Source organism: Cornus florida, unplaced genomic scaffold (assembly GCF_030987335.1).
Source record: "Cornus florida cultivar Cherokee Brave unplaced genomic scaffold, ASM3098733v1 CherokeeBrave_3.0.0_Hap2_Chr10, whole genome shotgun sequence".
NCBI classification, from domain to species: Eukaryota; Viridiplantae; Streptophyta; class Magnoliopsida; order Cornales; family Cornaceae; genus Cornus; species Cornus florida.
Window position 1 is genome coordinate 41,825,803 of NW_026775580.1, and position 113,619 is coordinate 41,939,421.

A 113,619-nucleotide genomic window follows, 5' to 3' on the forward strand; every position below is an offset into this window, starting at 1 on the left:
TTTATGTATTTCAATTGCCATGGACATTTGATGTCATAATCGTAGAAATAAATATTTAAACTATTCTTTCACAAGTTGTGATTATAATATGGGTAAAATGTATGGAATATAGTTGTTAAATTTGGCATTTGGAATCATGAAGCATTTATGCATTCATTGGGAAAGAAAAAGGGGAAAAGTATATATTTTTTTAAAAAAAAACAATAAAATTGTTTTGGGGAAAAGTTTTTGAAAATTGTTTGTGAAAACCCAGACGCCTAGGAAGAACCTAGTGGTCCGTGGTGTTAGTGTGGTCTAAAGAGGGGACTAGGGAGAGACCCTAGTGTGGTTGAGCTAACCAGGCCGGATGCGACGCCTTAGAGGTGCCTTGTGGTTGTGGATGGTTAGCCAATCCCCCTTTCGTGACGCCTTGGAGGTGCCTTAGGTCGGATTACACTAACGGTTTGAAAGTTGAAACGGTATGGTTTCGGAAACGGGGAGTGACATTGCATGGCATGGCACATCATTGGCATACGTGGTGCATTTGGTAATTGGTTGAGATATGTATGCTTCTTGATGATACAGTGGTTTTACTTGACTCCCAAGATATGATCCCATTTTCTTACTTTCTATTCTCTATGTGGATTCACGGGGTCATAAGAAGTGTGTCTTAGACACTTCCTACTAAGCGTTTAGTTCACCCCATCATTTTAACATTTTTCAGGTTATAGGAAGGAAGTGGCAGACGACGTTTCTCCACAGGTTTTGATGGGTTAGTAGACTCCTTGACATATTTTGTAACTATGGTCTCATTTTATTATTATTTTTTATTATTTATAAACTGGGATGACACGTATATTTTGTATTGATATAGGAAAGAACGATAACATTTTTAGTTGACATCGGGTTCGAGTAAGGACCCGATTAGCGATTCGGACCCTCGGGTTCGGGTCGTTACAGTTTGAATAGGATTGATAGATCGAAGCGACATAAGTATCGATCGAATGAAGCTAAGGAACATCGATCGAACTTTCTATTACATCGGTCAATTGAAGCTTCAAGAATATAGATCGACCGGACATTTTAAAACTAAAAAATTATATACTTAAATGTATTTGCTTGGTGATTAGTATTGATTTTACATAACAACTATAGAGTATTTTTATGAAGATTTGACACAGAAATATTTTTTATAATATATTTTCTTTGTCTTCAAGTATTTAACTTGGAAAACAAGTTATTGACTTAGAGAACAAGTTTAATTACTTGAGAATTAAGTCTATAGAAGTGTGGAACAAGTTCCCTTTACATTAGGTCTAACATAAATCCTGGTATGCTCTCCATATATTCAGCCCTAAAATGTTTATACTTACACATCGAATCACTGTTTGTTTATCCACGAGTTATTATGTGTGAGAGCTCATCCTGTGAGATTGAGGGCGCACACATAGATTTTCATATCTTGTTTTTTTTCATTATTCATACATATCATTATGCATTAGATATGGTGATTACAATGTAATTATTGTGTTGATACAATTACATGCTTATAACGTCAATATCAATACAAGAGCTAAGTGCTGAAATCCAAACCAATAAACAATTTGAAGGTGGACACATTGGTGTGGAAAATATTCCAAGTTGAGTCAATAGAATCATATAACTGTTAGATGGATCGGAGGACAACTGAAGAGATTTTCTAAAGTGCACTGAAGAAAGACAAATAGATTGAAACTAAGCATGGAGTAAATTGATTAGTCATGAAACAGATATTAAGGATTTGTTGTCTTGTTGAGTCTGGAGGTTAACTATTGATTATAGGAACTAGACTAATTGTAACCTCATTTTTCATAGTGATTTTTTGGTCCAGCTAAATCTCGTGATATTTTTATCTACGAGTGGAGGTAAGTTTTTCCACATAATATCTCTATACTCTATTTACTTTTGATGTACTATATATTGATTTATATTTATGCTTAAACTGATTATATGCTTCTATCTTGATTATCATATTGGAATCAATTTCCATGAATATTTGTGTTAAAGCAATTAATTAGGTTAATTAGCCAAAGTGTTCGTAAATTTATTTTGAATTTATTTCAAGTTGCTTGTTTATTTATTTAGGGTCTTGAATATTTCAAATTGATAATCGAAAAAATCAAGTTTGAAATTGGTAATAAAAGTCCATTGATAAAAATTCACCAATTATTTTTTTATATATTGTGCATTTAATTGCTTAATTATTCACCCACACCCCCTATAGGACTAGTGATTTTAAGGATCCTAATTCATTGCTTCCTTGATTGTGACTATTGACGGTCTCAGTTAATACCTCTTTAATTCTACTCAGAGTTTACTAATAAAATCACATTCAATTTATATATATAACCTTTAAAAGTTGAATCCATATATCTGTTATTCCCTTCCACCAATGAGACTCCATTGCGATTGCTACCTTGCCACCGCCTCTCCCTGTTGTCGCCTTTTCTCTCCTTGATCGTCACTAAAGCTCTTGGGTCGTCTGATAGCTCACCCACTAGAAGAAATACACGTGGATAGACCGAAGAGAAAATAAAAATCAAAACTTACAAAAGGGAAAGAAAAATTGATATTTAAAGTTACTCTTCTTCCTTCTCTCTTACGAAGGAATTCCATTTCAATGCCGTTTGAAAATACTGGAAAAATCTAGTGTGTGTGTGTATAGTAGATAGATCTTGTTTGGAGACAGAGGCGGAACTATTCATGGGCTAACCTGAGCTATAGCCCAGGTCCCAAAAAAATATTAATCTTTGTGTGTCTGAGCACTGAGGCATACATCCCTCTAACAGAGGCAAGGGTTTGAAGACTGAAACCTTAAATCTCATGATCAGGTGGCTCCAGCGGCGACCATATGTACGGTGGAAACTACTCTTCCTCTTCATATTCAATTCTTCATCTCAACACGCGGTGGAAACTCCATCATAGGTGATTAAAAATTATAGGTGATTTTTAATTTTCATCATTGCTGAATTGACCCAGATGCTTGTTAATGAAAATATGTTCCTTTTGTATTGTATCCTGATTTTTTATTTTTTTATTCTATATCCATTTTTAATCAATGTGTTGGTTGATGAAAAACATCTGTCATCTATGAAGTGATATGGAGTTCCTGTTCTCATTTCTTCTGATGTGAATGTTCTTCTATATCAATTTTTAATGCTAATTCGATTTTTAGAATCTTATAATTGGCCCTTTAATTTCCAATGATTAATTTAACCCAAATGATAGTACTTGTTCTAATCTAATGGTGTGACTTCTAGTATTAATAGGTTTGAATTCTTTTATAATTATTATTATTTTCCGTGGAATTATCCTCTCGCACCACTTCCCTGGTTTTTTAAGGGCCAAGGTACATGTTAACAAGTTTATATTGTGGCAAAAAGCAAAATGAGAGTTTGTTTTTTGTTCTATTTTTGCTTCATCTCCAATGGAATTTGAAGTTCCCTTGAGATATTCTCTGTAAACCTACTGTGTCTTTCATTTTCTTCATTACCATAAATGAAGAAAATATAAATCTTAGTTTGGTTTTTACCAAAGGGTTCACATGACAATGCACAATTTGCTCACAACGGATGTCACTTTCACAAACAGAGGGTTCCAACATACCAATACGAGCTCCAAAACAGAATTCGTTTACCATCATGCACCAATTCCTGAACAATAATTTGATCACTCTAATCAACAGAACTCACCTTAGTCTCAACAATGCGGCAATTGGGTATATCTTAATCTAATTTTCTATGTCTAGAGGTGGATGGATATTTTGGATTATTAAGATAGAGATATTTTTAGAACTCTACATTTTCTCTCCGTTTTTTTTTTTTATAATTTTTCTATGAGGTTTGCTAGCAATGGTTGAACAATCGCACATTTAATTCAGCGAATGAATAGACTGTTGAGTTTTTCTTTTCTTTTCAACTCCAAGAGATCATTACATGATGAAGTGTGTTTATTCTTGTTAGATATAGACTCATGTCAAATGAGAATATATGTATATTTTAAAATTATGATAAGATCTACTATTTTTTTTTCTTTTTCCTGTTGTCAGCTCCATAGGTGAAAGATAATTAGGCATGCCCTTAATTTTTGTTTGTTGAAGCGTTACAAGGGAGGAATTTTCCACCCTTAAGATGAAAATTTTGTTTTCATTTAATAAATGGAAAGATGATAAATCATAAGCTAGGGCAACTTCTACGAGTACGAGTACCCATCCTAGGACTACAAGCTCTAATGAGCAGCGACAAGAACCTCCTTCAAAAATTCCAAGAGTTGAACAAACGGAGATTGATGATATGTCTTTTATACGAGATCCTGGCTTGCGTCTTCAAATATGGAAACACTCCGTTAATGAACATGATGAGCTTCGACGAAATTATATCTTAAGGGGACCTTATCAACCAAATCTCCTTGTGTTTCCCTCCCCTCAAGATAGAACTCAATCTCATCGATTTCAAAGTAGTTGGTATGAAAAGTTCACTTGGATTGAGTATTCTCCTAAGAAAAATAAAGTATATTGTTTGCCATGTTTTCTCTTTGAAACTAATCCACCATCTCATCGTGCTTTTACTGTCGAGGGGTTTAATAGTTGGAAAAGGGTTAATGATGGATCTAGGTGTGCTCTTTTGCAACATGTGGGAGGTCGTAATTCATTTCACTTGTGTGTCGTAAGAGCTTCAGATGCTTTAATGAATCCTTTGCAACATATTTATAGAGTGTTGAATATATCATCTAGAGATGTGGTGGAAAAAGTTGATTATGCCTCAAGACAACAATTGAAAGTGTTCAGTGGCTTGCATTCCAAACATGTGCATTTAGAGGTCATGATGAATCCATTGAATCTTTGAATCGTGGCAACTTTGTTGAATTAATAAAGCATTCGGCAAAGTTAAATGACAAAGTTGCTGAAGTTGTCTTAAAAAATGCACCAAAAAATGCAAAGTACCTCTCGCCAATGGTTCAAAAAGAGGTTTTACATATTCTTGGCAATAGGGTGAGATGTAAGATTTGTGAAGAAGTTGGGGATGCAAAATTTTGTATTTTGGTTGATGAAACACAAGATTTGTCTAATACGGAGCAAATGGCCATTGTATTGTGATTTGTTAATAAGAATGGTTTAGTTAGAGGATGAATTTTTGGAGTTGTATGCGTTAAAGACACCACTGTCTTAACTATTAAAAAAGAAATATTAGATGCCTTACTCTTTATGATCTCCAAATTGATAACATTCGAAGCCAAGGGTATAATGGAATGAGCAATATATGCGTAGGGCATGGAATGGATTACAAGCGTTGTTTCTTAAAGAATATCCATATGCATATTATGTACACAGCTTTGCTCACCAACTACAACTAGCATTAGTTGCTGCATCCAAATATGTGCAAGATATATGGATGTTCTTTTCAAAGTTGAATTCCATTGTCAATCTTGTCAGTGTTTCTCCTAAGTGTCATAGTGAGTTACAATCAACTCAAGTGATTTTATCCGCTAATAAGTTGGCTACTGATGAACTTGAGAGTAGTAAAGGAGCTAATTAGATTAAGACTTTACAACGAGCAGGTGTCACTCGATGGAGCTCTCATTTTGGTTCTGTTAGTAGCTTGATAGACTTATTTGGTCCATCTCGTGTAATTCTTGAAAATCTTTCAAAGAATGGACCAACTAATTCTATACGTGGGGAAACAAAATATGTTTATCTTACAATGCTATCATTTGAATTTTTATTTATCTTGCATTTGTTGTGTGAGATGATGGGAATTACTGATATACTTTGTCAAGTATTGCAATGAAAAACTCAAGACACTGTAAATGCTATGAACCTTGTTTCAAGTACGAATGCACTCCTTCAAAATTTGAGAGAAAATAGGTGGCATACGTTCTTTCAAAATGTGGAATCATTTTGTAAAGAGCATAAGATTGTAATACCTGATATGAGTACTTCTTATATGGTGGGTACAGATCGTTCTTGTCAACAAAATGATAGTATTGCATTTAATCATCACTATCAAGTAGATATTTTCAATGCTGCTATAGATTTTTAATTGATTGAGTTAGAAATTCTCTAAAAGTACAATGGAACTCCTTATTCTTGGCACAACTTTAGATCCTAAAGATGCTTATAAATCATTTAAAGTTGATGATATTTGCGATCTTGCAGGGAAATTTTATCCTAAGTACTTTCAAGATGAGATGCGTGCTTTGAGAAGCTAGTTGGAGCATTATAAGATTGATGTACTTCATCATCCAAGTTTTACTATGTGGCACCAACGTGGAACTCAAATCACTATGTGGCGCTAAGATTGCACTAGAATTGGTATTTCAAGCCAATTTTGACTATTAATTTATTTTGAATTTTGACTCCTTCGAATCAAAATTGATTGTGGCACCAAGATAACACTAGTCTTAACTATGTGACGCCAAGGTGGTGCTATTGAGAGAGGACCATTTTGCCCATGTGCAGGCTCGAACTTGGCCTGCCAAAATTTCAAAATCCATTCCCCAACCCGAAATCTTGTGGATGCTCTAAAAGCGATGGCGCAGTCAAATTTTCAATCCGATGGTCAGATTTTTCAAAAATGATCATTTTACCCTTGTGCCATTAAAAATGGATTTGGGAGATAAGGCGGACCTGAGATTTAGTCTACCCCATATGTTTTGGGCAATCCCAGAAAAATGGTGTAGTCAGATTTCCTACCTAACATTCGAATTGTCAGTCACATAAAATTATGATTTTGCCACTATGCCCGGGTTTGGTCTCATGTAGGAATGGACTCGTGTTTATGATGAGTTCAGAGGTTTTGGACCCTCCGAGTGTGATGGTGAAGTCGGATTTCCAATCTGACGGTCCAATTGTGAGAAATGATAAAATCACGATTTTGCCATTTCACTAGGATTTGATTATCGGACACCTAGGGTCATTTTGTGAATACGGCTTTAGTGGTGAAGTCGGATATTCATTCAATGGTTGGATTTTCTTGGGTGGTCTCCTGCCGATTTAACCCGAAAAATGGGAGGGATAAAATGGGGTGTCTATAAAGCTAAAGAACACCATTATAAGGACTAAATTGATGTTGGGAGCACTGAATGGGCTCTAATTCCAAATCTAAGACATTGATTTGGTGCTTCCAAATGTAATCAAAGTAAAATTCAGAGCAAATCTATCTAGAAAATTGATCGATTGGTCAACATTATGATGTGCCTAGCCACATGCGTTTACCTTATTAGAGAATCAGATAGAATCCTCTCTTGTGCAATGGATGGTACAGTGCATAGAATGAGGGTGGAGATCGGTAGAAAATCCCCTCCTGTGAATAGTACATCATGTTCCTTCGAGTTCGGGATGTACTTTACAAAAAACCTGGGATATTTACTAAACATTCCAACCTTTTTGTAAGGTCCATCCCAAACTGGACAGAACATGTCCTATTGTTCCACTGGAGATGATTCGGGTCCGGTGCAGATCACCCCTAACGTAATGGATTCCACTTCCTGTGGGAAGATTTTCACCTCCTCATATCACTGAAAAACATTCAGGTTCAAAAATTATACCCAAGAACATAAAAGATATTATGAACAATCAGAAACTTGAGGCCAATTTCATAATGTAACCTTTTCTTTTAATGAAAAGTTATCATTTTAATAAGTGAGGACTACATAGTGTGCACTAGTACAACAATACATAGTGTGCACTAGCACAAATGTACAGCAATAAATCAGTAAGGCCTAAACATCTCTAAACGTTCCCCATTTCAACTTTTCCCTCAAAATCATCACTGCTACTAGTAAGTACTTGTTTCATTTCCACTTTTTTATACCTATACCAAGATGCACACACCAAATAAGCACCAAAGTTCACTATACTTAACCCTGCTAACAACCAATAGAAGTAGTTCAACTTATCTCTGTTCAAATTATTATTAGCCAACCACCCACCACTCACCTTGTTCACCACCTCCACCATCACTGAGCTTGTGTAGTATCCAAAAGCCAAAGAGCACCATGAAATAGCCGTGCCTAGTGATTTCATGCCTGATGAACTCTCTGCATAGAAAAATTCTAGTATCCCCACGAATGTGAACATATCTGCCATCCCAAATATAGCATATTGGAAGCCTAGCCAGAGCACACTTATGGGCAAAGGATCAGCAGTGTCAACCATGTTGTGTTGAATAGCTACAGATTTACGGTGAGTTTCTATGATTGCGCCTACTGCCATAGAAATTGCTGAGAGCACCAGTCCCACCCCAATTCGCTGGAGGTACCGAATCCCAGTTGGAATTCCTGTAATTTTCCTTGCTAGTGGGACAAAAACTCGGTCATATATTGGGATCAGAATGAACATGAATAGTAGGGGAATTACTGGAATGGAGGCACCGGGCACTTGAAAACCAAGGATATTTCTGTCCATGGTAATGCTTTGTTGGATAGTGAAGGTTTGGAGTTGAGCCAAACATGTATTCATGAAGACAGTGCTCAATATTATTGGGAACATCCGAACTAAAATTTTTGTTTCTTCAATCTGTGTCACTGTACACAAGTTCCAGTGTCCAGTAGTATTCGACGTGGATGCATCAAGTTCGCTCCTAACTATTGCTGCGCGATCCAAAAATCTGACAAGTAAATTTTAGGGGTACTGTTAGTGACATATTCATTTATAGTTGGACTTATGAACTTTTAGATGGAATTAGCACCTGAATTGATCAGTTCTTTGAAGAATCTCAGTCCCCATCTCAGCTTCTTTGTCATGAATTTCATGTAACGCCTCCGGTATTGGAAGATTTCGATTTCTAATGGCAGCCACAAATACCTGAATGTAAGAGAGCAAAAAAAAATTTAAGTACCATTATACAATCAGTTACATATCGTTTTATATGATACTATATAGATTTCGAAATGAACTTGTGTATGCTTTGTATACCTGTAGAATACGAACTATAGGGCTTCCCTTGGGCACATTATTGCGATAGAGTGATTTCCCCATGAATAGGAACAGAATTGCCACTAGGACAGCTATGGTACAAACACCAAACGCCCAATCCCAGCCTTGGTTATCACTTATCCAGACTACAAAAGTCACACCAAATATAGCTCCAGTGATGAGGCTAAACAAGAACCAATTGAAGAAGCTCGAAAGCAGAGATGCCTCCTTCGGGTCCCTCTGGTCGAATTGGTCAGCTCCCAAGGATGGCAAAGCTGCTTTCACCCCACCGGTCCCGAGTGCAACTAGATACAGACCAGTGAAGAGGATTGCAGCTTGGCTGCTGTCTGCAGCTTCACATTGATTCATTTTGCTTGGAGCAACACCCTTGCAAGGAATGGGCCTCAGCTCCCGGAAGTGTGCTTGTATTGTTAGGGTTGCATATCCCTGAAAATCCATTGTTAGACACAGTTTCCTCATATGATCATCATTTCTACTGAGAAATCACAACAAATTCTTTTAACATACTAGCCTTAAACGCGATATATGTCATTAACCCTTTCATCAGAAATGTCAAAGAAGTTTCAAGGATTTAGATTAGGACTAATGTGTGGTACTCTTGTATTGTTACTCTATTTTATTTGTAACATGTATTTTTACTTTAGTTTATGTATAATGTATTCTTTATTTAATTCTTTCTTCTATATTTCCAAGCTACTATAATCCATGTGATTATTAATTCTTGGAAGCGTTGAACTTTGGAAGAACACCTAACGAACCTGCATGGTAGGTAAAGGGCATATAATGTTTATTGATTAATTATGTTTAGGTTGGTTCATGATCACTGATCAGACAGTCTAATCATTTGTGATTAATTTAATTACTAATGAAATAATTGATGTCTCAATCACTCAGCATCTTCCTAAGTCAATGAGCTATGTTTTCCAATTATTATTGTTTTAGGCCACTTGCCAATCATGAAACATTGATGATTAGTGAATTAATTGATAAAATTTTCCATACAATGCTGTAACTAGGAACTATATGGTACAAATTGTGTATATATAATGCACTTTTTTTTTTCAGTAAGTCTTGTTCTACAGATTGTTCTTTATTCATAGTTATAGTTCTTTTTCCCTTTTATTTTCCTCTTTTTCATATCTGAACTCACATTCGGGCGACCAAATTACTCAACCAAGCCTTTTCCCACTATTTGGTTACTTATTTAGACCAAAAATAAATAATAAATAATGTAATAGCTTATGGCAGTGCAGTTGTTTACACAGAGGAAGCATCAGGTTGGATTTTTCTTGGGAGCAAACAATTCATTGAGCGGGTGTACGAGTATAAACTATATATATATATATATATATATGTGAATTATTATTAACGTGCGTACCAACACTTCTATGCTTCCGAACATAATACAAGTCTTGAATCTTGACAAGTATGTATCGGAGATGAATCCTCCAAACAATGGTAGTAAAAATGCAGTCCCCATAAAATTTGTAAGCGTCGTGGCCGATTTTGTCAAGCTGAAATTCATGAATCCGCTGAAGTAAGTGACGAGGCTCATGGCGTTGGCGATGAATGCCATGTTCTCAAGTCCCTCCATAGCTGCATATGAATGAGTAACACCAAGAACAATCAAAAACATATTAACCCTATTTCATCAATATACATTTATTGTACATATATAAAACTCATAAGACTTGTCATATTCATTACAAACCTATATAGTTTTAGATTAGAATTTAGTAGAATATATATATATACTAGTTACCATATACAAAGAGAGTAGCTCTAGTTCCTCCTAGCTTTGGTGGTTGTTTAGGTTGCTTTTCAACATCTCTGCAAATGCCCTGGTTATTATATAGTCACACAAGAAACTGGTTAGCCAAATATAGTAATAGTAATAGTATTGATATATATATGTACACTTTGAAGAAATTAAAAGAGGAAGATAAAGCAATTAATGTATCATATATAGAGTTATATTAAAGAAACTATTGGTTCTTCTCATCTACGTACGGACGGAGAATTAGTTCTACAATACCCTAAGAATACCCACGGGGTCTTTCAATCATTGGATCATTCATCAGGTAGGCTCCAGCACCACATCCAACATCGGAAAGACCCGAAGTTACAGTACCCGGAGTATTCTAGAATTATCCCTACCAAAGGTGGCATATATTCATGACTCAACTTAGGCCATGTATATATGTGATTGTTTCCACCTTTTTTCTGCGAACTTGAGGTTATATTTTTCTAGCAAAGTGATTACCATTTTTGTGGAGAGAGCTTTCTTGTGTGACCCAATAGGAGGAGCTGAATGATGCTAACAGAATGTGAGGATTAGAATTGTATGTGTGAGTTTATATAGCAACAGATACAACTTTGCCACATAAACTGCCAAAGAATACCAAAAGGAATCAAATGGCATCTGTATGTTTGAAAAACATTGTGGGTTATTAAGTTCTTTTTGTTTCTTATGATTGGAATATGTCACTCTCATATTAGTATACACATGCCTGACGTGTGTGCTTTGACTTTATTAGCTGAATTAATTATTGTTAGTTGGAAATTGTTGGTTTGTTCATTCAATGATTTTGATGCAACTCTTCTTTGCAAGTTGAGATACATTGGAACTAATAGGCCAATAGTTGTTTAATTTATACTAAATTGGAACAGTAAGTTGGGCTGCAAGTCATTTTCCCTCTCCACCATCTAGTGACTTGGGTACCTAGTTGATATAGAGTTTGACGGTGGTAATAGTGTGATAAATAGTACTATCTGTGTCCCACAAAAAATGTTCTGTTTGGGGAACTGTGACCCCAAACAGGACATCTATTGTGGGACATGAGTCACGATTTTTCAAATAAGACATCTTTTGTGGGATAGAAAGAGTACGGTAATAGTGCTACAAATACTGTAATAATAAATGAGAATCGTGTGTGGGGTGTGTAATAGTGTGATTTGTGTGTGGGTGTTGTAAGACTTAAGGTAGAATAAAAGTGAGGTAGGAAATGAGGTTTGAAAAAAGAAAAAGTAATGCATGTGTTTCATGGGGTTGTGTAATAGTTGTGGAGAACATATGGCCCATAACTATATATGTGAAGGAAGAAAATGAGTGGTATCCTAGGTGTGTGAAGATATATATATATATATATATATATATATATATATATATACACGTGGTAAAAGTGAAATGAGGGGCAGGTTGAAAAGTAGAGTCTGGAACACTATCGAAAGAAAGAAAGAAAATGGTGAAGGAATAACAGTACTAGAGGCCTGAGATTTAAAAGGAAAATTGGTGCCATGGCAGACAAAAAGGAAGTTAGCGGAAAAGTTTGAAGAATTGAGTTTGGCGACCAACTTTGGAAATTGAAGTGAAGTAAAAAACGCCTCATACATTTATTGTGTTGTCTGTTGTAATTCATTGTAAAATAATATGAGCTTGAATCAAAATAAATGAATCCCATCTTGAAAATGAAAATTGAGTATTTATAACCCTTGTTGACTTGAGAGCTTTTTGTCACGATCCGATTCCTAACGACGCCATGAGCATAGAAGATACGCATGCTGGTTGGCTAAGAACATTCATTGACTGGGAATGGTTCCAGGGAAGGGGCGTGCAGGACCACAGGATGGTACCTCTTCAGAGTTCAGGCAGGTCGACTCGGTTCAGTTCGAGGTGCTTGTCGCTAGTCTTGGACTTGACTATGAAGAAGGGAGTTGGCCATCCCTGCACAAACTGGTCGGGAGCTGGAGCCGTTCCCCTGACGAGGCCATGGCAGGCCGAAACCAGTCAGCATGTATCCTTGGGAGGGCAGGTCGTGGTGGCTGACCAGGGCGCTTGCGCGAGCTGAAGCAACGCCTTGGTGCCGCACGGGCCGTGCCGCTGCGCCAAATCTCTAGGCCCGTGACAAATGGTATCAGAGCAGGACTTGGGGAAAAGCACAAAGGTGTGCCCCCTTGTCGATCCGGGGGTCTTGAGAATGAAGACGGTGCACTGAAAAAGCGTCGGTGGGTAATCAATGCTGTTGGAGTAGAGCCTCCATCTCCCCATGAAGATGCGTCCTTTAAGCCGGAAGGCCGCGCGCATCGGATGGCCGGAGGGCCGCGCGCACCAAAGTTCTTGCAAGTTCAAGAGGCGTGCAAACCGTTGTGAAGGGCGGGTATCAAGTCAGCCGGAGGGCGCTTGTTTGCTCGGGGTGTCGCGGAGGCGGCATAACGTGGGGTTGCGTCCCGAAGAAGTGGGCGTCCCTTTAGCCCGAAACCCTATCATTGGGCGAGTGCAGCCAGGGGTTGTACAAGGAAGCGATGGTGGGCAGGCGAGCATACCACTTGGAAGAGAGAGACTTTGGAATGTTGGACGCAGCGGAGTCAGCGCCGCACTGCGACGAGGGCGTCGCAGGATTTGGGTGGGGGAGAATGTCACGATCCGATTCCTAACGACGCCATGAGCATAGAAGATACGCATGCTGGTTGGCTAAGAACATTCATTGACTGGGAATGGTTCCAGGGAAGGGGCGTGCAGGACCACAGGATGGTACCTCTTCAGAGTTCAGGCAGGTCGACTCGGTTCAGTTCGAGGTGCTTGTCGCTAGTCTTGGACTTGACTATGAAGAAGGGAGTTGGCCATCCCTGCACAAACTGGTCGGGAGCTGGAGCCGTTCCCCTGACGAGGCCATGGCAGGCCGAAACCAGTCAGCATGTATCCTTGGGAGGGCAGGTCGTGGTGGCTGACCAGGGCGCTTGCGCGAGCTGAAGCAACGCCTTGGTGCCGCACGGGCCGTGCCGCTGCGCTAAATCTCTAGGCCCGTGACATTTTGCTCTGGCAATATGATCTCCGTGACCGTGTGAGATTGTATTGTTCTATCATTTCGCCTCCGCTACGTCAGAGTTATTCTTTGATCCTGTTACAAGATATATTAATTAAATCAAACTCATTCCAATATTGATGAGTTTAGGAAACCATATAATATACAAATGCAAGAATTAAACTAAATATAATGTCGCTCGTGTATTACTAAACGACTTAAACCATTGACAAGGAGATATCATTAAATTACAACTTTTTAGGGTATCATAATTTTAAATTAGTCATTACAATTTTTAATGAGTGTGGCTTTCGTACCCATTATCCGACAAAGTAGGAACAATCTTGTTATGAGGCTTACGACTCTATTTTCTCGAGTGGAATATATATACAAGGAAATTTATTAACAAAAAAAAAAAAAAAAAGTGTAGTAGCACCTGTGGTGCAATCCTTTTCCATATAACATGATCGGTCTAATTGTGTTGCAGTCCTTTATATCAATTTTACTTGAAGAGTGATGCTATTCTAATTTAATTAAGAGTAGCAAGCACGGTTATTCAACCCTTAGATGCATTCAGTGAGACACAATGCATCTACGAATTGTTTCGGAGAGAATTTCGGTGAAACTACCATTCAGTTTTTAAATGCATCTAGTGAGATGCAATGTATCTAAAGACTGTCTCGAATAAAAACTCGGTGAAGTTAACCATGTGAAGATGTGAACTACCTCCAAATAGACAAAAAGAACCCATGAAGCCTTGCTCTCTTGTATTACCTTTGGGCCATTCAGTTTATTTTTTTTATTTTTGTATTTTTTTATGACAAAACAAATACAAAATTCGTATTTAAAAATGAAGAGATTATACCATTAAAATAAAAATCCTTTGATCGTTTGGTCCATCATTTAGCTGAAACCTAAATGTATGTATATATTTATGTGCAATGCATGAGGTTGAAGGACACCATTATAAGCGGGCCCCAAGTGAAATTGGGTATAGAGTTAGTTATCTACCAAATGATCCATTGACCAACATTATTGTGTGCTTAGCCACTTACACAATTACCTGTGATCACAAAAACTAGAGGAAATTGGGCGCACAACATTACAATTCATAGGCACTTTTATGGATTATCTTTTTCCAATTTAATACTAACTTGCCGGCGGGAAGGTGGGGTTTTTTTTTTTCTTTCTTTTTCTTCTCTCTCTATATATATTATAATATATTATCTGTCTCTAAATAGTATATAGTATACAATATATATATATATATATAGGTATGGCGTGCTTTAGTGACGCAAGGACTTTTATAACATAAGTCCGATTTATAAAAATAAATAAATAACAAAAAAATCAAAACTGCTGGCCTGTAGTTGGTTGATTGACTAAAGGAATCTTTATATATGTGACGGTTGACCGTATGAGTGAGTAGTGTGTACGACATTTTCCTAAACATTCTCATTAGTTGAAACTAAAAATTTATATATAATAATAATTTAAAATTAAAATACTTGCAATATATGTATTATTTGTAAAGAAAATCTTATTAATAATAGTTCATTGCAATTCATAACTTTTCTAATGACCTAAAACCTTAATTGGGGCCAGTATATACATTGAAGAATTATAAATAATTTAGTTGGGGCAGTCTTAGAATATTAATGAAAATATAGGTATATAATGAAAATTTTTAAAAAAAAAATCAATAACGTAATTACGATTCCAATTCGATAACCCGTTAATCGAATAACAATTCGATAATAATTCAATCCAAATAAAATTATATATATAATAATAATATTTTATAATATATAAATATATTAAAACTTCTATCATATTTGAATAAGATGTAACCAAAAACAAAAACAAAAAAATAATGCCGTATTTTCACACACACGTACTAATAAATCTCCTAATATACATACTAATAATGTCATAATATTTATTTATTAACAAACAGTAAATGAGTTTTTCTTCTCTTTTCCTTCTATATTTTATTTATCTTTTGTTTTCAAGCATTTTTTTTTCTAATTAATGTTTTTTTATTCTCTTTTGACATTAATTTCTTCTATTTTCTTTTCTTAAAAAAAAAAAAAACTACACCTTTATTGGATCAAATCGGATATTTGTTTATTAACAAATCGAATATGAATTCACTTACAAAAAATCAGTTGAATTATAGGATCGAATCGAGTAAAAAGCTTATCAGATTCGAATCAGATCAGGCCAAATCCTGACAAAAGTGTCTTTTTAAAATAAAAAAAAATCTCAGCATGATGTACAAGTTATTGTTGTAAAATGTAACATGCAATTATATAGAATATTTTAGCCAATTTTACAATCTCTACTGGTTATTTATATATTTTTATTTTTATTTTTTATATATATACTGAAAAGTAAGTTAAGCAAGTATATTACTTTTCAAAAAAATATATATATATATAAAATAAAAAAAATTAAACGAATATATTAGGCTATAACCTAATGGTAGAATCCGAGTCCTAAAAAGACATTGTGGGTGTGTGTGTCCAGATAATGGACTTGATACAAAATACTGAAATAGACCTGTCAAAATCGCTATGGAAGATAACAAAATAAATAGACTAAAGCCCAATACTTAGAGATCCAGCCCAAAAAAAGCCCAATACTGGTCATTTGTATATTCAAAAACATTAATGTGGACACTTTTTTACTAAAATGTTCATATCTTTCTGTAAAATCCTCCAAGTGACATTCCGGCCTCTGGGCTTAAAACTAGGCCCACATAATTTTTCAACAATGTACGACCCACTCAGTTTTGTAACCATCCAAAAATTTAAATTGGATTATGATTTTTTTATACATATATGGGAATATATTTTTCAAGGAATAAAATGCATAAGAACGGTTTATTAAATATTTATACTTTGACATTTTTCTCTTATTTCTTTATTATTCAGGAACACATGAAGTATCAAAATTTTATTCTTGAATCAACACTTTTTTTTAATGTCTATAAACTTATTTGATTCATTTTAACAATAAAAATAAAAAATATTTCTCAATTTGTAAAATGACAAATTTGTCTACGCTTATTAAAGTATGTCCATGTCTAACCCAACAACACCCCTTCCCCTTTCTCTCTCCACTCGCTGCCACCATCTCTCCTCAACAACGGTCACACCGCCACCCACCTCCACCATCTCTCTCCACCCCACCGCTATCATCTCCGCTCAACCATGATCGCCGCCACCATCTCTCTCCACTCACCGGTGATTACACAGTATCACCATCTCTCTTATCGCCACCGCCGTGGTTGATCTGTGCCCGTGAGTGGCCCAATAAGCCGCTATGAGAGTGAGGATGAGTTTAGTTGCAGATGGGTAGTATGAGAAAGAAGTGGATCGCAGCGGTGGAAGTTGAAGTGGATTAGGGTTTGTGGAATTCTGTGAAGGAATCTGAATTGATTTGTGGCTTGTGGACCGCGACGGGAGGTGGTGACGAGGGGGTTGCTGCTCTTCTTGTTCTTCTTGCTTCTCTGTGAATTTGGGTTTAATTCTATATAAGTGAGTGTGATTTCAATCGGGTTTTTGTAGAGAAAGAAAAAAGGAGTTTCAAAGTGTATGTATATTTGTGTATTAATTCTCAATATGTATGATTGTAATTGAGTTTTTATAGAGACTTGTATATGTCATCACAAACACACCCAACCGAATTCTTTTAACTTTCCTTTTCTAAACAAATCGTTCAGCAGCGGGATTGAATCAATTTACATATATTCTTTAGTAATCATCCTACAACGATATATACAGTCAATGTACATATATACAAAAACACGTGCTTGGTAAATTGGTGGTGGGTGTGAAGGTTAAAAAGGTAATTTTATTATTTAATAGGTTAATTAATAAGCAAAAGGACAACAAAAGTCAATTAACCCAAAAATTTCAAGGAATATGAGTATAATTCACCTTAAAAATTATCTTCTTTTTTTCCTGGCAATATGAAACAGCCATACAGCATCTACAAAGTAAAACTAAACAAAACAACACTACACACAAAGGTATAGGTCAGATAACAAATAAAACCACCAAAAGAAATGGACACAAAGATCCTATAACCACGCAAGCATTCCACGGTCCAACTAAAGATAATACCCATAGTCAACTCGTAAAGACCAATTACAGGCCACAAATATAGGTTTAAAACTGAACCGAACTGAACATCGATCCTATTTAACATACGCACTGTTGATTCGGCTGAGCCACAACCAAACAGGCCCATTCTGTTATGTACACTCCAATATCCACTAGAATCTCCGCATAGGTCCATACTATCTTTCCCATCTTTGTCAACACGCAAAGAAATCCTAGCCACCATGAGGTCAGATGACAGGACAGGCTGACAACACATCATTGCACTCCAGTCATAATGAAACCCAAACACCGTTACTCTCGACAGCAACAATGGAGGCTTTTCCGGCACCCGATTTGGAATAGCAAATTCATGTGCACAAAACCAACTACAAGCTTAGAAATTCATGAGCAATTTAGCCAAACTATTACCCAAGTCATTACAAACATGGCCAAGAAAAGCCATAAAAGGCTCTTTCAATCTCCACTGCCAAACACCCAAATCGTGAAATCCTACATAAGGATTTGAGGATGCCGTCAGTGTTTCCATGGTAGACTGTGACTACACACATGTAAATCCGAACAAGGACAAATTTTTACCATTGGATCACAAGACGGTAAGGACCACAATGGCGATTCTTCATCAATGAAATTTTCAACAGAGAAACATTGCTTAGTGTAGCGATGACCAACAAATCCAAACACCAAAAGCATATTATTCTGACCCCAAGATCTGGCATCACCCGGCCACAATCCATAGACTGTGGCAACTTGAATCGGCGCAACACTACCAATCATGTGACCCTCCATGGAAACCCATGGATAAAGAACCATGGATAACAAGGACAACAAACCTAGAAATCTTAGAGCAAACAAGTACAAAAAGAGATTGAACACTAACAGAGAAAACCAGGACAACATAGCAATACCGAGATCAAAAGGAAAAATAGGCAGAAATTGATTAGCAAATTTTTCAATTCGCAAAAACCCCAAATTTACAAGCCATAACCCACAGGGGACTCTCCATGGAGATAATTGACAGGGTTGTCGGACTAGAAGGAGCGGCGACTCATCCCAAACCAAGAAGAACACACTACCATGGAAAATGACTCCAAATCTCTGATAAATAGAGGACTTCTATAGTGAGAGGAATGAGAGAGCTCAAAAGTATTTAATTATGTATGTGAAACATGATAACTATAAATCTTTTCTTTATTATCCTTGTCATTTCTTGGTATACATTATAACCCAAAAATTATCATGCATGCATATTTTACTCCTCAAATAAATATATTTTCTATAGTTGTTTTTCCCCTATATTTTCTATAGTTTGGAATAATCCCTTAGGCTTTGTTTGGATTGAGGGATTTGGAGAGAAAAGAAAGGGAAGGATAGTGACTAGTGTATTTGGATGAGAATAATTTGATAGAAAAGAAAGAATTGGGAAGGATTTAGAGGGATATCCCTCCAAATCCCTCAAACTAAATCCCTCCAAATTTGACAAGATTTGAAGGGAAAGGAAACCAACTTAAGTAAATTTTTTATTAAGATAAACCTAGCCTTCAAAATTCTGTACACAAAAATTTTATTAGATTGAAGTCCTAGCTCAATCCTAATAACATAACACAATATTAGAGCAAATCAGATTCGGCGCTTCTCTAGCTCCTCTTCTCTTGCTTCTCCAGTTTCTCCTCTTCTCTAGCTCCAGCTTCTTCTCTTCTCTAGCTCCGGCTTCGCCTTTTCTCCAGCTCCGGCATTCAGGTCAGAGTTTTATTGTTTTTGAATCAATTTTTAGATTATTTTCTTGTTAATTTACGCTAACAATTTAAACTTTAGATGGAAATTTCAACCCTAGATGGAAATTTTCTTGTTAATTTACACTAATAAATTTTCAGTTTCATCGTTGTTTTTCAAAGATCCATGTGCTCTTATGATGCAACAAGCTCAAATTAGTATTTTTATTTTATATTTACAATGATTTGTGTGTTTCATACACATCAATCCTCTTAATAGTGGTTTTAAAGATCATTGTGCTCTTATGATGCAACAAACTCAAATTAGTATTTTTATTTTATATTTACAATGATTTGTGTGTTTCATATACATCAATCCACTTAATAGTGGTTCTAATATGGTAGTTCTTATGGGTGAGGAGCAAACCATGACCACATTATCTAGAATCAAATTGTTAAATATTTGTATAAACTGGTATATAACTTTTGCACATGAGGATTGGTTGTGGTCATTATTAGGATTTTTATTTCTGGTACAGTTGTTCTCCAATTACAAACTGTTCTAACTTGCTACCTTTCGTCTTCATGTTCAACATGTATTTATAGCCCAATTTCACTTCTTTAGCTTCTCTAAATTTTTCTATTCTTAGCAAATATTTACAATTGTAGATTACTTATGTTTGATTTAAAATGTAATTCTGATTTAGATCCCTCTTATTCTTGTTTTTTTTTTTGGCTTTCAATGACATGGAGCTCACTGTGTTTTGCTTGTAATGAGATGGGATGATACTAATGTTTTGCTTGTAATGAGATGGAATGATACTAATGGAAATAGTTACAAATTATGTTATCTGAAAATGTATATGGAGATTAATTTCTTTTAGAAAACGTTGTCGGTGTTGGATTTTTCGAGAATCTATTATTACATAATAAATAAATATGGGACAAGGAGCAGGTGAGGAGCTAGTCGTTGAAGGCCTTACAATTATTCATTAATTTTAGATGGACAAACAACAAAATGAGATACTACATTTTCTTTTCTGATTATTAATATATCATTTTGCATTTTACAATTTTAGATGGACAAACAACAAAATGAGATACTACATTTCCATTTTATGTGGGAACAAAGACGACGTCAAATTGCAACTCTAGTCACTGTCATTGCCGTGTATTGGTTTATGCGTCGAAAATATAAAAACTATGTAGATAAACCTATTACACAATCAGAGATTGAAAGGCAAATAATCCAGGATAAAATAATGAACGAGCTTAGGGTAAGTGAGAAATGTCATAACATTACTCGTATGGGACCAGAAGCTTTTCAAAATTTCTGTAGATGCTTACAAGAGATGGTGGTCTTCGACCCACAAAACGTGCAAGTGTTGATGTAACGACCCTAAACTGAATACTAAAAATAATAAAAATTTTAAAAAAAAATTTCGGCATGACCTCCGCTAAAAATTGTTCTACAACAACTTGTTCAAATGAAAAGAAAAAAAAAACAACGGCCTTTCAAGACATATCCAACCTGCCCCAACACACCATACAAAAGAAATATAATGGATTCCCAAATACCACAACATCAACAATCTTCTCTAATTAGCCCATCCTCGTCATCTCTTTCAAGTTAAGCATTTACATGGTCTCAGTTTACAACAAATATAAATCAAGTATCTTAATTATGTTACAAGGCCATGATTTGCAAAAATAAATACACTTTTACATAGTTTGAGACAATACAAAAAAATGGGTTAAGATACAAAAGATAACAAAATACAACTCCTAATCTTCTTCAAACTTGCGGGGGATTGTCATTCGCCACTTCTTTTCCAAACCCTGAAAAATGTTAAACAATAGGGGTTAGCAAAATTGCTCAGTAGGTAGTGCCTAAAGCACACCTCTTGAAACCCCGTGAATCCACACCATGAATAGGAATAAAGAAATTGGGATCATACCATGCCGGAAAAATAATATAATCATCATGCCACATGATGAGCGCTGAAAAGTGCGTATTTAAACCCCTTAAGCTTAGGCATTCTAGTACCTTTATCTATCTTACTTTACCGTTTTAGATTGATTTCGTACTATTTCCATTTTCAGGTACTTATCCCGAAAATAAGCTAACTCAGCCAAATAAGAGCAGAAATGAAGCAGTTCTGGGATGAATCAAAGAAAGGAGCCAAGTGGAAACAAAAGGAAGAAAAGGTGGAAATCAACATCTTCGATCGATCTCAGATCAAAGTTCGATCAATCCAACGTGATCGATCTTAGCACTTCAAGATGGATCAGAGCCATGATGACATTTTCAGAGATCTCAAAAGTTCGATCGATCCAACATCATTCTTCGATCGATCGAACTACATTGTCCTTATCCAAATGATTGATCTTATCTAGTTATACCACCCTACCAACCACTTTTGTCCTTTTCCTAAAAATATTTTCAAAATATCTCAGATTTGTTTTTATCCAAAAAGCGCCGCCATTGAGGATCGATCCAACTTCAGTTCGATAGATCTCAGCCATGTTCGATCGATCCAAGTCCAAGGTTCGATCGATCGAACTTCCTCCAGTGCGAAAAAGTTGAATTTCCAGCTCACAAAAAGTTGTCCTTTATCCAATCATTGGGAAATATTTGTTGTACGACCCCAACTTATTTTGGGTGTCATTTGACCTACCTATATAAGGATAAGGATTACTTTTTACATGATATCACATCATATCATATCATACCTTGTAGAACTCTTAGAGAGGAAGCTCAGAGGAGGAGGAGGCTAGAGACACCATTGGAGACTCTTCATCAATCAAGGAGCAAATCTTTACCATAGAGTTAGCCCTTGAGGGTTGGAGAAGTACTACCATAAGTGGCTAGACATCCTCTTGGGGCTAGAGTTAGCCCCAAGCATGCTTTCTACATCTTGATTTTGTGTATTATTAAGGGATTAATGTTGTAATATATGTTTTGACACTTATATATATATATATATATATATCTTGTTTATTCAATGATTTATGTGGTTTAATGCTTTCAATTGATCATTTCATTCTATCCATATGTCTATGTATGCTAGAATAGATGTTCATGTATTTGTCTCTATTTCTTGTGTTATTGATGCATGTCTATGTGTATTAATGCCATAAATCTAGAGATTGTCAAAACATTGTGCATAATGAAATGCTCTTGTAATTTTCTAGATGGTTCATACTCATTTCTTGATGGATTGTGCCTCTCCCTTAGCTTAATTAGTTTAATTTCATGTCATTAGCTTAATTGTAGTGTAGTGGTAGCATAATTGTTAGATGGGAGGACAATCCATGCTTATTGTTTGATGTTCCATACTTTTGAATGCAAGTAGCATGTGTCTCTAACCTTGTGGTGTATTTGGCTTGTGAGCTTAATGAAAGGATTAATGACTTGCTAGATATATTATGCTTTTCACATGCTATTTAGACAATATATACTTAATTGCTAAATATATTATGCTTTTCACATATTGCTTAGACAATGTATACTTAATTGGTCACCCTTACTATTTGAATCAACCAAACACACACACACACATCAATATTGCAACACACATTTCCCTCATTAGTCACTTGTTAAGGGTGTAGAAAAGTATTGTTTGGTGGTGACCTCTAAACACCAAGATCTCTCTCTCTCTCTCTTACTTACTCTTTATTGCATTCAATTATTTAGTTTAATTTGCTCTCTAGTTTAATCAATCAACCAACTATTTGTTTGATCACTCGACCTATTAACCCTAATAGTGATTCCATAACCAAATTTGACTCCAATCCCTTGGAACGATCTCTACTCACCCTAACTATATTTTTAGTGAAGGTAGTAGTGGCTTTTATAAATGTAAAACTTGGCCCTCGCCTTAGTGCACACTCTCTAAGCTTGTGGTGTAGTAGCGACGAGCCATCAGTTTTTGGCACCGTTGTCGGGGATTAGGTAACGTCGTATATGTGGAATCAATTAAAAATTAATACTTTTTTGATCGTGTCTTTACTTTATTTTTATTTTTCTTTTGATTACTTATTGTGTTTGTTCATCTTTGACAAGGAGCATTGAGCTAGGAGGCAAGCAAAGGATCCACCAAGAAGGAGCTAAGCAAGCAAGGAAAAATGCTAAAAATTTTTAAAAAATTGTTAAGCTAAGCTTTAAATTTGGAATTGAAGTGCTAAAAGATCTTTGTGAGACTTTCTTTACTCAATCCCTTAGTTAAATCGTCGGCCCGCGTGGAGGCTTGTTTTTAATTTCTTAGATAAATCGTGAACCCGCGTGGAGGCATTTTTAATTGTTCTTTGCATCATTGTTGTTAAAGCATAGGAGTATGGGTTAAGTGTTTGTGGAGGAAGATTCATTGAATTGTTATGAAGTCGAAGTGTTTGTTCATTCATCGTGTTTGTGTGTTTTTACATTGTGCATGCATGGTCGTAAATCACTAAAACCAACTCTCATCCCTCTTGATTTGTATCTTGAATCCGTAGTTAGAAATCCGAGGGGAAGAGGAAGTTCTAGTTCTACCCGATCCATTACATCAATGGAAGGCCATAATGAAGAGCATGTAGAGGACCTTAGTCACATAAACCAACAAGGTATCCTTCATCCAAATGTGCATCATGAGAACATTCAAGCACCATTAGACATGCCTAGACCATTCATTCACCAACCACAACAACAATAAGGCCAGGTTCCATTTGGAATGCCAAGGCCAATGAATGCTCAACAACCTCCCATCATTCAAGGAAATCAAAATCAAGGTGCCCATGTTGCACCTCAAATTGCTAATCCTCCACTTGCTTTAAGAGATCACTATGTGCCTAATGAATACAATGCACCCACATGCATTCAATTGCCACCATTTAGAGCACATCAGTATGAAATTAAGCCACAAACCATTCAAATGCTTCCTAACTATCATGGACTTCCAAGTGAAGAACCTTACAAGCAGTTGGATGAGTTTCTAGAAGTATGTTCCACCGTAAAATATATGGACATGCCGGAAGAGGTCTTAAGACTTAAACTTTTTCCATTCACCTTAAAAGATAAGGCAAGTATTGGTTTAACAATCTTAGGCCTTTTTCAATCAATTATTGGGCAGAAATGCAACAAGAGTTCTTGAAGAAGTACTATCCGGTTTCTAAGACCAATGCCATGAGAACCTCAATTCGAGAATTTTCGCATGGGGATGGAGAAACGTTTTATGAGGCATAGGAATGCTTTAATGAATTGCTTAGGAAGTGTCCACATCATGACATGCCCAAATGGCAATTAGTTCAATATTTCTTTAAGAGCTTATCGGACAATTACAAAGGTATGGTTGATGCTTCCATGGGTGGCTCATACATTGATAGGCATGAGGATGACGTGTGGCGTCTTTATGAGAGCATGAGTAAAAATTCTTTGCATAGAACATTATCATCCAAGAATAGTAGAAATTCACAAGGTAGGAAGAGTGTTGGCTTACATCAAGTCAACCATTCAAATGAAATAGCCGCCGAAATGAAGTCTTTATCTCAAAGGTTTGATCAATTTTTGATTAACCAAAACTCGGTGAACCAAGTATCTTCCTTCCCTAACCATTCTCATCGTGCATCAAATGAAACATGTATGACTTGTTCTAGTATTCTTCATTCTACTTCTCATTGTCCTCACGGACAAGTGCAAAATGAACCTAATGAACAAGTCAATACAGCTTTTGTGAACCAAGGGAACAATCCTTATGGTACTCATTATAATCCAAGTTGGATAAATCATCTAAATTTCTCTTGAAAAAACCAAGGAGAGGGCTCAAACCCTTCCTAAGGCGGTTTTCAAGGGAAGTACATTCCACCTCCACTTCAAAACCAAGGATCCCAAGGTTATAGATCTTATCAATCACAAGGGAATCAATTTGCTAACTCTCATTTTCCCGACCAATCTTATTCCCAAGGAAATACTAGAAGTCCCGCCTTTGAAGAAAAAGTTTTGAATGCTTTGGGCACTTTAGAGGCTAACACACAATTGCTTCATTCCCACTCTCAATCCATTACAAAGCTAGAAACCCAAGTAGGGCAAATAGCAAGCACTCTTAATGCAAGAGATAAAGGAAAGATGCCTATGAATGCCCCACCTAAGCACCAATGTGTTGTGGAAACCCATCCTCATCAGAAGGCTATACCATTGAACATGTTAATGCGGTGACTACCTTGCGGAGTAGTAGGATTGTGGACAATCAAGTCGAAAAGTTCAATAAAGAGAGTGAACCGGTACAACCTCAAGTTATCACCCGTCCCGTTTCACATCCCATTCCTCCTTCATTGCATATACATGATCTTGTGAATGAGAAAGCTTCAAAATGTGATTTGAAGAATGATTTTGAAAATGATTTAAAGAAAGATTTGCCGAAAAATGAATTTGAAAAGGTTTTGTTGAAAAATGATTTGAAACAAAGTGATTTGAAAAATTCTTGTGTTGAGGAGTTTTCAAAAGAAAATGCTAAAAAAGTGTTTGAGCCAAAAGCTCCATTTCCGGATGCCTTAAAAGGATTCATTTCAAAAGACAAGCAAAAGGCAAAAACCAATGAAATCATGGAAATGTTTAGGCAAGTGAAAATCAATCTTCCACTTTTGGATGCAATCAAGCAAATTCCGGCTTATGCCAAATTCTTGAAAGACTTGTGCACCCAAAAGCGGAAGAACAAGAGCCAAGCACTAAGAAAAGTGGTTTTAACCGAGCAAGTGAGCTCAATTTTGCAACATAACACTTTACCAAAGTTTAAGGACCCCGGTTCACCTACTACTTCATGCATTATTGGTGATCATATCATTGATTGGGCGCTTCTTGACTTAGGAACAAGTATTAACCTTCTTCTATACTCGGTTTATGTCAAATTGGGCCTAGGTGAATTAAAACCGACGTCGGTAGTTTTACAACTTGCCGACCGATTCATTAAGAAGCCTAAGGGTATAATCGAGGATGTATTAATTAAAATTGATAAATTTTTCTTCCCGTTGATTTCGTTGTCATTGACACGGAACCGGTCCCCAATCCTAAAAACCAAATTCCCGTTATCCTTGGTCGTCCTTTTTGGCAACCGCTAATGCCAACATCAATTGTAGGACGGGGATAATGAAGATCTCATTTGGCCACATGAAGGTGAAGTTGAATATCTTCAATCCCACACCCAATTCATTTGACAAATATGAAGGAGTGATTAATGTTGTAGATAAATGTCATGATGTTCAATGTCAAGGAAGTGAGTTTTGTGTAAGACCAAAACTTCAAAAGGATCATCTTCAACCTTGCATTCTCAAAGTCTTGTTTCAAATTCTTGCCTTGAAAGGGCATGGAAGCCCAATGGTTGTGATTGCATTGACAAGGGTCAAAAGTTTCTTTTGAGCTTAATCCAACAAGTTCTTCAAATAACTGTTTGTTGGGTGGAGTTCAAAACATCTATCACCCCAACAAGGAGGGGATGCATTACAAAATCTTTGATCCGGGCTAAAAGAGCCTAACGTCTTGCTAGAGACGTTAAAAACTAGCAAAACTTTTCGTAGGGTGTCAAAACCCTATTCCTCCCTTATTTCTATCTTTAATTTCATTTTTTGCGAAGTCTAGATATTGGCTTTGGGTTCATACACATGGCTAAGGACTGTGATTAGGATTACATGAACTTTTGTGTTATGATTGAGCATTTTGCATAAGTTCGATCGATCTCAAACGAGAGTTCGATCGATCAAACTTCCATCTGCATCCAACACTTAGAAAAAATTTCGACCTGCATCCACCTGCATCCAAATCACCTCTCTGTCCCATCGTTCTAACTTATTCTCAGATCGATCAGAAGTTCTTCGATCGATCCAACTTCAAAGTTTGATCGATCTCGTGCTCCAACACTTAGAAAAATTTTGAGCCTGCATCAACCTGCATATTTCAACTCTCTGTCTCATCGATTGAAAACATTTCAAGATCGATCTGAAGTTCTTCAATCGATCCAACTTCAAAATTCGATCGATCTTGAGTTCCAACACTTAACCAAATTTTTGAACCAAAAACCTGCATATTTTTGCTCTATGTCTGATCGATCGAACATTTTGTTCAGATCGATCTCTGTTCTTCAATTCTCTATTTTGACCTTTGTTTGACTTTATTTGACTTTTTAATTTTCAAAAAAAAAAAATTCAAAAATATTTTTATTTTATTTTATTTTATTCTATTTTTCAAAAATTCAAAAATATTTTCTATTTTTCAATTTTAATTTTTAATTTTAGTTTTCAATTTTTCAAAAATTCAAAAATTCCAAAACCACTTTGAAGAGAGATCATCAAAGTTCGATCGATCTGAAATCTCAGTTCGATCGATCGAACTGATCGGGAAATTTTTTTAAAAATAGACCTTGAGGGTCTCACGATCGATTCATTAAATCGGTCCACCCCTTTTTCCAAACCCTCAGTCCCTCATCCTTCATCGCCATTGTGTACCCATCTTCATTATCATCTCTGGCGAATCTCCCGCGAGATCCAGTGAGCTTCGACTCTCTTCTCTCTCTTCTCTCTCCTCTCGGATCTGAGTTTGCATCACCCCCTTCGCATCTCATCTTCTCTCCTCAATTTTAGGTAAGATCCGAACCCCATCTTTAATTTCAAGCTTCAAGTTGTTAAATACATGTTTTAAATGTTGAATCCATGATATATTGTTGATGAAATCCACCATTGATGAAACTTAAAGCACTGTGTTTATATGCTTTGTATATTTTTTATTTTTGAATTGATTTTGGGAATATGGGCTTTGTAAAGTGAATAGAATTGATTGTATGTTGTGTTGATGGGCCCACGACGCTGTTCCTGAAAGCCCCGTGCCATCCACGTCACAGATCTGTGACTTTTCGATTTTCATTTTCGCACAGTTCAATCGATCGAACTTCTATCTCAGATTGATCTTGAGAGATCGATCGAACTCATCTTTTTCAGTTTCTCAGATCGATCAAAGTTTTAAGATCGATCTCACATTTTTTTATGATCGATCGAATTTCACAGATCTCATACACACACTTCATTCATCATGTATTATGTTCATGCTATCTTATATATGCCCAATGCCTGTGATATTCCACATTGGATGCATTTCATACTTACATTGTTTAGCATGCTTCATATCCTGTCACTTGCATAGATTCATGTCATCTATCTGTTTTGTCTATCTCATTTGACATGCATGTCTCTATTTTGTGCTTTCAATTCATTATTCTAGCACTAACTCCCATTGAAAGTTTCACTTTCCTTTTTGTAGGACATGACTAAACAAAAATATGTTCGAACACATGAGCTTGTAGAGTCCTCCCAAGCTCAGACTGCCCATTCTTCTGCTCCACCTGCATCTGAGGCTCTTGATCAAATAGCTAGCCTTGAAGCACAAATGTAGGTTTTAGAGGATACCCTGTTTGCCATTAGAGCTAACATTGCTTCCTTCCGTGCAGAGATCATAGCTGCACTTGCTGACTTATCCAGGGAAATTCGCGAAGATCGCCCTGCTAGTCCTGCTTCCTCTGCCTGAGACTCCCTGTTTCTCTATCTTTTTATGCTCTATATCTATGTTGCTAGTCTGCTACATTATTATATTTGCAGCCGGTCTATTGGCTTTGATCTTTTGATGTATCCAGTACTCTATTTTATTTATATATGCTTTTGTTATGGATGTCATGTGTTATATTCTTATATCTGTATACTTGACTCCATCAGGTACATTACAGTGACTTTAGTGAGAGAGTGCTACCCGATTTTCAAGACCACCCTTATACCTCTCTCACTGTTTTATTTCATTTACACTTGCATGTCCACTGTGCACTGATTATCCCTTTTGTTATCTAATGAGTTTATCCGAGTGCCAAATTTCAGGACCACAGTTAATCCCAAGTTTGGGGGGGCCATGCTACCCACTTTGGATACTTCAGTCCCAGCCATTCTTTGTCTTAATTGCACCGGTATACTCTTTCCTTTTGTTCTCTTTGCACATTGAGGACATTGTGCCGTTTAAGTTTGGGAGTAAATGGTGTACTTTACAATGTTAGCTTTAATTTCAAAATTTTGAGCATGACTTGTGTATTTGAGAGATTCTCTATGATTGGTCCATATCTAGCTATGATTTTGATCTTTTGAGGACTATATTGCTTAAAATTTAAAAATTGCTTGACTTGAGAGTCCAATACTCCTTATATGCCTTGTGGATGCCATTTAGGAGTAAATTTTTCGAAAGATTGATATCTTGCTTACACTTGTGGTCCACATCATCTTGATTTTGTGATTGTTTTGAGATTCACTTTAGAATTCTATACTAGCACCGGCGCACACTAGCATTCATTTGTGGGGTACATGCTTTGTTAATTATTGAATTGGTTATATCCCAATTGGACTAGTAGTGCATCGAAAGCTTTCATTCTTGATAAAGGTGGATAACAACCTTTTTTCACTAAGTAGCCGGGATTCTAGCCTCATCAAGCACTGAACTTCTCGCGCCGAAAGGTGGAAGGCCCAAACTCTAGATTAATAATTGAATTAAAAAAAAAAAAAAAAAAAGTTGCAAAAGTAATAAAAAGTGAGGACTTCTCCCAAAAGGTGAAAAGTGTGAAATGATTAGATGGAGGTTGTCTTGATTTGTAGCCTAGTTGATTTGAGCTTGTAAGTCCGTAGGGATGTTTGAACACCTAATGCCCTAAAACCGTCTGGTTTGGGAGTTATTGACCTAACGCTCGACCTCATGAATCGCTAGAAAGCTTAATAGATTAACACATTGCACAATGCTTCCAACTTTGATCCTAGAAAAATAAAATAAAGAATAAAAAATTTCGAGTGAAAAAAATAAGCGCACCTTGAACAATAAAGCTTTAATAAAAAGGTCCACTTTTTTTCTTGATGATCGGTACTAGATTTGTGTGCTAGTTTGAGGGTAAGGATGTAATCATTTCTTTAGTTAGCTAAGATAGCAACACATTTTATGCCGGTTCACTCAAAAAGGATTTAAGAGTTGTTTTGATTTGCATGATCATTTTCTTGATGTGTGGAGGACCATACTTGCTTGCTTGATGTTGAGATTTTGGGAGATTGCTTAGAAATGTTTGAAATATTGCATACTTGAGGTAGTTTTCTCCCAATACTTGTTTGCAATAGTGGTGCCTCTTTTGTGAGAATGAGCTTAATGTTTGTGAGTATCATTTCTGGAAACCCTCACGAGACTTCACTCGTCCACTAGAGGTAACCTAGGGGTTTAAAAGGCTTGTTGCATATGCTAAGTGCAATCGTGTTCCCTACGAAAGTGGCGTTATACATTTATTGTTTTCTAGTTCATAGTTGTTTAGTTATTCATTCCATTCCTTTACTTTCTAGTTCATTGATAGGGACTAGCAATATTTAAGTTTGGGGGTGTGATGAGCGCTGAAAAGTGCGTATTTAAACTCCTTAAGCTTAGGCATTCTAGTATCTTTATCTATCTTACTTTACCGTTTTAGATTGATTTCGTATTATTTTCATTTTCAGGTACTTATCCCGAAAATAAGCTAACTCAGCCAAATAAGAGCATAAATGAAACAATTCTAGGATGAATCAAAGAAAGGAGCCAAGTGGAAGCAAAAGGAAGAAAAAGGTGGAAATCAACATCTTCAATCGATCTCAGATCAAAGTTTGATCAATCCAACATGATCGATCTCAGCACTTCAAGATGGATCAGAGCAATGATGACATTTTCAGAGATCTCAAAAGTTCAATTGATCCAATATCATTCTTCGATCGATCGAACTACCTTGTCCTTATCCAAATGATTGATTTTATCTAGTTGTACCACCCTACCAACCACTTTTGTCCTTTTTCCCAAAAATATCTTCAAAATATCTCAGATTTGTTTTTATCCAAAAAGCGCCGCCATTGAGGATCGATCCAACTTCAGTTCGATAGATCTCAGCCATATTCAATCGATCTAAGTCCAAGGTTCGATCGATCGAACTTCCTCCAGTGCGAAAAAGTTAAATTTTCAGCTCACAAAAAGTTATCCTCTATCCAATCATTAGGGTATATTTGTTATACGACCCCAGCTTATTTTGGGTGTTATTTGACCTACCTATATAAGGATAAGGATTACTTTTTACAGGATATCACATCATATCATATCATACCTTGTAGAACTCTTGGAGAGGAAGCTTAGAGGAGGAGGAGGCTAGAGACACCATTGGAGACTCTTCATCAACCAAGGAGCAAATCTCTACCATGGAGTTAGCCCTTGAGGGTTGGAGAAGCACTACCATGAGTGGCTAGACATTTTCTTGGGGTTAGAGTTAGCCCCAAGCATGCTTTCTACATCTTAATTTTGTGTATTATTGAGGGATTAGTGTTGTAATATATGTTTTGGCACACATATATATATATATATATATATATATATATATATATATATATATATCTTGTTTATTCAATGATTTATGTGGTTTAATGCTTCCAATTGATCATTTCATTCTATCCATATGTCTATGTATACTAGAATAGATGTTCATGTGTTTGTCTCTATTTCTTGTGTTATTGATGCATGTCTATGTGTATTAATGCCATATATCTAGAGATTATTAAAACATTGTACTTAATGGAATGCTCTTGTAATTTTCTAGATGGTTTATGCTCATTTCTTTATGGATTGTGCCTCTCCCTTAGCTTAATTAGTTTAATTTCATGTCATTAGCTTAATTGTAGTGTACTGGTAGCATAGTTGTTAGATGGGAGGACAATCCATGCTTGTTGTTTGATGTTCCATACTTTTGAATGCAAGTAGCATATGTCTCTAACCTTGTGGTGTATTTGGCTTGTGAGCTTAATGAAAGGATTAATGCCTTGCTAGATATATTGTGCTTTTCAAATGCTATTTAGACAATATATACTTAATTGTTAGATATATTGTGTTTTTCACATGTTGTTTAGATAATGTATACTTAATTGGTCACCCTTACTAGTTGAATCAACCAAACACACACACACATCAATATTGCAACACACATTTCCCTCATTAGTCACTTGTTAAGTGTGTAGAAAAGTATTATTTGGTGGTGACCTCTAAACCCCAAGATCTCTCTTACTTACTCTTTATTGCATTCAATTATTTAGTTTAATTTACTCTCTAGTTTAATCAACCAACCAACTATTTGTTTGATCACTCGACCTACTAACCCTAATAGTGATTCCACAACCAAATTCGACTCCAATCCCTTGGGACGATCCCTACTCACCCTAACTTTATTTTTAGTTAAGGTAATAGTGACTTTTATAAATGTAAAACTTGACCCTCGCCTTAATGTACACTCTCTAAGCTTGTGGTGTAGTAGCGACGAGCCACCACCATCACATCATTAATCCGATACTACAAATGAATATGCCATGAAATGATATGTCATGCCTTGAAATGCCACTCCCCATTTTCCAAAACCATTTCCATTATCATTTTCAAACCGTTAGTGAACCCGTCCCATGGCAACTCCATGGCGGCACGAGAGGAGGATCAGTCATTGTCCCTGACCCATGGCAACCCCATGGCGTCATTTGGGGCCCAGGTAACTCAACCACACTAGGACAATTTTCTTAGTCCCCTCTAGACCTCACTAACGCCACGGTCCCTAGGCAACTCCTAGGCGGCCGGGTTTTTTACAAAAATCATTTTCAAAATTCTTTCCCAAAATCTATTTCCTTTCTTTCAAATCAATTTTTCTAATTCCTTCCCAGTGATATGAATGAATGTTTCATGTTTTCCAATGCCATGTCAAATGAAGGATTTTTTTTACAAATCACAAATCAACATAAGATTTTCATATTTCACAAATCAACACACTTCCATATAGCAATTTCTAGCAAATTAATCATAATAGACATGAAAATTTGATACTTAGACATGCTTTACAACATAAAAAAAAATTCTAAAATTATCTTTCATGCTTTCTAATCACCAATCTAGCACTAAAGGCACAATAAGCTTGAATTAATCAATAATTTACATACTTCATTATCATATATATCAAGTAATACATAGTCACAACTTTGGCACAATATATATATATAATAAAGCAAAAAAAAAAAAAATCTACAATTTAAGCATGCTAATCATCAATTAAGTAGAGTAATTCACAAAAAGGCTCAAGACCATGTGAATTAGAACCCCTACCAAAATTATGAAAACCCCCAATTTTCACCTCAAACTCTAGGATTTTCGAATTTCCTATGGTGCATCAACCAATGAATTGCTCCTATCAACTTGTAGGCCGCACCGTGAGTTTCAATTTGCCGCAAACGGCACTTCAAAATACCAAGAATTGAGAAAAAAATCAAGAGTGGAAGCTTGTGGGAAAAAGAAAAGAAAAAAGGAAAATAGAGAAGCAGAGAGGCTATGAGAGAAAAGAGATAACAGAGAACAAGAAGAAAAAAACATAGTCTTATGACCACTTTAAAACATTAGTGGGTCCCACCCATTTTTATTTTATTTTCTCTTTTTCTTTTGCCTTTAAATTCACACCACACACACACAATTACATATATATATATATATATATATATATATATATATATATATATATATATATAACACAGACATTACAGTTGAAGAGCAAGTTGCTAAATTTCTTCACATTATATCACACAATGTGAGGAATCGGACAATGTCATTTTTCTTTTGTCGCTCTGGTGAAACCATAAGCCGTCATTTTCATAGTGTGTTAAAAACAATAATCTCATTGGAAGGACAGTTCCTCGAGCAACCTAGTAGATTGGACGTCTCCCAGAAATACTCAATAGCGTTAGGTTTCATCCATATTTCAAAGTAAACGTGATTATTACTTAACTTAATACTTTAATTTTTCTTTTTTCATAAACTATTACATGAAATTTTTTATATAATAATTTTATCTCAGAATTGCATTAGGGCAATTGATGAAACACATGTTCGTGTGAAAGTATCTAATGAAGATGCACTTAGATATCATGGTAGGAAGAATTATCCAACAGTAAATGTGTTAGCAGCTTGTTCATTTGACATAAAATTTACCTATGTTTTACCTGGATGGGAGGGTACCGCTTCAAACTCAAAAGTTATGACTAGTGCACTAAAAAGATGAGGAGATAAATTAATACTTCTTGAAGGTAATTTTTGTTAACATTAACTAAAATATTTAAGATTTTTTATTTATATGAAGCCAATATTAATTACTATTATTCTTAATAGGAAAATTTTATCTTGCTGACGCTGAGTACCCATTAAAGGCTGGCCTTATAAAGGTGTGCGCTACCATTTAAAAGAATATGCCTCACACCGACCAAAGAATCCTAGAGAGTTATTTAACCTTCGACATGCATCACTGCACAATGTTATTGAGAGAATTTTTGGTATGTTGAAGAAACGGTTTCCTATTATAAGAAGTAGTACTAAACCAACATATGATGTTAAAACTCAAGTTGATATCATTTTAGCTTATTGCATCATACGCAACTATTTAATGAGCATGGATCTGGATGAAAGCCTTATTAATGAAGTAGACCAAGAGCTCTTAAATGAAACTCGAAATGAAGAGCGTGGTCCAATAGAGAAAAGTGAAGATCATAATTTGGGGGAATACTTGAGAGATTCAATAGCTTTCCATATGTGACATGACTATGTAGCTAATCATGTGTGATTGAAATGTTTATTTGGTTGAAATAACTTAAAACTTATTTGCTTTTGTTTAATTTTTCTTTAACTTCTTTTATGTTAGAGTGCTTGATTTGGAGATTAGAATGCTAATTATAGTTGTTATAAACTCCTACCTTGCATACAGTTTTTGTTTACCTTTAATTAAATGATTTATCTTTTTGTTCATTTCTTTGTATTGTACTTATTGTTATGTAGATATAAGAATGAGTAATCAATCAAACATAAATGGTGGGTCGAAGAGGGATAGATGTGTTTGAACTGCCCAAATGGATGACATATTTGTAGATGCATTACATAATCAATTTGTCAAGGGGAATATGATTGATGGCACATTCACAACAAAAGCTTACCGTGAGATTGTTGACGAATTGAAAGAAAGACTAGGTATAGATATCAACAAAGATAAAGTGAAGAATCGATTGAAGACAATCAAAAAAATATTTAACGAGTGTTTTGACTTATTCAAAACTGGTTTGAATAGGTTTGCTTGGAGTGAAGCAACAAAAATGTGGAATGCTGAACCTGAAGTTTGGGCTTCTTTTATTGAGGTTGGTTTTTTAATTGAGATTATTTATTTATACTTTTAAGAGAGACATCCTTTGTACTTTTGTTTCAGCTTAAAATAATGATAATGTATTTTTTCTTGTTTCGGCAACAATCAAATCTAGCAGCTGAGAAATGGAAGAATACTCCAATTTCCAATTATGATAAGTTGCTGGATTTATTTGTCAAGGATAAGGCAACTGGGTCTAATGCAGCAACTGCTAGGGAGAGGATTAATGATTGGGTAACAAAAGGAAAAAAGAAAAGTAATGAATGGGAGTCAAGTCCTAATGATAATCCGATGGAGACCATTAATGGTATTGATTACATGGTGTCACGGAATAAAGCAAGTTTGGATAATATGGGTTTTATGGATCATGAGTTTGAAAATATGAATATGATGTCTCCTGAAACACCTTCAAGTGCACCTTCCTATTCCACTTCTTTAAAAGGAAAAGAAAAAGGAATTATTCGACTGTTAATGGAGATAATGAAATAATTGAAATAGTAAAAGGTGTGGCTGTAGCTCTTAAATAGGGAAATGATCTTCATAAAACATTTAACAATCTTTATGAGAAGTGCAACCAAAAGAGAAAATATGAAGAAGAAATCTTTAAGGAGTTGGCGAAAATTGGACTAGAGGGCATGTAATTGTTAAGGCTTTCATTTTTCTGACTAAGCAGGACCATCCTGATAGAATGACACAATTTCTTAGTTGCCCACCTATGCTTCACAAGACACTCCTGAAGGAACTGATGTCCAATGATTCTTGACGTTGATAATGGTTTCAATTATACTGACTTTTGACAATGTCTTTTAAGTTGGTAATATTTTGAGACAATTAGTGGAACTTCCTATTATGTCTAAGTTTAGTTATGTATTATTAATTTTTTTTTTTTTTTTTTTTTTTATGGAGCTTTTGGTATGTAAATTCTATGATACTACATCTCTCAATTATGTATAAGTCTGAACTTGTGCTTTCTTGTTTTTCTTTTTCTTTCAATGACATTGAGCTACTGTGTTTTATTTGTAATGAGATGGGATGATATTCATTGATTACTTTTAAATGACATGGAGCTCAGCTTTGGTTTATTCGCTCTGCTTTAGAGTTTTCACTTTCTGAAGCCTAGCTTCTGCTTTTCATAAACCCGATGTTGCTCGATTTGTTTGGTGGGAAGTTTGAGATTTAACTAATGGTTGATGTTATTTAGTGTTTGTCGTAGGTGTGTTGGTTGTTGCTAGCTTGAATGTCACTTTTCAAGTCTATGCCCTTGATGTGCTTCATGTATATTATTGTTAATATTTATATAAAAAAAAATTATACTTATTCAGGAAAAAAACTCAGGCACCTGAAAAGTTTTATGTTGAAACATGTTGTGAACAAGGACCTTAAGGTTGGGTGACTTTAACACTGTGACAGAGAAAATATAGTCCTTAAATTTTCCTGTCTAGGCATGGTATTTTCACATAGGTTAGAAATACATAACCTACACCATTAGGTATTTTAATGTTCTTTTTCTTGTTGTGTGGTGATCTTCCTTTTTCAGTATTTTCGTAAGCCCAGATTCTTCTTTCTGATAAATATGATTTAGATTCCTTCCTATCTTCTAATTGGCCATCCCAAAGACATGAATATCCTACTGTATTAGGTGCATTTGCTTAAAGTAAAGAAACAACATTGCCTTATGCTCCAAATTTGATCATCACAATGAATATGATCTTCACACACACGCACACGGCACGAACGCGCGCACACACTCTTTCTCTCTCACACACACACACACACACACACACACACACATATATATACTATATTACCCTTTTGTATCTAATCTAAATAAAATAGTTTATTTAGATTAGATACAAAAGGGTAATATAGTAATTCGATTATTATCCTTTCCTTTATTTTCTCTTCTCTATTTTATTCAAACAAGAATATTATCCATTCCTTTCTTTTCTCTCCTATCTATTCAAACATGAATATAAATTATAGCTATCATTTCTGAGGACACCAAAATGACCCGGGCTTCGTATGATCCGTATTGCAAAGGACGGGTCGGGTATGGATAGACAGGATGGAGCAAGTTCACGCTGGATGGGCCCAGATCCATAAAGTTATTGCAGAAGCCCATATTAAAATGAGAGAAGTTGAGTCCAGGCAAAAGGGAGCAGATAAGACCCAGGCCAGAGGAGGTTGTAACCGTCTATAAATAAGGGAAATCGAGAGGGAAAAGGGGTTAGAAAGATTGGGAGTGAAAAATTTCTCTCTCTGTAATTGGGGGAAATTCTTTGTACTTTCAATTGGCACCGTCTGTGGGAAGAACAGGAAGGATTGATTGATGTTGTTCCAGATCGATTCGATTTAAAGCACTCTGCGAGGAAGACGATTAATTTGCGAAAGTTGAATCAACATTGGCAATAATACGATTTGTCTCGATGAGTCCAGGCTCCGGTTGATTTCGCGAAGTTGGCGTCCGATCCAAGCAGATCAGATCTATACTTGATTCGGCGAACTACACAATTGCGATCTGTTGTGATTACTGAATCCAGCCAGTAGCGGACTGAATTCAGCAAGTGTGAGTTCAGATCTGGTGTGTGCGCGTTAGCGGAACTCCGATCTAGTCAAGAAATCTACAGTTAATGACTTTGCTCCGATCTGGAATGATAATCTGATAGGCGAACTCAAATCTTTTGGAGAACGGGCAGCAGACGAAGCTCGATGAGCTGATGAACATGATCGACACTTTGAGGAAAGAAAATGCAGAGCTACGAGCTGGAATGGAGCGTCGTGAGGCTCCTGCAATTTCGAGGCCACTTCCTGAGGGAGAGGGAGCTTTACCGTCCCAAGCTGATTGTCAAGGTGATCCAGAAGGTGTCAATCGTGTTGATCCACGTCGTGATGAAGTTATAATTGGTGATCTGCCTCCGAATGTCCGTCGAGTAGAGGATCGAGAAGGATCTATTCATCTGGAACCACATCGCGAACGGATTATGAGGGAGGAAGCACCGGCATATGAATATAGGGTTGCGTCACCATGGCGAAGTGAGTCTGCGGAGGACAAGTCTTCGATCCGCCTTACTGACCTTCATTAGTAACATTTGATTACCACAGTTCAGAAAGGAGATCTGTTGATCGGGGGTTTCCGTCACGGTTTTTAAGGGAAAACGAAGCGTTGCGCTCATCAGCAAGAACGGTTGCATCTCCGTGCACTGATGAAATTCTGAACTCGCCGAATCCGAAGAAGTTCTCCATGTCGGTTTTCATTCTATTTGACGGAACAACCGATCCGGTCGATCACATCTACCATATTCAGTTGAAAATGGCTCTGAATACTAACAATGATCCTTTGATGTGCAAATGCTTCCCTACAAGCTTGGCTGGACCAGCTCTCAATTGGTTAAAGAATCTAGCTCAGGGCTTAATCGCCAGTTTCCAGGACTTATGCGATAAGTTCATAAGCCAGTACTATGGGAATAAACGTCCGACTAAGGATGTATCAAGCCATTTCACAATGAAGCAGCATAAGGATGAATGGCTCCAAGCTTTTCTTACCCGGTTCAACCTTGTTAAAAGTATGGTAATGGAGTGTCATCCGTCTACAACAGTCTAAGAATTTAAACTCGTAATGAATCGGGGGACGCCGTTCCACAATAGCTTGGTGGTTAATATGCCAAAGACCATGGACTAGCTGAACGAGAGAGTTGATGGTTTTGTTCGTCTTGAGGAGGAAAAGGCAGCTAATTCGAGGAAGACGTCAATTATTTCGACGGAATAGAAGTCCAAAGCCAAGATCCAGCAAAAACAAGCTCAGCCGCAACGTCACACCTCATGGAAGGCGGAGAAAAGGCCCAGGGAGGAATCAGTAACTCTACTCAGAGTCACCTTAGCAAGGCTATACCAAGAGAACAAAGATAAGTTTCGTCCTCCTTTGCCAATCAGGCAACCTTTTGAACAGAGGGATCAAACTAAACATTGTGCTTTCCATAGTGATTTTGGACATCAGACTAACGAATGTAGGAACCTAAGGAGGCAGGTAGAGATGCTAATCGCAAATGGGGAATTTGTAAGCTATGTTCAAGGTCCGGCGCAAGAGCAGAACCGCCCGACTAAGTAGATCAAGCGGAACCAGAGGCCGAACCCACACAACTCCCAGCCTGTTCGGATTATAAATGCAATTCATGGCCGGCCTGAACAAACGACGGAGTCAGAAGAATTGCTCAGAACGCGGTTACGCCAGGCCCAGTTGAAAAGGAGGATTGGCAGTGTGCATGCTTTGCACCAGCAAAACGCGTCCACACCGATAAAGTTTGATATAACGGACCTGCTACATGTTCAGATTCCTCATGAAGATCCATTAGTAGTCAGTCTGACGGTTGCAGAATGCCTTGTTCGAAGAGTTCTAATTAATCTAGGCAGTAGTGCGAATGTCATGCCCAGGGTGACGTTCGACCGACTTGAGATCGAACCCGAAAAACTCAAACCCACAGGAAATCCGTTGCTCGGATTTGATGGGAAGCGAGTGGAACCCATTGGAATGGTGAAATTGACAGTACAAGCTGCTGAGCGAGTTTTGACTGAAAGTTTTGTGGTCGTGGAAATTTATCCATCCTACAACCTCTTGATGGGCAGATGATGGATTTGCCGGGTTCAGGGCGTTTGATCAACCTTGCATCAAGTGATGCGATGCTTGGGTCCAGATGGGACCAAGGTGATAGACATACATGGGGACCAGGTTGCAGCTAAAGAATGTTATTCGGTAACTTTAAAATCTGCTGGAAAAGGGAAAAATCCCATCCGTTCTGCTAGTCCAAAATAGCAATTACAGAAACCTCCTCCCAGCAAAGAGGGGGAGGAAGAGCCACCAGTTCTGACCACAGAACCCCTTCATGAAGTGAAGATTGACCATGAGAAGCCGGACCGAACAACAAGAGTGGGAACCAGACTTACTGAAGAGGAAAAACTAGAGTTGACTGATTTTTTAACTCGGAATGCAGATGTATTCGCATGGAGCCATTCAGATATGCCAGGGATAAATCCTTCTGTATCCTGCAATTCCCTCAATGTAAACCCGAATGCAAAGCCAGTAAAGCAGAAGCAGAGAAGATTTGCTCCAGAATGAAATCAGATTATAGCTGAGGAGATTGATCGGCTGCTTGAAGCCGGATTCATCAGAGAAGTTCAGTACCCAGCTTGGCTCTCCAATGTTGTTGTAGTGCAGAAAAAGAATGGGAAATGGTGAGTGTGTATCGACTTCACTAATCTAAATAAAGCTTGCCCAAATGATAGCTTCCCATTGACAAGGATTGATCAAATGGTAGATGCCACCACAGGATACGAGCGATTAACCTTCCTGGATGCTTATTCCGGTTATAATCAAATTCCCATAGATCCAGTTGACGAAGAGAAAACTTCATTTGTTACTGAACGAGGGACTTATTGCTACAAAGTCATGCCGTTCGGATTAAAAACCGCTGGAGCTACTTATCAGAGGCTGATCAGCAAGATTTTTAAGGGCCAAATGGGAAGCACTGTCGAGGTTTATATTGATGATATGATAGTCAAGAGTAAGAAGAAGAGCGATCATTTAGCGCACCTGCAGGATGTATTTGATGTGTTGCGCCAGTATGGGATGAAGTTTAATCCGGCCAAATGTTCATTCGGCGTAAGCTCCGGTCAATTTCTGGGACATGTGGTCAATCATAGAGGAATTGAGGCCAGCCCAGCGCAGGCAGAAGCCCTGATCAGAAATGCAGAGCCAAAGACAATTAAAGAGGTGCAAGCATTCACAGGTCGAATAGCTGCACTAAGCCGATTTATTTCCAAGCTTTCGGACCGCTATAAACCTTTCTTTGATACAATTCGAGGGCACGGAAGGCAAACCTGGGGGGATAAACAACAACAGGTGCTAACCAGCCTGAAAGAATACATGCGCAACCCTCTGGTTCTGTCTGCTCCCGAGTCGAATGAGAAGCTCTTTCTGTATCTTGGGGTATCCAGTATAGCGACTAGTGCCGTTCTGATCCGTTGCAAAGAAGGAAAGCAATTCCCTGTGTTTTATGTTAGCAAAACAATGTTTGAGCTGGAAAGAAGGTACTCAAGGGCCGAACGAATGATCTTGTCACTGGTCAACGCAAAAAGGAAGCTTAGACATTATTTCGAATCTCATCCAATCGTCGTTTTAACAACTTTCCCTTTGAGAATGATCATGCGCAAACCAGACCTATCGGGGAGAATGACCAAGTGGGCCATTGAATTAAGTTCATTTGATATTGCGTACGAGTCCAGGACGGCAATCAAAGGTTAAGCGGTGGCGGATTTCCTACTTGAATGTGATACTGAAGATTTGGTGAAGGATTATAATTGTTCCTTGTGGAAGCTCTTCGTGGATGGCTCTTCGAATCAAATGGGGGCAGGGATTGGAATCTAATTGCGAACACCAGAAGGAACTACGCTGAGCCAAACGATAAGACTTGAGTTCAACGCAACCAACAATGAGGCAGAATACGAGGCGTTGATAGCTGGGCTGAAGTTGGCTAAAGAACTGAAGATCAAGAATCTGATTGCTTATAGTGATTCACAACTAGTCATTCGGCAAGTCACTGGGGAATATGGGGCCAAGGATAAGACCATGGAAGCATACCGAACTGCGGTTCTGCGTGAGGCGAAAGCCTTTTATCAGATCAGGTTCATCCAATTGCCGAGAGAGTATAACGAAGATGTCGACCGCTTGGCTTGTAGTGCATCCAATTCTGGAGAGACTTTGGCTAGGGTCATCCCGGTTGACGTGCTGGTCCAACCTTCCATTTTTTATGAGCTGCCTAATCCAAGCACTCAACATGTTAATGTTATACCATATGAGCGGAGCTGGATTGATCCGATCATGGCTTTCATACGTAATGGTGCACTCCCCGAGCAGAAGGACGAGGTAAGAAAAATTAGGTCTAACGCGGAAAAGTATGCCATTGTGCGTGATCAGTTGTATAGACGTTCCTTCTCGAGTCCATATTTGAAGTGTGCTACCCCAACAGAAGCTAGACAGATTATGCGAACTATTCATTAGGGAGTATGCGGAAATCATTCAGGAGGAAGATCTTTAGCACACAAAGCAATGACACAAGGGTACTTCTGGCCAAACATGGCATGAGATGCAGAAGAATTCTCTAGAAGATGCGATAAATGCCAGAGGTTTGGGTCATTGATACATCAACCACCTGAAGACCTACACGTAATGGCCACCCCATGGCATTTCACGCAGTGGGGGATGGATGTGGTTGGCCCTTTACCCACTGCAAGATCGCAGAATAAGTACGTTTTGCTAGCAACTAATTACTTCACCAAATGGGTAGAAGCAGAGCCGTACCCTATTGTCACCCAAACTCAAGTAAGACGCTTCATCTGGAATAATATTATCTGTCATTTTGGCGTACCAAAGTCAATCGTGATGGACAATGGGACCAACCTCGATAGCAAAAAAGTGAAAGAGCTGCTGGAAGAATATGGAATCAACCAGAAATTAGCAGCAGTCAGTCATCCCCACGCTAATAGTCAAGCCGAAATCACAAACAGGACAATATTTGCCTGCATTAAGAAAAAGTTAGAAAATGAAAAAGGAAAATGGTTAGATGAGCTTCCGAACGTCTTGTGGGCTTACAGAACAACCCCAAGACAGCCGACCGGAGAGAGCCCATTCGCTATGGCATACGACACTGAGGCGGTGATACCAGTTGAGCACTTGGTTCCAACTATAAGGAGCTTGGCGTGGGATCAAGAGCAGAATGATAGAATGATAAAGTTTAACCTCGATTTGCTGGAGGAAAAAAGGGATATGGCTGCAGTAAGGCTTGCCTCTTATCAACAGACGCTTGTGAATAGCCATAACAAGAAGGTAAGGCACAGAGACTTCACTCTTGGCGATTTGGTTCTGAAAAGGAAGGTGGTGATAGTCAAAAAGATGTTCTCCCCATGGGAAGGTCCATACAGAATAGCAGAGGTCATAGGGAAGGGGGCGTACGTCCTAGAAGCTATTGCAGGAAGGGTGGTCAATAAGCCATGGAATGCTATGTCCCTGAAAAGGTACTACCAGTAAAAGTAAAGTTTAATTTCAAACAATATGCGCGCTTTTAATTGCATACTTGCAAGTGTACGAAATTCCCAAGCTTTATAAGAAGTCTTTTCTTTGCTCAAGAATTAATTGACATCCTTCTCATTCAGCAAAGTTAGTGGCAGCTGGCAACTTAAGCCGAACGCCAAACACTTGCTCAAAAGTAAAAATAAAGCCAAGTGGCAAGTGGCGTTTAAGCAGAGCGCCAGGCATTCAGCAAAGTTAGTGGCAGCTGGCACTTTAAGCCGAACGCCAAACACTTGCTCAAAAATAAAAATAAAACCAAGTGGCAAGTGGCGTTCAAGCCGAGCGTCAGGCATTCAGCAAAGTTAGTGGCAGCTGGCAATTTAAGCCGAACGCCAAACACTTACTCAAAAGTAAAAATAAAGCCAAGTGGCAAGTGGCGTTCAAGCCCAACGCCAGGCATTTAACAAAGTTAGTGGCAGCTGGCACTTTAAGCCAAACGCCAAACACTTGCTTAAAAACAAAAATAAAGCCAAGTGGCAATAGGCGTTCAAGCCGAGCGCCAGGCATTCAGCAAAGTTAGTGGCAGCTGGCAATTTAAGCCGAACGCCAAACACTTGCTCAAAAGTAAAAATAAAGCCAAGTGGCAAGTGGCGTTCAAGCCCAGCGCCAGGCATTCAGCAAAGTTAGTGGCAGCTGGCACTTTAAGCCGAATGCCAAACACTTGCTCAAAAACAAAAATAAAGCTAAGTGGCAATAGGCGTTCAAGCCGAGCGCCAAGCATTCAGCAAAGTTAGTGGCAGCTGGCACTTCGAGCCGAACGCCAAACACTTGCTCAAAAATAAAAATAAAGCCAAGTGGCAATAGGCGTTCAAGCCGAGCGCCAGACATTCAGTAAAGTTAGTGGCAGCTGGCACTTCGAGCCAAACGCCAAACACTTGCTCAAAAATAAAAATAAAGCCAAGTGGCAATAGGCGTTCAAGCCGAGCGCCAGGCACTCAGCAAAGATAGTGGAAGCTGGCATTGCAAGCCGAACGTCGAACACTTGCTCAAAATAAAGTAAAGCCGCTCAAAATAAAATAAAGCCAGAACGGTGACAAGGCCAAACACCAAACACTTATGAAAATACACAGCAAAGCTGAAAATGGAAAACTTAAAGAATGGAAGTCATGCTGAGCAAAAGCATTATCATTCATTACAAAAAGGTCCTGAGGTACATAGCTTGATACATGAAGATAAAAAAAAAAAAAAAAAAACTGCTACAGGATGTCAGTTCTGATGATCTTCTCTAGGCTATGACCTGTCGTTCTCCCCACCATCATCTTCTGGACCATTGAGGTCTTCTCCATTCTCAGCTGCCCTATCATCCTTAGAAGGGGAGTCAAGATGAATCACTCCCTCAGCAGGCATAGGTCTGTCAGTAACAACTGAGGAAGAGGGCACAATGGTAGAAAGGGGAAGAATATTCAGGGGATGAAAGGGTGGAACAATTCCTGAGGATGCAACCTCTATGCATTCGATGAAGATATTCTCAGTCGGGTCGCAGGGTGGGTTTTGATAATTATTTGGGGGGTGGATATCCAGAGAAGCATCTAATTCATCTGGACCAGCACAAGAGCTTGATTCGGCTTCAGGGGGAAAACGGTCAATAAAACCGTCTATGTACCCTTCAATATACCGGATGGCACTGGTTCTGGTGAAGCGAGCAAGGAGAGCTTTCATACCCCCTTCGACTTTGCCAATCATGTTCAGCAAGGAAGACCGTTCGTTTAAGAGCTTCTCCTGTGAGTTCGCATGAGACAACCGTTCAGCAATGAATGAGCGCTGAAGGTCTCCCTTCTCAGCTTTGAGAGTGTCCCTTTCTGTCAGAGCAACGCTCTTCTCAGTTTTCAAGACATCAACCTCATCCTGAAGAGAATCTCGTTCGGTCTTCAGGGTATCCCGTTCAGCTCTGAGGGAATCCCTCTCATTTGCCAGACCGTTCTTCTCTGCCTTTAAGTCAGCAACCCCCTTCTTTGACTCACTCAGCTTAGACTCCAGCTCAGCAACTTTGGCCTCAAGGAGATTCTCTGCTTCAACAGACCTTTTAAGGCCCACAAAGAGGGATTTAAGCTTTTGTTTAGAGTCTCAATGGTTTTTTGGAAAGTGAACATCCCGAATAGAGTCTGCATGAAGGAAGGGAAATTCAGGTCAGACTAGCTACTAAAGAGTTATAGCAGAAAGGAAACGTATTTCAATAAAAAGAAGAGTTACCTCCATAGCAGCAGCTGGGAACCACTGGAACATCTCACCAAAGGATAACTTGTTCTGAATCTCAAGGTCCTTGGGGGTCTAGAAACCTTTGTAGAAAGCAAAGGAGGTGAGGGGGTCCTTATATATTGAGTCAGTGGGGCCAATGGTCGATCCATCTTCACGGCTGAGTAAAGGTTGCCATGGAAGAACAGATGGAGTCGGACCAGAGGTTCTAGCCAATTCGCCTTCTGGAATGAACCGGGCAGGGGGCAATGGTTCAGTATCCCTGAAGGAAGCCATCCTGATCCTCCGGGCTGGTGGGATATCACTCCGGTCATGACTGCCCTCAGGCATTGGCCTTTTTCCTAAACTTTTTTCTGACAGACCAGCATTAGCTGGCCCTCCATTGTCTTAAGAATTTCCAGCATCCTGAGTGCTCTCTGAGGAAGAATCAGACGAGATGTTGGAAGGCATAATGATGGGAGCAGCAGGACGGATCTTAGCAGTATGGTCCACAATAGGGTTCTCAGCATGAGTGAGCTCAGAAGGCTCAACAGCAGAACGGTTTGTGACTTGAGTCACAGTTGGAACAATCACAACTTGCTCTGGGGCAGAGACAGCAAGGGAAGACGATGTGGAAGTAGGTGTAGATGATGATGTGATAGCAGGAGCGTTAGAAGGGGTGGGAGCAGAACGCCTCCTCCTGCTGAAAGATGGGATCTGAATGTTCTCCATTGTGGACCCTAAAAGAGAGATGTCAGAAAGATTGTCAGATGTAAGCAAATCAGTAGCTGAAGGGACATTGTTCAGCACACTTTCTTGCAAGATGTCTAGCCTAGCCCTGCAGACGCTATAAACCAGTTCATCATGGGGAATTTGAAGGCATCTACAAAGAAAAGTGTAAAAACGGGGAAGACAACTTTCACAGTGGCATTCAGTAAGATGTGTTTTTAGCTTTTTGTAGCTAGAGACAGAGCATATTCCAAAGGAATAAGGGATTGAGAAGGATTGGCCGAGCGGAGTCTGCCAATTCCCACTAACCACAATTAAGTTTCGTCTCCAACCTTTTTCAAATGAGTTCTTATCAGTGCAGATCGACCGTTTGTTAATAGGGAAGAAGTGATAGTACAAATCATTTTGTGAAATCTTATTAATCCGATAGCAGAGGAGAAGGTCAATAATGTCAAGATTGAGACCCCTGTCACGATTCAAGAGCAGGAGGACTGAAATTACCCTAAGAAAGTTAGGGTTAACTTGCAGGGGGCAGAGCCCCAATTTGTTGAAAGCATAACAAAAGAATGGGTGTAGGGGGAACCTAATGACGTTCAAGTGAACGGCGGAGAATAAAACTTCCCCAAGAAGGAGACCCTCACCAGATCTCCCGTCTAAGTTTATTGGATAGACTCTGAGAGAAACATCGCGAGGAATGCAATTCTTGGATTGAATGGCGTTCAGATTAGGGGGAGTCATAGAGAAAGGGAGGAGCCCTAGGCAGTAAAGGTGTCTTTTTTAAAGAGAGATTTAAAAAAAACTGACCTTGAAAGTTTGTGATGAACGCAGCAACGGCACAATAGCTAAAAATCGAAAAGGAAAAACTCGCCGGAGAAATTGAAAAAGGATCGCCGGAATGTGCAGGAAGGCAACGGAGAGTAGAAGCGAGATATAAAAAGAAGGGTGAAGGTTGAAAGACCGGAATTTATAAAGAGGAAAAGTAAAGGCGACATGGAACTCAAAAGGTCAAGGCAAAAAGTGGCGTTGCAGATCTCGAAGCTTGGGTTTTTGTGCCAGTCGTTCGATTCCTCGTGTCATTGCTCTGAGCCGTCAGACCAAGATCGTGTCTTTTCAATAATCTCACCCTCATTAATGAGGGGAGAGATTATTGGGGGCAGATGAGGACACCAAAATGACCCGGGCTTGGTATGATCCGTATTGCAAAGGACGGGTCGGGTATGGATAGACAGGATGGAGCAAGTTCACGCTGGATGGGCCCAGATCCATAAAGTTATTGCAGAAGCCCATATTAAAATGAGAGAAGTTGAGTCCAGGCAAAAGGGAGCAGATAAGGCCCAAACCAGAGGAGGTTGTAACCGTCTATAAATAAGGGAAATTGAGAGGGAAAAGGGGTTAGAAAGATTGGGAGTGAAAAATTTATCTCTGTAATTGGGAGAAATTCTTTGTACTTTCAATTTCTTTTCCTTTCCTTTCTTTTTTTTCATAACTAATGTTATCATTTCTTTTCTTTTCTCTCCTGTGTATCCAAATGAAGCCTTACTTAATAGACATAGAAAATTATAGAAGGTGTAGCCTATAATATATTCATTAGTAGTCTAATTGTATTGAAATATTGCATTTTCCATATTGTGTCCGGTGAATGGATATGGCTTTTTTAAAAACTTTATATATATATATATATATATATATATATATATATATATGAGCTTTTCAAAGGTTAATAATCTATTTCAACATTTATGATCAGTTCGTTTGTTAATTCAATTCATCGCTTAATTATAATATTATCGAATTAAGTGTGTTTGATAATGCAATTTAAATACTACTGAAAATAGTTGGTACCACTTAAAATGAGATAAAATTTTAAGTGATAGGCTCAAAATTTAAAGAGATATCAAAAAAAATATTTATTTTTAAATTACCACTTGTAAGCTTCAGCACTTGAAATTTAGGTCTTCAAATTTTTAGTATTATCAAACAACAAGTCCTCTTTCAATCAATCAAGTACTTTTGATAAATTTAAATACCACCTTAAAAATGTAAGGGTCACTTAAAATGTGATAAAATTTTAGGGATAATTCCTAAATAATGGAATTATAGAGTCTAATGATGAAGCCAACAACACCTTTTTTCAAAATGATGGAGTTTTTATCAAAGTCAGACCAAGACATGAAAATTTATTGGACATTATCATTTTATTCCCAAATTATCCATGATTTTATCAAGGTGTATATAAATATATGTATTATTCTCCAAAAGCACCACCCCATTGTCAGCAACGTCGTCGTTCCACTGCCAGAACTGTCGCCACAACTCTTTCTCTCTTCTTCCTCTATCTCTCCGCCATTGCTTTCTCCCCTCTGTTTTCATTCCCTGCGATTCTCTCTCTTCTCTCCACCATGGTCTCCAACCACCACTCCAAAGACCATAAATATAAAAAAACATATGAACACATATAAGCATACATGTATGTATATATTTTGTATAAGTAATAAAATTTGATTGATATCTGCATATATATAATATATGCAAACATTCAATTAATTACATCAGATTGGTATCCAACATATTATTTCAATAATATATATATATATATATATATATATTGAGAGCGAATCCTGATCTGGGAGCAAGAAAATTAATCTACGCTTTTTATATGGACGGTTAGAATCTAACCATCATTTTTCAAACCCACCTATATATTTTAATTTTAACACAAAACCACTCTCACCCTATTTTTAGTTTCTATATTTAATTTTACCATTACCATCTACTGCAGCAATAAAAGGTAATTATCAAAATAAAAATAGAAACCTTGGTTGTTCTCAGTGTTCAATAGTATGTGTTCTTTTTTACATGTGCACATACTAAAATTCAAATAAATATGTTTCTCTAGTATAAGTAAATTTACCAACAAAGTTGCATTTTGAAATATCAAATTAATACATTAGAATTGAAATTCGAGAAAATTTTATTTAAAATTTGAACAAAAGTTCTTTCTATTTCAATTTTAAGATGTCTCAGTGTTTCCAATCTAGCTTAACTAGATTTTGAGGAATTGTGTTGGGCACAAATTCTCTTATTAAATTTTTGGGCACTAGTGTTCAAATATATAAAACAAATGATCTTTCATTATCATTCCTAAGTGAATCATCTAGGGCCTGGTGACACGAAACATATTAAGGTGGGATACACCATCTTAATAGGTAAGTTATCATTTAAAATAGTCAATACAAAGACTTTCCAAATCAAGTCTATATAAAGAAAATAGTCATTCCTATGAGTGTTATTTTAGTAATATATACTGACATTATTTTTTGGGAAAATTACATATAAATGGAGTCAAAGTTCCATATTTACTTAGAGGCTGAGTCAAAGTTCCATATTTCTCTAAAATGGATTGCTGAGGTGGCACATGGTTTTTTACTGTTTAGAAATTGTGGTGCCTAAAATACCCTTCCGCGAAGGTACTACTTTTTCTTCGAAGGTACTACTTTTTTGAACTGAATGTACTACTTTTTGGTGTCCAGGTACCATGTTTTTTAAACACCCGCGAAGGTACTACTTTTTCTTCGAAGGTACTCCTTTTTTGAACTGAAGGTACTACTTTTTTGAACTGAAGGTACTACTTTTTTGTTAGGGAAGGGCATTTTAGGCACCATAATTTTCTAAACAGTAAAAAATCATGTGCCACCTCAGCAATCCATTTTAGAAAAATATGGAACTTTGACTCAGTCTCTAAGTAAATATGAAACTTTAACTCCATTTATATGTAATTTTCCCTTATTTTTTTAAAAAAAGTTTTTATATTCTTTTAAAGAAATATCTAAAATAAAATTTTAGTAATATATATTGGTATTATTTTTTTTTTCAAGTTTCTATTTTTATTTTGATAACTACTTTTGTATTGTTATAAGAGGTGGTAATGGTAAAATTAAAGATATATATATATATATGACGGTTCCTAGAGGGCGAATTCACATGGTAGAACGGAATAGAACAGTCGTGTATTAAAAGGGCATGATCCACACTTGGTTTCTGTAATTCCAATAGTGACCTCTCTCTGCATATTTTACTTGGCCGCCACTCATATATGGCGGTTCCCAATCTAATATCAGTCTCTATTTCGTCTTGTCATTAAACACACACATACACACACACACAGTTATATTCATATAGCAGTCGTGTTTAAGGAGTTTGCCCTAGTTCCGAGTCGCAGGTGGAAAGGAGTCTCGTAGATATCGTCGCTGCTAAGAATCTACAGACGGTGAGTGAATAGTTCTACCTTTTCGCTTCATTCTTTATATTTTTACATTAGTCCGAGATTTCAATTTCTTCTATTTCATGAGTAGATATATAATTATTTTTTTGGGTAGTTTATTTTTTGATTCGAGGCCATTTGTAGTCGTATTGAAGTGCAATTGCTCTATTTTCGGTTGAATTTGTGCCATGAAATTTATATTTGTTGAATGTCTGAAATCTATGTATTTATACGGGTGTGAATTTTTACTGTTCAACTAAACCCTAGGTTATTGGGTTTTTGGTTTTTTAGGGTTTTTGAAGTTCGATTCGAGATTTCACAATGGCGCATCTGGGTGGTGGTGCGGAAGCGCACGCCCGATTCAAGCAGTATGAGTATCGAGCCAACTCAAGTCTTGTACTGACCACCGACTCTCGCCCCCGTGACACACACGAGCCCACCGGCGAGCCCGAGTCCCTCTACGGGAAGATAGACCCCAAGACCTTCGGTGACCGTGCTTACAGGGGGAGACCTCCAGAGTTGGATGAGAAACTTAAGAAATCAAAGAAGAAGAAGGAGCGTGAACCGCTTGCTTCCGAGCCTACGCCTAGTAGACAGAGCAAGAGAAGACGAATTCTGGAAGAAAGTGTTTTGACTTCTACTGATGAAGGAGTTTACCAGCCGAAGACGAAGGAAACAAGGGCGGCTTACGAGGCCATGCTTAGTGTCATTCAACAGCAGTTGGGTGGGCAGCCACTGAATATAGTTAGTGGTGCAGCTGATGAGATATTGGCTGTCCTCAAGAACGACACGGTCAAGAACCCTGACAAGAAAAAAGATATTGAGAAACTTTTGAACCCTATACCAAACCATATATTTGATCAGCTGGTTTCCATTGGGAGGCTTATCACTGATTTCCAAGATGGAGGTGATGCAGCTGGGTCTGCTGCAGCCAATGGCGATGATGCTCTCGATGATGACATGGGTGTTGCGGTGGAGTTTGAAGAGAACGAGGAGGAGGAAGAAGAGAGTGATCTTGATATGGTGCAGGAGGACGAAGAGGATGACGATGATGTGTTGGAAGCAGATGCCCCAGCGGGGATGCAGATGGGCGGTGGGATTGACGAGGATGACATGCAGGAAGCTAATGAGGGCATGGCCCTAAATGTTCAAGACATTGATGCTTATTGGCTTCAAAGGAAGATTTCTCAAGCATATGAGCAGCAGATTGATCCACAGCAGAGCCAGAAGCTTGCAGAAGAGGTACTTAAAATTCTCGCTGAAGGTGATGACCGTGAAGTTGAAAATAAGCTTTTGTATCATCTCCAGTTTGATAAGTTCAGTCTCATAAAGTATCTGTGTCGGAACCGCCTTAAGATAGTGTGGTGTACCCGTTTAGCAAGGTCTGAAGACCAAGAGCAGAGGAAAGAGATTGAAGAAAATATGATGAAGTTGGGGCCGGATTTGGCTGCAATTCTGGAGCAGTTGCATGCAACAAGGGCAACTGCAAAAGAGAGGCAAAAGAATTTGGAGAAAAGTATAAGAGAAGAGGCTCGTCGATTGAAGGATGAGAGTGTTGGAGATGGTGATCGTGAGCGGAGGGGGCTTGTGGATAGAGATGCTGACAATGGTTGGTTGAAAGGGCAGCGTCAATTGCTTGATCTTGATGAGCTTTCATTTCATCAAGGTGGTCTTTTTATGGCAAAGAAGAAGTGTGAGCTTCCATTGGGGTCTTATAGGAACCATAAGAAGGGATATGAAGAAGTTCATGTGCCGGCATTGAAAGCTAAACCACTTGCTCCTGGGGAAGAGCTTGTAAAGATATCTTCCATGCCAGATTGGGCCCAACCTGCTTTCAAAGGGATGACCCAGTTGAACAGGGTCCAGAGTAGAGTTTATGAGACTGCTCTTTTTGCGGCAGATAATATTCTACTGTGTGCTCCAACTGGGGCAGGGAAAACCAATGTTGCAATGCTCACCATACTCCAGCAGATTGCATTGAATAGGAATGAAGATGGGTCATTCAACCACAGCAATTACAAGATTGTCTATGTGGCACCAATGAAAGCACTTGTTGCCGAAGTGGTTGGTAATCTGTCAAATCGTCTGCAGCATTATGATGTCAAGGTGAAGGAACTGAGTGGAGACCAGTCACTGACTCGCCAACAAATTGAAGAGACTCAGATTATTGTTACAACTCCAGAGAAGTGGGATATCATAACTAGAAAATCAGGAGATCGCACCTATACACAGCTTGTGAAACTTCTTATAATTGATGAGATTCATCTTCTGCATGATAACAGAGGTCCTGTTTTAGAAAGTATTGTTGCAAGAACTGTTAGGCAAATTGAAACCACAAAGGAGCATATTAGGTTGGTTGGTTTATCAGCTACGCTCCCTAATTATGAAGATGTGGCATTGTTTTTGCGGGTTGATTTCGACAAAGGACTCTTTCATTTTGACAATGGTTATAGACCTTGTCCTCTGGCCCAGCAGTATGTTGGAATCACTGTAAAGAAGCCACTGCAGAGATTCCAGTTGATGAATGATGTTTGTTATGAGAAGGTGATTGCTGTAGCAGGAAAGCATCAGGTTCTTATTTTCGTCCACTCAAGGAAAGAAACAGCGAAAACGGCCCGTGCGATTAGGGATACCGCACTTGCTAATGACACTCTTGGTAAATTTTTGAAAGAGGATAGTGCAAGTCGTGAAATTTTACATAGCCATACAGAACTGGTCAAGAGCAATGACCTTAAAGACCTGTTGCCATATGGTTTTGCAATTCATCATGCGGGCATGGCTAGGGCTGACCGTCAACTTGTTGAGGATCTCTTTGCTGATGGACATGTGCAAGTGTTGGTTTCCACAGCAACTCTTGCTTGGGGTGTTAATTTGCCTGCTCATACTGTGATTATTAAGGGGACCCAGATTTACGATCCTGAGAAAGGAGCATGGACTGAACTGAGTCCTTTGGATGTTATGCAGATGCTTGGCCGTGCAGGAAGGCCTCAATATGATTCTTATGGGGAGGGGATAATTATAACTGGACATAGTGAATTGCAATATTATCTGTCATTAATGAATCAACAGCTTCCTATTGAAAGTCAGTTCATCTCCAAATTGGCTGATCAGTTGAATGCAGAAATAGTTCTTGGAACAGTCCAAAATGCCAGAGAAGCATGCCATTGGCTCAGTTACACTTACTTGTACGTTCGGATGATACGAAATCCTGTTCTTTATGGTTTAGAACCTGATGCTCTGACAAGAGATAGATTATTAGAGGAGAGAAGGGCTGACCTGGTAAGCATTCTCTTTAATTTAGTAATGCTTGAAAACCCTTTTTATTTGACCATCTCGCATCGACATCATATTGTCCATTTTAAAAGTGTTCTATTTTCATAGTTATCTCTTGCTCTACTTATGTTTTAATAAAAATCATTCTGATTTGCTGATGGATCAAGTTAGTAGTTTTTCTTTTTCTCTCCCCTATTTTCCCCTAGGCAGAGACAAACAAATAAACTTTTGGGGGTTCTGACAACTCTTACGACCATTTAGAAAATATACTAACTTTTTCCCCTCTCCAACCTGAAATGAACCCCCCGATATTGTAGGATAATACTTTTTCTATTCTATACATTGTTCTGTGACATAAGAGAAAGGAGAAATAGGGGTGCAAAGCAATATAAAAAACTGTTTCACCTTTTGAGATGACTAGATCATTGGTTATGCATTGTGAAAATTCTATGCTTTCACGACTGTGTACGAAGCTTCCCGATGGTAGAAAAATATGGTATTGCATGTGTTCTTTTCACCTTGAGGTAGTCCTAGATGACTTAGGTAAATTTTTTTTTTGATAAGTAACAATTAAATGACTTAGATAAATGATGGGGAGGATGGGATAATTGACTCTCCTCTATAGGTGAGATTGGGCCCATTACATGTATTTCTACTCAGAGATACCTATATAGTCCCCTTTTGTTTTGAGAGAAATTAGTTCATGCGAAGGTCATTGGGGAACTTTGTTTTTTTTTTTGGAGAGCCTTTGCTTATGTCCACAGGAGCCTTCTTTGCTATGAAGCTTAACAAAAATCTATCACGGCCCTTCTATTAGCTTTGCATGACAACGACAACTACTTGGGTTGACGCTTTGCTAGAAAATGGTTGCTTACATCTCGAAGATTATTTTCTTGAGCAAACATTCCTTGGAAGCAGTTTCCGTTGAAACAAATAGGTGACTTGGAAGTATAAAAATGTTTCCTTGCATTTGGAATCTCCTGTTCATTGTGCCACTGAAGCCTCTATTTGCTGCCTTTGAGTAACGGCATTTTACGGCTAGTTTATAAATGCTGGAGGGCCACCTCATACGTATCCTCCTTTTCTGATTGTCGACTTCTGGTTATAAAAGCAAGTCATAAATCAAACCTCTTGGTCTGTTGTCACAGGTTAGCAAGTGTCCAGAAAACATTGGCTTTGTCTCCAAAATTAAGAATCTTGTTTTTAATTAGGAACAAATCCAAGAAATGTCTGACATGCCATAGTGTCTAAAGAAGTGTCAGTGTCTAATACTTTCCTGATAGACATGGTTCCTTCTAAGTATCCGCACATCTTATTTGACAAGGAGAATTGCTTCTTTATCTAGTGTAGTGACTCCATGCTGAAAGTATAGCTTAACACCATTTTGAAGCTGATATATTTTCTTGCAACCGCCGCACCTAACTTGCCTAGGGGCAAACTAGGGTGTCTGAAGTGGCACATTGTGATGTCTAGTCTGAAGGATCCAAATTCGGTTTGTAAAAGTCAGGAATAGGCTTATGATTTCTCCTTTGACAAACTTGTCAAAAAAGAAAATAATTTCTTCTTTGACAACTTAGGATTGGACTCTGCAACCTCAAAGTATATTGAAAAAGGTAAAAAATTGGTCAAAAGTGTAGAGTCTGTTTGAAGTTGTTCTTGAAAGTTGTGAATAGACTTGGAAAAAGGGAGCAAAACCTTGGTCAATCATATATTTCATATATCAAGAGTTTGAAGTCTTTTCACAAATCTCCGATTCCAAAACATTCACAGTAGGATGAAAACTCTTTTCACAGATAGGTTACCTTTGTACTTACATTACCTGAACAAATTTATGCCAGCATCTCACCCTTCTGAAGGAAAAAAATATATACGTTACTCGTTAGCAAGGTAGAAATGTTTTCCTATAGTGATATTTTGCATTTCAGGTACAGGTTAACATATAGGGCACTCTCCAGTAACTTCTTGTCTTGAGTGATTAGCTTCAGAGAGAGCCTCTCATCAGGAGCCACAAAATAGGTTGTGCTTTAAGGTCCCTAATCCAAATAGAGTTTTCATCATTTGGGAGTTCAATCACTTAGTATTTAGCCACTTAAAAATAGGTTGAGGCCCGACATAACACAGAAAAAGAAAAAAAGAAATTAGCCGGACAATAACAGCATATATGTAACTTATTGGTTGATTCAATATTGTTTGGATATGGCCTAAATGATGACGGGATATACTTCTACATTGTAAAATTAGATTACAGCTCGATGTTGGACAGGCGTAAAGAAACACTGTCATATAAGATTACGATATAAAGCTTGATGTAGAGATTGTTAGAAAAAAGGACTTTCTCAAGTCTAAATATCATTAGTGTTTTTGGGAGGGGTTAAGGGGTTATAATCAATTTAGGAGTTTAGGGGTTTGATTAGGCAGGGAGAAAGAACTTCAGGTTGGGTTGTGGTTTTTAGGTGCTAGGTTTTGTGTTGCGAATGAATTTGCTTGGGTTGGACGTATTGTCGGACAGAAAAATTGGTGTAGTGTTGCTGAAAATCTGGACAACTTAGAATTCGGTGTTCGAAGTGGCTTATAGTTTAAGCAGTGACTTGGGATTTCGGAACTTTGGTTTTATACTGGAAAAACAATGAAAAGTTTGAATGTGATTAAAGTTGAAAATTCTGCTTCCCAGAAATCAAAGAGAAGAAGTCCTCAATCCGATAGTCTCTTAGGCAATTGAAAGAGTTGCATAGCTATATGCTGCACTCTAGTTATTCATACCTTAGTAGGACCTGGACTCCAAATTGTGAATCTAGAAAATTGAAGCTCCCTACATCTCAATAATTTAATTCTCTCTCTTTCTACTTTTGCCTTTAAATTCAATATAATTCTCTTTTTAATATTTTTTGAAAAATAAGATTATATATAAAGAAGCCTTCAAAAGGGGAATGCATGTCTCAAAAGCTACACGAGGCCGAATACGGCCTTTAATGTCTCGAAAAGTCTAAAAAATCAACTATCTCATCCAAGGACACATGTTGGACACCGACACGTGCCGGACACTCCCCGACATAAAATACGTGTCTGAATTTTTTTAATTATTTTTTTAATATTTGGAAATGCCGTGGACACACCTTCGACACGCCATGGATATGTGTCCAACACTCGTGTTGCATTCTTGGGGATTTTTTTATTTATTTATTTATTTTTTTTTTTGTGATAAGTGCATTCTTGGGGAGTTTAAAGAAGTTGTGTTGAAGTGTAAGTGTGAGGAATTGTGTAATAACTTCCCATAATATGGTAGTCATTTAAATAATTACTTAAAAGTTTTTTATAAAACAATTTTATATTACAATAATCATATATTTAGGCTTATATTTTAGTTCAAAGATTCAAACTCTTGCACGATCAACTTTGGCTCTCTCTTGTTCTCCCACCAACCAAGCTTCGCTGTTGGTGGATGGTCCTCTCTCTCCTCCTCTTCTTCTTCTTATTTTCTTTCTTCACAAATCCTTGATACTTCTTTTTTTCCTTTGACAACAATATTTTACGTTGTTTCCATGAATTTATTCTCTTCTATGGATTCTTACCTTTGTTTTTAACTAAACCCTAATTCTTTTTCTAACAACACCCTAATACTCTTTCTTTCTTTCTTTTTCCCAGCAAAACACAAAAATAATTTCATTAGTAGGTTGATAAAAGATAATATTACTCTTAATTTCTTAAAGTACAACATGATATGTATACACATAATATATATTTATTATTCGCCGTGTCCCCCGCCGTATTTGTGTCCTAATATCTTAGGATTTACCGTGTCGCCATGTCCGTGTCGTATCCGTGTCTCATATCCATTTACGTGCTTTTTAGCCTAGAACCCAACAAAAAAGAGGACTAATAATGGAGAACTTCAGCACACCAGTAGAATTCTCCTTCCCTTCAAAGGATCTCCTATTTCTTTCCAGCCATAGACACCACCAGACGGACAAAGGCGTGGCCTTCCAGAAATGACGGACTTGGCCCCCATTGTACAACCTCTCCAAGCCTTAATCAAGCCTCTAGAAGATCTGGGCATAACCCACTGAACCTCAAACAAACCCAACATCAAATTCCAGCAATCCCGAGCCACTGGAAAATGTAGAAGGAGATGATTAACTGTTTCTTCATCTCTCTTACACATACAACAACAATTGACCACAACCTGTCTCCTCTTAAGATTATCCCGGGTCAAGATCTTTCCCAAGACAGATGTCCAAACAAAAAAAACCACCTTGAGAGAAGGGAGGGAAGGAAGGGGGGGGGGGGGGGGGGGGGGGGGGGGGGGGGGGGGGGGGCGGGGTTCCACGGGAATGCATCTCCTGGACAATCTGTAATACATCTAAAGAATGACCGAACCTCAAAATGACCCTTAGAAGAGGGAACCCACACCACAAAGTCGGGGGCGCCACTTACAATGTCTTAGTGATACAGCAACTCCTGAAAACCAACAGCTTCCTCAATCTCCCAATCCTGAAAATACCTCGAAAAATAAATCTATAAAGTTCAAAGGCAACTTGGGAATTTCAAGGGGGACAATGCATTAAATGTATGTCCACTACAAATGTTGGATTCTTTGGAAAAGAACAATTAAATTGGGACACAGGTACTTCTCAAGGGGAAAAAAAAAAAAATCTACAGGGATGTAGGCACAGGCACTAGCTGGTTATCTGTCTAAGTAAACTAAAACCAATGCATAAAGACCCAGTAACATAAATTGACCATAGACCACCATTACAATGTTGTGTAGAATATCTAGATATTATAAAGAACCCCTAAAACTTCATAAAAGGTTTTTTTTTTTTTTAAAAAAAAAGGAAAAGAAAAGAAAAAAGAATCAGCATCTCATTAACTGAGACTCACTGTCACTCAATATGATCAAACCTATTTTCAAATAATTTGCTTTAGAATTCTAGTCTTTCTCGACTCTCTTATGAGCTATTTGGCAGGTGAAACATGCAGTCTTGGTTTCAACAAAATCTCACTTAATTAAAATGCTAGCCCAGTGCACAAGGCTCCCGCCATTGCAGGGTTTGGGGAGGGCCAGATGTATGCGGCCTTAGCTCCATATGGAGGTTGGATAGGCGGTTTCCGGTTTCAAACCTGTGACCGCTGTCATGATGGGTCAACCTTATCATTGTGCCAATTTCCATCTTCCTAATAGAATTGAGCAGTAAATGAGAATCCCCATTTTAGATTTTGTTTAAGACATAAAGAGAACCTTAACAAGGGTAATATTCTTAAGGTTCATATGTTGATCTAGTTGATACGTTAAGAATCTAATGCTTGACTTTTGATTCTCTAGAATGTCTGAACGTGTTCATATTGCAACAAGGTTGTTAGTATTAGGATCCTTTTACAGTTTGGGCTTGCATGTTTTGGTCAATGAGAGAATCCACCTTAAAACATTTAGGATTACAACTCAATCATGTGCAATATTTTACATGTTCTGACTTGTGGGTTACAAGTTGCGTAGAGAAGGTCAAGGTTTGAATGGTTTAGATGTAGTTTACGAATTATGACAGTTAATTTGTGGTGATTAAGCCTCTAGTGCTTGAAAAACTTTGTATAGTGCAATGGAAAAATAGGATTCATGTGGCCCCCAAGTAGTTGGGGAAAATAGGATTTATGTTAGTTAGTGAATACACTAAATTATTTGACATATGAAAAAATAAATAACTAAAATTAGAGACTGCATGGTTTTGTTTTATTACCTTTTTGTTCTTGATTTTATAAAAGTAAATGTCTGATATGTTTTTAATGGTTTTTGCAGATCCATTCTGCAGCAATAGTCTTGGACAAAAACAACCTGGTAAAGTATGATAGGAAAAGTGGATATTTCCAGGTCACTGACTTGGGTCGTATTGCTAGCTTCTATTATATTACTCATGGGACAATATCCACATATAATGAGCATTTGAAGCCAACAATGGGTGATATTGAGCTTTGCCGGTTGTTTTCCCTCAGTGAAGAATTTAAATATGTAACAGTGAGACAAGATGAGAAGATGGAATTGGCTAAGCTTTTAGATCGGGTTCCCATTCCCATCAAGGAAAGCCTGGAAGAGCCTAGCGCCAAGATTAATGTTTTGCTGCAAGCATATATTTCACAGCTAAAGCTTGAAGGACTTTCTCTGACATCTGACATGGTGTTCATAACACAGGTTTGTTGTCTAATATGACCTTTATTTTCTGTTTAATTTATAAGCTAAATAGATATATTTCTGTTTGTTCATATGAACGATTTCTTTTTGTAGAGTGCCGGACGTCTCATGCGAGCTCTTTTTGAGATTGTTGTGAAAAGAGGATGGGCGCAATTAGCTGAGAAGGCTTTAAATTTGTGCAAAATGGTTAACAAGAGGATGTGGAGTGTCCAGACGCCGCTTCGCCAGTTCAATGGAATTCCAAATGAAATTTTGATGAAGTTGGAGAAGAAAGATTTGGCTTGGGAAAGGTATTATGATCTCTCCTCACAGGAGCTAGGAGAGCTTATTCGTTTCCCCAAGATGGGAAGAACCCTTCACAAGTTCATTCACCAGTTCCCAAAACTTAACCTGGCAGCACATGTGCAGCCAATTACTCGCACTGTTTTGAGGGTTGAACTTACAATTACTCCAGACTTCCAGTGGGAGGACAAAGTCCATGGATTTGTAGAGCCATTTTGGATTGTTGTGGAGGATAACGATGGGGAATATATCCTCCATCATGAATATTTCATGCTAAAGAAACAGTATGTTGATGAGGACCACGCCTTGAGTTTCACAGTGGCAATCTATGAACCACTGCCTCCACAGTACTTCATTCGTGTCGTATCAGATAAATGGCTTGGATCACAGTCTGTTTTGCCTGTTTCTTTTAGGCATCTTATTTTACCGGAAAAGTATCCTCCCCCTACTGAGTTATTGGACTTGCAGCCATTGCCAGTGACTGCATTAAGGAATCCATCGTATGAAGCTCTTTATCATGAATTTAAGCACTTCAATCCCGTCCAGACTCAGGTTTTCACTGTCTTGTATAACACAGATGACAATGTGTTAGTTGCAGCACCAACTGGGAGTGGGAAGACCATATGTGCAGAATTTGCTATATTGAGGAATCATCAGAAAGGTCCTGAGAGTATCATGCGTGCTGTGTATATTGCTCCTATTGAAGCTCTTGCTACGGAACGGTATAATGATTGGAAGAGAAAGTTTGGAGAGGGTCTAGGAATGAGAGTAGTTGAATTAACTGGGGAAACGGCAACAGATTTGAAACTGCTTGAGAAAGGTCAAGTAATAATCAGCACTCCTGAGAAGTGGGATGCTTTATCCCGGCGTTGGAAGCAGCGGAAGCACATTCAGCAGGTCAGTCTTTTCATCATTGATGAACTCCATTTGATTGGGGGTCAAGGTGGTCCCATCTTGGAGGTGATAGTGTCGAGGATGAGGTATATTGCAACTCAAGGCGACAACAAGATCCGTATCGTGGCTCTATCAACTTCCCTTGCAAATGCTAAGGATTTAGGGGAATGGATTGGAGCTACCTCTCATGGCCTTTTTAATTTTCCTCCTGGTGTCCGTCCCGTGCCTCTGGAAATACACATTCAGGGCATTGATATTGCCAACTTTGATGCGAGGATGCAAGCAATGACGAAACCAACATATACTGCAATTGTCCAACATGCTAAGACTGGGAAACCTGCCCTTGTGTTTGTTCCTACCAGGAAGCATGCCCGACTAACTGCTGTGGATTTGATGACGTACTCAAGTGTGGACAGTGACAAGAAGCCCATTTTCTTATTACGGTCTGCAGAACTGCTGGAGCCTTTTGTTGTCAGGATTAAGGAACCAATGTTGAGAGAGACACTGCAATACGGCGTTGGCTATTTGCATGAGAGTTTGACTACTACGGATCAAGATATTGTAAAAACGCTGTTTGAAACTGGATGGATCCAAGTTTGTGTAATGAGCAGTTCAATGTGCTGGGGAGTGCCTTTGTCAGCACATTTGGTGGTGGTTATGGGAACACAGTATTATGATGGACGAGAAAATGCTCACACTGATTACCCAGTCACTGATCTGTTGCAAATGATGGGTCATGCCAGTCGACCTCTAGTGGATAACTCTGGCAAATGTGTCATCCTTTGCCATGCACCACGAAAAGAATACTATAAGAAGTTCTTGTATGAAGCACTGCCAGTCGAAAGCCATTTGCATCACTTCCTTCATGATAATTTGAATGCAGAGATTGTTGTTGGAGTCATTCAGAACAAACAGGATGCTGTGGACTATCTCACATGGACATTCATGTATAGAAGGCTAACTCAAAATCCAAACTACTACAATCTTCAAGGTGTTAGCCACCGGCATCTTAGCGATCACCTTTCGGAGCTTGTAGAGAACACACTGAGTGATCTGGAAGCTAGCAAATGTGTTACCATTGAGGAGGATATTGAGCTCTCCTCTTTGAACCTTGGCATGATAGCATCTTACTATTATATCAGTTACACAACAATAGAACGATTTAGTTCTTCTTTGACCTCCAAAACAAAGATGAAGGGTCTTCTTGAGATTTTGGCTTCGGCTTCAGAGTATGCAGAGATTCCAATGCGTCCAGGAGAGGAAGAATTGATACGCAAGTTAATTCATCATCAAAGGTTCTCCTTTGAGAATCCCAAATACACAGACCCACATGTGAAGGCTAATGCCTTGCTACAAGCCCACTTCTCAAGGCAATCAGTCGGTGGGAATCTAGCCTCTGATCAGCGAGAGGTGCTCCTTTCTGCCACTAGACTGCTTCAAGCATTGGTTGATGTTATTTCCAGCAATGGGTGGCTAAGCCTAGCACTTCTTGCAATGGAAGTGAGCCAGATGGTGACCCAGGGCATCTGGGAGCGCGATTCCATGCTTCTGCAACTTCCACACTTCACAAAAGATCTGGCTAAGAAATGCCAAGAGAACCCGGGAAAGAAAATAGAGACTGTGTTTGATTTGGTAGAGATGGAGGATGATGAAAGACGGGAGCTCTTACAGATGTCTGATGCACAGTTAATTGACATTGCTCGGTTTTGCAACCGATTCCCGAATATTGATTTGGAATACGAGGTGTTGGATAATGAGAATGTGATGGCTGGGGAAGATGTCACTTTGCAGGTATCTCTTGAACGGGATCTTGAGCGTGGGACAGAGGTTGGACCTGTTGATGCCCCTAGGTACCCCAAAGCCAAAGAAGAGGGATGGTGGCTTGTTATCGGTGATACTGAAAGCAACCAGTTGCTTGCCATCAAAAGGGTTTCACTGCAAAGGAGGACAAGGGTCAAGCTTGACTTTGCTGCTCCTGCAGAAGTTGGAAAGAAGGAGTATATTCTCTATTTCATGTGTGATTCATATATGGGTTGCGACCAGGAATACAAGTTTACTGTTGAAGCCAGGGAGCCAGGGGCTCCCGATTATGACAGCGAACAGGAATGAATGACTTGATCTAGCAACCCTACCTGTCCCGCACAGCTTTTTCTACCATGGCATCGGTCCCTTAATAAGTTTTGTTGCGTATACACTGAATTGCTGAACTGATGACTCTCTGTAAACTCCATGCTGAACTATTTTGTGGTGACACACTTCTTTCAAATGGTCTGGCCGTTTAGATTGTGTAGCTATTTTAATGTCTTAGTTTGGACCATTTTATTATATTCCTGTTTACATACAAGTTCACCAAACTATGATGATGCTAATTTTAGCTTAAGAAATGTAGAACTTGGTTTAATCACTCATGTTGCTGCTACTTTTTGTTATATATCCCCATCCATGGTTGTTTAGGTTTTGGGTGGTCAATGCTTGTTCTGTTTTTGATGGATCACAATTTTTATGGAATTCATTGTGACATTTTTAATCATATGATCATTGAATTGTTTTCTTGCAACCTTCTTTTGGTGTTTTAACTGGATGGGACAGGTATTCTACAATGGACTCAGAATTGGAATCTTCAAAGTATGATGATATTGGGAAAAAGTCCACTGCACAGTATGGGTGGCTATTTCAGTATGGGTTGCATCCACTTTCGACCATTCATTGCAGGCCATTAGGCTATAGTTCTTGGTAGTCTCTCTCTTGTTATTCTTGTTATTGTTGTTAGGCCTTTTTCGGGCATATAACTCAGTTTCTTGATCAATTATTACGCTGCAAACATTTTTTTGGAAAACATTTTACACTGCAAACATTTTTTTATGAAGAAAAGAAAAAGAAAAAGAAAAAAAAAACACCAAACACCGGTTTATTGGAAAACATTTTTATAAAATAATATTTTAGGTAGAAACAAACCAAATCTAATTTACCAAAAAAATAAAAATAAAAATAAAAAAACGAAGTCTAAAATTCAAAGATTTTCTATACTAGGTAAATACATTTGAATCTAAATTTGTATGCCTGGAAGAGAACTGCACATCCATACTAATATATATATATATATATATATATATATATGGGTAAATAATACTCTACTCCTAGATTCCATTTAGTTTAAATATTACTGTAAATTGAAGAAAAAGATTGTTTCACAGCTAATTCACTTAAGTATTAAGCATGTAAAAAAATTGCAACTCCTAGTACATTGAATATTCCGGCACCATAAATAGTTTAAATATTAAAATACTTTTTGATTCTAAATGTTACATTCGATAATTTAGAGTGGGTTAAGAAGAAGAAGAAGACAGAGTTGTTTAATATATATTTATTTTTATATAATATACTATTTATATATACACACACACATACATACATATATGGTGGACGCGAAAACGTGAATCCATGTGAAATTCTCTACTTTTTTGTTTGGCTTATGTTGGGAAAAGGGCGTACAGCATGGAAAGCGTCTTGCATAAACTTATGGTATAAAAAATATTGGCAGGATATCATATTGGCCGAGAAATAAGTGTACAATTTTAGGGTGTAACAAGAAGAGCGGTCTTTTGGAAGTAAAATTCAAGATCATAACTGTGCGAGTTCAGATTCAAAATAAACAATATCATACCGGAGTGATAATTATAACTATATAATTTTAGATGAAAATTAATAGTAAAAAGTGAAAATAAAAGAAAGGAAAATTAAATTTTTAAATATGCATTTGGTTGTTAACATGAAATATTTTTAAAAAGTTAAGGGAATACAATTTTCATGTTTTGTGAGTATTAAATAGGAAAAAAAAAAAAAAATGCAGGTTCACATAACTTTCTAAAGAAAAATTAATTTTTCTATGCTTTTTATAAGAAAATTTTATGGCAAAATTAGGTAGTTATGAAATATTACTTTCTAAAAAAAAACAAAAACAAAAAAAACTTTTCTTGCCATATAAACTCTTAATTTGTTGAAAAAAAATTTATATCTTTTTTATGTCATGCTATTTTCTTCTAACCAAAAGGAAAGTGTCAGAAACGAGGCAAAGGGACCAGATTAAATTTTAGAAATAAAATTAAATAATTGTAACCATTTTTTAGTGCATTATTTTATTATTATTACTATTATTATTTTAAGAACATGTCCATAAATAATATGAGAAGAAAAAAAATGAGAGAATTACCGCTGATAGCCTATAAATGAGATTGTCTAGTGTCTAGTATTAATCTTCTTCATCTTTTTTTATATCTTTAATTCATAGTAAATAATATATGTGATCGTATATAAATATGCATAGAGTATAATATATGTTGTATCAAAGATATATATGAATCGAGTACTAATGTGTTGTATCAAGGATTTTATAAAGATATGCATAGAGTGTGATAATTAACATTTGTTTTACTATATTTGAATGTTTTAAAACAAGACTAAAATGATTTATTGGTTTTTGGATGGACCACAAGTAATTTCTTTTGTAAATTAATAATTATAGATAACTAAGATAGGTATCAAAACAAAATTTTTTAAATTTTGGAGGGCCAATTTTAATTAATTTTGCTATACAGAATTACCATTAATAACCATCTCATTGTCTATGCATGTAACAATTCACTTTCTTTTTTTCTTTTTTTAAATAATAATAAGAGTGTTTTTTCAATACACTTTTAGAGAAAAATATTGTTATAAATAACATATAACATTAAGTATTATAAGTAAATAATCATATAATTACATTCAAATTATATATTTTAACTAATTTGGCTACCCAACAAACCAGATCAAGGGCCTTGTGATTTATTGGTATCTTATTTATCTTTTAAAGTGGATGGTGAGTATTTGAATTTTTAAAATTGCAGTCAGGACTGACCTAGAAAAATATTTGAGAGGAGACAATCATTAACAAATATATATATATATATATATATATATTATGAGAGACAATTGCCCTACTGAGCCTATCATAGATCAATGTCTGATTGCGGCACAATTAAACAACTTAAACATTCTCTCTCCAAAATAAAATAATATTATAATAACCTTATTTTTGATATATGTATCACAAATCTGACATGAAGATAAATAAGAAGACATAATGTCCTCTATGCACATATTACACTTATTCTTTTATGCATTTGTGTTTCATATTATAAGAAAAAAATGTAAGAATGATCACAATGGGAGTTTCCAAAAGAGTGATTGATCAATTTCACTTTCCGGATAAATGCAAAAATTATTTCCCTTATATGTTTTGATATATGGGGAAGTTGGTTCCCTTTGAGAAGTTTTATATCAACCCTAATAAGATTTTACACTCCATTTGGTAGGACGGAAGAAAGAGGAGGTGGAGGAAAGACAAGAAAGAAGACACAAATTTTATTCGTTTGGTAGAGAAGAGGTAAGGAAATAAGAGAAAAGAGGATAAATGACTTATTTTTCTTTTTTTACAAATTTTCTTCACTCCGAATATGGAGGAAATACATGAAGAAAAAAAGACAATACTATTATAAATGTTTTTAAATTATACAAAAATTTTCTTATAATTACCATTTTATCTTTCTTTCTCTCATCACAAACAAAATAAGGTATTATTTCATTCTCTTCTCTTCTCTTCTATCCAGCCAAACAAAAAAAAAAAATACACAATCTTTTTCCTAGAAATATCACATCTCTTATTCACTCTTCCATCAATATTTTTCCATTCTATCAAACGGAGCATTAAAAAGTATGAGATAAAATATACTGTGCCGACCAAAAACGAGAGATTGAGAGGAAGAGTGCTCTCTATTACAATCTTTCACAAAAAAAAAAAAAAAAAAAAAAAAAATCATCATAATTTTGTTCGATAGGCTACGTGGATGCACCTAAAATTTGAATAAATCACGTACATCTGGTGGTGTCGTACGATTGTGTTCATTCTTTATGGTTGCTTAATTGTGTGTTTTTACCTCCTCAAACAATCATTGTGTCGTTTAGTAACAAGTGATATCAGAGGCATCCAGTTATTTCCTAACACTCAATTGATTCTGCCAACTGCCCTGTACCACAATTTGGATTCAGACTCACCAAAAAGAACTAACCAGGAATTTCATAAAATTTATAATGTCCCCATAGCAATAGTGAGGGTGGTCCACTTTGAGGGACTTTGTAGGTGCACATAGCTTTTGATTGGAGTTTTGAGATTTTTATCCATATGCCCATCATGATTAAAGTATATGATCAAATTGAAAACTTTTCTTCTTGTTTTGAAAAAAATAAAATAAAAGGATTCTCTAGATTGATAATGCCTTCATCTGTTTTTTGTCACATCCGGCCACCGTCCATTAGAAATGGGACACCACTCATGAAAATCCTAAAAAAACTATTCATACATCGTTACTTTTTTCATAATTATATTGTCACGATATTAAAGACGTTAATCATGCACCAAGGGTGTTGTGGATTAGTTATTTTCTTTATCTTTTAAAGTAAAGGGAGGGCTCAGAATTTTTAAATGGACAGGGTGAATGTATAAGTGGTGTATATATTTTTTACAAAAAGAAAAAGAAAAACAGATTCACAATGTATAGAAGCACACTAAAGTTTTTTTATTTTTATTTTTATTTTTAGCTTTGACAAGTAATTATAAATTCTTGCTCGTATGAAAAAATAAAATAAAAAAATTGTAAACTAAGTGTAACTACAAAAATATTATTTTAATTTTTAATTATCAGACTAATTCAGAGCAAGTTTACAAACTACATTGGAGCTAGACCAATGGCTTTGTGACTAAGTGGTATCTTTAACAAAAAAAAATGTTGTGAGGGGCAATTGCCCCACTTAGCCCCATCATAGATCCGTGCCTGATTGCAGCAAAATTACACCGCTTAAACTCTCTCTCTCCAAAATAAAATAATAAAATAATATTTATAATATATTATAATAAACCTGTTGTTGGAGCAGTGCTATGCATTTCCAATTTTCATTTGAGATGTGTATCTTGAATCTGATGTGACGATAACTAAAAAAACATAAATATCCTCTATATACATATTACATTTATTCTTTTATGCATTTGTATTTCCTATTATAGCAAACTAAACTAATTGGCAATTGAAGGAAAATGTAGGAATGAAGATAATGGGAGTTTAGAGAAGTGTGATTGATCAGTCTCACTTTCCTGATATATGCGAAAATTAGTTTTCTTATATGTGTTGATATATGGGGAAGTTGGTTCCCTTTGAGAAGGGATATTAACCCTAATCAGATTTTATGCTTGGTTTGGTAGGAAGAAAGGTGGAGGGAAGACATAAAGAAAGAAACAAATTTCATTTGTTTGGTAGAGACGTAAAAGAAAGGAAGACAATACTATTTAAATGTTTTTAAATTACAAAACTTTCCTTATAATTAGCACTTTCTCTTTCCTTCTCTCTTAACAAATAAAATAAGATATTATCTTAAGCTACGTTTGTGCATGAATGAAATGTCCTTTCCAACCATTCATTTGTTTTGTATGCAGGAATGTACCATTCCATAATGAAAATCTATTTCATTACTAAATCTATTGAATAGCCATTCCATTCCATGGTAAGATTAAATATTTTTGTAGTATTCCCAATAAGTCCTTCATCACGTCCCAATAACGGGCAAAAATCTTTCACATAGACAAACAAATCTTTCACATTTCATTTTTCACTTTTCTCGAGCTTATTTATTAGACGTGGTAATTGGTAAAGGTCTTTCACCTTCCTTCTCTTCTGAATATACCCAAGGCTGCCATATTATATATATATATATATTAGCCTTTACATCAACTTCTTAGGTTAAGTATTCAACCCGTTTTTGAATAAAATTGTACTGACAAATTTATTTGTGTATCTTCAATCATGGTGGATTTGTTTAGTTGTAAAACTTTGTTTAAAGCCAATTCTATAACTTTTGCAGTCATTTATTAAGATTAATATCTCATTAAAAATAATATTTTATTTTATTTTAAGGTTTTTTTTTAAATTTTTTTTTCAATGGCAGTATTGGACATTTTATAACATCCCATAATTCATCGTCAGAATATTCATTAGATTGATTTTAAAAAGTAATGTAAGCTAATAAAAATGATATTTTTTAAAAAAAATCATTCCATTCTAAATTTAATAATAGTCAACTAAACCATAGAATGGTAATAAATTAATAATCTTTCCATTCCATAACGATTCACCGTGTCACACTAAATAATGGAATAAGTATTTTCATTTCATTTCATTCTTATTGCTTTCTATTTCATTCCTACACGCCAAACGTATTATTCTCTTCCAATTAACCAAACAAAAAGGAAGAAGTACAGTGTCTCTTCCCAATATCTTCTCTTCCTTTTTTCAATTTCAATTCAATTTTCTTCCATCAAACATAACATTAAGGTGTGTGAGAGAAATTGTATTGTGCCAACCGAAGAGAGAAACTGAGATGAAGAATATTCTCTATTGTAATTTTTTATTATTATTATTTTTATATGGTGAATTTGTTCGAAATCAACAATTGTGTTCGTTCTTTATGATTGCTTAATTGTGTGTATTTTTACCCCCTCAAACACTCATTATGTCGTTTGGTAGCAGGTAATATCACAGCATCCACTTATTCCCAATACTCGATTGGAGTTTGAGATTTTTATCAATATGGAGATATCTTAATAATCACTAGTCCATCGTTAAAGTATATGATCAAATTGAAAACTTTTCTTCTTCTTTGAAAAAAAAAAAATCAGTAACTTCTTCATCTTCTTTGTCATATCCGGCGCTGTCCATTCAAAATCGACATGGCAAATGATGAAAATCTTTGAAAATTTGGTTGCTTTATTTCATAATTATATTGTACGATATTAAAGGCGTTCATAGTGTATCATTACTGTTATTTGATTATTTAATTCAGCATTTAGTTTTAAATAAATTAAATATTTATTTAATTAAATGTATTTAATAACGTAATTTAAACATTATTGAAAATGTTAAATATCACTTAAAATAGAGTAAAATTTTAAATGATAAGGATATTACTTATCACTGAATGCTAAAAGTAAAAAAAAAAAAAAAAAAAAAAAAAAAAAAAAATTTAAAAATTATTTTTAAATTATCACTTAAAAATTTTAGTACTTAAAATTCAATTGTTAAAATTTTTAATACTTAATTTTTAATTTTATCAAATAGTACTTTTAGTGATATTTTCTGTCTCTCAACCGGTGAGAGATTTAAGTGAGTATTTTTAGGAAAAAAAAAATGTTCTTAATGCAAAGAAAGCACAATAAAGCTAGTTGATCCACTAGGTGGAAAATAATATACATTTCCAAAAAAACAAAGGTCGAAAATAATAAATTATTATACAATAATGAGTTTGTTGTAAGCTACCTTGTCCGGTTGTGCCCGTACCCTTCACGTGGTTGACTGAAGTTTTTCTAAATACTCTTTTGAAACACTCTGCTCTGTCTGTATATCTATCTTTATGGCTATATATGTATATATAATAAATCTGCTTCGTCAGTGTTTAACATTGTACATGAGACCAAATTACAAATTTGTCCAACCCTATTGCTGCTTCATTTTGGGGCGGGTCTAGGGATCTGGATTTGAAGGGTCCAACATTTTACAATCAAATACTTTTCTAGTTTTATAGTTTATAGCAAATTGTTAAGCTTTGAAAATTTAAAACATGTAGCCATATGTTCAGTGGTTTAGCTGATCCATGATTTGAGAGTGTTCACACATGTGTATAGATAATTATCTCAAATTCGAAATGAGTCTAGCGCATTCTTATTGTGCCAAAAGAGTATGTTCTTTAAGAGCTTGTTTAATTCGAAATAGCTTTTTATTTTTAGAAAAGTAAAAATTAAAAAATTATAGTATAAAAATTTGTTTGGTTGTAGTTTTTTTTCTTCTAAAAACTGAATTAAAAGATAAATTGTACAACTTTTAAAATTTTCTTGTAAATAATTTTTTATTTTGTGAAAGCTGAACCAAATAAGTCTGTGCTTCTGAGTTACCGTTTTTTTGGTACCTCTAATTTGTAGACTTGTAGTTTCAATACTAAAGGACATCTAATCTAATGGTGTAAGTAGGGATGGCAACGGGGGCGGGTTTGGGCGGGTGTACCCTCTCCTGCCCCCGCAATAGTTTAAAAACCCCACCCCCGTCCTTGCCTAAAATCGCAAAAAATGGAAAACTTTCCATCTCATTTCTGCCCCCAATTTAACATCTTTACCCCGGGTACCCGCCCCGCCCCGTTTAATTTTTTTATCAACTAAAATTATAGAATTATTGAAAAGATTTATAAAAAAAAAAATCGACAATAAATAATTTAACATTAAAAACATTTTAAATGGTCGTGCAAATTTTTAGATTTTGTTGCAAAACAAACTATCTTAATATATATACTAATGAAATAAGGGTACTAATGCAAAATATATATACTAATGAAATAACGGTAATTAAGTAATTTACCAATCTAAACGGGACAGGGCAGGGCGTCTTTCTCCCATTCCCGTACCGAACCCGTGCGGGTTTTCAATATATCAAATCATTTTCGTTCAATTAAGCTAAACGATTCCCTAAAATAGCCAAAAAGGGGACAGGAAGTGACAAATTGTCATCCCTAAGTGTAAGCCCTTTATTATCAGAAAGGAGGTGAGATGTTCGAGCCCTGCAGTCCATATATTTTTAGATTTCAAGATCTTCTTTTTTAACAAAATTTATAAAGCAAGACATTTGTATATATATTTTATTACTATTATTATTTTACATTAAAAAAAACATCTAAAATAGGCCATGTCATAATAAAGTAGATGAATGGAAATTTGGGGAAGAAGCTAGGATGCCCCATTTTGTAACGTAGGAATTAATAACGACCCATATGGATGAGGATTAGAATATGAAATTGAGATGACCACTTCTCTTGTTTTTTCATATGCTAGGAGACGTTATGATTGAAATTTTGATGCTCATGCTAAATTGTCTGTTTGTGCTTTCTATACTTGGTCTGAATTAGCTTGTCCCTATTTTGTCCCCCAAGTCCTCCATTAACCACATATTAGTATTCTACTGTACCGCTAGCCAATCACAAGAGCTTTATAGGAATTTGAAGCTATGTCATACCAAACATCATTAATATTCATAGTGCTACTAATATTTATTCTATTTTTGTTTGGGTAAACATTTAGTTGGATTTATATCATTGTCAGGCTTGGCAGCATCACTATTTTTGCCTATTTCATATGAACAGAAATACATTAATTTTCGATCCTTTTTTAATTGACAAAGTGCAAAAAATTATTATGAGATTTCACCAAGCGAACATAATACCTTGCTGAAGTTTAAAAGTAAGTAAATTAATCTCTATAGAGTGAACAAATTGCCTCTTTACATTTCATCCTTTTCGTCGGATGCCATTATGTATTTACAAAATTATCCTTTATAATAATTTTTTTTTTTAAATATAAAAGATAATAAATCTTAAATGCCCTCTAAAATAAAATGGTACATTATATGACAAGTGTGTAACTTCTCATTTGTGCCTCCTCATGGATTAGGTTAACCAGACTTTTTTGCTCTTGTTTTCACGTCACGTGTTCCACTTTTTTTCTCATTTGATTTTTTTTTTTTTTTTTTTTTTAATTTTTGGTTATTGTAACACTTCTCATCGCTTCTATTCATGTCTGGGTTCAGGAGAGAGCGAAAATAGTGAAAATCACGATCTTGGAGTTTCTGCGCGTGTGCGTGATTTTGGGTTTATCAACTTCGATTTCTTGTGTTTGTTTGGTGGGTTGTGTTGAAGACTGTACGAATTTAGGTATGTGTTGAAGATTGAACGAATTTGACTTGACAGAATTGTGAAGTACAACGTGCTCTAAGAAGCGCAAGTGTTCTTACTATAGCAAATCCTTCTTTTAGTTACAAAATGGTTAATTTGTGCAATATATTGATGTTATTTGTTTGGTAGAGTTACTTGATAGGAAGTTTGATTCAATTTCTAGGGTTTCTGATTTCTTTTATGGAATTTTTTTGGGTACCACGTCAGCACAATAATTGTTCTTTTGGCATGCATGCTCATTTTTTTGGGGAACAAACGAATCAAATATATATTTAAATGTTTAAATCGACTTATCTTGGAGTGCATGTGCAAATGGGAAGGAGAGCAAAAGTGGATTTGATTGGAACAAATGGATGCAAAAACCTTTTGTATGAAGAGGGGTATAACGATTATATTGGAGGTTACTTTAGGGTATTATACTCACTTGGTGAAACTTTAGGAGTTTTTTTTGCACTTTTGCCTTTTTAATTTTTCCTATCTTAATAACTTTATTCTATATTAGTGTCTTTCTATTTACTTTCCATGTATGTTAACATTTAGGATAAATTACACTGACTTCCCTTGTAGAATAATTGGAATCCCCTTTCTATTTATAAAAAATACCACCTACTTTCTCGTAATTCTGGTATGGATAACATTGACCTTCCCTGTCAAAAAAATTCATCAATATTATCTGTTGATGTCATACTTGAAATTTACCTAAGACCACTTAGAATGCTTGAAACAAAAGATATTTTACATGAAATAATACAATAAAAGTATAATGGGTATAATTATCCTTTAATGTCTTCGATAAATTGATGACAATAATAGGGGGATTTGTGTTATTTTTAAAATTATAAAAAATATCTTTGTTATTTAGACATTTTACAGAGGGAGGTCAGGGTAATTTATTCTAAATTTTATTATTTACGCATATACTGCATATGTTCATATCACTTAAATTTAGGTTCTTTTGATTTATCACTAACCATTATTCCTAATATTTTTCTTGCACATGAGGCATGATATCCTTTCTCTATAATAAAAGCAAAATTTTAGATTAATTCAACCAATTTTAATTCGCTGTTCTCATTGATGAATAGAATTGAAATTAATGCCTTCATTAATTAGATATTAATATATATATTTTTATGGACAAAACTTTCCTTATCTCTTTTATTTTTATTTTTATTTTTAAAATATATGTATTGGCTCCCCAACACATTAAAGAACTTACCTTCTAAATTCTTGTCAACGTCGTTGTACCAACGGAGCCTTTTATTTGTCTTTCTTCCCACTCTTCCCTCCATTCACACATGGGTGTGTTTATATATATATATATATAAACTGGCATTAGGATTTAGAAAGGAAAAAAGAAAAAGAAAGTAAACATACGGATCTAACAAGCAAAAAAGAAAAAGAAAAAGAAAAAGAAAAAGAAACGAAGGGATAGTAATGCTTTGTATATATATATATATATTATATAGTGGCATACCCATCAAACAAGGTGAGGGAAAAAAATGAAAGAAAGTATACTAATGATTTACCGGATCAAGCTTAGACTTGAGTTGAGACTTCTATTTCCCAAGTTGATATCAAATTGATCCACGTGGCTAGTAAGAGAAAAGCTATAATAATTTGCATCTTATTACAATATTTCTTCAAATATGCATCTTATTATAATAATAAGATGCATCTTATAATATGCATCTTTTTCCTTTTGCCAATTTTGAGAGATGAATCGAACAGTCAAAAATTCGCATCAAAATTTTTGTTGGGGGGTAAAAAATTCCCTTTAATTAAAATTTGGTGAAAGTGCCAAAAAAAAAAAAAAAAAATCCCTCTTGTAATTTAAAAAGTGTATCAATAACATTTTTTATGTTTAAATTCCACCGGTATGGTATGAAAAGTGAGCAATTAAGAATTTATTGTCATTTAAATAAAATAAGATATACAAAAGTACAAAAATGCCCCTCAAGATTCTCTTTACAAAAACAATAAAGATGAGTAGAAGTTAAAATTGCTTAAAAGAACTTGCACAAAATTGAGAATAAAATCAAATAAAATATAATGTAAAAAAACTAATAATAATAATAATAAATATAATGTAATATATATAGATATCTTTAAATTAAAAAATAATTTTTATTATTATATTTATCTAAAAAATCAAATGAAATTTAATGTAATATATATTACATAAAGTCAAATGCCAAATCATATTCCTATAAATAATTACTGTACTTTCTTTGAAGAGCCTTTTTTTTATCACATGATCCGCACACGTCATTTTTCGGTGTCAGAATCCCTTATTTGCTCATTTTTCATACTACAAAAATGTAATTTAAACATACTTTTCAGGGTTTATTTTCCACTTCAACCATTAAATTTTACATTGTGTTTCTTTGACAAAATTTGAAGAAAACTTATGTTTCCTCTTTCATTTGATTTATGCGTGGCAAGCCTATTTTAACACTAATAATGTGATAATAGTCATGAGTCTCATGGCTTGCGCATGATTTTTCATACTTAAAATAAGTTAATTTCACCACCGAAATAATGTAACTTGGTGGTACTTTCATATTTTTTCAAAGTAGAAGGTGATTCATCACGTAAGTGTGTTTCCTTACTAAAGTAAGAAAACAACAAAACTCAACATGATAACTATCATTTTCCATCCGTTCCAAAATTATTGAGCATTTTAGAGATCTAATTTTTTTATGGTTATTTTCAAAGTTATTCTTATTAAAAAAAAGACAAAAGAATGCTCTTCGTAATTAGTTCACAAATTAATATCGAAAGAATAATTTATGTATATTATGCAAAAATATATTTATTTTTTAAATGAAACATATATTTTGTGACATCTAAAAATAGAAACATAGACAAAAATAGAACGGAAAACAATTCCTATAATAACTAATTCCTCTTAAAACCGCTTGATGGAGGATTTGTAAATTTTTTTTTTCAATTTGTGTCTAAATGGCAATATTGTTATTTGAGGAAGAAGTAGAGTCAAATTTGAAAACAGAAATCGAAGTTTGAAGAAGGCCCACGCGTTATGTTCCTCGATACGGACAACCTTAACGTAATTATCAATTCTCCTTTTCATATTTTTTTTCTCTCTCTAAAGTGGTGAGAATATTTTATTGTTAGAGCACATGTTCTTCATCTGATCCATCTATATACTAAGTAGAAGAATAATAATATACACGTATATATAAAGTTCTGGGAAATTTCCACATATTTTCTAGTACTAATTTCTTTCTATGTTTAGTCGGTGATTTTTGGAAAATATTTGAATTGTATCCAAAATTACCAATACCCAGAAGCAGAGGCAGTGAAGAAACAGCTATGGTAGAGACCGCAAACCACCACCACCAGCCACCGCCAAGTCGCGCGGTTCCGTCACTACCTCTTGGAGCCGCCAAAGGCCCTATTTTTCCTCCGAACGAGCAACTCCTTCAACTCCACTACTGCATCCACTCCAACCCTTCATGGCGTCAGTTCTCTCTCTCTCTTCCTGTTATTCATATAATATGAATATATATTAATTTTTTTATTTGGTCTTCTAAATTTATGCTCCTTTACATTAAAAGGTTTGTACTTTTTGGTGTGTCTATGGTCCTGCTAATTTTATGCATGTGCCAGTTCGTGTGATGATTTGGGAAGAATTTTTTGTATTTCACACACCAAAACACACACACACAGAATATGGGATCTTGTTAGTCTAAAATTTTGGCAAATCATATCTGGATTCTGATTCTGTTTTCTTTTTGTCAAGTTTAATTGCCCCTATATACATGTTGAATTCTCTAACTGAGTCTTGCTTATCCCCCACCCATATTATTATATACATGTATTATGGTTTTTTTTTTTTTTGACTTTTATGGAGTTTTAAAGGAAGTTTTACTAACTTTTTTATTCAGTGGCTAACATGTTTCACTTTCACCCAATTTGGTTTTCTGATTTTTTTGGTGCTACTATTACGATAATCTGTTACATCTTTGGCAGCTATTGATTTTAGTGGATTTAAATTTTGCAGCACAAACAGTTTTACTGGCTTTTCAACACTATATTGTGATGCTTGGTACTGTAGTTATGATTGCCTCAATACTTGTTCCTCGAATGGGTGGCGATGCTGTGAGTCTTATTCACCATCTCTCTTATGGTTAATTATATTGACTGATTGAATTATATAATCTAGTAGAAATTATATTTCAACTTTGTAATTATGGAATTAAAAGATAGCATCTCTAAGGTCCATTGATTCACTTGAGTAGGGTGATAAGGTCCGTGTGATTCAAGCGCTGCTGTTCATGTCGGGTGTGAATACGCTCCTGCAAACCCTTTTTGGGACAAGACTTCCTACGGTGATGGGTCCATCATTTGCTTATGTGCTATCAGTGTTGTTGATCATCAATGACCTCTCTGGTAGAGACTTCACAAGTGAACACCAGGTATGCAAACTTCTTGTTAAGTATTTGATCATAAACACTGATGACAAGTTTTGGTGATGCTTGATTATCTTTTTCTACTTCAAGCGGTTTGTTCTGTCACAAATTATCCCAAATTTCTTTAAGATGTTAAACCGATAAATGTTTTGTAAGCATAGTTATCTTGTTAATGCCCATAATTCAGAGTTTCAGAATTCAGACCACTGACTATGAGCCTGAGTGGCGTCTCCTGCCACTTCCATAGGTAGGAGTCGGACCAAGTCTTGCTTGGCATGCCGGTTATGTTATACTTGCAAAAGGTCCATAATTCATTACTATTACATGTAAAAATCACTGACACTGTCAATACTTTGCTACTTACATTGGACTTTGTCTATTCTTCTGTATAGTTTATGAATGTTTAACTTATGTTTCATTGGTGAATGCATACTTTCATCCTTCTAAAGTTCGTTCTTTAATTTTAATTTCGTACTCAACTTAATTTTAGAACGTGTTTAGTCTCAACCCCCAACCATGTATTATTGCAACCCCTTTCTAATTGGAGGGATACCTGCTTTTGTATCAGTCACCGATGCGCACTTGTTATTGTTCTGGTACCTTAAGCTCCAATCCAAGTCTTGCTTGCTGATGCGATGAATGGAATTCATTCCATGTGACAAAGTCATCTAATTTGTCTCTCCCCTATATTGTACTCCAATGCGACCTTTCCATCTCAATTTCTCAGCACCTTCATTTTAGGTTATTGCCACTGATCTTCCACTCATGTTTAAGCATTAACACTTTGCATGGACCTATATATACTACCCCCCTTCAAAAAAAAAAAAAAAAAAAAAACCAACACCCACCCACCCACACCCTCCAAGGAATTGTTTGCACCCAAGAGGAGTCGAACCTTAAACTTGATGCTTCCTGAGGCACCATGGCCAAGTGTCTTACCCACTTGAGCGAACCCCTTGGGGTTACTTTGCATGGATAATTGACATGTAATTTTGGTTATTTCATTGTGAACTACCTTGCTTTACATTTTCATTACTTCATTTGGAGTTGCTAATGGTACTTAAGTCAGAGCCTTAAATTATAATTTAATTCCATGTTTTCATCGATGAGTTAGTTTTGTTGTTAACATTCAAGATGGACCTTTCTTGATTGCTCTGATGTGGTGCTTGTAGAGATTCCTCCACACTATAAGAGCCATTCAAGGATCTCTGATCGTGTCTTCCATCATTAATATTGTGCTAGGATATTTTATGATATGGGCGAAGTTCACAAGGTAACAGAGTTTTTACTTCGTTAGCAATTCTACCCACTTGTTTTCGCTAGACCTACAAATAAATTGTGTCTTTTTTGAAACTTAATATCCTAACAAAAAAAATTATGCTAATTTGCTCTTGATTTTTCAAGTTATCACGAATTATTTTTTTATTTGGCAGGCTCTTCAGTCCTGTTGTTATTGTACCAGTGGTTTGTGTGGTTGGTCTTGGTCTGTTTGGAAGGGGCTTTCCCGAGGTATTCTTTTCCTTGATTGATTAAGCGTTAGTGAAACTGAAATTTTATTATGAAAAAACCATTATATAACTCCCATTATTGTCTACAGCTAGCAAATTGTGTGGAGATTGGCCTGCCCATGCTAATATTTCTGGTCATAGTCCAACAGGTGATAAATCTATGTTAAACTGGCATATTCTATTGATGATCTTCTCTAGAGCAAAAACAGAAAATCAGAAATATATATTTTTTTGCTGCAGTATCTGAAGCACATTCACCCACGCACCTATTCCATACTCGAGAGGTTTGGTTTGCTCCTCTGTATTGGGATTGTATGGGCTTTTGCTGCTATTCTCACTGCAGCTGGTGCTTACAATAACGTTCGGGAGCAAACAAAGCAGAGTTGCCGAATAGATAGTTCCTCTCTCATGTCATCTGCTCCATGGTATTCTAATAGAATAGAATTCCTTTTAGTTAGGTTTACCTTTCAGATAATCTACCTTTTTACGAAATGTTACTTGATGTTTCTTTCAATATAGGGTCAAAATTCCATACCCTTTTCAGTGGGGTGCTCCTATATTTAGAGCAAGCCATGTATTTGGGATGATGGGAGCTGCTCTTGTTTCAACGGCAGAGGTTTAGTTGCTACCCTACTTTGACTCGGTGCATAACAGTCTTTTAGTTTTCATTTCGTTGTTTTAATTCAACTTGATGATTTGATAATTTTAACACTGTTCCAAGCATTTGCTTTTCTGAAAAAATTATTTTTTGTAAATGGTGCAGACAATGAAATTTAAACCTGGTTCCCTTTCTTTTTAGGCAGCAAAGAAAAAGTTTTTGTTTGAATTCACTTTCTACTTTAGTCATTTTGTCCATTCGTAGTGCAGTCCACTGGAACATTTTTTGCTGCTTCACGGCTTGCAGGTGCTACAGCCCCTCCTGCATATGTGCTTAGCCGAAGCATTGGTCTGCAGGTTCGTATACTGAATTAGAAGTTATCTGTTTTTTCCCCCTGCTTCCTCATGAACTTTTCCTTGAGATGATAATCATTTAGTTGTCCTTTGTGAGTGCAGGGTGTTAGTCAGCTGCTTGATGGGGTATTTGGTGCCGTTGTTGGAACTACCGCATCAGTGTAAGAAATTGATGCTGCTATCATAATCATATGCATTATAAATCTTTAATCTATGCTGTAGTTAAGCTAGTCAATTTTTAGGAAATGTTTGTCATAACAACGCTCTGAATTACGTGATTATTAAGATTTGGTTAGTGTTTGCTCCATTTTATGTGGTAAATGTTATCAACACCAGGGAAAAGTTAGTAGTTTTTTAGTCATGTGTGCATTTTTCATCTAAAGTAGAATATCTAAATGATGTAGGACAAGAGCGCAGCCTTCAATAGCTAAAAACTTACAGAATTTAGGTTGGAAGTTCAAACAACCAGGGCTGAAATTTGGAGGTTTGATAGTAGAAATGTAGAAAAGTAAAGGAGAAAAGAAATAGAATAAGAGCTACCTATTGGAATCACCCAACAATTCAATGAGGTAATCAATAGTTGACTCTATCATAATAAAGTTACAAAAACTTGACTGATGCAATTTGACCATAATTGATGCAATTTACCATAACTATGCAATTTCATCATAATTGATGTAACTTACCATGCAATTTCACCATAATTTGATGTAATTTACCATAACTATGCAATTTGATCAAACCACCTAATTATGCAAGACTCCAAGTGGACCCCACTTTCATCTAGCAGGTGCCAAATTAAACCTTGAGCCTTAGAGCCCTCCTTGCCACACCTTCTATACACTTTAAAAGGCTGCTGCCGCTGTTCTCTACCAATTCTCCCTGGCTTGGAAAAACTCGACCCCAACGAGGTAGTAAGGAGCTAGGTGTTGGAACTCACTGTCAGTAATCCAAGTACAATAAAAAAGTGGACATCCCCTCCAGTTACTAAGGAATGTTTGATGACCACCTCCTCTTGTTGAAACAAGTTGGTGATCTAACAGTTGACTAACAATTGTATTGAGGAAAAGGTTGTACCCTTCAGTATGGAGATCGACAATCAGCGTTTGAACAATAATCATAGCAGCACCCATCAAGTATTCCAAGGAACCATGATGGACCATATGTTTGGCTTTCGTGGCAGCATCAACCTCTGAGGAAATACATGGAGATTGGTTGATCTCTACAAGCAAATCAATCTTCACGTTAGGAGTAAAAGGATCAGGAAGCTTCATATTGTGTGGAAATGCTCCCAAGATGATGCTTCGAATCTGGATGCAGCCAGAAGGTATAACATCACAGAAGCTGAAACGATAATTGCAAAGGAACTCTGGGAACTCATGAAGTGGCACTAGCAAAACCCTCAGTGTGCCTTTATAAAGAAAATGAACCGGATCTCCAAATTCAGCATTTCTCAGGAATGGTTCCAGAAATTGGAATAAACCTACCAGCAAGCATTGAAAATAAGGCCTTCCCTTCTGGGAGTTTCACGTCAGCAATTTTGGCATGAAACTTCTGGGACTCACTAGCTCAAGCCACGCAAAGCTGAATGCAGGAACTTTAAGGGGCTACAAAGCGTGAAATGCATTTGAAAAAGCAGTCAAAATCTGAAAATTTCCACCATCAAAGACAGGTTCAAGGGAGCCTTGGTCCAGAAGCCAGTTTAGGAACAACCTAAAATATGACCTTGGATTAAAAAAATGCTTTCTTCTCCTCTGCATCTTTTTTAAATAAATTTTACGGTTACTGCCAAAACCTTAGGCAGAAAAAAGAGTTTAATAGATCCATGGTCGACAGAGCAGAACTTGAGGATTGCAAAGACAAGTTTTGCATATATATCGATAGCAAGGAAAGACAATGGCTGTACTTGTTTAGACGATTGCGAAGGATCAAAAAGAATCACCTCAGAAGATAGGCAATGCGATACGGAATGTTCCATGAGGTGGCGGAAAAAAGGGCCTAACATATCATCCCCTTTCAGAAGTCCATTGTGTCGCAATTGCAAGACATAATGGGCACAAACAGCATCATATTCAGGAAGAAGAAGTTCACATATCCAGTGCCACCATGCAAATAACATGGAAACCTTCTCATGGAAACTAGCAGAATCTGGTTCCACTGGTTCTGGGACATTATAGTCTTCCCTACCAGCTGCAGAATAGCCAGCAGTCTTTTTTGTCTCTGGTTGCGTTCTAGTGGTGTTCTCCTTTCCAACAGCTACACAAGCCAATGCAGTAACACTGGCAGAAGGATTCCTTGCAACCTCAACTAGCTGTTGCAATCATTGTTTTTAAAAGGCACGCCTAGGCTCAAGGTGCAGGTGTAGCGCCTGTTGTCATCCCAGGCTCACTGACTTTTACTAGGCGCGCACCTCGGTTGCACCTCGTCCTGCCTCATCGGTTTTCTGTTTTTTTAATGATTATTTTATTTCTTAAGCCAAGAAGGGTACTTTTGGCAACTTAATAAACAAATAAGAAAGCCTAAGTGTACGAGAGAAGGAACTTTTGTTCAAAAGAATAAAGAAATAAGAAGACCCAGAGTCAAAGTGTCAACCGAACAAAAAAAGAGTGAGACTGTGAGACGAACGACAAAGCCCTAGTCGTAGAGACGAACGACATAGCCACATCAGTTCTTTCTGCTTCTTCTCTCTCTTCTCCTCTACTTTTCTCTTCTCTATTCCTCTCTTCTTATCTTTGTTTACATCTCTCTCTTCGTCTAGTTCTCCTCTCTCTCTGTATTTTTGTCTCTGTGCCTTTTTTTTGCCTCTATTTTTTCTTTTCTTTTCTTTTCTTTTCTTGTTAACAATTTTTTATTTTATTTTTTGTAAACAGATTTATTTCTTTTTGTGCTTTGTTTTGCCATTCAAAAAAAAACCAATTGTGTTTTGCCTTTCAAGAAAACAAATTTGTGCTCTGTTTTATGGTTGTTGGATGCTAGTATAGTTGATGGATTTACTTTTTTATATTTGATATTAATTTTTAGAATATTGATATGACTTATGAGATATCAATGTTTTATAGTAGTTTAAATTTTCAATTGTGCGCCTCACTTCACTCAGGCGCGCGCCTCGTCGTGTGCCTAGGCTCCAAAGAACCTCTAGTGCCTTGGTGCGACTTGAGCCTTTAATAACACTGGTTGCAATGAAGTTGGAGAATTAGGCCTAGCTGCAAGATTTTCCTGTGTATCAACAAGATTGTGAAGTTCCAAAATGACGCTGGAACTGTGCTCATGTTGTATTCCATAATGTATAGCAACTCCTGGCGAATAAGACCAAGAATTATAACCGTGTTAAACTTCCTCTCCTAATCTGAATAAATCCCTGGAATATAAGTACGATCAATCCAAACCACTTTGAACAGTTGTGAATATAGTTGGATGGAAAGTTTGAAACGCTTGACCATGGTTGTGGAGACAACACTTGGGCTGCCACCGTCATCAATAATAGGCTTCCAAGCTTGGTTTCCACAGAGAACTTGCATCTGAAAATTAGAGGAGAGCCGCCCATCTTCGTCTTCAACTTTAGGGTCTTTAAGGATTTGCCTCACAACGGAGATGGAGGAGAGATTCACTTCATCCTCTTCCAGATGATCAGTGCTGTGCGTCTCATCGTCAAGCATGTTCTTATTATCCTTGCTGGCCATCGTACACATTCCTTCAAGATCAGCATGTTATAGAAAGATGGTTTGATCCACCATTTGACATCATTGTTGTTGAAGTGTGCTGCGAGTTCCATTACTTAACTTCTTTATAATATCCCCAGTGGCATCATATGGCTTATTATGATTCACCCTCTAACGAATTTCTTGGAAATTCCAACATAGGATGTAGTGGTGGGTCAGCCTTCAAATCACGCCTTTGCTGGGAGTTTAAAGGGTGTTGTTGCTCCCTGTTTCTGCCATCATTAGTACCAAATGCAGATCCTTCTTCAAGGGCTACTGAATTGTTAAACCGCAGAATTCGAGCTCCTATCTCATTGCATTGAACATTCAACCCTTTAAATTGTTCCACAATCTGTGAAGCAACTCAATCTCTTATCTAATCCCTTTTTTTTTTTTTTTAATTAATTTTTTATAAATAAAAGTATATTAGAGAGTGTTCAAAAGGGGAACGCATCCTGAAGGCTATACAATGGCTAGAGTCAAAAAAAGGTCTTAGGGACCTAAAGAACCCAAAAATCCATGATTTCATCTAAAGATATACAATTTCTTCCCATCATGCAACTAAAAAGAGAATAAATAATAGTAAATTTCAGCGCCCCAATGGAAGATTCCTCCCCATCAAAAGATCTTCTATTTCGCTCATTCTAAATACGCCACCAAAAGCAAAGGGGAGACACCCTCCAAAAATCCCGGATGTGGGCCCCTGCATTGAAGCTTCTCCAACCGTTAATCAAATCCCTCGAGGACCGAGGCATAACCCACTAAATGCCGAAAAAACCAAAAAAAAGACTTCAGCAGGCATGAGCCACCGGATAATGCAAAAGAAGGTGATTCACGGACTCTCCATCATTCTTACACAGACAACACCAATTGACTGTGACCTGTCTTCTCTTTCTTAGATTGTCCAAAGTCAAAATCTTGCCCTAAACTGCAGTCCAAACAAAAAAAGGCAACTACGAGAGGAGCGTTCGAATGCCAAACCGTTTTCCCCAGAAAATTGGAACCATGAAACCCGGAAAGGCAGAGAAACAAGGAGCGGACCTCAAATATCCCCTGAGAAGAATTCACCCAAACCAAGGAATCAGAGCCTCTACCATCCATCTCCTGTCTATACAAAAGATCCAGCATGCCAGAAACATTGTCTAGTTCCCAATCCTGAAAAGAGCGTAAAAAATGTACTCCCACGTAAGCCCTACGCTTTCAAGTTGATAACATTCTGCTACCATAGCATGTCTATCAACAGCTATCCTGAGAAGTCTTGGGAACAAACAAGACAACGGGCGATCACCACACCAAAAATCCTCTTAGAATCTGTGATTTCCTTGCCCTCCCGAACTCTGAATCTAATATGCTTAGAGAACTCATCCCAACCTTTTCGAATGCATTTCCACACTCCTTTGCCAACAACAGATGTAACTGCCCAGAAGACCATCCCCCTCCCTTCTCCCCAAAGCGGCACGAAGTAACCTTCCTCAACCTATAGTCCACACATTTGCTGGCGGCAATAAGAGTGGAATCCAGAATTTGCCTGCCCAATAAAGGCATTTTGAGACTCTGAGATAACTCCATCAAGAACCTCCCTCAATCTTTAAAGCAAGACTTTAGCAATAAGTTTATAAATACATCCCACTTATTGGTCTAAAGTCCTCAACATCAGAGTATTAGACACGCCAGCCTACTTAGGAATGAGGGCAATGAAAGATGCATTCAATTACTTTTCAAACCTCTCATTAGCATGAACCTCCCATTATCCAATCTTTTGTTTTTTTTATCGTGTAAACATAATTTCTACCTAGGCTTTGCTGCCAAAAACTGATGTAGGACAAGAGCGCAGCCTTAAATAGATAAAAACTTACATAATTCAAAGGTTGGAAGTTCAAATAACCTGGGCTGAAATTTGGAGGTTTGATAGTAGAAATGTAGAAAAATAAAAGGAGAAAAGAAATAGAATAGGAGCTGCCTATTGGAATCACACCAACAGGGTCTAGGCGTCACACATGGAGAAGGCCTCACACCCTCATATCTTGTGAATCACTCACCAAGAAATTTCACAACACTTTTTTTATTCATTCATTCACCGAGTCATAAAGTTTACATACTATCCTTTTTATAACAACTTATGACCCTTGGATTACCATAATTGAGGTAATCAATGGTTGACTCTAGCATAATAAAGTAACAAACACTTGACTGATGCAATTTGACCATAATTGATGCAATTTACCATAACTATCCAATTTCATCATAATTGATGTAATTTACCATAACTATACAATTTGACCAAACCTCCTAATTATTCAAGACTCCAAGTGGACCCCACTTCATTTAGCATGTGCCAAATTAAACCGCGAGCCTTAGCGCCCTCCTTGCCACGCCTTCTATACACTTTAAAAGTTTGTTGTTCTCTACCACTAAATCAACTACATGCTAATTCCCATTGCAACTCTCTGCATGCTTGTGGGGCCTTTTTGGTACTTACGAAACAAATTTAGATCTAAGAGTTGAGCTCAACTATCTGGTCCACACATATGGTTTAGATGCTACACCAAACCAAACCGGCTTAGTTAGGTTCTTGAAATCCCAGCCTAGACTGAAACATAGATTTGAAGAATCAAACCAAACCAAATGCAGAAAAATGCTGGTCTAGTCAAATGAATTTGCGGTTAACAAGCTTATCGATTAAAATTTCAGTGGATCAAAACTTGGGCTAATATTGTTACGACAAACGCCATGAACTAAAAATGCAATCAAGAAACATGACAGAAGGTAAACACACCACACAAAGAACATAAAAATTTATGTGGTTCGGCGTAAAGCCTACGTCCACAGTGAAGATATCCGACAAAAGATTTCACTCTACGAAAATAGGAAATCAAAATTTCAGCCCCCAAATCCCCAGGGGTGGAGCCTGAATTTCATTTCAAGGGGGCTCTATGTATTTGATGGGAAAAAAAAATATCCACAAATATATGTATATATATGTATATATAATAAAGAGAAAAAAAATCCAGGGGACACGTGCCCCCTGGGCTTAGTCTCCGACTCTCCGCCTTTGAAACCCCACCCCATCTCTCTCTTTAAACTGTGGCTTCCAGTGTTCTCTCATCACACACTACAAACTCTAAACGCCCTTATATACTGGGTTATGTGAGTGTCCTAAAACCGGGTCCACCACCCCCAAGAGAGCAAATTGGTCAAAAAAAAATTTCCCTCATTTTTTTTGCAGATCAAAATGGGTCCAAAACAAAATTCAGGGCGCAAATACATTAGTCCTCTGATGTCAAATTCACTACTGGAGGCTTATGTCATGCATGAAGTGCTACATTTCATTACAAAAGTGGAATAGGATGAAGTTTCCACTTTGTTATTTAATTATTATATTTATAAAGGCTAGAAGTTGAGTGCATCATTCATAATTACACTTGATTGTGGAGATTTGTTTTCTCTGGTATATATATTATCTTTATTCCAAAACATCTTGCATAAACCAGCCATGTATTATGAAATACAAAAGGCACACAAATAAGAGGGTGGGTTTGAGGAAACTGATTGGCCACCATTCACCAATAACTAAACCATCCTAATTTTTGAACCGAAGCCTAACCGACCTCACCGGAGAACCAAACCAAACCATGGATGCCAGGTTCAGTTCCAATCAGCTCGCTTCAGTTGTGCACCCTTCCCTTGAGCCTCATTACATCGAGCCCACTAAGGGAACTTATGTTTTATTATGTATTTATTTTGTCCAATTTACTTCTGATGCTTAAATCAGAAGTCCTGCTGGACCGTCCCCTGGTAGCTCCAAGACCCATCATCTAAACAGTAGAAAGGATGGGAAGGATAAAGTGGTAGTAGTTTTTGGTAACCCTTGATAGTTAGCTTAGAATCTGCTGTGTGTGTGTGTGTGTGTGTGTAGCTTTTAATGATATATCTGAATGATAATGCAGTGAAAATGTTGGCCTGCTTGGACTAACTCATGTTGGCAGCAGAAGGGTGGTGCAAGTATCGACTGGTTTCATGATTATCTTCTCGATATTCGGTTTGTTTTTTTTTTATATCTTCATCATAATTGTATTCAAGGCCGCTTTGCGTTTATGATTGAATTATGTTTAAGAATGTCTTTCAGGAAAGTTTGGTGCCTTCTTCGCATCAATACCTTTGCCAATATTTGCTGCCATATACTGTGTCTTGTATGGTATTGTTGGTAAGTACTCCTGGTGCATTGCTGCTAGCTTGTAAGCTTCTTTCTTTTCTTGTCTTCTTATTTGAAGTTATGCACATTTATTTTTCCACAGCTGCTACTGGGATTACGTTCATTCAATTTGCAAACAAAAATTCAATGCGGAACATCTACGTACTGGGTCTCTCTCTGTTCCTTGCTATATCAATACCACAATATTTTGTCATGAACACTGATGCAGCCGGTCATGGACCTGTTAAAGCTGACGGTGGCTGGGTAAGCAGATATCATTGTTGCTTTTTTTATATGATTCGGTTTCTTCATGTTGTTTGTCAATGGTGATATTATTAATATGAAGCAGAGATAGATGTGAGTAGCTATAAGTTTTTAAGGACATTAAATAAAGGATGCACCACATGGGCAATGGCATATAAAATGCTATCAGCAACTGTATATAGAAAGTAATTTTTGGGACCTCTGTCTTGATCACTTTTTACCAATTTTACTCACTCTTATGTTTGTGTTTCACGGTCATCATATAAAAAATCTCTCTTAACTTCGATGACACACTAGTAGAATTTTTCCATTTTCATTATATCTTATTTTGATAGTTTACTAACAATGATTTATTCTTAACTACTGATTGAATGTCCATGTATGTCTTCCTTTTTTTTTCATCTTTTCTGTTCTGTTTTCTTCATTTCGGTTTCTTCCCATTTCCTTAATGATCTGGACTATTGAATGAATTATTAGGTTACCAATTTTACTATTACTTAGTGTTCGTGTTTGATGGTCATCATATAAAAAATCTCTCTCAACTTCGATGACACACTAGTAGAATTTTTCCATTTTCATTTTATCTTATTTTGAGAGTTTACTAAAAATGATTTATTCTTAACTACTGCTTGAATGTCCATGTATGTCTTCCGTTTTTTTTCGTCTTTTCTTTTCTGTTTTCTTCATTTTGGTTTCTTCCCATTTCCTTAATGTTCTGGACTACTGAATGAATTATTAATTTATGCCCCAAAAATTCTTACGAAGTACTAACAATGATATATTCTTCTTAACTAGTGCCTGACAATTTCCCAGGTGGGGTGGTCTATTGAATTACTTGTTAAGTTGTGCCCTTAACCTACGAATTGGATTTTGAATTGAGACAATTATTTTGGGACAACCAAAATTGGAAAGGCCGACATTTTTTGTGGGATGGAGGGAGTAGTACTTGTTAAGTTGTGCCCTTAACCCACCCAAACCAACCAAGAACCAACTCACAAATGGTTACAAAATGTTCTGATGTGGTTGCGTCTTTTGTTTTTGGTTGCAGTTCAATGATATTCTGAATACAATCTTCTCTTCACCTCCTGCCGTGGCGATGATTGTGGCGACACTGCTAGATAACACGCTTGACGCGAAGCACTCAGCCGAAGACCGAGGTCTTCCATGGTGGGTTCCCTTCCAGACCAGGATGGGTGAGAGCAGAAATCAGGAGTTCTACAGCTTCCCACGTAAGTTACATGAGTTGGTCCCCAGTAGATTTCTCTAGACACACCTCATGGTCTCTATCGTCCTTTGTACATTACTCTGCGGTATAAATTTGATGCTTATAGTGTGAGAAAAGTTCCATTTCCATCCAATTTTCTCATCTTGTGTGTAGATCATAGACAAAATTTGTACAGTCTATGTAGTATGAATTTGTTTTGGCTCTATCGAGAATTGGCATTTAGCCTTCACTTGGGGGTTAAAATCTGAAGTAACATGAATTATTAATAAATTAGATAGGAGCAAATTGTTACTTCTCCTAAATACATTTGTTTATTTGGGACCTCACAAATTGTTACTTGTGAAACATTTTTAAAATCAAGCAATGCTATAATTGTTGATATTGCTATGACTTGTGCTCCGTTCGGTAGAAAAGTCAAAATTTGGATGGAATGGAGAGAAGAGGAGATGGATGGATATCTTAGGGAAAAGATTGTGATTTTCTTTCTTTTTATTCGATTGGATAGAAGAGAAGAGAATAAGTTCACAATTTATTATGTTACGAAGGAGAGATAAAGTTTTGAATTGTTTTTATCATGTACAGTAATATCTAAAAATATTGTAATTTATAGAGGATAGTAATGTAATTTAAAATTTGTGTAATTTAGGATAGTATTTATTTTAAAACATCTATAATAGTATTTATTTAGTCTATTATCTCCACGAACAAAGGAAGTTTGTTCTTTCCATACATCTCTCTTCTTTCCTACCAAACAAAGCATTAGAGAGGAGAGGGTGTGGCTACCTCACACTGTGATTAAATGAAAAGGCCACTAATAAGTGGTTGCTCTCTGTTTTTTTTTTTTTTTTTTTTTTTTTTCTCGTTTTTTTCCTTTTCGAATAATTGACTAGTGGGAATAGGAGGTCGAAAGAAGAAGATCAAACAACAAATTGTATAGTTATAGAGAGGTTTATATGTAAAATTATGGGCAATCTCTTTCTTGTCGCAGAACTGTATATATATTTGTGATGTATATATATTTCTAATTTCTTTTCGAGACAGATGTATTATAACTCCAACTAAATTATTACAATGCCACAAGAATAGTTTTGATTAAATGTTTTAGGTCAGAGACAATTTTATGTGGAAAATTAGGAATAGTTTTTATTAAATGTTTTAGGTCAGAGACAATTTTAGGTCAGTTTTTTTAGAAATAGTTTTTATTTCAAATAACAAGAGACACAACATTTTGGCAGTATGATGTGGAAAATAGTTTTGATTAATTGCTTTAGGTCAGAGACAATTTTATGTGGAAAATCAGGAATGGTTTTGGCAAAATGTTATAGGTCAGAGACAATTTTAGATCAAGAGTTTTTTAAGAAATAGTTTTTATTTCAAATAACAAGAGACACAAAACATTTTGGCAGTATTTTGAAAACTGTTTTCAAGAAAATAAACTAAAATAAAGACTAATTTTGAATAACATAATTTTGATCTCAAATCCTAGAAATAGTACATAAATAGACTTGTAGCTTCAAAAGTTTATTTTTTTTTGAATACTTTAAAAGTTTGGTTAGCAAGAAAATATCTTTTCATAACCACTAATTTTCTCATACTATTTTTCTACAAAAAATAGAGGATTTGGATTTCTTGTTGAATATTATATGTATTCATATTATTAATTGAAATTTGTAAGAAATCGAAGTAAACTAAAAAAAAAAAAAAAAAAAGGGTAAAAACTTAAAATCACTTATAGTCTTCTGCCACAAGTGTTAGGCGTGATAATTAATATTTTAAGTGATAGCTTAATGGTTATCAAATATTGACTTTTAAAAATAGAAATAACCCTATCAAACACAATCAGTATGAATGCTCTCTTAACTTTCCGTAACAAGAAATGAAAGCTACTAATTATAGTAATTTATTATTAGGTATAAGTGAGTAATGCCTCTAAATTGTAATATGGGGTCCACACGTTTGGATTCCCGCGTTGCATATATGTAAACATCACTAGAATAAGATTGGTTTGGACTTTAATACTACTATATGTTTATTTAAAATGAAAACAAAGGAAAGGTACCAAACTCTTAAGAATCTTTGTTTGATCTCTTTGACAGTCTCTTTAAACGAATAATTAAGCTTGTAGCATGCACATGCAAGTCAATTACGCGTAAAGGATGTCACTGACATTGCAAGTATCACTCGTACAAAATATGAATGATTTGAACCACACGTGTGGCTCTTGAGGCTAGGTCAACATCCTCTTAACTTGCAAAAATAAATAAATAAATAAATAAATATATATATATATATATATATATATATATAACCATATTTTGTGCATAATACTTATTAAATTATCACATTTTATTGTAAAATTCTTTAATGTCTATATTATATTTTATTAAATGATCATAATGTCCCTTCTTAATCTATTTTTCTTATTTAAATAAATTATGAAAAAAATTCATAAAAATATGATGACATATTTTCTATTAAATTTACCCTTAATTTTTGAAATTAATGTTTAAATAAAAATTTTTAGTAGAATTTTTTTAAAAAAAAATTAATTAATTTTTTTTATTTTTAATCAATATGTTACATGAAAAGAAGGCATTTTTTTTTTATTTTTTTATTTATGTGGTTTATTAATTGTTCATCAATATATTGTATGAAAAATAAGATATTTTTCTGAGGTAAAAAATTTTAAACTGGTTTATAATAAGTTTTATTATAAATAATAAAATTTTAATAATAAGTTAATTATTTTAGAAAATCATAGTTACAAATTTATTTATCTTTTTTTTTTTCATTTTTATGGTAAATTAATAATAATAATAAAATTAAGGTAAATAGTATGATTAATATTTAAATAAGAGAAAAGATAATAAAAATAATTTATTAAGAAATGAAAATTTGAATGAGAAAGGATAAAATAGTTTTTTTGTGATGAATTTGACCTTATTTGCAAAAAAATAATATTAAGGAGTTAATTTAAGGGATTATTTGTAAAATAACAATAGTTCTTGTTTACATTTTACCCTATTTTATATTTTAATTTTTTACTCATAAAACGACTGTGTTAAAACACGAAAGTAACTTGTAAAACTGAAAATAATGATGTTTAAAATATAGTTCAATACAATTAAAAGTTAAAACATGTGGTGGGTTGAATTTTTTTATTTTACGCGCTTGGGACTACCCACGTGCTTAACTAATGTTCGAAAATCTTGGTAAGCTCGGTCATTTTGGCTTTTCAAGAGAAGCAAACTAGACTTTTTCTTCGTTTTTTTCCTTCACTATCTTCTTCCCACTTCTTTAGACCAAGCTCTGTAAATAATTGAGTTGCTCCAAATAAGATCATTGCTTATGACCCTAATAAGAATCATCCTATTGAATTTACCTGCCTATCTCAGATTAGACTTTTTTTTTTTTCCTTCCCAAAAGTTCAAACAAATAAACACGTGCACACATACCATATTGTCTCGAGAGAAGAGATCATATTATCTGAACGACATAATGCTGAGTTCAACAACAACAACAACAACAACAGTAGGTATTTACTCTTTAAGCCAGTCCAAATTTACTACAAATTATATACAATGAATAGCACAGGAAGAAAAATATATCAAAGGAAAGGACAAAGTTTTAAGACCTTATTTACTCTTTCAGCCAGTCCAAATTAAAGCATTCCTTTGCAACCTTAACATACAGATGAGGTAGAGCCTTCTCCATATCTTTCCACAGCCAAGAAATCTCTTCATCGCAAATAACACGACTCAAGGACCGCAATGACGCCAGAGACTTGGGCAGGTTTCTCATCTGTGGACACTCTCTCATGTCGATCTTCTCCAAGTCAATCAATTCGCCTATCCGGTCAGGAAGGCATTCTAGATGAAGACACTGGGAAATGTCGAGGTACTTCAAATGGACCAGGTCACAAATGCCGGGAGGAAGCTTTCTCAGTTCCAGGCAAGCATATATCCTTAAAATCTGTAGAGATTTCAGTTTACCCAAATCAACGGGCAGTTGTTTGAGACTCTGGCAGTTGGTGACACTTAGGCTCTTGATTGAGGACATCTCGCAAATGCTTGGAGGCAGCTCGATCAGATCGATGCAGTGATCCATTGTGAGTTCCGTGAGCCGAGGGAATAGGTGTGGCATATCTGTTTGATGAAGGCTGCCGTTAATCTTGCAGAGAACTAAAGAGATTTTGCGCAAGTTCTTGAGGGGTATTGTAGTTTCTGGTAAGTGGGGAACAGTGATTTTTTGAAACCACACGCTTCTCAAGTTGGACAGATTGGAAAAAACCGACACGTTGTGAAGTACAGCATTTGAGTTGCTGTAATTGATGAGAATTAATGCCCTAAGCTTGGGCATGTTATCTATAAATGGTGGAAGGAAATATTCACTCGAGGAAAAATTGAGGATAAGAACTTCAGCCTTTGGGAAGTCCATGCTTACCCAGTCCATTTCTCTCATTTCACCTGTATTGTGAAGTTAGCAAATGTGAGCTTATATAGTAAAAAGCTAGACCTAATAGCAAGAACTTAACATGCAGGTTGATTTGGTTTCTTTTACTGTATTTCAAAGAAAGTAACAATCTGGTAATACCATGATGTTAATACCTGTATGGACCGAAACAATTTGGGCATTGAATGGTTGATCCACATTCTCCCATTCTTTTGGGAGCTCCGATTCCCTCCTTGCCATAAGCAATCTCTTTCTTTGATTTATGTTCCCGCTATTGCTCAAGTAAATAGCTAGATCTCTCAGCACATCGTGCTGAGATACAGAAATCTCATAGTAACTGCTATACATATCTCCAGCACTGCCAAATTGACAAACCAAGGGTTTTTAGGAATGCAGATTTTTGATAAAATCAACAACAACAACAACAACAACAAAAAAAATAAAAATAAAAAATAAATAAATAATATGACTAAACGATTACTCAAGAACTACATATAGATTTTCAATCTACATACCGTTCATCTTTCACTAGGGTGAGGAGATTCTTATTAGAAAGTTCAACAAGAATCGCAAATGCTTCTTCCTCCTTGATACCATGCAACTCCACCCACATATTAATAAGAACATCAAGGGGAATTTTTGTATCTTCTGGGAAGGAACCCAAGTCTAAGAAACACTCCCTGAACTTCCCAGGTAAGTGATCTACACTTAATTTCATCCGTTCGAGAAGCTGTATCTCATGGGATTCGCATATTGACCGGCCAATCGAAAGTCTGTACTTGGCACTTGTCCAAATCAGTTCAGGCTGATCTCTTAATGAAGCTCCAATAACTTTTAGAGCCAACGGAAGCCCTTTACACTCATCAACAACCTATTGAAAGCAATTCTGGTCAGCATTAGAAATAGTTAAAGAGAGAGTGAGAATGTTCGTGTATGAATGATTACATTATTACCTGCTTGACTAATTTCTCATTAGTACCAAAAGGAAGGGACTTCTGTCCAAATGCAAAGTGGCAGAACAAGGACATGGCTTCCTCCTCCTTTAACAATTCCAAATCATAGGTGGAGTTGATAACTGCCGGAGGGAATTTAAATCGGGAAACTACAAGGGTTTTGCATCCGGGGACACTAAAAATGAGCTGTTGAAGCACCCCGAGTGACCAAACATCGTCCAAAACCACCAGTGTTCGCACAACAGTCCTAAAATTATATTGCAGGTTCCATTGTGGCAACACCATATCACTAGATTCAGCAAAATGGCATCCCGATATCACTCCCCAAATCTTTAACCTCAATTGCTCCACATTTGGAGACTGCGACACCGTGAAAAAGAAAACTCTGTCGTTGAAATGACCTAAGTAATCACAATAAACATGGTCTATCAGAACTCTTACGGTAACAATATGAGCTTGAATATAGAGAACCAGAACCTAATTTTAGCTTAATTAATACATCCCTTCATCAATCATCATTGTAACGTTGTATCATCATGAGTAAACTTCATCAACTATTCTAATTGATCATATGACACCACACATCTTGAAGCTAGTAAAAAGAACTACCCTAAAATTTAAAAATTATGAGGTTTAAAATTTTCAATAGACTAGGCTGAGTTCTCATTTTCATTTTTGAGTAATACATCAACTTGAAAAATAATTCTCAATATACATTTTCTTCAATTTTCCTCCATTTTCTCAGCAACCAAACAGAGAGATAAGTAAATAAAGTACTTATGACAAACACATACATACATATATGCATATACATATACTTCATACGTATTTTTTTAAAAATTTTCACTTGACTGAGCTGAGTTCTAATTCTTATGTTTGAGTAACACAACAACATAGAACAACAATTCACAATTTACATTTTCTTAGCAACCAAACAGAAGAGGGAAGTAAAGAAAGTTGTTTGACAAGCACAAATATGCATATACATATACTACATAAGTATATGGGTTTAAAATTTTCACTTGACTGAGTTGAATTCTAATTCTCATGTTTGAGTAACACAACAACATAGAACACAACAATTCACAATTTACATTTTCTCAGCAACCAAACAGAGAGGAAAGGAAAGAAAGTTGTTTGTCAAACCATGTATAGATAGCCATATACACATATATACATATACATAGGGTAAATTAGTATATGGGTTTTTGACTTACTTTTAATTTCATCATCTCTGCTTATTTCTCTAGCCAGAGTAGTCTTTCCACTGCCACCAATCCCACAAATCCCAACCACAACTAAATCCTCCCTCCCAATCACCATTTCCTTCACCTTCCTCTTCCCCAATTCCATCCCCACCCCCAAATTTACCAAACTACCCTCGTACCTCTGCTCCTCCTCCACCCTCTTCAACGCCTCCCCCAACAACCCACCCTCGCCGACGCCGATCTTCATGGCGCCGAGCCGCTGCTCCAGCCGCCGCGTCGAGCCCTCGAGCCGATCGAACCTCTCCGCCGACTCGAACCTCATGTGGTGCACGTCGGCGAGCACGTGCGCCTGCATCGTGCCGTTGACGAACGTGTTGATCCGCTTCTGAAACTTATCCATCTTCCTGGCCAGCTGCAGGTTCTTGTAGACGTTCCAGCGGCCGCAGGAGCGGACTTTTAAGGCGAGCTCCGAGCCGTCTCGAAGCGTATCGGAGAAAGTGTCGAGCTGGCGCTGGCGGTTGGCGGGAACTTCGACGCCGGAGTACTTGATCTCTTGGATTATGGGGAGGAGTTCGTTGATGGTGGAGGTGAGCTGATCGGCGGTGGTCTTGCAGAGGGCGGATTTTCTGGTTATGCTTATGAGCTGCTTGAGGAGCTCGGTGGCGATTTCGCCGACGAAGAAGTCGGTCACCGCCATTTGCTGTGGCTGAGAGCCTGAGACGCCGGAGCAGAGTGGCGGTGAAATTGAATTTTGCTCCTTCCCTTTTTATAAAATGGTATGTACACAGTACTAACGAACAGATGATTCATTAAGGTTCGTTTGGTTAAGTAGCAAATTTTCTCTAAAACTAAAACACGCGAAAAATTTTGTTTCTCGAAAAAATTATGAAATTATATTTTAAAATCTTATTATACCCCTAATTATTAATTGGGTTGCCTTTATCTCCTTTTTTGGGAGACAATTTTTTTTTTTTCTTTTTTTTTTTTTTTCAAATAGGTATATTACAGTGGATATTTTTTTAAGTGCATTATATTAATTTACAATATGTATGTATACATATCAACTAGATTTTAGAATTTGGATACTAAAGTTATTATAAGTTTTAGAAAATATATACGTTTATTAAAAAAAAAATACAAAATATTCTGTAGTTATATAATTTTAGTTGAATTCAAAAAGAAAACTCTCATAAACTTGGTTGTTATATGTAAAATTCTATTGGTTATTGGTTATTCTAATATAAACAAACATATAGTGGAACAATTATAATCTTATTCGATTTCATCAAAGTCCTTACAATTACTATATAAATTATAATGTCTAAATCATATATATATATATATATATATATATATATATATTTGACTAAAGTAATTCAGGTGACTTGGTATCTCATACAAGTTCAGAATATTATTATCAACAACAAAATTTGATGCATGAATTAATTTTATTCAAATTTATTTATATTTTTAGTATTTAAAATTATAAGGACAATTTTGAAGTACAATATAATATTTTCTCATAACTTTCTTGAAAAATTTTCACGCTAACCAAATGCACCAGGAAACTTAATTTTTTTTTCATTCATTTCACTTTCTTTCGCTTTCACTTTCCATCATCTATTTCCGTCTAACCAAACGAACCCTAAATAAAAAATAAATGAATAAATAAATTTAGCAGTTCCCAAGTGACGTCACACATTGCTTTGGGAGAAGAAGTTGATCCAGAAAAAGGGATACTTAAAAGGTGAATAATATGTTAAATATGACTTGGATATTATTATTACTAGAACACAGTCAGAATAAATTTTCGACAACATCTGATTTTTAAATTATTTTTAAATTCAATATAATTTTAAATATATTATGTGTTAATTAAAAAATAATATAAATTTTTTTAAAAAATAAAAATAACAAGCATCTAAATCTAAATTTTTAATTAGTGATTTATTTATAATTATATGGATAAAATAGTAAAAAAAATATATACTCCATTTTTCTTAAAATACATGTCCTCCTTGAGGAATCCAACTTTTTATAATAGTAGAATTTTAATAATTTTTTATTGTATTCATAAGAGTGAAGTTTCAAATATGCTCTTATTAAAAGACAAAATAATGTTATGTAATTAATGTACTTATTTAGTTAAAATGATAGTTTGAAAATGTTGTAAAAAATAGTACATCCAATTTTGAAATGAAACATGTTAGAAAGATTGACAACTATTTTGAGATATATATATATATATATATATATATATATATATATATATATATATTAAATTAAATTTTTGTCATGCAATACCTGTATCATATATATTTTTAGATTTATTATATCATCGTATTCATATCGTATCATACCTGTATTTTTTATCCGTATCGGTGCTTCATAGTTGTTGTTCAATTATTGAATGATTCCACACACTTGTTTTTGTGTCAATTTTGTTGTTTGATGAAACTAAAAATTGACTACTGAAATTTTGAAAGAGCTGAATTTTAAATACTGAAGTTTTTAAGTTAATTTTTTTTTTTAATTTTCAGAGTTTAACATTTAAGTGATAAGTGATCTCCCTATCACTTAAAATTTTACCCTATTTTAAGTAATGCTTACCATTTTAAGTGATACTTAATTGAATATTAATCCATTTAGAATTATGTAATAAATTTTTTTGTACGTATCTTTTAATTATATAAATGCTTTTAAAAACATTGTGAGTACCCAAAAAAAAAATTTGTAGGAGCAATATTTACACGTCAATATAAAAGAAATAAAAATACAAATGTGCAAAGCTAATAATATTTAGATGGCTTGTGGAATCCCATCAACTAAATTATTATTTTTCCTTAGTTCATCAACTATTGATATATAAACTAAACAAAAATCAAACTGATGGTGACCGTTATGTGATTTATTTTCCCATTATAGGCCAAGTTCACATGCAAACACAATCTAATAGCACACGCTATGTTTTAGCTAAATCAAATCATCTTCAGCCTGGCTTTTTTGACACACACACACACATATATATAGTTTCTAATTAAAATCATTTAGTGGTCTCTCTTCAATCTCGCAATATGAAAGGTAGAATATACAAATATATATATAAAAGAAAACCCAATACTCTGTGTGTGTGTGTGTGTGTGTGTGTGTGAAAAGATGGTGAACCAGTCAAAGAAAAGGAGAGATGGTTGGATTCATTGAATTGAATCAAATAGAATTTGAGTGGGGCTGCACAAATGAAGTTCGGTGCTAAGATGGACCCCACAAAGACTTGAAAGTCCTATGCGTGAGATATTTGATGGTGATGAGAGATAATTGAGTATAATCTAAGTCGGTCTTCTCCTTTTAGAAGCAGCCCGTAGACTGGCTAAATGACCGTCATACCCTCGATACGTTGCTGAAATTCACAACAATCACATGCCTGAATTGGAATGAAGAGCAAATTCTCATACGTCACAGCAAGACATTCAGTATATAATAATGAGAGTAAAGTACTAGTGCAAATTAATAGTACTTTTTTTAGAGTTCAATTTTTATTTATATATAGTTTTCAAATTGAGTAAATAGGGATAATTCTTTAATTTGAAAATTAAAATTTCTAAAATATTTTTAAATTATTGGGATTTTTTTTAAAAAAAAAGTTTGAAATTTAAAAAAAAAAAATTGAAGACTGAAATAGTTAAAACGACTCTAAGATTATTTTGGGGTTTTTATAAAAAAAATTATTTAAAATTGACAATTAGTGGGCAATTTGCTATAAATTTTTAAATTATAAAGATTTATATGTACATACTAAATAGCAAGAGTATTTTTTTGTACATTTTCTATATAGTATGGTTGTTTTTTTCACTTTACCTGAATAATAATAATAATAATAATAATAAAACCACTAGGGACATTTATAAAAGATTTACATGATATCATCTCATTTATTGGCGCAATGCTTAGTCGTCTTAATTTTTCATTTTCTTAATTTTAGACTTCCATAAATCAAAGGAATTTGAATAAGAGCTACATCATTCGCCAGATGCTTCCTTGAAAGCTTGGCGATGGCATTAGTGACTTCATTGCCTTGTCGAAGGATATGGCTAATCTCGACTGAGGAAAGGCTAAGGATCACGTATTGATTTGATATAAAAAATAATGGAACGCTTCTCGATCGACCCCTGAATCATTGCTTGCAATAACCGCGCAAACAGATAAGGAATCATTATAACGACCCAAATTTGCTGGATCCGAATCGCTAATCGGGTCCTTATCCGAACCCGAGGTCATGCAAGGGTACTATGGTCATTTTTCATTAAATTAATACTTTAAGGCCCAATAAGGGCAAAATTGTGACGGCCCTAGTTTTTAAGTCAGTACGTCCTGTGATAAACCGAACGTAGATCCGATAACGAATCCAGAATGCGGAAGCAAAAGATGAAATGATGGTCTTTAGAGATACAACACGTCTTAAAGACACCAATGTGACCCGCAATGAGGTCACGAAACTCAAAGAAAACAAATGCGGAAACGGCGTTTCAAAAACGGACAAGAATGAATGTAGGGGCAAAATGGTCATTTCTAATATAAAAGTGGGTGCCACCGTGCACACATTGGAACGATAATGAAAAATCAATGAACTTAGACTCAAGAATCACTTGATTCGGAGTCCGGACGAAGAAGATATGACTAACGGAAGAAATAGGGGTAAAAAGGTCAAAAGGAGCCAACCCATGAACATCTAACCAGTTAGGAGGCAAAAACATAAGTCACGCATTTTGCCCCAAGTCATCTAACCGGTTACGAGGAGGTTACTACTCGCACACTTGTACTACAACTCGGCAAAAACCTGGCAGCAGGGGTTTTTGGGTAAAAAATGGGTTTTCGGGGGCCAAGATGACATTTTTTGGAAAAACACAAAGAAGAAACCCCTCTCAAAATTGAGTTTTCTACATGACATAATGGGAGAAAATGAAAACAACTCACTGTGAAATGCCCAAAATTCCCCTCCATGAAATCAGGTCATGAGGGTCCAAAAGCTGCTAAAATGAAAACAGAAAGTTGAACTTTGTAATGAATTTCCGGTACCAAGATGACATTTTCTGGAAAAACACGAAGAAAAAACCCTCCCTAAAATCACGTTTTCTAAGTGACCATGTCGAGACCGGAATTTATTTCCTAAAGAAAAATCCCAGAATGCCCTTAGACCAGATTATGCAATAAAGATGCAAAGTGAGTCCATAAGAGGCTCATTTCACTAAAGAAGAAGTTTTTCATGAAAACGATCATGCACGCGAACGTAACTTACCTAATAGGATGTGCTACAATGGTCCATGGCTTAAAAATATCGCTGATGCAAAATATGACCCCCCAATGGCCAAAATGACAAAAATGAAGCTTGAAATGAAAACTTGGAACTCAAAATTATAAAATGGTTTCGAAATACTGTTTGGCCCTTGCCCACACTTCATACAAGATAAATGAATGCTAATGGATGAATTTCATACACAATGCACGCTCTGGTACAAGATAACATACTAAAACGCATGATTTTTCATATATTCTCATTAAAGGCAAAATTTAACATCTATGACATATATGTAATTCCAAAAGAAGTTTGGCTCTTGGCCTTATGTCATATACATAAAATGAGCATAAAAAAAGTGTGCTTAAGCACACATTATAAGTTTAGAATCAAATATACACATTTGACAAATAAGGCTACAAATGGCATTTCTAGCCAACCCTTACAAGAATGGAAATCTTTAAGTCCACTAATCATCCAAGCATAATGAAAATCTTTAACCTTGATTCCTATACCTAAAAAATGTCCACACTACGTGGGTGAGTAACATAAAGCTACTCGTAGGAAATGAGCATGCATCGACCTAGCATTTTACAATATTATCACCTTAAGGTGAAACATGTCAAAGGGACTCATGCCACCTAACGTCTATGTCAAAATGAGACTCAGGGAGCATCCTAAGCTACCCTAGATCATTTCTAGCATAAATCACATCATTCATGCAATTCAAACAACATAGAAGCATATTATATAAAGTAACAAGCTATAGGTTCTCAAAGTCATCAACTTGAAATCTAATATACAAAAACAACAAAAATGGGTTATGCCACCTAACGTCTATGTTCTAAATGAATCTATAGGATCATTCCTAAGGTACATTTGAACAACAAAACACAAATCACAATATCTATGTAATTTGACCAACATAGAAGCATGCTATACAAAACAACAAGATATAGATTCTCAAAGTTATCAATTTGAAATCTAAAGTACGAAAATAACTAAATATAGTAATTTAGTATGAATAAGATTTCTAATACATCGCATCAAGACATAAATTCTCACAGTTATCAACTTGGAATCTAAAATACGAAAACAACTAAATATAACAATTTAGTATGATTAGAATTTCTAATACATCGCATCAAGATATAGATTCTCACAGTTAACAACTTGGAATTGAATGCGAAATCAAATAGTGGAAGATTTGGACATCGCGTCTCGGGATTAACTAAGATCAAAACGGTTATTCCGGGCACTAACCTGCTGGGAAGACCATCTTAGTGCACACTATCTCAACGGGGAGAACTCATACCTCCCGCACTAGAGCCAAACTCTAGCCATATATCTATAACAATGTCCCAAGTGACTCCAAAATAAATAAGTTAACAACTTATATATATATTAAATAGTACACGAAACTACCTTCATGTACAAGTAGGTTGAAACCACACAATACATGCTCTAAATCCACAACTACTATAAGATGACAATGTCAAATCTTCAGAGTGCGATTCATTACACGCTATAATAACATTACATGTCGAATTTTCAGTGTGCAATTCGTTACACGCTATAACAATATAATTCAATATTGAAAACATGAACTGAAGAATCTAATACAAGTCTAAAATCATGCTTTAAATATACAATCAATGTCAAACACATGATTTAATCAGTAATACAATAGAAACATAAATTAATTAAATGAGACAATTAATTTCCCTAAGTTTCTAATCTCAATTAAATGGTCCCTAATTAATATATGTTAAACAACATAGCATGATCATTGCATATACCAAATCAAAAACTTAATTAGGCTAAAGGAACCTTTAAATAGATTTTAATTAATCATATTAATTAAAATCTATAGATGTTCAAACTTATCCAAATACTCTCAAATTAAAGTATGTTAAAGTACATGCCAAGACTTAATTTAAAAGTATATCACAAGTTAATTTCATGCAAGGTACATCGATGAGAATTAAACTTTCACAAAAGATAATTATTAAATAAAAAGTGCAATTATTATTCAAATAATTCCAATTTAATATATGTTAACTAATATATCAAAGCATAATTTATCATTATGCCACAATTCAATTCTAAGCTATATACATCCTTGTAAATTAAATCTCATACAAAGAAATAAATATTACTAATATTCTAGATTTGATATAAGGCACGCAAACAAGTTGTATAATTATGAAAAATACTCAATACAACACATACAAAATCCTAAAACACCCCTTACCTCAATTTGAGATGAAAATCTCAAAAGCCACCAAAATGAAACCGCTCCGAATTTGACGAAACTTCTAGGTTTTGTCGGAAACAACACGATGAACAAGAACCCCAAGGAAGCCCCATCAAAATCACATCTTGACTATAAACCCGAACTCAAGAAATGGCCAAATCGAGATTCCAATTGGTGGAATCAAAGGCCTCGCTAAGGCGAACATAAAACACTAAAGCACTATGACTAAATATTGAAGGGAAGAGGCTCAAAAGAGGAGAGAGAAAGTGGCAGCCATGGCTGCCATGGAATCCGGCCAAGAGAGGGGAGAGAGAGAGTGAAATCTGATTTTTCACTTATAGACCCCCTATTTATAGAAAAACTCAAAAAGTGCCCTAAACGGGCCCCGCCAGGTCTAGAAAAGTGAAATTCGCGCAGACGCATTCAAACGGCAAAACTTTGTGAACAAAAAAAACCGAAATGAGAAAATATGAACAACAGAAGAAATAGCGTAAAAAACCGAGTCCCGAGCAGAGAGATATGCCCCGAATAAGTTCGACGGCAATTGGGGCCAAAAATCCTGAAACTGGAGAAAAACAACCAGAAGAAAATTCTAAGAGTATGCGACTCGACAAAAAGTGAAAATGAATCCCGTACGAGGATCCAGGCTCAAAAACAAGGCATTTAGCAATAACTTTCATTAATTACACAATGTCCCTTTCAAAAAGTGAAAACTGCATAACTGACCCAGCATGAAAATATCTTCCAAAAATATTTTTTTAGAAACCCCTGAAATAAAATATCTTCAAAAGATATTTACGAAAAATACCCCAAGAAAAGAAAAAGTTTTCAAAAAACTTTGCATCTATGCCCCTATGGACACCGTGAGCAACTAGAGTACTTTTCTACAAAAGTAAAGATACGTATTTCGTGGAAGCCACTTAGAATGAAGATACGTGAAGTCAAAAACCAATTTCGAACACAAAAAGTGAGGTTATGCCAAAAAGTGACAAACGGGGAAAAGACAAAATAGGGAAAAGGACGAGAAGTGAATAGTGTCCGGAAATGAAATTGTGGAAATGACGCGGTCCTCAAAGGAAGTTATCAATCCAAAAAAAAGAGTCTCAGAAATCATTCCCGAGCACTTGAGACGACACTAAATGATGAGAAACTGAACTCAAAAAAGAAAAGATCAACGGAAAAATATATATATATTCGTGAAAATATGAGAAAAGGAAAGGAAGGAAAATGACTGGGTTATTACAAAAATTGTCATTTACTAAAATCATCCAATGATTATGATGAAGTTCAGGGGTAATATAGTCATTCTCGTGATTAAAATATAATTAATGTATTTTATTGGACTATATAATGAATACTAGCAACGCTAAATGTATAATAAAGGGTAAAAAAGGAAAATAAAACACAACCTTAAAAAGCAGGAACCGGTCGACATGTGAACACTACATGTTGACTGGTTTAGGGCAATAGTCGACGTGTGAGAACTTTACGTCAACCAGTTAAGGAACTTCGGTCGACAGGTGTGAGAATTTCACGTCGACAGAATCTCCTTTAGTATGGACACCTAGTTCTTCTAACTGCCCAACCAATTACACTCAAGCCCACCCCCAAACCCAACCACTAAATTACCACCATTACACAACTAAAATGCCACAAAAACACCATTGTACGTGTGTGTGTATATATATATGTGCTAAAATATCCTAAATAAATCTGTTCCTCATATACACTCAAAACAAAACCACATTAATATAACGAGGGTAAAAAATACAATGCTTTACAATTGAATTTCCATAAACTACGCCTTTGCTACAAAATTAATGAAAAATGCTCTCGTTAACCCTAACTATGCTTGTGAGGGTCCGTCATCTACTACATCATCGTCATAACCTGAAAAATTATAATAGAAGGGGTGAGCACAGAAGCTCAGTAAGAGATGCCTAAGGCACTAATTTTAGACTCCCTTAAGCCACACATCACATATACGGGATAAATAGAAAACTGGGATCACACTTGGATTTTTTTATAGCATTTAATCCACAAATCAATAAACACAATAGCATTTTGGCAGGTCAATAAAAATATGCATAAAATGTAATGCAATGCCCCACATTCTCCCAACCTTGGTCTCTACCGACCCCAACTTGGCCTACACAAGCCCTAGACTCGGTCTCTACCAACTCCAAACTCACATTTGAAAATCGCTAACTGACTTTACCGAGGTGAGATTGATAACTATCCCTGGTTCCAAATCTGACAATCATTTGGGGCCTAGTATCAACTTTTTCACGTCCAAAATCGACACGCGCGCTCCCTCTAGGTCGAATTAGTATCGGATTAGCGAAATCCGGTTCATTTTTATAAAAAAAATTATTCATTCCCATTTCCTTCCATGTCATGCGTATGCCTCATTTTATCAAAGTGATTTCAATCTCAACATACTTCTAACAATGGCATGAATATAGCATTTTCTAGCAATCAACTTAACATGATTACTCATGGGAATTATATAGAATTTAAAAGCAAGCATGTATTCTCAAATTGATCTAATCATAAACATGCTCTTCATAAAATCATTTCATCATATATCATGCAATAATCATCATTCAACCAACTTTATACTAAGGCCATGTTATACACATACTTAGCATGATATCAATCGCATATTTGTCCATGTACTAGCATGCTTCCACACTTCACACATAAGGCACATAACAATTTTTGTAGAGCATGAATTTCTCATTTAACATTCACAACTAGCATTATTTCTTCATATATAAGCATGCTTGGTATAGAAATCAAGATAATACTAAAAAAAAAGGCAAAGTGCAATGCATTAAACATCCCTACCTCATGTGTGCTAGCCAAACATGTCCTTATGGAAGCCCTAATTTCGAAATGTCCAAGTGCATGCAAGTTTGGTCTCAAATGGAAGTTCTTGATGTGTAGATCAATATTCCCTTCTTGCTATTTCCTAAAATCTATCTCTAAACCCCTCAAATTATGTCTCAAAACTTGAAGTAATGTATATATATATATATATATATATATATATATATATATAGAGAGAGAGAGAGAGAGAGAGAGAGAGAGAGAGGAATTTGTTGAGAGTGAGAGCTTTCTATCGAAAAAAAATGAGGAAGAGGAAGTGGTATGAAAATTTTCAACCTTTGGTGGGTGGTTCCCCCCATTGCCAAGTGTCAACTTCTAAGTGATTACTAATATGTGGTACACTACCATCATGCCCTTTCTCTTTTAATGCAATGCCAAACATATCCCCAAAATATCTTTCTAATACATAGATACACATATATGTATATGCATGCGAAATGACTACAATGCCCCTCACCTAATGTAGTAAAACCGAGAGAAATTCCAGAGCCCGAAAATCGTTCCGACTTCTGAAAAATTTCAAAAATAATACCATCACTTCTGATTGACTTAAAATAATTAAAATGAACTTCTAAAAACCTTTGAACCAAGAAAATGACTAAAATGACCCTCGGGACCCATGTGGCATGCAAAACGAGGCGCGAAAAAAAAAAATATTTCAGAAAAATCCGGGACATTACAGTCACATTCAAACTAAACTTTTGAGAAAGCAACTGGCTTTAGCTTCAAGGGCATTAGACGCTTGAAATTGCTAAAAGATAATCACCTTAACAATGCCTCTCGTATGGTCTTTGAACACAGCGCCACCCCCACCAATCTTCAAGTCCTGAAAAAATAAAGCATCCATATTGCATTTGAAAAACCCTAATGGAGAAGGATGGCTAACATGAATATAAAGCAACATGAAATGGGGTTGACAAAGCAAATGATGAAGCGAGTCAGTGATCAAGTTAACGTTATTGAATTCAACAAATTATTTGTAGGCTAGATGGGCAACAGTGAAAGCCTCTCATAACTCTCCTTTAAAAGCAAGTTAGTTGCGAGATTTCTATATGCACCAATAGCAAAACGAAACAAAACAAAGCAACTGAAGAATATCATCCTGATTCTTCCATTGATTAAGAAGACTAGTCCACCAATCAGTAAAGGAATGAAACATTTCCTTTGAGAAATCCTGCTGAAGCAAAGACTTCTAAAGGGTTGTTTGACAGGGATCACGTACCTACAGCATCTTTAAAGGAACCAACTCCAAATGCTTTGCCAGAAACCCTCAGCGCAAAATTTTGAGCTTGATTCGGTATTGGAGAACTGTTTAGAGCTTATAAGAAAATTTAACTGTAAAAACATCGTTTGGAGACGGATCCCATATCAATTCATCTGGTTTGTTAAAGAAGCTAAAGTAACAACAAATAATGGCCTGAACAACTTCAAGGGAGAATATATAATTCCAGAAGAAGCTCTAACTTTCAAGGTCACTGCTGGGCATGTAACACCCCCACATTTTCCACGCATAAGTTGATCAGGCTTATACACGAAAAACGAGGGATATCAAAAACAATTGGTAATATACAAGTATGGAATACAAAATGATGGAAATAAAAGAATTTAGACAGGAAAGAAACATTAAATAATACAACATCCATCCATCCTTTATTTAAATACAGTCCTCCATTACAACTTGGAAATCCTATGTCAAGGATCCCTAAATATAAACCTGAGAGTTCGACGTCAAAAGTAAATAAAAACTGAAACTGAAGTAATACGTAAAACTTCTACCCTGATGGACTGGATCGTAAGAGTAGATGAGTTCGGATGGTGGTCCCACACTGCTAACCTCAACCTTGAAACGAATACTGACCGTATCCTGAAATAACAACAATGGTGGGTCAACCCCACGAGCAATTCCTCTCTACTATGACCCAAATCAGAGAATCAAATAAATTAATCATTATGAATCGGATGAGTACTATATCTGTATACATCCTACGGGAACTATCCGATGTATAACATGACCTCAACCAGAATAGACGGTGATCACTTAGACTCACACTAGGTGGTTAAGTGTCGCCTTTCCCTACCCGGAAAATCAGCTATTATACATGGTGCACGGTATTGACAACACAGACTATAACGAACTACACAGTGATAACACCTCGCAAAGTACTGATGAATATACTGAGCATATAAATTAGGCAACACATGCCAACAATATTAATAAATATACCGAGTATGTCAATTAGGCAACACATGCCAATAATATTAAACCACATACCCCGACAGCCACACATCTGTCTATCGCAACGAATGCATAAGGTATAAATGAGTCTAAACTTATTAGCCAGCTCATATGGTTCTATATGGCAACACATCCATATAATATAAATGCGACATAATTAAACAGTCCATTTATTTCCTGAAATGCACACAGCATAATGATCATGGTTTATATATCAATTAACAGTATAAACATCCCATAAGATATCATGGATAATTTATCTGACTACAACCATGGCCTTATTTAATTTATCAGTAATGGTTGATACCATTTAATAAGATAATAACACTATTTATATTTAACAATGTCGTTAAATAAATCACATTAGTATCTGTACTGTGAACGAGCCAATAAATGCTTAGAAAAGATTAATCGGCCATAAGAATAAGTAACGGGTATTAAAATAATAATTTCGTGGCCCGTTAAACCCGTAAATACCAACTCAGTACCTAAAAACCCAAGTTTAAGGTTCTGGAATTTACAAAACAGGCCCTAGGGGTATTCTGGTAATTTCCAGTAGCTGTAGAGACCCCACACGCGCCCTCACGCGCCTCCCAGAGCCTCCCCACGCGCAGCCCAACCTTCCCCACTCTCCCACGCGCCTCCACGCGCGTCTGGCATCAGCCACGCGCTCCCACGCGCGTCTGGAGAGTCCCACGCGCGCGCACGCGCTGCCACGCGCGCACTAGTGCATCCTGATGACGCGGCGTGTGCTGGTTGGTCGGTTGTACCGTTTCTATGTGGGCGCGCTACACTGGATTGATCCAAGGCTCCTCCTTTAATCCAACGGCTCCTGACTTGCGTGCACCATGCTATTGTGTGCTACGCTACACTGAATCGAGCTGTGATTTAAAATCCAATCTAACCGCTACTGATGCGTGCGCATAGTAAGCCTTGTGCGCCGCACCACATGGGATCACTTCGGTCACCTTCCTCGTTGCCGGTGGCCGGAAATCTCGCCGAAGTCTCGCCGAAAATTACAGAAAAATCCTGAAAAATTCTAGAAAATTCTAGAAAAATCCCTAAAGCCTTATTTAATTATTTTTAGCCATTATTAATTTCATAGGACATTAAATAAATATATACCATCCTATATAATTAAAATTTCACAAATTTAATAAACTAAAATTCCTAATTTATTAAACTCCTTACATGGTCTCTATGCTCTAAAATAATATAAATAAACTAAACAATTAATTTATTAATTCAAAGGGGAAAAATAGATAATAACTTGCCTTTTTGGATTTAAAATAAATCCGCCGGTCTGCGCGTAGTCGGGTAAAATCGCCTACACCGGTCCAAGCTTCTTTCCCTTTCTCTTTTCCTTTCACTCTTATAAAATAGCTCACTAGAATTTATACTTTGCTTCTAACTCCCTTTCTTTTCTTCTAAGGTAAGCTAGTTAATTTATATACAAAATATATAATATAAATATTACAAATATCTAATTTTTTTCATCTACTAACCATCTTCCCAACCATATGGCTTCAAGTCCACCCATAAACATTGATGAAATCCTATCCTAATCTCTAATTTCATCATGACATTGGTTTAATACTATTATTATTATTATAACTATTATTATTATTAATAAACTTTTATAATTATTATTATTATATTATTATTATTATTATTATATTATTAAACTATTATTATTATTATTATAATTTTACATAAGAATACATTATATCATCATAATACTTTATAACACAAATATAATACTTTAATTAACTAATACTGCTTAATTAAACATAATCAACAAATAAAATTAATTATAATAATACATGCACAATTAAATGAATAAATTTACTATTTTAACATACACAATTAATTTACATGCACCATTAAATGAACTTAATATAACAATGCAGTATGCACAATAATAGGTAAAGGAATCCACACATAATTGAATTTAAATAACTAAACTCTTTAATAAATTACGGGGTATTACAGGGCATCTATTAAATCAGCCACCAAATTGGGAGTCACAAAACTCTCTAGGGGATGAAGACTATAAAAGATCCCTGGTATCTTGTGGCCTACCCATAAATCAATACTTTGTCCATTCCCAACAATCTAATGAGCTCCCTTTGCAATGATTCATTGGGTAGACCATATACTACTCTATGCCCAGGAAGATTTGGATCCTAGTTTGGCTTGCAAGAATGAGCAGTCTTTGAAATATTTTTCCTTAAGAAGTTGATAGGCTAATCCCGTCTTTTTTTTTTTTTTTTTTTTTTGAAAATGCCATGCATGTTTAGCTAAAAGTGCATCATTGTATTCCTCAAGGTGGCGAAATCCAAGATCTCCATGCTTCTTACTTTCACATATCAATTCCACTTCACCCAATAGGTTTTATAGTATTTATCAATATTGCCCCACCAGAATTGTTTAAATTGTTGCATGAGTTAAAGACAAAGCTTACTCGGCAATTTAAAGTAGGACATGACATAGGTTGGAAGGGCACTCAAAATAGCTTTGATAAGAACTTGTTTACCAGCAAAAGAGAGAAGATGAGACTTCCATCCTGCAAGTCGGGCTACCAAATTATGGGAAAGAAATTAAACACATCTGATTTTGAGTGCCCAATAACAGCTACCATGCCCAGGTACCTTGCACTCAGCCTATCTTCTGTGATTCCTAGCAGTCAACTGATAGAATCTCTCAACTCCCTTGAAGAGTTTTTTTTTTTTTAAAAAAAGATCACTGACTTGGTGAAGTTGACTTGTTGCCCTGATGCTTTCTCATACGCCCTCAATGTATTTTTGACGTGCAAAACTTCAGAATTTGATGCTTGGCAGAAAATGATTAAATCATCGACAAAAAATAAGTGGAAGATAATTGGCCCTCCTGCATTTTTGAACTCCCGAAAATGATTAAATCAAAGAGATAGTGTAGAAACTCATAAGAGATAAAATAAAAATAAAAAATTAAGACACAACTTTCGAACAATGCTATTGGGGCTGAGCAGTCTAGCTGAAGACTCTAGCCCTTTAGATTGATTGAAGTGGGACACATGATGGTTCCACTTTAAACTTAACGATCTAAGGAACCAAGGGTCTTCCACTCGCCTCATCAATCAAACCCTTTCCTCCTCAAAAGCATTTTTCAAAACTTTTTTAGCATTGTACTTTGTTTTGTTGGACATAAAACTAAATTCCTTTTAAAAATAAAAAATTGATACTTATACTCCGTTTGGTTGGCGGGATGAAAAAATAGATGGAAGTGAGAGGGAAAGGGATGGATGAGGTATCCTATGGAAAGGAAGGTGTTTCTCTCACGTTTTGTTTGGCCATATGGAATGAATAGAAATGATGAATGTAGTGATAAAAATATATATTTTTTTCCATTGGAAGGAAGGGAAAGAAGAATTTAATATTCTTTTTACCGATATACCCTCATATAAAATTAAAAAAATTTAATATCCATTTCAAAACTTTGAGAAGGTTAAAGAAAAAAACTACATATTTGTAGTAATTATCCCCTTATTTCTCTTCCCTCTTCTCCCAATTTTGAATCGATAGAAATATACAAAGTAAGGACAGATGCTTCCCTCCAATCACATACGAAAAAATCATTTTATCTTCTCTCTCATCCATCCACCCTCAATCCTTCCTTCCAACTTCCAACCAAATAAGCAAAAAGGTTAGATGCTAATCAAAACTTGAATCCCACCTCTCATACAAGTTGTTATGTAGAGGACATTTTTTTTTTTTTTTTTTTTTTTTTTTGAAGTCCTCAATTTAAATAACTTGGTCTTTTTTTAATGGGCAAGTCTAAGCCCCATTAGTAATTTAGTGGAGGGAATATCAGAACTCTCTCTCACAGACACAAACAAAAACACAAGAGGACATGGAAGTCTCCAAAGTCATCCCAAAATGACAGAAAAGTTAAGTATGTTGGCCAATGGGACTCTGTGGGCGTATAATGGTGGAGATGATGTTCGCCTTTTAAATCTATATGCAATGCACGTTGAGGACCAATCCACTTACAATTTTTCAACAATTGTGGTCACAAATTCAAACTCATTAGTGCTTTATTTAACCCCTTACCTTTTTTTTCTTTTCTTTTTTTTTTTTTTTATTTTTTTTTCAATTCAAACTATACATATGAAAACGTTTATTATCTATCTGGTTTGATTTGTTGTAGTAAAAAAAAAAAAAAAAAAGTTGTATTTGCTTGTTTTTATGAAAATAGTTAATTGATAATAAAATAATATCAAGGGTTAAGTTTGTTTCAAGTCTTTTTCTTAGTTTTCAAGCGGTCAACACTTACAACTTATGATTGACCAATTATAATCTTTCTCGAAGCTGCACAGTGTGAGGACTTTAATTTCTGACTTTAACTTCATAATCTCTCTCAAACAACATCATGTTTTTTGAATAAAAATCTAAGAAACTAAGTCTGCTTGGTTTG

At 36.0% G+C, this 113,619-nt stretch overlaps 4 protein-coding genes and 1 long non-coding RNA gene across 5 annotated transcripts; 3 read left to right on the forward strand and 2 right to left on the reverse strand.

Annotated features, from left to right (window-relative positions):
• The first annotated feature begins 2,488 nt into the window (after nt 1-2,488).
• Nucleotides 2,489-6,374, forward strand: LOC132279603 (uncharacterized). The gene is made up of 2 exons (XR_009471357.1): nt 2,489-2,943; nt 6,173-6,374. It is a non-coding gene; the product is annotated as an uncharacterized LOC132279603 (long non-coding RNA).
• A 1,111-nt stretch (nt 6,375-7,485) lies between these two features.
• LOC132279602 (protein NRT1/ PTR FAMILY 4.5-like) lies at nt 7,486-11,264 on the reverse strand. Its single transcript, XM_059781624.1, has 6 exons — nt 11,217-11,264; nt 10,716-10,794; nt 10,332-10,549; nt 8,933-9,379; nt 8,706-8,821; nt 7,486-8,624 (listed from the first exon to the last, which is right to left on the reverse strand). The coding sequence occupies exons 1-6, from the start codon at nt 11,217-11,219 to the stop codon at nt 7,748-7,750; spliced, it is 1,740 nt and encodes a 579-aa protein (XP_059637607.1). The 5' UTR covers nt 11,220-11,264; the 3' UTR covers nt 7,486-7,747.
• A 39,570-nt stretch (nt 11,265-50,834) lies between these two features.
• LOC132276798 (DExH-box ATP-dependent RNA helicase DExH12-like) lies at nt 50,835-64,237 on the forward strand. Its single transcript, XM_059778408.1, has 4 exons — nt 50,835-51,125; nt 51,411-54,398; nt 60,181-60,570; nt 60,664-64,237. Exons 2-4 carry the CDS (start codon nt 51,441-51,443, stop codon nt 63,853-63,855), a joined length of 6,540 nt encoding a protein of 2,179 aa, XP_059634391.1. The 5' UTR covers nt 50,835-51,125; nt 51,411-51,440; the 3' UTR covers nt 63,856-64,237.
• A 12,446-nt stretch (nt 64,238-76,683) lies between these two features.
• LOC132276122 (nucleobase-ascorbate transporter 3) lies at nt 76,684-90,257 on the forward strand. Its single transcript, XM_059777392.1, has 14 exons — nt 76,684-77,086; nt 77,630-77,727; nt 77,868-78,044; nt 79,211-79,311; nt 79,472-79,547; nt 79,636-79,695; nt 79,787-79,971; nt 80,066-80,162; nt 80,414-80,500; nt 80,600-80,658; nt 88,143-88,234; nt 88,322-88,399; nt 88,491-88,651; nt 89,700-90,257. The coding sequence occupies exons 1-14, from the start codon at nt 76,939-76,941 to the stop codon at nt 89,916-89,918; spliced, it is 1,638 nt and encodes a 545-aa protein (XP_059633375.1). The 5' UTR covers nt 76,684-76,938; the 3' UTR covers nt 89,919-90,257.
• Nucleotides 90,258-93,387: 3,130 nt separating this feature from the next.
• On the reverse strand, nt 93,388-97,298 carry LOC132276856 (probable disease resistance protein At4g33300). Its single transcript, XM_059778481.1, has 5 exons — nt 96,499-97,298; nt 95,282-95,682; nt 94,844-95,199; nt 94,484-94,686; nt 93,388-94,342 (listed from the first exon to the last, which is right to left on the reverse strand). Exons 1-5 carry the CDS (start codon nt 97,184-97,186, stop codon nt 93,516-93,518), a joined length of 2,475 nt encoding a protein of 824 aa, XP_059634464.1. The 5' UTR covers nt 97,187-97,298; the 3' UTR covers nt 93,388-93,515.
• Nucleotides 97,299-113,619: the final 16,321 nt, after the last annotated feature.

Bases quoted from the DNA above. Each gene is read 5' to 3' on its own strand.
- LOC132279602 (XM_059781624.1), bottom strand. The intron at 10,550-10,715 runs GTAACTAGTATA...ATTCATATGCAG, and splicing joins AGCTACTCTCTTTGTATATG to CTATGGAGGGACTTGAGAAC. The intron at 8,625-8,705 runs GTGCTAATTCCA...TTTACTTGTCAG, and splicing joins CAAAGAACTGATCAATTCAG to ATTTTTGGATCGCGCAGCAA.
- LOC132276798 (XM_059778408.1), top strand. From the start codon at position 51,441: ATGGCGCATCTGGGTGGTGGTGCGGAAGCGCACGCCCGATTCAAGCAG. The intron at 54,399-60,180 runs GTAAGCATTCTC...TGGTTTTTGCAG, and splicing joins AGGAGAGAAGGGCTGACCTG to ATCCATTCTGCAGCAATAGT. The intron at 60,571-60,663 runs GTTTGTTGTCTA...TTCTTTTTGTAG, and splicing joins ACATGGTGTTCATAACACAG to AGTGCCGGACGTCTCATGCG.
- LOC132276122 (XM_059777392.1), top strand. From the start codon at position 76,939: ATGGTAGAGACCGCAAACCACCACCACCAGCCACCGCCAAGTCGCGCG. The intron at 77,087-77,629 runs GTCAGTTCTCTC...TAAATTTTGCAG, and splicing joins CCACTCCAACCCTTCATGGC to CACAAACAGTTTTACTGGCT. The intron at 80,501-80,599 runs GTTCGTATACTG...TTGTGAGTGCAG, and splicing joins GCCGAAGCATTGGTCTGCAG to GGTGTTAGTCAGCTGCTTGA.
- LOC132276856 (XM_059778481.1), bottom strand. From the start codon at position 97,186: ATGGCGGTGACCGACTTCTTCGTCGGCGAAATCGCCACCGAGCTCCTC. The intron at 95,683-96,498 runs GTAAGTCAAAAA...GTGATTACTTAG, and splicing joins CAGAGATGATGAAATTAAAA to GTCATTTCAACGACAGAGTT. The intron at 94,343-94,483 runs GTATTAACATCA...TTCACAATACAG, and splicing joins AATTGTTTCGGTCCATACAG to GTGAAATGAGAGAAATGGAC.